The sequence below is a fragment of the Ochotona princeps genome, chromosome 10, assembly GCF_030435755.1.
Source record: "Ochotona princeps isolate mOchPri1 chromosome 10, mOchPri1.hap1, whole genome shotgun sequence".
NCBI lineage: Eukaryota > Metazoa > Chordata > Mammalia > Lagomorpha > Ochotonidae > Ochotona > Ochotona princeps.
This window is the reverse complement of record NC_080841.1, coordinates 40,561,791-40,705,969: the sequence shown is the minus strand read 5'-3', so window position 1 is coordinate 40,705,969 and position 144,179 is coordinate 40,561,791. Positions and strand designations below refer to the sequence as shown.

Below are 144,179 nucleotides of genomic sequence, written 5' to 3'. Positions count from 1 at the left end.
GAAAATGTTTTTCCTACAGCTGACATGAATTCTGAGGCTCCTTGTTTGGTGAAAATGGGCACCAGATGGGAAAGGAATGAGCAATGAAAATGGGCTTCATGGGCCCAGCGGCGTGGCCTAGCGGCTAAAGTCCTCACCTTGAACACCCTGGGATCCCATATGGGTGCCGGTTCTAATCCCGGCAGCTCCACTTCCCATCCAGCTCCCTGCTTGTGGCGTGGGATGGCAGTCAAGGACGGGCCAAAGCTTTGGGGCTCTGTACCCACGAGGGAGACCTGGAAGAGGTTCCTGGTTCCCGGCTTCAGGTCGGCTCAGCACCGGCCTTTGCGCTCACTTGGGGAGTGAGTCATCAGACGCAGCATCTTCCTTTCTCTGTCCTCCTCTCTGTATATCTGACTTTGTAGTAAAAAAAAATAGATCTTTAAAAAAAAAAAAGAAAATGGGCTTCACAGTGATGAAACAAATTTACAGGCTGTCCAAGCCCTCCATGTGTTTGATCTAACCTGTCCATGCGAGCTTAACATATATGTAAAACCCAAAAGGGTTTGGTTGGAACAGTGGCACACAAGGCTAAAACAGTTCATTCGTTTTTGGCCCAAATGGAGTTGGGCCTCACTGTGGTTTACAACAGGTTGTGTAACACATTGCTTTGTCATGCATCTGGCCTTATAGGTCCAAGCCATGTATCAACACTTATGAAAGGTAAAATACTCAAAAGAAATCACCGTATACCATATAATGAGTCACATGGAACATACCTTGCCCATCCAGGAAATGCTCAAGATGATACCCTAAAGTGTCTAGATATCTAACTCCCCCCACCACCTGCGAGAATATTGTAACCCAACGGTTAGTTACATCAGTGGCTGCTAGTATGCAAGACAAAAGATGATATGGGCTACAGTAATGACCTAGAACTCACCCTGAGGTTTTAGATGCCTGAAAAACCTGAATTGTCCGTTCCTGACAACATCTCCATTGAGAAGCAGCAGCTATCAAAACTGTGATATGGGGGCACTTGCCCCTTAAAAAGTTGCGTATAGACTTTTCAAACCTTTACACCAATTTTTTCAGTACAAGTAAGCTGCTAACCTGTGTAAACTCTGCTTATGGGGCTGCTTTTTGCAGTTCTCATTAAGCAGTCCAACCAGCAGATACTTCTACCATGTATAAAAGACCATGGTTATTAAAAATGACCATGTGACCCAGCTGTAGTATTGTGTCAGTATAAATCCCTTGTCTGTATCTATCCCTGATGGCTGGTGTTACTTACTTTTTTGTCTTATTGTCTTTGCTCAACCTGGTGGATTGGGCACACACTGTTCCAACAGCAACAATTCAACTTGTTGGATATATACTGAGCTTGCCTGTCAGCTCTACAGCAGAAGGCGTTAAACGGTAGCAGCAACTATTAACAAAAAATGAACTTGGTTAGAAGGATAAAAGGCTTCTGACCTGTTGTAAAATAATACCTGGACCCATGAAAATATCCTAATCAGAGACAATATAATGAACCTTGCTAATGAGGGGTATTCTGTATTCTCTGTGAAATGGCTATTCTCTGTTGTTTTTCCTTCTATGCTCATTCATAGTTTGTGACTCTAGCTTACATTGTTGTAAAATGTTGACACAGTGTTGCACACTCACTTCTCACCTGGAGATCTCCTGAAAGGTAATTGACATGTAGATTTTGAGACAAAAAATACTGAAGAGATGGAGTGATGGGAAAAATGAAGACAGTCTTCCTCATTGGCATCACTATTGCTAAACCCAGATACAGATGCATTTCTGTTAGGGATCTCAGAAACTGACGTTCTGCTGTGTAACCAACTACTCAGCCACTGTTGTCAAAGATGCTAGGGCATTGCCGAGTGCTGATCACAGAGGCATGGAAACTGTGTGTGTGCAGCTGTGACCAGGAGAAAAAAAGAGGAATTAATCTTCACTCACCCACAGCTAGTTCATGGCTTGTTCAAATACGATCCTGATGATCCTGAAATGGAGCCCCTGCATTATAGCTTCATCCATTGGTTTCTTCAAATGGATATACTAATGAGTTTTTAAAGATTTTTCTATCTATCTGAAACATAGAGTTACACAGAGAGGTTTTCAATCTACTGGTTCACTCTACAAATAACCTTAATGACTCAGGTTGAGCCAGGCCATAGCCAAGAGGCAGGAGCTTCTTCTGGTCTCTCGTGTGAGTGTAAGGGCCCAAACATTTGGGCAGTCTTCTGCTGGTTTCTCAGATGCATTAACAGGAAGCTGGATTGTAAGTGGACAACCAGGACTCCAAACTGGCACCCATATGGAGTGCCAGAATAACTGGCAATGGCTTTTCTCTCTATTCCACAATGCTGGCCCCAAAACATTTATATTTAACATTCCATTATTTTCCAAAATGACTGATTTATCTTCCAGAATATTATTTTAATGCGCTGATCTTGAGTTTCAAATATTTTGGCTAACAGAATTATCTTCGTACATCCAGGTTGTGGGTTCTTAAGGAATTCTAGTTCTTGTCCAGGGTATTTCCAACAGTATTGGCTAGAATTACTGAACCAAATATAACTTTGGCTTTGTGACATGACTGTAATTAAGAAGAATGTTGAGAACCAATATACTTACTGAAGTTCCTTACAGTCTATTTATCAATATATGACATCCTCATTGTAAGCAATGTTTTCATAGGATTCCATTCCATTCTTACTTATGGGCTAAGGTTTGCTCAGTCTTGCCCGGTACGCCCTGTTCCATTACCATTTCACACATTAGCCAGCTGTTGGAGCTACTTTGCCCAGCTTGTCCAACCCCCAGGTCTGGACCATATGTTCACCAGCAGGAGCTATGACTCGCCAGGGGAGTTTCCCAAGTTCCTCCACTTGACCCACTCCCAGACCCAGTTCTCATACATACCATTGGGTTTTAGGCCAGTGCCTGGCCTAGTCTGGCCTTCCATTTGACTTTGTATGAGCTGGTGAACGTTGCAGCCCCACCCACCCCACACCCTATTCAGGATGCACATTCGGGTGCTGCTGCTTTGACCAGTCCAGACTGTTGTCGGTCCTTAACCTGTGATTGATGGCAGGCTCCTTGGTCACACCTAGCTTAGTCCATCACCACCCTATCTCTTGAACTAACCCGTGGGGCTAGTATTTCCACGGGGTTTGGCCCACACATCCCCCTCAGAAACTTCCCCCAGATATGGTTCTCTAGTGTGCTAGTTAATGTCGTGGCCCTGCCTAATATGACCCATCTCCTGACCCACCATCATGTCAGGTAATGGGATATACTGCTGCTATACAAGTCCCGAGTCTTAGGTTTTGCATGGACCAGTGTTCGGTGGTCAGGATTGTTCAGTGATTACAAGTTCTTCAAAGGAAAAGTTGTTTTGTCGTTGGGAATCTGTAGGATTGATTCACATCCCAGAAGCACAGTGTGTTCACCGTGGAGCTACATAAGCAGCGATTCAAAGAACCAAAACCCCAGAGCTCGTGGCCTGGTGGCCAGCAGACGGAGCCATGCACGATTTGGTGGCCGCCCGGGGACAGCTCACGGTGGCTGGAGTCAGGGATCTGAGCATGAAGATGCCAGGCCCGAGACCCACCAGCAGCCCGCAGGCTGCTGGAAGTTTCAGCCCCCAGGCCCAAGGTTGTACCCCTCCCCAATCCGATCCCCTGCCCAGTGATGGCAGCAGGTGGGCCCTGTGCCCGCCCAGGCCCCACGAAACCCCCCCCTCGGTGTCCTCACCCCAAAGGGAGCAGCTGCTGGAGCCCAGGCAGGCCTGGGGACAGCTCATCACATGCTCATGGTAGCTGGAGTCAGGGATCTTGAACATAAACTCTTTTGAACTTCTGTATTTGAAGTGCCTGCAAGACATCAAGGTACAGTTCTCTAAAAGAGAATTAGAAGCCTTGATAGTGTCTTCCATATTTGGAGCTCTTTATCTGGAGCCAAGCGCTCACATGTTATGTTGGACAGTATATAAAAGATAAGGCAGAAACTTCCTGTCTAAAATACTTACAAAACATATGTTTCCCCTGCTGTTTTCTGTGATTGTCCCTGTAGTAGTTTAACCCTTTAGCTTCCTACTCCAGTTCTTGGCTCCTCCTTCAGACACTGCTTGTTTTCTCAGTAGATACACTCTTCTCTTAGAGACCATCTTCATCTGCTCCCTAAAAATGCTGATAATTAAATTATAACTACCCTCCCTATGAGTTATTGAGATAATTAACTGATACAAATAGAAGAAAATTGCTTGAACTGTATGTTGTGTGCCTCTCCTCTTCTAATTTTTTGATACAGGTTGGTGGTAATCATTCTGACTTTAAGTTTTTATGCCATAAGCATAATGTTGAATTGTTGCTTTTTGTGTGCAATGCAATACAAATGAATTAATCATGGTTATTTTATGTACATTTTATTTACATTCTGACTCATAACTTAAATGGTTGTATTATTTTAATGTGGAGGGTTGTTTTGAGTCCAATAGGAAGTTCATGCTGAAGTCAACAAAGAATGCAGGTAATGATGATAAAATTATCAACCCAGATGGGGAAAATGGAATATTTGTCACTGAGGAAAAGTCATTTTGAGAAGGACAGGGTGCCTTATTGGGCTTTTGGTATCAGCTCTCCCAAAACAACTTCTCTCACCATTGCAAAGTGAATTGGCTGTGCTTCACTCCTGAAAGCCCCCAGAATTGAATAGACACTTCATGTTTTTTTTAAGATTTATTTATTTTTATTGGAAAGTCACATATATAAAGAGGAGGAGAGACAGAGAGGGAGATCTTCCATCCTATGATTCACTCCCCAAGTGACCGCAATGGCCTGAGCTGCGCCAGTCTGAAGCCACGAGCCAGGAACTTCCTCCAGGTTTCCCACGCGGGTGCAGGAACCCACGGATTTGGGCCGTCCTCAACTGCTTTCCCAGGCCACAAGCAGGGAGCTGGATGGGAAACTGGGCTGCTGGGATTAGAACCGGTGACTATATGGGATCCCAGGGCATTCAAGGCGAGGACTTTAGCCGCTAGGACACCGTGCCGGGCCCAGACACTTGGTTTTAGCACTCATGTGGTATGTACAGTTCTACTTTTAGCCTCAGATGGGCCTGCCCTTGCACACTTTCACACATATTGTATCCTTCCATAAGTTGGCTGTTGTGATCAATGCTGCAGAATGATGATTTCAGTTCCTATTTTTCCCGAGAGTAGTGACATTACTGGGTCACATACTAATATCATATTTGGCTTTTAGAAGAACCTGTTTTTCTGTTTTCCAAAATGATTATGCTAATCTACAGTATCACCCAAGAAAGAAAGAAAGAATTTCCTTCTATGTCCTCACCAATCTATATCTTTCATCTTTTTTAAAAAATAACAACCAGTTCAACATTTGTGAGGCAATATTTCATTGTAATTTTGATTTACATTTATCTTGTCATTAGAGATAGTTAACATTTTTCATCTATTTGTTGAACATTTGCATATGTCATTTTGAGAAATATCTATTGAAGTTGTTTTTCTATAAACTGAGTCTTGCAGAGTGCTGTGAATTCCTTGTAGGTTTTGAACATTGATTCCTTACCTGATGTGCAATTTATAAATATTTTTTTCTTCTCTGTGGTTCTCTGCCTTTTCACCCTAGTAGTTGTTTCTTTGTGATACAGAATGTATTAGTTTGATATACTCACATTTGTCTATTTTAAACTTACTGAGACTTCATGTGTGCCTAATAAATAAATAGTCTATTTTTAAAAATCTTTCATGTTTATAGCTGTTGGTTGTAAATATCTTTTTGGTCTAATTGCTCTGTAGTAAACCTCAACTCTGAAGTTTCTTTGTTGATTTTCTGTCTTGATCTGCCTATTGATGACATTGAAATTCCCCATTATTATTGTATTGGGGTCTGTCTGTCTCACCCTTCAGGTCTAATAATAATTGCTTTATAGGTTTGGGTGGTCTGGTGTTGGGTTCATATTGATTTATGATGAATTCTTGCTGAATTCATCTTTTTGTCAATATGTGGTGGCCTTCTCTGTATCTTTTTAGTTTTTAATTCAAAGTCTGTTTCATCTGATCTGAGTTTAACTGTCCTGGTTGTTTTTTAGTTCCATATGTGTGAAATGTTTTTTCCAATTCTTTGCTGTTGTATATATCTTTACCTATGAAATTACTTTATTGTAAGTATGAAATAGTTGAAATGACTTTATTATAAGCATCAGGTATGTTTTGGCTGGGAAGTTTGCATTTGCATGTAAAATTATTATTGATAGCTAAGCGCCATCTCCTATTATTTTCTTGATTTCTTATTGTTTTATATATTCACTGTTTATTTCTGCCTCTCATTATTTATTTTTGTGTTTTTGTAGCTTTCTGTCATGATGTTGAATTCGATTTTCTTTCTCTTTGTGTAGCTGCTCTGTTAGTGAATGTTGTACCACTGTTTTCACTATGGTTTTCATAAATCTTTTGCTTCCCATGTAGGACTCCCTTCTGTATTTCTTAGAGGACTGGTTTGGGAGGATGAGTTCGCTCACTTTGTGCTTCCCTGTGAAGGACTTGGAGTTTTTCTTCCCTTTTAAAGGATGACATCAATACATGTAATATTTTTTAAAAGATTTATTTAGTGATTGCTTCAAAAGGCAAAATGACAGAGAGAAGGATAGAGGCAGGAAGAAATATTAGCAATATCCATAAAACACACCTTATCAGAGAGCATGGAAAATGTCATACTGATCTTGTTGAAATGAACATTCCTAAATTTTTTTGAAATATTTTAACAATTTGGAAAATAATTTTTGGACACCAATTTATATAAACTAATTTTGTAAAATGTCTGTAACATAATGTCTAAGGAAATCTCCTTTAAAATGTTTAAACACTTTAAGAATCCAGTGTTTGCTCTTTAGCAATGAGACACTTATCATCTTCACATCATTAACTACATTGATATGAATGATATTAATTTGCCTCTTTTTGCATCCTTATTTTGAAGTCTTAAGTGAGTTTCTTCAGGAAAGAAAGCAATTTAATTTTCATTACAACTTTTCTTCCTTTGTGCATTTGTGAGATCATATAAATTATCCAGCTCTCCAGTTATGGGGGTGCAGGAGGAAGGGTCTTTGTGCGAAAGTTGGAAAAGAAAGAAGAAAATAGCATCTAGTGTTATTAATAATTTTTTTAAATCTTGGCTAGTTCTGTTTACGCTAATATTGGTATTCCTGTTGTGAACATGCCCTTTACATGGCATTCAGAAGTTAAGAACTGAGAAATGTTTTTAGAGGCTGTATTCTACAAAGGATGCCTTCCTATGGCTTCTGAGAATGCCATATGTCTTTCTCCATTTTTGTGGCTGTAACAGATACTCGGGACTGAGTAATTTATAATGAGCAGAAGTTTATTTGGCTCACTGGCATCTGGCTAGAGCTGCCTCCTCCTATCATGCAATGACAGAAAGCCCATGAGCAACAGACTGCTAAGTGAGGGAGAGAATGACCTCCCCTGAGAACCTTAAGCCCTTTTAAAGGGCCCTAATCCCATCCATCAGAGCTCTAGTCTCATGATTCTATTACCTCTTTAGGGCCTTAATAATACTATTTCAAAGGCTATTGAGGGCCCGATGTGATAGCATGGTGGTTAAAGTCCTCGCCTTGCACGCGCTGGAATTCCATATGTGCGCTGGTTCTAATCCCAGCGACCCTGCTTGCCATCCAGCTCCCTGCTTGTGGCCTGGGAAAGCAGTCAAGGACTGCACCTGCGAGGGAGATCCAGTAGAAGCTCCTGGCTCCTGGCTTTCAGATTGGCTCAGTTCCAGCGGCCGTTGCAGCCACTTGGGGAGTGAACCATTAGATGGAAGATATTCCTCTCTGTCTCTCCTCCTTTCTGTGTATCTGACTTTGCAATAAAAATAAAATAAATCTTTTAAAAAAAATTTTTAGGGCCCGGCGGCGTGGCCTAGCAGCTAAAGTCCTCGCCTTGAACGCCCCGGGATCCCATATGGGCGCCGGTTCTAATCCTGGCAGCTCTACTTCCCATCCAGCTCCCTGCTTGTGGCCTGGGAAAAGCAGTTGAGGACGGCCCAATGCATTGGGACATTGCACCTGTGTGGGAAACCCGGAAGAGGTTCCTGGTTCCCAGCTTCAGATCGGCACGCACCGGCCGTTGCGGCTCACTTGGGGAGTGAATCATCAGACGGAAGATCTTCCTCTCTGTCTCTCCTCCTCTCTGTATATCTGGCTTTGTAATAAAAGATAAATCTTTAAAAAAAATTTTTTTTTAATTTAAAAAGGCAATTCAAGTTTAACATAATTTTGAAAGGGACAAATATTTAAACCTTTAGCACCATGCTTTAGAAAAACTCTGAAATAATTTGCAATGAATACTATACAAGCATGCAAAGATCTGAAGGGTCCAGGTGATTTTTTCAGCCAAAGAGAAGTTCAATCATGGCTTCACTGGCAAAACATATTGTACCTTAATACATTCTTCAGACACACGAAACTATATCCTTCTATTGTGTTCATATACAATGGCCATGGAGATTGTAGAAGCAATTTGAAACGCAGTCCCTAGGAGGATATCAGGCCTCACTTTATTTGTGTGCTTTAATTCTGTGACCTTGAGGAAATATACAAACATATGATAAACTGATTTAAAAGATTTGGAGAGTCTTTTCACTTACAGAGACAAAAAGCAAAGTAGATTTAAAAGACAGATCAGAAACTAGAAAGGAAACAGCAACAGACACCTCAGACATACAGAGAAGTATTAGGAACTATTACAAGCAACTATATTCAAACAAATCAGAAGACCTAGAAGAGATGGATAGATTTTTGGACACATACAATCCACCAAAATTGAATCAAGAAGCAATTAACAATCTAAATGGGCCTATAAGATGCACTGAGATTGAATCAGTAATTAAAGCCCTCCCAACCAAGAAAAATCCTAGAGCTGCCCCTAGCCCTGGCTGAGTTCTACCAAACATTTCAAGAGGAGCTTACCCCAACCCTCCACAAGCTTTTCTAAACAATAGAGAGGCAATTCTCCCAAACTCTTTCTATGAAGCCAATGTCACCTTAATACCAAGACCAGATAGAGAAACAATAGAAAAAGAGAACTACAGACGGATATCCTTGATGAACATAAATGCAAAGATCTTCAACAAAATACTGGCCAACAGGATCCAACTGTACATCATGCAGATCATTCACCTGGACCAGATAAGATTCATCCCAGGCATGCAGGGATGATTCAACTCTTGCAAATGTGAGCTGGGTAAGGGGGAGGGCTGGTCTGGGCCAATATACAGAACACACTGGCATAAGCGAGAGCCAGGTTGGACTGAGACATCTGTCAGTTTACGTGAGGGCTAGGGGTGAGCCAGGCTTGACTATGCTGCTGCAGCCACCAAGGAAAGCTGGGTCTGGGGGCAGGCCAGGCTGAGCTAGGCTGTAGCACCTGCTGGCAGATGCTGAGTCTGGGAGTGCACCATCTCAGACTGGGTCATAGCACCTACTGGCACATACAAGACCTGAGGCTAGGTTTGGTAGGGGGACTTCATGGACTCCCTGGCTGGGCCTCTGCTTCCACTGGTGAGCTGGAACTGGGGGCAGTTCTGTCTGGGGGTGGACCAGAATGGGCTAGGCTGCTGCATCCATTGGCATCCATGAGAACAAGAATGGGTGCAGGCCAGCCAGGTTAGGCCTGCACCTACTGGCAAGTGGCAGGTGCAAGATTTGTTGCTGGGAGCGGGCCTAGTAAGGGAACTGTGGGCACACTCCTGCTGAATCCTGAGAGCCAGGGCTAGGGGCAGGTCAAGCTTGTCAAGGCAGCAGCACTCATTGGTATACAAGTAGACTGGGTCTGGGGGTGGGGTGAACTTAGCTAAGCTGAAGCACCCGTGGGTATGCACAGGAGCCAGATGGGATGCAAGATGGACCAGATTAGGCTGCAGCACATGCTGGTACAACCAAAAAAATTTTTTTAAATATTTAAAATAAATAGAACAAGTAGTTAAAATTCTAAAAATATCAGACATAGATTCCTCAAAAATGTCACTGTCATGAAAGACAAAGGCTGAAGAATTTTTCCGTAGTAAATAAGACTACAGACATGTGACAATTAAATGAGATATACAATCCTGACCTGGATTCTGTGCTAGAGGGGATAAAAATACTACAGTATTACAGGGATATCTGGTGAAATTGAAATACAGACTTTGAGTTTGATAAGATTATTGTATCAGTGTTAAATTTCCTGATTTCAGGACCTGGCATGGTAGCCTACTGGCTAAGTCCTTGCCTTGCACACACCAGGATCCTATATGAGTGTCATTTTGTGTCCCAGCTGCTCCACTTCCCTTCCAGCTCCCTGCTTGTGGCTTGGGAAAGTAGTTGAGGATGGCTCAAAGCTTTGGCATACTGCATCCATGTGGGAGACCCAGAAGAAGTTTCTGGCTCCTGGCTTTGGATTGGCTCAGTTCTGGAGGTGAGTGAATCAACAGATGGAAGATCTTTCTGTTTCTCCATCTCTCTGTAGTATCCGAAAAAAAAAAAAAAATATATATATATATATAGGTTTAAATTCCTGTTTTCAGTAACTGAAATGTGTTCCTACAACAGAATATAATTGAAAATAGATGCTGTAGGATTAATATATGCAATATACTTTCAAATGATAAAAAAACAATATATATGAATAATTCCTAGATATGTTGATGAAATAAAAAGTTTTAATGAATGAATTCCTAAGTAAAGGGTACTAGATAGATGGATAATTCGTAGGTATGCAGAAGGAATAAAAAGTTTGAATTAATGAACTCCTAGATCAAGGGTATTCATCTGTTCACCACTAACACTTAATTTGCCTCTTTTTGTGATGATCAGATGTTTCTATAGAATGTTGGGTCTGACGACCTTTAGTCTTACTGTATAGCAAGAATTCTAGATTCTGGTTGGTGAAATCTGGAGCAATTTATTTATTTATTACCCTAGAGTCTTTTCAAATCTTATGGACTACACTGAGGTAAAAGCAAAGCAAGATATAAATCTCTTAGCTCATTTCAAATTGAATGTGGCTGCTTGGATGCGAAGAAGCCATGTCGTTTGGTACAATATGGGATGAATGTGTGTCATGTCTTATATGTCCCTGCAACTTGCTTCCATTTTCTTTGGTTTTTGCTTACCATAATCTTTTTTTAAAAAGCTTTATTTATTTTTATTGGAAAGGCGGATATCCAGAGAGGAGGAGAGACAGAGAGGAAGATCTTCTGTCTGATGGTTCACTCCCCAAGTGACCACAACGGCCTGAGCTGCGCCAATCTGAAGCCGGGAGCCAGGAACTTCCTCCAGGTCTCCCAAGTGGGGGCAGAGTCCCAAGCTTTGGGCCGTCCTCAGCTGCTTTCCCAGGCCACAAGCAGGGAGCTGGATGGGAAGCTGGGCCGCCGGGATTAGAACCGGCGCCCATATGGGATCCAGGCACGTTCAAGGCAAGGACTTTAACCACTATGGTATCGCGCCAGACCCTACCATAATCTTTGAATAATAAAATGAAAATGGGTCATTTGAGGAAGCTTCATTTGATTATATCAAAATTTCCTTCTTCATGAGTCCCTTTTTCTGGGTGGAAGAACTGTTACTCTACAGTTTTCCCCTTTTTGAATCTCTCATGTTAAGTTGCTTTTATCTGTCTGTGGAATTGACCATATTTTGTCATGACATTGTAAATCAGTTCCTCAGTTTAGAACCACATGTGCTCCATGTGATCTTGAAAACTGTGGAAGTCCTTTATACTTTAATCTTTCTAAATTTAAATCACTCATAATAGCCATAGCAGAGATTTGTTGTGAGAGTTAAATTAGATGACACATGTAGAATTTCAAACACAGTACTGACATTAACAATTATTACCCCCCACCAGAAACAGAAAAAGCAGTCTCCTAAAAACTTAAAATGAAACTTTGAGCTAAATTGTATTTCACGTTGATAGCACAGCCACATAGAGATAATAGATGAGTATAAAACACAGAATATTGACTGTCAGTTCCTGATGGAAATAGATTATATAGACAAAAAGAACTGAACAGACCCTTAAATTGTGCTACACGTTCTTTTGGCAGAACATTTGTATTGCTGTGAAACTCATAATTTGTAGGCTATAGCAGATGTGTTGTTATGTAGATGTCATTGTGAAATAAAATTTTTGGCATAAGAGAAAAAAACACAAAATATAAGCTCAAATTAAAATCCTGTAATTTTTATTTTGAACTGGGAATACCAATATAAATTCAAGTTTTTTTTTTATTTCTAGAAATATTACCCATCTCCTACTTCTGTTAGAAAGGCCTAGAAGTAATTACAATTCAGCAGCAATGCATAACTCCTGATTGTGGTTTCTAAGTGTTATTTCCTACTAAAAAGAATCAGAGCTCTTTAGACTATTGACTGATTCCATGTGAGGGGCAGAAGTCATCTTTTGCCAGAAAACAGGAGACTTTTTAAAAATTAACGTGACTACATCTAATATACGTAGCAGCCAACTTGAATAATTTCTCACTGGCCAAAGGTGGGGCAGTTTGAATACCAAAAAGGATAATCCAAACACTTCAAACATACAACATTTTTATTTTGTTTATCTTTAAAAATATTTATTTGAAAGGCACAGTGACAGAGATAGGGAGGGAGATCTTGCATTCACTGAATAACTTTACAAATTTTCACAACAGCAAAGTCTGAGGAGTAGACCAAAACTAGAAGCTAGGAATTCCATCAAGGACCCCACCATGGGTAACAGGGACCCACACACTCAGCCCGTTCTCTGCTACCCTCACAGGTGTGGTGTAGGAAACAGGATCAGAAACGAGCAGCCAGGACTCAAACTAGCACTCCAACATGACATGCCAGTGTCACACACAGCCTAACCTGCTGCCCCACAACATCAGCCCCATGGTAACTTTTTAAAAAGCTTATTAGACATTACTGAGGTATCCAACTCAATCTTCTTGAAATTGATAAAGAAATAAGCATTGACCCTGTCTTTCATCCACAAATAGTATTCATATTAGCCAAAGAGCTGATGGGAAACAGGTTTGTAAATTTAGAATGAATGATAAAAGTAGAAATTCATTTATTTTGCCTTCTTTAATGAAATATTGAATCCAATCACAGTTATCAGTGCATGCTTTAAAAAAGGCAAGAGGGGGTAAAATTGATGGAAAGCTTTACAATGCAGGATCCCCTTGATCTTTGAGCTATTTTTCATCACCAAAACTAACTCTTTTTTTTTATAATTTTTTTAAAAGATTTATTTTTATTACAAAGTCAGATATACAGAGAGAGGAGGAGAGACAGAGAGGAAGATCTTCCGTCCAATGATTCACTCCCCAAGTGAGCCGCAACGGGCCGATGCGTGCCGATCTGATGCCAGGAACCAGGAACCTCTTCCAGGTCTGCCACACGGGTGCAGTGTCCCAATGAATTGGGCTGTCCTCGACTGCTTTTCCCAGGCCACAAGCAGGGAGCTGGATGGGAAGTGGAGCTGCTGTTATTAGAACCTGCGCCCATATGGGATCCTGGGGCGTTCAAGGCGAGGACTTTAGCCGCTAGGCTACGCCACCGGGCCCCAAAACTAACTCTGCACAGCAAGTTATCTGCATCCTGTATCTGAGTGACTAGGATTGAATTTTGCCTCTGCTTCTGTCCAAGCTTCCTGCTAATGTGTCTTGAGAAGCAGCAGATGATGGCTGAAGTACTTTGGTCCCTGCCACCCTCAAGAGGGTCTGCTTCCTGCCTCCTGCCTCGAGCTCAGTCCAGCCCTGGCTGTTGTGAGCATTTGGGGAGTCAGGAGCAGATGGAAGACCTCTCTCGCTCTCAAAACTAAAGGAACCTTAGAAGAACTCAGAAACTACGGGGCATTACGAATCTCATATTGTGACATGCTATGAAATACACAGAAAACACTATGACATATTCTTACCTAAACTGTGGAATTTGAATGAAAGTTCTAAATTTAACTATCTTTCTACAGAAATAAGAAGAATATCACAAGAAAATAATTATCCAAATTATAAATATGGAACATTGTAAAGTAAATATGGACTTGTTTCTCCAGTTAATAGAAAAAAAGTTTTTTAAAGGTCATTTACTAGTAAAGTTCAAGTTAAAGAGACTTTTGAAACAAGAAAACAAAGTACAAATTATGGATCTTGTTTAGATTTTTAGTTAAATAAAGCATTTGCACAAAAAGTCTTGGAGACATCAAACATTTTGATATTTGCTGGGGAATGGATAGTGCTGAGGAGATATTTCTTAGTTTTATCTGATAATGGCATGGTGGATATGATTTTTTAAAAGCTGGGGGTGGGGGTATAAAAAAAAAATAAAAAAAAAAAATAAAAGCTGTCATGGGGCCCACATATTGAAGTTGGTATATACTTTAAATGGTACTTAAGAAAAAAAAAAAAAAAGGAAAAGGGGGAGAAAAGTTGGAAACAGGCCAAAAAACAAAAGTGTAAAAATGTTAATCATTGTTGAAGGTGATAACCTTTGACATTACCAAGGCATATTTTATTAGGTTATTCTGGTTTTTTTGTGTGTGGTTGTGTGTGTATTTAAAATTTTCCCCAATAAAATGTAAAAAAATTATATAATTTTGTTCAACCTTGGTTGGTTGAAGTTACTCATCATAACTACACTAAAAAATGGCTCAACATTAAGGTAAAATTTGTTTTTAAAAAGTTTCTGGGCCTGGCGGCGTGGTCCAGTGGCTAAAGTCCTTGCCTTGAACACGCTGGGATCCATGATGCGCGCCAGTTCTAATCCTGGCAGCCCCACTTCCCATCCAGCTCCCTGCTTGTGGCCTGGGAAAGCAGTTGAGGACGGCCCAAAGATTTGGGACCCTGCACCCGCGTGGCAGACCTGGAGGAAGTTCCTGGCTCCTGGCTCTTGATCGGCTCAGCATCGGCTGTTGTGGTCACTTGGAGAGTGAATCATTGGACAGAAGATCTTCCTCTCTGTCTCTCCTCCTTTCTGTATATCTGACTTTGTAATAAAAAGTAAATAAATCTTTTTTAAAAAGTTCCTAAAATAACCATGTTAACCTCATATATAATGTTATGTTTGTGAGCCAGTTGAAAATTCATTACAATGAGAAATGTAAAGTTTTGTGCTTTATTTCTTGAGATCTTTTTAACTAGGTAGGTGGATAATTTTAAAATCATAAGCTGATGATGTTCAGTAGTTGGTCAATCTTCCTAAGCATATAGAAATAGAAAGCTTTAGTTAGCTATTTTCATAAGAAAACAACTTCAACAGAAAGAAAACATGCACCATATGCAGGGGGAAGCATATAGCTCCATTTGCATCTGGAGGAGCCCCTCCCTGTTCCCCCCTACAGAGCCTGGCAGGTGCTGTCCAGGTGTGATCTAACACTGTAGTGAGAAAATGGCTCAGATTTCTAGTTGCTTTCCCCCAGAACTCCAAGATCGTCCTTCTGTTTATCTGGAGGGGATGCCTATTTTACACTTGTGATTTTTTGTTCTCTGTAATGTTTTAAAACAAGATGGTCACAGATGGGGAAATTAAAGGCCACTTGTCAACAATGAGCCTGTTTAATTTCCTAAGCAGAAAAGATAGCCTACTGTGAAGTTTTAACATGTTTAGAGAATAATTAGGGGTTGTTCATCTAGGTAAATTCTGTCCACTGGGCTTTTCCTCCATCCTTGCATTTAAAACTCATTCTTGCCGTTAGCCTAGTAAATCTTCCATTAGTTCACAGTAACTGCTGCTTTATAGTTGAAATAAACATTGCTAAGAGTAAAGAGAAGCTAAATAGGTGATCAGTTAGCTTCAGCATAAGTTGGTGAAATACCTAGATGGTAATATTATGACTTATCCGTCAGTTTTGAGGACAGTTGCTCTTAACTAGGTTGGGGACAGGGATGTATGATACTGATTTCGGGTTTTCAAGCACACAAGCCTCTGTTCACCTTAGAGAATTGGGCCACCCACCTAGTGCTACTAGTCACATAGTCTTGGGAACTGTGGGGCACGTTCATTGCTCACTCAAAGAGCAGTTTGTAGTACACACTATCATAGCATCTTATGAGGTTTAAATGACTTGAATTACTTATAAAATACTTAGAACAGAGGTTAGCACATTATCATAAACACCACATGAAGATTTATAAAATAAACTCTGCGTGGCCGTATGAATCTCCTTCATATTATCTGAATAACTGGCAACTGCTGATGAAATTTCAAAATCTTGTTGATAACTCATGTTGACTATTACACTGCTAGCAAATGTTATGTGGGAATGTCACTAACTTGAAAATCAGTCTATAAATTATCAAGCATGAATAAGTAAAAATTCTTACATTGTTAATCTTCAAAAATATTTGAAATTAATGGTTTTTTTAATTATTCCATTAATGAAAACTTTTGTTAATCAGTATCGTTTGAATGATGAAGTATACTTAGGGCATACACATTTGTTTTGTGAGATTATAGACTTAATTGAAACAAACAGGTTTTGAGACAAATTTAAGTAGGTTTCAGTGAAAATATAAGAGTATATGAGGATAAACGTTCTGTATGAAATAGATCTAACCAGTCATTTTAAAGAACATTTTAGACTTCTGTTTTGGAAAACAGAGATAGAGTCAAAAGAAAGAGAGACAGGATTGCTATCTGCTACTTCAATCCCTAAACTCCCTTGAGAGTCCAGATTGGGCCAGGCTGAAGCCAGGAGCCAGGAACTTAATATGGGTCTCCCAACTGGGTGGCAGGGAACCAACCACTTGGATTATCACCTTCCATGATCTCCTTTCACTGGAAGCTGCAACCTGTGTTTATGGCGCCCTAACGCAGAGTGTGGATGTCTTAATCTGCATCTTCACTGCTTGGTTGAACACCTGCTAAATTTACAAGAATCAAGTGTTTACAAAATAAACAATCTCAGCAAAACTCCTGGCCTGGTGAACAGTTAAGAATCATTTATAGTCACTTTCACAGAAAAAGAGGCCAAGAGGCATTAGATTCAATTGGTAAAGATACTTTGTGCATATCAAAAAATATCTCAAAGGTTTGCTTTTATCATGATGTAATTGCGCACTTTTTAATAGTTGCTGAATTTACTTGCTTGGAATCTTGGTTTACAGCTAAAGCTAACAGTGTACTACTGTGCCATTCCAGCTCTCTCCCCTCTAGGGCACTTTAAAGTTGGGGTTGTCATTATTTGTTTCCTTGTCTGCCTCCTGCACTGAACTATTTGCCTCTGAGTGTAGAAGGACTAATTCATCTGTGTGCTTTGGATTTTCTGGCAGTCCTTAATTACATTTCTTAAGACTTATTTTATTGTTATTGTGAAGTCAGATATACAGAGAAGAGGAAAGACAGAGAGGAAGATCATCCATCCGATGATTCACTCCCCAAGTAGCCACAACGGCCAGAGCTATGACGATCTGAAGCCAGGAGCCAGGTGCTTCTTCCAGGTCTCCCACGCAGGTGCAGGGTCCCAAGGCTTTGGGCCATCCTTGACTGCTTTCCCAGGCCACAAGCAGAGAGCTGGATGGGAAACAGGGTCTCCGGGATTAGAGCTGGCGCCCATATGGGATCCTGGTGCATTCAAAGCAAGGATTTAAGCCAATAGGCTACTGCGCCAGGCCCAATTACATTTGTTGAAGAGCTTAGTTTGTAATATCTAAAGAAAATGATAGTTTACTTTTTTTAAACAAAGCTCTGGAAAAGTTAGATGCGTATTTGAGATTGTAAAATGTCTTAGCTCTTTACAAAAACTTGGGTTGTAATTTGGTTTGGAATTTGAAGCTATGAGTATAATATTTACCTTAGTGTCTAAAGAACTAATATTTACCTTAGTGTCTAAAGGACAGGCGAATTGGAATTACTGCCCTCTTTCACCAGACTGGATCCCTAGGATGCAGCAGAATTAAATCAAATCTCAAATTCTGTACAGATAAAAAGCATTTATCAAAGCTTTTTAAAAAGTATCCTACAAAGTATTTTATAGCTTCTGCTTTTGGCTAAATGTTTGGAGCAATCTTGTTAGCTCTTGTAATGCTGGGCTATTATCTGAAGGACTGCAAAGATATTCAGATGTTAAACATCAGATGGCACACTATTTTCCATATTACTGGGAGTTCAGTTAAGCTAGTGAAAAATGTACCACTGGGGAGATTTATTCTTAAGACAAACGAAAAGCAGGAAGAAACACCCTTAGCTTGTTTCTGATACGGTTTTTGTGATCTGTAAAACAGGTAATTGTTTTCATAAGTATGGCTGTAATAAGTAGTTAATGTAGTCATGCTCATTTACCCCAAAATCCACTTCTCAGGAACAGTTTTATACGTATGCATTGAAAAAATATGAACATGGATACTGGAATGAACAGCTATTGCCAAATTCCCCGACGTATTGAACTAGCCAAATTTCACAAGGTGTAAAAAACACTGTATTTGATTTAAATTTTTTTTTCTTTTCATTTTAGTACCTTGAAATAGGATTCAAACGGAGCAGAGTTTTGGATCAACACCACAGAAGTAATTATCTTTGTTTTTTAACCATTTCAGGCTTTCTTCAAACAGAGGCTGCATGGTGTAATGGAAAAAACAGCCCTGGAATCTAACAAAGTCTGATTCCTGGATTCAGTCCCAGTTCTGCGTGACCTTGGGCAAGTTACTTTACTTATATGAATTTCCGTTTCCTTCCCTGCACACAACCAAGATCGCCAACAGTCACCTTGCAGCCCAGTCTCGGAGCGCGCTTAGCACATCCCCAAGTCGGCCTACACGACTATGCAGCCATGATTATTACGTCGCCACTCCACGACCCTCTCCAGGCCAGTGGCTTCGCACAGCAGGTGTAGGCAACGGCCCGAGCAGCCCCCTCCTCTCTGCATTTGTGAGCCTGCCTCCCTTGGCGTCTGCTTGCAGAGGGCGGTGGCATCGCGACCGCGGCTTCTGGGCGTCCCGGGCCCGCCCCGAGCGGAACCGGCTGAGGGGCGGAGAGACGACGCGCGTAGGACCGGTGGGTCTCCCAGGCCTAGGCCGAAGCCCCAGTCCCGCAGCGTGCAGGAGAGCCGAAAAGGCCTCGGCGCCGCGCCCGCGCCCCAGCGTGTGCACGGCCACCTCCCCCTCGGCCCTCCCACCCCCGGCCTCTCTCCTCCCCCTCCGCCCTAGCGCGCCGCCCGCCCGGGTCGCGGCGGGGCCGTGGTGTACGTGCAGAGCGCGCAGAGCGAGTGGCGCCCGCACGCCCTGCGCTCCTCCACTGGCTGGGCCGGGCCGCCCGGGACGCTGAGGCGGCGGCGGCGGCGGCGGCAACGACGAGAGCTGCTGCTGTTCCAGCGCGTCCGGAGCCAAGATCGCCGTCCGCCTCACAGGCCGTCCTCCATCCCGAACGCGCGATGAGGCGCTGAGGCAGCCGCGGACGCTGCGTGGCCCGACGCACGGACGAGAAAGCGGCCTGGCCGAGGGCGAGGGGCCGCCGGCCTGCCTTGAGGAGAGGGGCGGCGGATGCGTGGCGCAGTAACGTTCCTCGGCGCTCTCCCTGCTCCCCGGCCTGAGGCTAGGCCATCCGGCCACCACCTCTCCTACTCGACCATCGCCTCCGCCGACGCCTCCGCCATGGCCAATGACAGCGGCGGGCCCGGCGGACCGAGCCAGAGCGAGCGAGACCGGCAGTACTGTGAGCTGTGCGGGAAGATGGAGAACCTGCTGCGCTGTGGTCGCTGCCGCAGCTCATTCTACTGCTGCAAAGAGCACCAGCGCCAGGACTGGAAGAAGCACAAGCTCGTGTGCCAGGGCAGCGAGGGCGTCCCCGGCCATGGAGCGGGTCCGCACCAGCAGCCCGGCCCTGCGCCACCCGCCGCCGCGCCGCCGCCCAGGGCTGCTGGGGCCGGTGCCCGGGAGGCCAGGAAAGGAGCGGCGCGTCGGGATAGCGCCGCCGCCACCAAGGCTTCGGGCCGGCCGGCCGGCGGGGATGCGGCCAAGGCAAAGACCAAACCCGGGGCCGACGCTGCCGCAGCTGCGTCCCCACCTTGCGCGAACGCCTGCGGCCAGGGCCCAGCGGCGGCCGAGGCGGAGCCCAGGAAGGTGGAGCCGCTGGGCCGCCCGTCGATTTTGGAGAAGGCAAACATGTACCCGCCGAGCAACTCCCCCGGCGAAGGGCTGAGCCAAGGCGTCGGCCTACGGCCCAACGGGAAAACGAAGCCCCTGCCGGCGCTGAAGCTGGCGCTGGAGTACATCGTGCCTTGCATGAACAAGCATGGCATCTGTGTGGTGGACGACTTCCTGGGCAAGGAGACGGGGCAGCAGATCGGCGACGAGGTGCGCGCGCTACACGACACGGGCAAGTTCACGGACGGCCAGCTGGTTAGCCAGAAGAGCGACTCGTCCAAGGACATCCGAGGCGATAAGATCACCTGGATCGAGGGCAAGGAGCCCGGCTGCGAAACCATTGGGCTGCTGATGAGCAGCATGGACGACCTGATCCGCCACTGTAACGGGAAGCTGGGCAACTACAAAATCAATGGCCGGACGAAAGTAAGTGTGTGCATAAGGGTTCGCGCTTCACGTCCCGTAGAAAGCTGGCAGCCCCTCCTTCCAGGGGCACGAGCTGCTCAGGGTTAGGAACCGAATTCCTCCGTATAGAGATTTCTTTCTTGCATAGCACCCGTAAGAAGCACGGATAGAAATAGAATGCATAGGTAGGAGGGAGGAAGGGACGGAGGGAGAGAAAGAGAGAGAGAGAGAAGCGTCTTGCTCTGCGTCCCCTGCTTTTCCACGTATTCCCGGTTCATGATTTTCAGACTGAACTTAGGCACCCCCGTTCTTCCTTTAACGTTGCTGTTGCACTGTTAGTCAGAATTCAAACCTTACTGGGATTCTAAACACCCAATGGGGGCATTAGAGTACTACCCCAACCCATGTCCTAGTTCTGCCTCTACCTCGAGTTTGCATAAGTTCTTGAGTTCTCCATGGTGCTTGACACATCCTGATTCACGGAGTTCAGAATTGGCCGGCTGATTGCAAAAAGGTACACTTAAAATAAGCTTTTAGCTGGAAGATTCCTTCTCTTTCCCTCTCTTCCTTCCTTCCCACCTTCCTTACTTTATTTTTCTTTCTGTATCTTTCTATATTTATCTATTTACCATCTATCTATTCGGGAAGAGCTTGGCTACTCCCCTCCCCCTCATCTCCCTGACTGTTTTGAAGCCACTTATAAAACTGGGAAAGAGGTATTTCCGTTTTCAGCTCTGTGTAGGTAAATTACATTTTTAGTATAGATTTCCTTTATTTGCTTTGTTAATAGAATCCCCCCACCCCAATTAAAAAGAAAAAACAGCTGTTTTTTTGTTTCTTGGGAAAAAAAAGAAACAAGGAAGGCTCAGAGTTGCAGCATGGGGTCATTTTTTTGCCTGCTCTTTCAGGTTGTTGCTTTTCCCTGACAGTCTTCAGTTCCCATCCAGCCTAGTCCTCTGGCCTCCCTCAGGATGGTCAACAGTAGGCAGGTTCTTCCACAGCTGTTTTTCACTTTACTTCCCAGATCCCAGTCTTCGCATCCAGCTCCTCCCAGGCCACCCTGCTCCGTCGATCTCCTCCATCCCAAAAGGTCCCTTTCCGAGTCTGCAGTCTGGAGAGTGTGTCTTGGGAGATCCTCACCTGTGCCTGTGTGTACACACACACTCCGACTCTTCCTATTAGTTGTTTTTTGTGTGTCAGAGCATCTGTCTTGATGGTCGCTGCGTGTGACTCCGGCTGTCTGACCACTCACGTGAGGAAAGTTCTAAACAAGAACATTTTGTGGGGAAAAAAACCATGTAAAGTCGGCTTTATGTATTCCCAGTTCGTTGCTGGATGAAGATGTATCATATATTTTCAAAACAGTAGTGTCTGAATGTTAAGCTGGAAGAGGGAAGGGTTGCGTGAATCTCAGCCTTGGTCTTTGAAATTTTTTTTCTTCCACCCTTCCTTCCTTCCTCTCTCTTTTGCTCCCTCTCTTTTTTCCCTAGTTCCCTCCCTCCCCTTCTTCCTTCTTCTATCCCACAAATCAAATCTGAACATAGCCATGAACTCTATATAGCAGAAAAGAAATCAGTTTGAGGAAAAAGGGCTATGAAGACTGACCAAAGTATAGAGTTGGAAAATTAAGTTGGGAGTCATGATTAATGCAATGAAAATAAGTCACCTCCTTCCTCAGGAATCCTAAAGACTGAAGGCGGTGTGGTTGAAATGTTAAGTCACCTGACTGCATGTATTATCATGTAATAAGGCACTAGGAAGAAAAGATTTAGAACTCTTTGGTTTTGCTCTTATGCTTTGGTTTTAGGAGTGTAATTTGAAAATTTATGACTTAGGAAAGTCCTTTCGTTATACTTCTCAGCTGAAGTTTTTGAGAATCATGTTTGAACATGTAAGTGTCTCTTTTAAAAAAAAAAGAAACAAGGATGCTTGCTTTGGGGGAATAAGCAGGCTCTCAAAATATTATCCACCATCTATTGAGCAGTAACAGTCTACTAGACACCACATTAGGCTCAGTGCAAAGTAATCACAATAATAATCCTGTGACATAATATTATTTCTAAATTATAACTGAAATTTTAGCTCAGCCACTTGATCACTTATGATAACCTAGCTGGTACTCAAACTTGGGTCATTGAAATGTAAAGCCCATGGTTTTTCTGCTGTAATAGATTTAAGTGAGACATTAGAAGACAGGTTGTGGCTCACTTAACATACCGCTGAAGTTAAAATTTGATCTACATATTTTGTCAATAGCAAATAGCATTTACTTTATTTATAATCAAACTATGATTGGGCTATGTAAGCTTTTTTCAGTAAGTGCCTGTATGTACAATCACGGTTAGTCTGTAAAGTGCCAAGTCTACTGTTACGTCTATTTAAATGGGAAGAACATTGCATTGTGACTCCATCCCAGCCCCTCCTAATCTAGAAAACAGGACCGCCCTTCTAGAATGGAATATAATCAGATACATCAGGCTCATCTTCAGGATCAGAGCATATCCCTACTGTAGCTTGCTGTGTCTGTCAGACTCCTTGTGCTTACCCAGCCAGGCCATTCTGACTTATGAAAATATTTTGCATGATGACTTAAAAACCACTTTGCATTTACCTGCCTGAAGCGTGCTGATTTAAGAGTAACTATTTAAAAGAAGTCAGAATATGATTATTACATGTGATTGTAGTGACAGTCTGCAATCGAGAATTTTATTGCCTTCATCACAGTGATTTTAAGTAACCGCAAATGTGTACTATTTTTCTCTCTTTAAATTTCAAAGCAGAAGCTTAGCTTACTGGTGTATTACCCATATAATAGGTTAGTAAAGTGGGGCCTTTCTAGACACATTATCAAGGAACTGAGTGGAAAGCAGAGCAGCTGGGACTTGAACTGGCACTCAAAGGTGGGATACTTGCATCACAAGCAGCAGCTTAACATACTGTACAGGACCCCAACCTCTGTCCAGCTGCTTTGAAAGGCACCATAGAGAAGAATGAAATAGTGTAGGGGAAAAACAGAAACGAAATTGTTGCCTCTGAAGTAACTGAGCTTTAATTTCTACTTTTTTCCTGTCTTTGGAGGGAAAATCTCCCTCTTTTTGCTCTGATCCTGTGCTTTGGTTCTTTATCCTTTGCTTTGTCACACCCTTTTCCCCATCAAAATTTTGAATGGTGACCAGAAAAAAAGGAACCTTTGCTGCTTTGTAAAGAATAGTAGTATGTGGGCTGTGTGAAGTCATAGGTGCCTTGACTTGGAAGTAGAGGAAGCAGAATCCAGAGGCATAAGGATGATGAGAGAGAGTTTAATTTAGAGTTCCATTGCCTCCCTAAAAGGAAAAGATAAAGCATTGGCTGCAAATTATGTTGGTAAGGTTAAGACTAGTTTATAGTGAGAGAGGGAGAGAGAGAGAGAGATCTTCGGTCTGGTAGTTCTCTCCAGATGGTCTCAAGGCCAAATGCAAACAAGCAAAACTAGGAGCTTCTACCAGGTTTCCTACTTGGGCAGCCTTTTGCAGGCTGTTTGCAGGGAGCTGGATTGGAACTGGCACATCCAGGACAAGAACCGGTGCCCATATGAGATGCAGACTTCTCAGGCAGTAGCTTTATTGGCCATGTCACAGCAGCTGCTATGTTACTTAGCTTTCATTAGTACTGCACTTACTCACTTGGGCTGAATGTGATTTGTTTTTTTTTTAGTAAAAGGCGAAAGATTCATAGGATTTGAAGATAAACCAGAGTATTGGATATGATTTTTTAAAGATTTATTTGTTTTTATTGCAAAGTCAGATATACAAAGAGGAGGAGAGACAGAGAGGAAGATCCTCCGTCCCATGATTCACTCCCCAAGTGAGCCGCAACGGCCTGAGCTGCACCAATCTGAAGCCAGGAGGCAGGAACTTCTTCCAGGTCTTCCACGCGGGGCAGGATCCCAGGGATTTGGGCCATCCTTGATTGCTTTCCCAGGCCACAAGCAGGGAGCTGGATGGGAAGCAGGGCTGCTGGAATTAGAACCTGCGCCCATATGGGATCCCGGTGAGTGCAAGGTGAGGACTTTAGTCACTAAGCTACCGTGTCGGGCCCTGAATATGATTTTTTTCTTTTTTTTTTTTTTTAGATTTCATTTATTTATTTTTTTTATTGGAAGGCCGGATATATGGAGAGGAGGAGAGACAGAGAGAAATATCTTCCGTCCAATGATTCACTCCCCAAGTGACTGCAACGGCTGGAGCTGAGCCAATCCGAAGCCAGGAGCCTGGAGCTTCTTCCAGGTCTCCCACGCAAGTGCAGGGTCCCAAGGCTTTGGGTTATCCTTGACTGCTTTCCCTGGCCACAAGCAGAGAGCTAGACAGGAAGTGGAGCTGCTGGGATTAGAACTGGCGCGCATATAGGATCCCGGGCGTGCAAAGCGAGGACCTTAGCCACTACACTATTGTGCCGGGCCCCTGAATATTATTTTTAAAGCCAGAATAGGGTGAGGAAAATGCGGTACTTTATTATCACTGCTGTGAAGAGGTGCAATCATGTTAGGTGTAAAATATGAACTAACCCTTTGAAGACATAGTGAGAGTGTGCCTCATGTGAGAGGCCTCACCAGGACTTGATTCATCATGTTACCATTCCAACACTGTGAAAAGTCATTTTCACTGTTTACACCTACATAAATGAAGTAGTGGGCATAAAACAACCAAGCCAAATTTCCTTCTCTGTCTACTTCTGTTATTTTTCTCCCTACTTTTGGAATCTAGGACATACAAATTGAAGCCACTTATTTAATAACTTAATAGCTGCACTAGAATTCATGATCAAAGTCATTTATGTTGTGTACCCAAAGTCTGAAAATATTGACCTGCGGTAATTGTGCCAGCTACAAAGGAGATTTGTCTGGATTAAAAGGATAGTTTTCATTTTCAGTGAAACCAAATTCTACTCAGTAAAAAAACATTTGTATAATGAGTTTATAGGTAACCAAATATATATATGTCCAAATGAATTTTAAATTAAAAGTTTCTTTACATCTTTATAACTTACTTACTGTAAGTCATGAAAATATCCTGCAACCCTGCGTCAGAGGAAGGATGGGCAGGAGCAGAGAAAGGAAGAGGAAGAAAAGCAAAAATGACATCTGTAAGTAGCAGGGATCTTGTGTTGCTGTTGGACCAGGATGGGATTCTGAACTTCCCATTCTCTGTCCAGTGAGGGAATCTCTCTGAGCCTCAGCTGCTCCACCTGTAACATGACGTTCAGTGATACCTGCCCTCTCTGCCTCTCAGGCTAAGGCACTCTAATCCTGTAGGGGAAGAGTTACTTGTATGCTTTCCCTGTCATTTCCTTCTGTTACAAAGTGGATTAAAAAAAAAAAAGTAGCATGATCATTAATTTCTAACCTAGTAACTTCCTAACCTCTCTCTCATGTGATACACAGTGTTTTGTTTTGTTTTTTAAAGGAAGTAAGTCTGAGAGAGGTGCTGACTTATTCAAAGTCCTAGAGCTGGTTAGGAACGAAACATTTGATTCGTTTCCCTGTTATGTCACAATCTCTTCATCTGATTTAATTGTATTTGATGCCATCTTTATGGATATATTTGAACATGCGTGACTTCCTTCCCCCTTCAGTTATGCCACACTGACTTATCTGACACTCTAGTTGCAATTTTCCTCCTTTAGAAAGTCTCCCTTTTAATTTCCTTAGATTTTTGTTTTTGTCCAACTCTGTCTTTCCTCTAACGTATCTAAAGCTTGAGGCAAGTAAACACTGTTGGTTTCCTTAGCTGTCTTTCTGCTCTGTATGTCCTGTTTAGGTGTTTGTTTTCTGTTTTCTTTCCCTCTGTGAAATCTATCTTTGTTCTCCGATGTTTTCTGAAGCTTGTGCCCTTCTGGTATGCCTTTGGATAGATGTTATCAGCTTAGCTATTTGTAGTTAATTTTTCACTCTAGTCTTCTAACGCTACACCAGTATTTCAGCCTCTTCATCATAGCTCAGTCTAGGACAAGTTTTAAAAATCTTTTGACTGTACGCACTTGCATTCTACCTCCTTTTTCATTATGCCCATGTGTCCACACTTGGAATGTTGTTTGTGATTACATGGTGTCATTGAGATAACTGAGCCATGTTCATAGCTTGTTTTTGGCTCGTATTCTGTTTAAAATACTTGTGCTTTAAAAAAAAAATGAAAGAACAAAGATCAACAATCTCCCCTCACAACATTAAGTATTTCCTAGTCCCCCCTCTGAACTGTTCGCCTCTGTTGCAGTGTCTTCGACGTCATAATCCCATTTTTCTATAACTGATTCACATTTGTGTATCTGAAGAGTTTGGCCAGTATCTGTAGCCTCTGTTTACTTGTTAAAGTCACTGTAAAAGGTTTTATGAGTCTGGCATTATTACTTTCTTTATTCAGTATCCTAGATCCTAGATCTTTCCCCTTACCTCTATCCCCTATTTCACTTCCTAGAATGGCTGTAACAGCCAGGGGCCAGCAAGTTGAAGCCAAGAGCTGGGCATTAACTCGGAGTCTCCAGTGTGCAGCAGGAGCAATCCTGCGCTGCTTGTCAGGGGGTGCACCAACAAGAAGGAGGAGTCAGGCGCGGAGCCAGAGTGCAAACCTAGGCAGTCCATGAGGGGATGGAGGTGTCCCAGGCAGTGTCCTAACCACTGAGCCAGACAGCTGAACTCCCTCCCCGCTCCAAGATGCTAGTATTTTAATCAAAGTAAACTACGTATAATTTTAGCTCCCTGTATTTTCTGAGTCTTGCTTTGGTAATATTTTTGTTCAGTTGTTAACAAGTATTAAATGAGTCTCCTTCATGTACAGTCACATGTCTGAAGCTTGGATTCTGCTTAGGGTAGTTGAAAAGTAGGGAGGGACAGTTAGTAAACCCTACATGATATATAGTGTTAGGAAGATCAAGAGAATAACTAAGGGATTCTCTTATAAGTAGAGAACTGAATGAAGTTGGGTTAAGGATAAGTTACACAGGCATGTGCACAAAGAGCATTGCACATAAAGGTACTAAATAGTAAATACAAAGGCTCTGACATGGAATGCACCTTGTGTATTCAGGGAACAGCAGGGAACCCACTGTGTTTAAGGCAAAATGAGTGAGGGAGATATAATCACTGAAATAGCAATAAAGGAAATTAGAGCAGTTTACATAGCCATTTGCCTTGCAAGCCCTGGCAAGAGCTCTGGATTTTATTGTGGCTGATATGGGAGGACATTGAAGGGTTTGTTTTTAAAGCTCTCTAGCTACTGCATGGGAGTAGACATGGGCAGGAAGGATGGAAACAGGAATACTGATTAGGAGATTCTTACAGCAGTCTTGGCACTAGAGATGATAGAGATGATGAGAATTACTTATCTTCTGAATGTATTTTGAAAGTAGAAGCCATGAGATTTTTTGATTGTATTAGATATGAGGTATGAGCGAAGGGAAGAGGTAAAGATGACTTCACGTATTCTGGCTTGAGTGGTTGGAATGTAATAGTTACTTTATCTCACCCTAATTCTTTTGCTCTTCTTATCCTCTTGTCTCACTTTTAAGTTTCCATTTATAGTGACCTGCTGTCACTTATTTTCCAACCACAGGCATAAAGGGAAGAAAAGACTGTATGTTCTATCTACTTTTCTACATTCCTTCAACTTGATTGTGCATGCTGCTGCTGTTTTTAACTTCATAGGCTCATCCTGTCATCTCCAAAGGTTTTATGACTTCTTTGACGAGGAATTGTTACAGAAAATCTTGCACTCTTCTGATGTTGTCGTCTCCAAACAGGTCTGTGCTTTCTTGTATCAACCACGCACTTAAAATGGTTTGTAAATCCATGGAAAAAGACATACACAGCTATGAAGTTGAGGGAAACATTGGAGATAATTGAGTGGTTCAGCATGAGGCAAGCATATATTTAGATTCCATGTCAAAATAAAGTCAGAAATAAAACATCTGAATTCAGACTTGCAGTTAAGACATTGCTAAGGAAATCCGCATACATGTTGGAATACCTGGCTTCAATTTGTGACTCTGGCTTTTGCTTTTTTTAGAGATGTATTTATTTTATTTTCTTTTTTATTGGAAAGACAGATTTACAGAGAGAGAAGTAGGTACAAAGAGAAAGATCTTCATCCACTGTTTCACTCCCAATCATGACCACAACCACCAGAGCTGAGCCGATCTGAAGCCAGGAGACAGGAGCTTCTTCTAGGTTTGTCATGCGGGTGCAGGGTCCCCAGGCTTTGGGCTGTCCTCTGCCGCTTTCCCAGGCCACAAGCAGGGAGCTGGATGGGAAGTGGAGCTGCCGGGATATGAACCGGCACCTGTATAGGATCCTGGCAGATGCAAGGCAGGGATTTAGTCACTAGGCTACTGTGCTGGGCCCATGACTGGCTTTTAATTCCAACTTCCTGCTAATGAAGACCCTGGCCGACTTATGTGATGGCTTAAATAACAGGGTTCCTACCACTCTTAAATGGGAGAACTAGTCTGAGTTGCTGACTCCCAGCTTTGGTCATACTCCAAATTGTGGGTTTTTTTTTTTTTTTTTTAAAGATTTAGTCATTTTATTACATCCAGATATACACAGAGGAGGAGAGACAGAGGAAGATCTTCTGTCCGATGATTCACTCCCCAAGTGAGCCGCAGCAGGCCGATGCGTGCCGATCCAATGGCGGGAACCTGGAACCTCTTCCGGGTCTCCCACGCGGGTGCAATGTCCCAATGCATTGGGCCGTCCTCGACTGCTTTCCCAGGCCACAAGCAGGGAGCTGGATGGGAAGTGGAGCTGGCGGGATTAGAACCGGCGCTCATATGGGATCCCAGGGCTTTCAAGGCGAGAACTTTAGCCACTAGGCCACGCTGCCGGGCCCCAAATTGTGGGTTTTTAGCAAATGAACCACCTGATGAAAACTCACTCTTTCAGATAGATAGAAGATAGGCCAGTATTGTGGTACAAAATCTTGAAATGTCTTCACCCATCTGAGTATCTGGGATTGAGTGTCACTTCCTCTTCCAATCCAGCTTCTTGCTAATGAACCTGAGAGGTATCAAGTGATGATCCAAGTACTTGTGTCTCTGCCCCCATGTGGAATACCTGGATGGAGTTTCTAACTTCTTACTTTGACTTGGTCCGATTATTGTAGGTATTTGGAGAGTGAACCAGCAGGTGCAAGATCTCTTTGTCTCTCCTTCTATAACCCTAACTCTGCCTTTTATAATAATTAAATCTTTACAAGTATGAAAAAAAGGACTTGGGGCCAGCATTGTGGTATGATAAGTTAAGCCACCTCCCTGTGATGCAAGCACGGCTTTTGACCACTGGTTCAAGTCCCTGCTCACTTCTGGTCCAGCTCCCTGAAAATACTCCTGGGAGAACAGCAGAAGATGATGTTACGTTCTTGGGTCTCTCAAATCCAAATAGAAGGTGGGGCTTTGTCCTGGCCTAGCCCTAACTATTGTGACCGTTTGGGAAGTGAACCAGTGAGTAGAAGATCTCTTTTTGTCTTTTCTTCTGTCAGTAACTGCCTTTCTAAGAAGTTTTTTTAACCTTAACAAATAAAACAAAATCTTGCTGTTTCGAATAAAAATTGGGAAGAAGTAGAATGACCATATGTCAAAAAATGAGGCCAACACCATGGCTTAGTAGGCTAATCTTTTCCTATGGTGTTGGCATCCCATATGGGCACTTGTTTCAATCTTGACTGCCTCACTTCCAATCTAGCTCCCTACTTTATCCATGGCCTAGGAAAGGAGCCGCGGAGAGCTCAAGTCCATTGGAGACCTGCCTTCAGATCAACTTAGCTCTAGCCACTGCAGACATTTGGGAAATGAAACAGCAAATGGAAGATCTCTCTGTTTCTCCTTGTCTCTATAATTCTGCCTTTCAAATAAAGATAAAATAAATAGTTTTTTATAAATGTCAAAAATGATAGCATTGACTTATAGGTGAAAATGATAGCTTCTTAAAATAGTGAGGAAGTGCCCAGCACAGTAGCTTAGCAGCTAAAGTCCTCACCTTGCACATGCTGGGATCCCATATGGGAGCCAGTTCTAGTCCCGACAGCTCCACTTCCCATCCAGCTCCCTACTTGTGGCCTGGAAAAGCAGCAGAGGACGCCCCAAGGCCTTGGGACTCTGTACCTGTGCAGGAGACCTGGATGAAACTCCTGTCTCCTGGCTTCAGATTGGCTCAGCTCCAACAGTTGCAGCCCTTTGGGGAGTGAATCAGCAGACGGAAGATCTTCCTTTCTGTCTCTCTTCCTGTATATGTATCTGACTTTCCATTAAAAATAAATATTAAAAGAAATAGTGCAGAAGGAGAAAATTAACAGTAGCTTTGGAACTATACTTGATAATCTTTGACAAATATTGGACATTATGAGGCCTTTGTTTTCTTGATGTGGAGACTAGTACTGGAGTTATAGATAACCTTACCAGGCAACAAATATTACTTAAAAATTATTTCCCATAGGTCTGTTATTTTTCTTTCTGCTTACAGATTTCTATTAAAATCTGTCTTCATTTCTGTCCTGGACAGTTGCAAAAGCCCTTTTTTTTTGTTTAGATTTTTCCCCTCCAGTCCAGTTTATCCATTGCTGCTTTTAATTTTTAAAAAATTTTATCGCTTCAATTTTTATTTATTTAAGAGGGAGATTTTTTTTTTTTTAATTTATTTTTATTGGAAAGTCAGATATACAGAGAGGAGGAGAGACAGCAAGAAAGATCTTCCATCCGATGATTCACTCCCCAAGTGAGCACATGGCCGGTGCTATGCCAATTCGAAGCCAGAATCCAGGAACTTCTTCCAGGTCTCCCACATGGGTGCAGAGTCCCAAGGCTTTGGGCTGTCCTCAACTGCTTTCCTAGGCCACAAGCAGGGAGCTGGATGGGAAGTGGAGCTGTCGGAATTAGAACTGGTGACCATATGGGATCCCGGTGCATTCAAAGGTGAGGACTTTAGCCGCTAGGCTACGCCGCCGGGTCCGGAGAGAGATTTCTTATCCCCTGATTTATTTCCCAAAAGCCTGCAGCAATCAGAGCGGGTTAGGGTGAAGCCAAGTGCCAGGAACTCAATCCAGGCCTTTTACATAAGGATCTCAGATACTTGAACCATCACTGATACCTCGCACGGCGTTAATGAATGGAAAGCATGGATTGGGAACTGGGCCAGAACTTGTGTGGGCCCACAAGGAGTGTTTTGACCAGTAGGCCAAATGCCTAACCCTGTTGCTGTTTTGATTCAAAAAGAATATTTCAAGTCCAAAAGAGCTGCCTTCCAGGTCCCTGGATAGATTTCCATTTTTGCTTTGTACATTTCCTCCACCCTTCCTGTGAAAAGCAGGCAGAGGGTTCTCCAACTTGCTTCGGTCCCCCCCCCCGCCAGCCCTCTAAGCAGAATTGCAGCTCTCTATCCTATCCATTGCCCTCACTCTTTCCATCCCCAGCAGCATGTGGTTCACAGCAGATGTTTGTGAGCCACTTAAAAATAGGCCTCCTTGCATACTCCATTGGGTAAACTGAGCTGCTGTCATCAGGGACTCAGTAAATATTGCATTTGAATATCTACTGCATTACCCCAATTAAGATTTAAACACAACATACCTTTAGAAAGCATTCTTTCCTTAATTCATTATTTTGTTTGTGCCTCCTGTATCCATCCTATAGAAATATACCAACACTTTAGAAGTTTTGATAGATTTGTTTGAATTATACAGTTTTATCCTGGCATCTAATACACACTGTTTGCTTAGGCATCTATTCACTCTGACCTGTCACTACTCTTTGGAATACCACTTTCAGCTAACCTGTTTCCTTACTGCTTTCCAACTTACTCTTCCTAGCACTGTGGATTCTTAGACCGGGTTATCACTGTCTTAGCATCTCAAATCTTTCATTTCCTTTAGGATCCAGGTTAAGTTCCCTTCCTAATATCTCTGCAAAGTTTGAATCTTCAGTAATCTCTCTCTTCTCAAAAATTTGCATGTTTCCCAGAAATGTCTTCTTCAGAATGTTATAAAGGCAAGAAACCTATTTTATAATATGCTGTACCATACTATATTATGTTTTGCAGAGCATCCTTTGTTTAATTCTTATTTTTTACTGTTCATGTTTAGCAGTCTCTGAGTTGTCCTGAGCTAATCCTGTGACCTGTGCGTCACCTCGGCTTCTCTACCTTTCCATACAGTTTCTAAAACCCAAGTAAGACTTTCGTGAGTTTTTATCCTGTTGTGGTCAGCTCTGCTTTTTATGCTTACCGTGCTGTTTCTAGTCCCTAATTTTCCAGATAAAAATAGGCAACATAGTCTAAGCTATTTATAACTCCAAGTACTAGGAGAAAATTCTGCACTGAAGGTGAAGTTAAGCTTTATTCCTTGCCTGTGCCCCAAGTTAACTGATCGGATTACACATTGTGATAAAACACAGCATATCCTTGAATCTCAAGGAGAGAAAAGCCTGTGTATTTGTACCTCCCTCACCCACACCCATGGCCTGAAAATTCCCAGAAAATAGGTTTTTTTCAAAACGAAACTACATAATAAACAGGGTAAGGAAAGTGACCTCTTACAAGACCTAGTTGTTCCTAAGAAGAATCATGAAGTGTGGATGCCATGAATTTAGTAATAATGTCTTCCCTGGAGAGCATACCTCTCCCGACATATTTGCTAGGGTCATCATTGCTTTAGATTTCTAGATGTGCCTTGGTTCAGATTCTGACTCAGTTCTGATTTCAGCTTTCTACTAATTATTGCCTACCCTGGGAGACTGCGCATGATGGTTAGAGTACTTGGATTTCTACCACTCACATGGAAGACCCAGACTGAATTCCATGCTCCTGATGTTGACTAGTCCAAGCTCTGGGCGTTTGGGGAGTGAACGAATAGATGAAAAAATCTCTTTCAATAAATAAAATTAATTAATTAATTTAAAGTTGAAGAAGAGACTAAGAGCCTTTATCAGTAACTGTTAATACTGGATTATGATTCCGTTTTCCTTCTGCCTTACACTGTCCTGTCCCCTGTTCTCATTATGAACATGCATTGTGTGCTTTGCTTTGTTTGTTATTACTTGTAACTGGCATTTCAGTAAGATTAACCAAATTTTTAAAAAATAAGAACCTGTGACTGGGACCATGATAGCAGAATTCCATGTGGATTCCAGTTCGAGTCCTCTAATTGTTCTAGTTCCCGTCCAACTCTCTGCTGATGCACGTGGAAAAGCAGTGGAAGATGGCCCAAGTGCTTGAGTCCTGCAACCCATGGGAGACCTGGAAGAAGCTCCTGGCTCCAGCTTTTGTTGACGTTTGGGGAGTAAAGCAGCAGATGGGAGATGTCTCTCCCAGTCTCTGTAACCCTGCTTTTTCAAATAAAGAAATAAATCCTCTAAAAATAATAAATAAAAAATATCGAGATAAATCTGATGATAATAGTATGCAGGATGCAGTGGTTGGGGTATGCCCTTATAACAAAAGTGAAACTAGAATTCATATTGGTTGCTTTTGTTTAAATTAAAAATTGACCCTTATGGGCCAGCATTGTGGCACGGTGAGTTAAACCACTGCCTGTGATACTGGCGGGTTAGGGTGCTGGTTAGATTCCTGGCTGCTCCAGCTTTGCTAATATGCCTGGGAAAACAGGGAAAAAGTGACTGGGCCCCTGCATCCACATGAAGATCCCGATGAAGCTTCAACTTGGCTTTTGTGGCCATTTGAAGAGTGACATAGGAGAAGGCAGATCTTTCTCTGTCTCTTTTCTCTAGAACTCTGCCTCATATATAAATACATAATTTTTAAATTGACCCCAAATTGTTGAGTCAAACATCTCTTGAAATTTTTGGTAGAAAGTTGTTCATTATTCCAGTTTTCAAGAACTGTACCTGATGTTTTTTCTTTATGCCTGCTCTTTAAAGATTCTTATCATTGTTTTATCATCTAAGAATTATCCATATAAAGGGCATACAGACAGAGGCTGAAGGAAATGTGATTGTTGATAAAAACCAGAAATAGACACACAGGGCTGCTAGTACTGTTTTGGTTCTGTCCTCTGGCCATCTTGGTGCTGAGCAATCCCTCAGTCCCCACCTGTGACGAGATGTCCCCATCAGAACAGCTGTTGTGCAGATGATTATTGGTAAGAAGCTTTCTTTGTTTTTAAATTTTAATATAGCTATTTATTTCATTATTCCATGATATAGTTCCATAGACAAGAAGCTTTTTATTTTTAAAGATTTATTCATCTTAATTGGAAAGTCAGACTTACAGTGAGAAGGAGAGACAGAGAAGAAAAATCTTCATATGCTGATTTACTCCGCAAGTGGCTGCAATGGCCAGAGCTCAGCCAATATGAAACCAGGAGCCAGGAGCCTCCTCTGAGTCTTCCACCATGGGTGCAGGGTCCCAAGGCCTTGGGCCGTCCTCGGCTGCTTTCTTAGGCCAGAAGCAGGGAGCTGGATGGGAAGTGGAGCAGCCAGGACATGAACCAGCACCCTTATGGGATCCCGGTGCATGGAAGGTGAGGACTTAAGCCACTAGGCCCGTGCCAGGGCCAGAAGCTTTCTTTTTATGGAGTGATTATATTTTGAACCCTTGGCCCAGTTTTTTCTAAGTATTAAAACCTGGTCCAAGTGTGCCTTGACTGAACATTGCTCCTCTTCGTAGTGCTGGTCAACATGGGTATCACAAGTTAAAATTCAGTTTTGGATTCAGACTGCCTGTTTTATTTATACTGAGATACAAGAGCCTTATTTTTAATTAAAACCAATCTATTATTACTTAAGCCATTGGCACATCGCCTTAGCAATGTGAGAAAGGATACTAGTGGGTAGATAAGGGCATCTTGAACCAAATTTCAGGTGATCATGTTACATAATGGGTGTTGGACTCACTTCGACTGAGGATTATCAGAGGATCTTTTTCCATGCCCTCCCTCTTAGCAGAATAAAATCAGGTGCTAATAAATATTTTATTTTTAAACTTGAGTTTAATTATATAAGCTTCATTAAAAATTTGACATCCTTAGATGTTAATTTCAAAAGCCAGTCATGCATACGTATAAGGTTACATGATCAGATCAGGAGCCAGTGCCGCACAGCAAATTAAGCCAACACTTGGCAACAATGCATCCCAACTTTGAAGTGGCAGTTGGAACCCTGGTTTCTCTTCTTTCTAATAGCTACCTTCTAATAAACCTGGCAAGGCACCAGAAGATTGTCCAAATACATGGCTCCTGCCACCAACTTGGGAGACCAGAACGGAGTTGCTGGCTCCCAGCCTCCACTGGCCCAGTCCTGAATCTTGCAATCATTCAGGGAGTTAATTGGCAGGTAAAAGATCTCTCTCTCTCTTTGTCTCTCTTTGACATGACTTTGAAACAGATAAATAAGAAAATCAATAAATCTTTTTTAAAGAAAAAGATGTAATCAGACCTCCAACGAGTTTTTACTTATTAACGTAAGTGCCAATTTATTGCATAATGTGTTGATGTCTCATATTTATTTAGTAATCGTAATGACAGTAATCAATTGAAAGCTTTGAAAACAACCTAATAGTTATTTCTAGCCTAGACTAATGGATATATTTTAGAGTTTGCCTAATTTTCAGAAATGCTTTTTTTGACTTCTTTACCATTTTTTTTATCTTCTGGTGGTTTATTAACAAAGTTTTAGAATGACTTCGATGTCTGTACTCTGAAATTTGACTCATAATAATTGTATCATAGCACAAAATACATTTAAGAACCCAAATTATCTGTAAGAAATGGTTTATAATTCCACATGAGTTTTCTAAAATTAATTACACTAAGTAGTGTTTTTTTTTCCCTTTATTTTATTTATTTGAAAGGCAGAATTAACAGAGAGGGAGGAACAGTTCTTCCATCCTCTGGTTTGCTCCCCAGTTGGACACAACAGGACAGGGCCAGACAAAAGCAATGTGTCAGGAATTTCTTCCTGTCTCCCATGTGGGTGCAGGGGCCCAAGCAGTAGGGCCAGCTTGTGCTGCTTTCCCAGGCACATAAGCAAGGAGCTGGGTTGGAGATGGAGCAGCTGGTGCCCATATGAGATGCCAGCATTGCAATTATTGGTGTTACCCAGTATGCCACCACAATGCTGGCCCTTTATTCCTAACATCTTTAACAGTTGAAATATAAAATAATTCAAATGTGTTTTACTACATATTACAGGAATTAGCTTTTTTACTTTAGATGTGGAAAAGAACATTTTTAGTCATTTTCAAAGAAAATATTTTAAAGTGAATCAAGGGAATACTTAAAAAAATTTAGAAGCACTTAAGTGGTAATTGTAGCACATGCTTTTTCTTTGCAGTTTAGCAATTATACCAATTTTAACTGAAAGATCTTATGTCATCATTACTACTTTGTGACTTAACGCTTTCTGATAATAAAAATAACATGATGCTCCAGAATTTTGCAAAAACTGAATAGAAAACAGCAGTTGATGAAATAACAGCTATAGTAGCTAGAGCTTTTCAATACTTTCTTCCCCAGAGTACTAGCAAACTCAGCAAGGGTGCTGTGAAATATCTTAAAATTTTAAGGGAAATTGCAATAGCATCTGCTAGATGCCAAAATGGTTCATCAGTACATTCTTTACAGCAATGTCAGACCTTCTGAAGCTGTGTTTAGTGTGTGCTGTGATAAAAAGCAAGGCCTGACCAAGAATTCCTATGCAGCAGGAGGAAATGAGTCTGTCAGTATCTGATCTGATCCCAGGGCTTAAAAAGGTGATGCTGTTTCATCTGGCATTACATTGTTAGGACTTAAATACATACTAAGTGGTGTGCATAACTGTTTAATAAAATTATTAGGTCTTTTTTGTTTTGTTTTTGCCTAGAAGTGCTATGAAAAAAATGACTTGAGACACTGAAGGTTCTGTGAGCCAAGAAAGTTTGGAAACTGTTGACAATAACTGACACTTCATGGAAACTTGGTTGTGGAGCCAAGGAGGGCTGAAATGATTGGATACTAAGTAAAAGAAGGTCTAATTTAAAATAGAAGAGATAGGTATGTTATGTGTTGGGGAGGAGGCAGTTAGCAGATGATGAACAGATGTTAAAAATACAGATGTTGGGCCCAGCAGCGTGGCCTAGCGGCTAAGGTCCTCGCCTTGAGCGCCCCGGGATCCCATATGGGCGCCGGTTTTAATCCCGGCAGCTCCACTTCCCATCCAGCTCCCTGCTTGTGGCCTGGGAAAGCAGTTGAGGACGGCCCAATGCATTGGGACCCTGCACCCGTGTGGGAGACCCGGAGGAGGTTCCTGGTTCCCGGCTTAGGATTGGCGCGCACTGGCCCGTTGCGGCTCACTTGGGGAGTGAAACATCGGATGGAGGATCTTCCTCTCTGTCTCTCCTCTCTCTGTATATCTGACTTTGTAATGAAATAAACAAATCTAAAAAAAAAAAAACAGATGTTGACTTAGAGTAAAAGGTTCGTCAGGAGGTGAGGAAGGATGGAACCTAGACCCTTCCTCTCTTACAGATTTATTTGAAAGCCATGGTGAGTTTAAGAGAAAGAGATCAGCTTGCTTGTTCACTCCCTGAGATGGCCGCATCAGCGAGGGTAGGGCCGTCCTGCAGCTAGGATTTTTATCTGGATCACCCATGTGTGTTCCGGGGCCCAAGCACTTGGACCTTCTTCTGTTGCTTTTCCTAGGCCATAGCAGGAAGTGGATGGGATGTGGAGCAGCCAGACCATGAACCCATACCAGTACAGGATGCTGGTGTCAAAGGCAGCCAATTTACCTGCTATACCACAAGGCCTACCCTAGACCCTTCTTTTGTAAATGTTTTCCCAAATTGATAGCACTAGTTTGTTAAAAGGAATTCAGAAATTCCTTTTTTTATTTTTCATAATACAGTTTTAAAGGCCTAGAGGTTCATCCCCCCCTTTTCCCTTCCTATTTTTTTTCTTTCACTATTTATCCCCATGCTATAATGATAGTATAGTCCCTCAGCACAAGTTACAAGCTTAACTTTCTGATATTTAAATATATCATGGCATGGTAGGGTTAGGAAAAGGTAGAAAAACTAGCGTTATAATGTGAAAGTATATTAATGTTTCTTGGGGCTCCTACTTTTATTCGGTGGTAGAGACGCATACTATATAATACCTTTACTTCCCAGTATGTCTCCCTTGTATAGGTCATATATGTGTGCATGTATATACATATATATTTTTAAATTTATTTATTAATTACATTGTATTATGTGACACAGTTTTATAGGTACTGGGATTCCTCCCACCCCTCCGCATACATATATATTTTCTAAGCTCACCCCAGACCTCCTAAATCAGCATATGCATTTTCAACAAAATTCCCAGTTTATTTGTATGCATATTGAAATTTCAGAAGTACTAAAGGGGATTAGCTTCCTTCTTAGTCCATTTTTAAATTGTGTATCTTCTATATGCCAGCCATTCCGAGGACAATGAGATGAAGATAGCTTGAGATTTAGATGTGTTATTTAGAAATGGTGCTGAAATAGTGGCTGACAGAGGTAGATGATGGAATTTTGAAATAGATTTTGAGGAAAGGCAACAGATCTGCTGAGGAATATAGATTGCTAGATTCTGAAGGTGGTTGAGGTCAAAGATAACCTTCAGTTGTGTCCAAGTACATGATTATAACTTTTCTCTATTGGTACTACGTAGCAAGGGTCCAAGAGCTGCAAAGATTGCATTGGTCTAACTTTGTTAGCTTGTAGGATGAGGTTAAGGGGGGGGGGAAGCTAACAATAACAAAAAGCCCTAGATAATGGAAAGAAAGAGAGACACAAGGAGGATAAGATGAGGAAAGCATGCATAGGAGTGGAGTTCTCCTTGAAAGCTAATTGAAAAGGCCACACATCCTGAAATTGGAAGAATCTTGCCCTTGTTTTTATCCCACAGACCTGGGAGAATTCTTTCCTGTCAGGCTGTTGATACTTAACAGGACTTAATGATTGATGAAAGAAAAGTTTCCGTCTAGAAAAGATTCCCAGGATTCTGGCTTTAGAGACTGCTAGAAACGCAGTATTATTAGTGAAGAATTGAACAGCGTATTATTAATGAAGTAGTATTGATACAGAAGTAAGCATTCTTTTAGAGGAGCCAGGGGCGTGATGGGGAAGTATGGGGGCAGGATAAGAAGTTTGGAAATGTTGAATTTGAGACTGGATAAGGGAATGTGTAGGTGGAGATGGCTGTTTAAACTACTGGAAGACTGAACAGGGAACTCAAGAGGGTTCAGGTATGATAATCAACTTGGGAGTCAGTGATAAAATAATAGCTTCTGCTAATTGTTCATTGCTAGATAGAAGACTGAGCAGTTTTTAGGCACTGTTATGTTCTCATATCAACGCTTTGAGACAAGCAGATGAGGAGGTGGACTTAGATGCCTGTAATCACACAGCTACTAATTGGTAGGACCAGGATAGGAACCAGATCTCGTCCCTTCGAAAGCTCAGCTGGTAGACTGTAGCTGGCTTCCCGGCAAGAGGAACCAGATCTCTCTGATTACAAATCCGTGCCATTCGCTAGTAAGCTCCTTCTTACCAAGGGCTTCTGTGAAAATCCTGGAATTGAGTCCATTTTCCTCTTGTTAGCTCAAGGTGTTTGCCTGTTTCTGAACCAACATCTAACCAGGTTGGAGCCATGTACTCATCCCAGCAGATCCCTGAGGACATGAGGCTGCTTTGAAGAGAACAAAAGCTGCTGTCCACAGAGCAACAGAAGTCTCCTGTGCAAGGATCGTGGTGATGATACAGAGACTGTCAGCAGTTATCAGAATGGCTGGCATTTGGTAAATGCTTACTTGATTTTTAGGTGGTCTGGGAGTCCTTCACATGTGTTCTGTTTTTAATCCTCACAATAGCCCTTTGAAAGTGTTTTCTGTTGTCCCACAAAGTGAGCTGGTTAAGTGATGGAGCCAAGATCTAGATATAGGCTGGCCAGGTGCAACCTTTCTCCCTCTGTACCACCAGAATATTTCATTTGCATTTTTCTTATTTTTTCCTATTATAGTTACAGAGCATAGAAGTTAACAGCATAATGAATTAGACAGACCTGGACTACTGATTTGTTATACGTGGTATGTTTAACAGTTGTTGAGATGACTTTAAAATTTCTCTTAAGTGTTAAAATGGAAATTGCTTATTTTAATTTTTTATTTAAGAAATATTTTGTGCTTTATGTTTTACTCTCCTAAGTGGCTTTTTATATTTAGCCTAATTACTCTTTATTTACTTATTTTTCAAATTTTTAATTTTTTTAATTTTAGAGGACAAGAAAAATTTCCCATCCACTGGTAGAGCCAGGAATTCAGTCAGCCTTTCCCATGTGGGTTCTAGGAACTTAGCTACTTAAAACCATCATCTGTTGTCCTTAGGTATGCATTAGCAGGAAGCTGGAATCAAGTGCTTGGGCCCCTTCATTCATGGTGAAGACCTGGAAGAACCTCTGGATTCCTGGCTTTGACTTTGCCCAGCCCCAGCCCTTGCAGTCATTTGGGAAGGAGATAGGAGGTTTTCTCTCCCTTTCTGTCTCTTTGTCCTCCTTCTTCTGTGACTCTGCTTTTAAAGTAAATGAATATAAATCCTAAAAAGAAAAAGTGTCATGTGTTGAAATGTTAGAGTGTGAATATGAGATGGTGTGGTCTAAGTTCTTTGTTTCAGACATCAGGAAAGCTTGCTTAGGTTCTATTGTTCAAAATCTCATCACTGCCTAATGGTGTTTTGGTTTCTGCTATGTTACACTTCTCTTTCTTCAAAGTAATTGTCCCAACTTGAAAATGGTCAGTATTCATTTTTTGATTGATTCAACAACCACGGCACTGATTGAATCCCTTTATATATGAACTAGACACATGATTAGCTGCAAAGACATAAATTAGGGACTGTTCATAAAAGCCCATAAACCATGCAGTGAAACTGGGCTCACAACCCAGCTGTTTAATTGTGCAGCCTCAGATAAGCTATCAATCCCAAGATTCTTGTTCATAAAATGAGGACAATAGTCAATTCTGCACAGTTGTGAGGTTTAGCTGAGATAATAAAGATTAAGTTTAGCATGGTGCTTGGCCAAATATAGAAAATAATGAAAGTGTTTGTGGAAGAAAAAAAGGAATTAAGTTGCTTGGAATACTTTCCCATGTTGATTTGTTTGACTCATATCCCAGAGAGGTAGTGAGTAATGTCCTAATTTTCAAATGAAAAATTGACTCCAAAGGCTTGAGACTTCTCCAAGGTCTCATGGTGATTAGTCATGGCTAATTAGCATTACCTTTGCACCATGCACTGTTACAAGCATCTCATATATGCTGATTTCTTAGTTTTGCAAGTGGTATACTGTTGTTATTTTCATTTTTTAGACGATGGGAATTAGGAACAGAGCGGTTAAATAAGTTACCCCAAGTGACTCAGATCTAAGTGACAGGATTCAAGTGCAGGAATCTGGGTTCAGCGCCCACTGTTAATCTTTCTGCTCATGTTCTCTCTTGCAAAGGTAGAAGTAGTTTTATACACTGTGAGCTGCTACTTCAGATGGCTGTTTATAAATCCACTGGGAGTAGGACTTCTCTAGGCGGAGCCTGCTCACTCGCACTTTCTGCCAGGGCTCCTTACTCGACATTGCTGTTAACATTTTGGTACCTTTGTTCTTTTCTTTTTCCTTTCCTTTTCTTTCTTTCGTTCGTTCGTTCGTTCGTTCGTTCTTTCTTTCTCTCTCTCTCTTTCTTTCTCTCCTCTTTCTCTTTCTTTCTCTCTCTCTCTCTCTCTCTTTCTTTCTTTCTTGCAGAATGATAGAGGGGGAGAGAGTGCTCGTCCGTCTTCTAGTTCACTCCCCAGGTGGCAGCAATAGCTAGGTCTGGGCCGGGTGTGAACCAGGCTGAATCCAGGAGCCAGAAACTCCATCTTGGGCTCCTTTGTGAATGGTAGGAGCCCAGGTATTTGTTCCATCTTCTGCTGCCTTCTAAGGCATATTAACGGAAAGCTGGTTGGGAAGTGGAATATCAGGAGTCAAACCAACACTCCGTCATAAACTACGAACGGAAGTTTAACCTACTGTTCCACAATATCACATCCTAGTTTTTATTTTTTTTTTAAGATTTTTTTTATTATATTACAAAGTCAGATATACACAGAGGAGAGACAGAGAGGAAGATCTTCCGTCTGATGATTCACTCCCCAAGTGAGCCGCAATGGGCTGATGCGCGCCGATCCGAAGCCGGGAACCTGGAACCTCTTCCGGGTCTGCCACGCGGGTGCAGGGTCCCAAGGCTTTGGGCCGTCCTCGACTGCTTTTCCCAGGCCACAAGCAGGGAGCTGGATGGGAACTGGAGCTGCCGGGATTAGAACCGGCACCCATATGGGATCCCGGGGCATTCAAGGCGAGGACTTTAGCCACTAGGCCACGCCGCCGAGCCCTACATCCTAGTTTTTAAAAGTACTCAAGATTGCCATTATTCTTTCTCTGATAAATCTTCAGGAATGAATACAAGCATTACTTATGGCCTGAGTACTAAGATCTCTTGGCAAACTGATGTAACTTTACAGTAGCTTTTTTGAAGTGATGTGGCTATTTTAAGCTTATGGTCAACCATAGTCAAAGATATTATTCTGCAAAACTGTCTTAGCTATATTTCATGGTAGGCAAAGAAGGTTAGACTCTCGTTATTTAAAATACCCAACTGATTGACATTGGAGTTAATTACTCAGGGCTCCAATTTGCATCTTTTGTGACAGCTCTCATCAACTCATTGCATTATAGCTGTGCTTCAAGAGTGCTGCCACCCAATCTGCTCAAGTGAATGAAAGCTTACGGAGGGCCCGGCGGCGTGGCCTAGCAGCTAAAGTCCTCGCCTTGAAAGCCCCGGGATCCCATATGGGTGCTGGTTCTAATCCCGGCAGCTCCACTTCCCATCCAGCTCCCTGCTTGTGGCCTGGGCAAGCAGTCGAGGACGGCCCAATGCATTGGGACCCTGCACCCGCATGGGAGACCTGGAAGAGGTTCCAGGTTCCCGGCTTCGGATCGGCGCGCATCGGCCCATTGTGGTCACTTGGGGAGTGAATCATCGGACGGAAGATCTTCCTCTCTGTCTCTCCCCCTCTCTGTATATCTGGCTGTAATAAAATGAATAAATCTTTAGAAAAAAAAAAAGCTTACGGATCTGAATATGATACTTCTTTGCTGAAAAGTCTTCAGTGGCTCCCTGTCAGCAAAAAAGTCCAAGTTAATTATTAGGGCACAGAAGCTCTCCGGAGCCTTGACTGTGCCCAGCCTAGGATGCTTGCTTTTAGTTGATCCATACCACCACATGTCTGCACCCCCACCCCCACCATGCTTTTGCTCATTCTCATTTATGACCTCTTCTCTTCCTGGAACATTGTCCAGGAAGTATGATCTTCCTCTTCTTTCTCTGACTAATCATATTTTTCCTTCCAGACCCATTTTTCCGGTGGCCTTCCTTAAACCCAGGTTTCTCCCAAAGAAAGATTCAGTCGATGGTCCGGTCATATTTTGTCAGCTGTATTGAAATGATCAGTTTTCCCTTCTGTTTTATTGGCCCTTTCTAGTGTTGTGTCTTACGTATATCCTAATTGAATGTTTTTAGATCTAAGCTCCTGATATTTTCCTATTATACATGATTAGGCACACCTTCTGTTATTTTCCTCTATCTACAGTAATTACATGTTTCTAGATGCTTAGACCAAAACTTTGGAGGCATCTTCTCTGGTATCTCCTGCCAGTCTGCCCCAAATCCTTGTTTATTCTGTTTCTAAAATGCAAAGTATTCCACCACTTCTTAGCACAGCCATAGCTACCACCATGATCCAAGCAACCAGTATCCCTCACCTGACTTACTTCCCTTACCTCTGACTCTCACCCAGTATTAGTCCACTTTCCACATCAGGGGTTCCCAAATTTTTCTGTAAAGGAATAGCTGGTTAAAAAATTTAGGCTTTGGGTTTGGTGCTTTAGACTAGTGGTTAACATCCTCACCTTGCACACACCAGGATCCCATATGGGTGCCAGTTCTAATCTTGGTGGCTCCACTTCCCATCCAGCTCCCTGCTTGTGGCTTGGGAGGGCAGTCGAGGACGGCCCGATGCTTTGGGACCCTGCACCCGTGTGGGAGACCTGGAAGAAGCTCTTGGGTCCTGGCCTTGAATCAGCTCAGCTCCAGCCATTGAGGCTACTTGGGGAGTGAACCAGCGGATGGAAGATCCTCCTCTCTATATATATGACTTTCCAATAAAAACAAATAATTTTTTTCAAAAAAATGTAGGCTTTGTGGACCAGATATCTCTAGTGTTGCTGTTACAACACAAAAGCAACCAAACATAATATGTAAATATAAGTGAGTATCCTGTATTCTAATGAAGCTTAAAAAAATAAGTAGTGCACCAGTTTGCCAGCATTTTTCTGTGCTTGTCAGCCAGAATGCTCAAATGATTTTTGCTTCTTTAATATTTCAGCCCTCCGTGATTTCCTGTCCCAACTCTGCCTGATTTCATCTCTCTCTCTCTGCTCCAGCCGTATTGACCCTTCTCTTCCTCAGATATGCCAGGCACGTTGCTACCTGAGGGTCTTTTTTTGTTTTTATCATTTGTTTTCTTCTGCCTTGACCGATCACTTCCTCTTTGCTCAAGCTTTTTTTTCCCCAGATATCAGCTTCTTAGGTCTGCCCAACCACCCTGTGAATAATAACATGCCCGCGTTATATCATATATTCTCCATTCCCTTTTTGGCTTTTTGCAATACTCCTAACATAATATTAGGTATAGTAACATTTTTGTCCTTTTTCTTCTGCTGGAATACAAGTTTACTTTTTTTACCTAGTCTAGTTGTTCTTGTAGCTTTGAAATCTAGGATAATGCCTGACATATAATAGGTGCTTAGTATTTGTTGAGTGAATGAACATGTAGTAGTGATGAGAAGGAAAGGAGAACTTACTATAAACCTTGAAAGTATCTACTACTTGCTCGTTCATTAAAAGAATAGACAAAAAACAGCAACTGCCTCCAAGAATCACTGTCCTGGCAGAAGGAAAAGGGGCTAAAATTTTTTAAGTTAATGTATAATCTATTAAATCCTATCTGTTTTACATTCTCAGTGTTAACTTTCTGCCAACTTGTCTACTGCATTCTCACGTCTCTTTGTTCTGGTTCTCATCTGCCACTTGTATGCTGGTGGCTTTTTCAATGCCATCCAATCCATCATTTACTTGTGGCAGTGTTGCAAATTAAAATATGATTATTACTATTCAAAATCCTTTATGTTTGGTCCTTTGTCAGTGAAAATGGAGTGCTTGTTTCAAAGCACAGCTCTCCAGGCCAGTAGAATAGTAGTACCAATATAGTAGTACCAAATAGAAATCATTGTAGTTTAGGAAGCAGCCTGAGTGACTCTTACTGAACACATTTGGCAACACTGGCTTATGAGATAGAGTTCCTCAGTGAAACCCTTTGTGAGCCGCCACTTCCTGTCTTTCTGTCTCATGTTCTTTGTTCTACACCATACTTCATCTTCCAGCACGTGTTCCTATTTGCGTTTCTCTCAGGGTGTCATATGGATCTGCATTTTTTTTAAAACATTTTGTTACCTGTATTTGAATTCTTCCCCTACTCTTACAAACTAATTTTTTTTTTCAAAATTCTCGGGCCCGGCACAGTGGCCTAGAGGCTAACGTCCTCGCCTTGAATGCACCAGGATCCCATATGAGTGCTAGCTCTAATCCCAGCAGCCCCGCTTCCCAACCAGCTCGCTTCTTGTGGCTTGGGAAGGCAGTCGAGCATGGCCCAAAGCCTTGGGACCCTGTACCCGTGTGGGAGACCTGGAGGAGATTCCAGGCTCCTGGCTTTGGATTGGCACAGCCCCGGCCGTTGTGGTCATTTGCGGAGTGAATCATCGGATGGAAGATCTCCCTCTCTCTGTCTCTTCTCCTCTCTGTATATCTGACTTTGCAATAAAAATAAATCTTTTTAAAAAAATTCTTCTCATTTGGCACTTTCTATAAAGTCTTTTCTGACAGATTCCCATGACCAAGGTAATCGTGACTTTGCTGCGTAAGTACCTTCTACAGAACTCTGTGTATTATGTTGTGTCATGTGAACTGACCTGAGCTAACAGTTTTTTTTACAGGCATTAGATTTTTGCCAAGAGTTGCTACTAACATTCAGAGGTTGCAGACAGATAAGTACTGTAGATCTCTTCAAGCCAAACTAGCTTTCAAACCTTGTTACTATGAAAGCAAAAATTGAGACCAAGCTCTGTTACACATACAAAAGTTTATTAGCAAGCAGTCACAAAAGTAGTCTTGCGAGTTGTTTTACACTATGAATGAAATTCCTCTTTTCCATGCTCTAAGACCTCTGACAAGCACTTCTATGAAAGATTTGTTAAAACAGAAATGCCAGGGTCCTTTTAGGAGGCAGCTTAATCCAGTTGGGACCAGACAACAGAATTTCATAAAGTAAGCCAACCATAGAACATGCAAGACCTAAGGCCCAGATACAGTCACCAAAATTATTGGCCATAGATTCATTAGATACACTTGTAATTGTTCATGGGAGAGTGGCAGTCCCTGTTAACTATCTGGAGCCTAACCACCTACCTTGAAAACTGTAACAATTTCTAACAAATGCTAATTAGTAAAGTCTCTGATTTTTGAGGGAAAAAGAAAGGTATTTATCCTGCATCCCTGGAGTGATGGTTTTTAGTAGAGGTTTTCCTAGCCATGGATCTGCATGCTAAGTAACTGCTACTGGAGGAAACTCAGAAACTCACGTCACTCAGTGCACTGAACCAAGTATTGATTATGCTGCTGGTGTAAATAATTTAGATCACTTCTCTTTCCTCCACTGGAAGTGGATTTTTAGTTTCTAATATCCGTCTCCCCATGGCTGCTGTAGCGCGTGCTCAGTGAGCCTGTGGAAATGCCAGAGTGAATGTTGTTCCCTTCCGGCAGTTAGGTCTTGGTTTGTTCTGTTTCTGTTTTTGCTGTTTTTGTTTTCACAGTTGATTGCCATCTCTGCCCAAGACTTTTATTAATAATACAGCAGATTTTTCATAGATGACATTTCCTTGCATGGGCTGGAATGGGACCACGTAACTGTGTAGCTGGAGATCAAGCTGAGTCCTGCTCAAGATCCCTGCTGTTCTTTGGGAAGGGGTTGTCTGTCCTCCCCAGGCTTGTGTTCGGGATTATTGTTTGCCGGTGGCATAAACACAGAACCCTGCTTGACAGTCTCGTGAAGAGTTGCACGGAGCTAGTGCGATTGTGGCTGGCATGAACGAATTATAGGTCTCTGCAGCAGAGCTAAACAGCTTGAAATATGAACTGCTTCACCACATGGAGTTTTCATTTATAAAGTATAACTTTATCAGTTCCTTGTTGAAGGGGAGATGGCAGCATGGAGAGTATGAAGTAATTATTATGTCTTTTAGGTTACACTGCTTTGGGAGCATAACTTTCAAGCTACTTACTTTTTAAATGTTTATTTAAGCTTTTTCTCTTGAAATTATAGTATAAAAAGCAGTTAAGGGGGCATTGTGGCACAGTGGGTAAAAGCCACTATCTACAGTTCTACTGTCCCACGTGAGTGCCAGTTTGTGTCCTGCCTTTTCCACGGCTAATGGCCTGGGAAAAGCAGAAGATGGCCAAATGATTTGACCCTTGTCACCCGTATAGGAGACCCTGATGATGCTCCTGGCTCCTGATTTCAACTTGTAATCCTGGCTGTTAGGGCCATCTGGGGAATGAGCCAATGGATGGAAGATCTCTGTTTTCCTTTCTCTTTCTTCTCTCTCCTTCTCTCCTTCTTTGCCTTCCTTCATCTGTCTCTCCTTCCCTCCCTCCCTCCCTCTGTCCCTCTCACTGTCTCTCTAACTTGGACTTTCAAATAAATAAGTAAATAAATAAATACATCTCTTTTAAAAGGTGGTTAGGAGGCTAGCATCATGACATAATGGGTTAAGCCACAGCTTGCAGTGCTTGCATCCCATATGACTGCCAGTCTAAGCTCTGGCTGCTCCACTTCTAATCCAGCTCCCTGCTAATACATGTGGGAGACTCCTGCTACTCGTGTGGGAGACCCAAAAGAAGCTTCTAGCTCTCGGCTTCAGACTGGTCCAACTTCATCTCTTAGGGCCATTTCAAGATTGAGCTGTCACATGGAAGATACTCTCTATCTAACTCTGCCTTTCAAATAAATAAGTCTTATTTTAAAAAGTGATTATTAGGGGCGCTCACCATGGTTGTATAAGGTTAATTCTTCACCTGTAGTGTCAGACCACCCCATATGGATGCCAGTTTGTGTCCTGGCTGCTCCACTTCTGATTCAGCTGCCTACTGTTGATCCGGGAAGGCAGTGGAGGATGGGCCAAGTGCTTGGACATCTGCTTCCATGTGGAAGACATAGAAGAAGCTCCTGGCTCCTGCCTTCGGACCAGCCTAGCTCTAACTGTTGCGGTCATTTGGGAAGTACACCAGTGAATGGAAACTCTGTGTGTGTGTGTGTGTGTGTATATATATATATATATATATGTCTTCCCTTCCCTCTGGGACTCTGCCTTTGAAGAAAAAATAGTAAGGTTTCTTTTTTCTTTTTTTAAAAATGATTAATAGCTAAAGAGCTTTTCAAAATCAATAAAGATGAACAATTCTCTAGGGACGTGGATAAAGGATATGCATAGGCAGTTCATGAACGACAAATTACATAGTAAGAATATGAAAATGTTTACTTCCATCATTTATAATCAAAATGTTAATAAGATAATTTTTTTAAAGATTTATAATTTTTTTTATTGGAAAGACGGATATATATAGAGGAAGAGAGACAGAGAGGAAGATCTTCCATCCAATGATTCACTCCCCAAGTGAGCGCAAGGGCCGGTGCGCGCCGATCCGAAGCCAGGAACCTGGAACCTCCTCCGGGTCTCCCACAAGGGTGCAGGAACCCAAGGCTTTGGGCCGTCCTCAACTGCTTTCCCAGGCCACAAGCAGGGAGCTGGATGGGAAGTGGAACAGCCGGGAAATAAGATAATTTTTTAAAGGTTATTTATTTGTTTTTAAATATTTTGTTTGTTTAAAAGGCAGGTTGCAGACACAATAGGAGAGACACAGAGAGAAAATTTTGCATCTGCTGTTTCTTTCACTGCCTAAATGGCTGCAATTGTGAAGACTGGGCCAGACCAAAGCCAGGAGCCTAGATCTCCCTCCAGATCTCCCACATGGAGATAGGGGCCCAAGTCCTTGGGCCATCTTTTACTGTTCTCCCAGGTGCATTAACAGGGAGCTGTATTGAATTGGTAAAACTAGGGCTCAAATTGGCACCCCTTTGGAATGCTAGCATTGTAGACGGAGGTTTATCCAACCCCAGTTTGTTTATTTATTTATTTAAAGATTTATTTATTATTCTAATTACAAAGTCAGATATACAGAGATGAGGTAAGATAGAGAGGAAGATCTTCCGTCTGATGATTCACTCCCCAAGTGACCACAATGGCTGGTGCTGCGCCGATTCGATGCCGGGAACCTGGAACTTCTTCCGGGTCTCCCACACGGGTGCAGGGTCCCAAGGCTTTGGGCTGTCCTCGACTGCTTTCCCAGGCCATAAGCAGGGAGCTGGATGGGAAGTGGGGCCACCGGGATTAGAACCAGCGCTCATATGGGATCCCGACACGTTCAAGGCGAGGACTTCAGCTGCTAGGCCACGCCGCCGGGCCCAAGTTTATTTATTTCTAAAGGCAGTGATCTTTTGTCCTCTGATTCACTCTTCAAGTGCTCACAACAGCTGGGAATGGGCCAGGGTAGTGCCAGGAGCCTGAAACTCAAACTACATTTCCCTCCACCTGTTTGTTCCTAAAGTGCTCATTAGTGGAAAGGGGGATTAAAGTGGTGGCGAGGCTGGACCCCAGGTACTCCAGCATGAGATAGAGCTATCTCCAGTGGCAGTTTAATTAATGTGCTGCAATACCCACCCCAACGGAGATACATTTTTGCCTATCAAACTAAGCAATTTTTTAAAGAATAAAACTTAGTCCTCAGGGTTAGCAAATACGTGGGAAAATGTACACCCTCATACAAAGGCGGTGGCCAGAGAAGCTAATGTAATCATATTGGAGAACATGATAGCAATAAGGAAGTTTTAATAGCTTTAGGAAGAGATCAAGGGTATATACTTGTGAAACTGTTGTTGATTGCAATCACGTTGGCTAGAGATTTTAAACTTTCAGTTGAGGAGCCAGTGCTATGACTCACCTGGCCATTACTCTGCTTGTAAACACCAGCATCCCATATGGGCACTGATACATGTCCCACCCCGCACCCTGGTGATGGTCTCAGGAAGAAGTAGAGGATGACTCAATACCCTGGGACCCTACACTGGATGGGAGAAATGGAAGAAGCTCTGGGTCTTGGCTTTGGATCGGCTCTGCTCAGCCATTGTGGCTGGAGTGAACCAGTGGGTGGAAGCTCTTTCCTTCTGTCTCTCCTTTTCTCTGTAAATCTGCTTTTCTAATAAAAATAAATTTTTATAAATTAATATAGTTTGAGAAACATACACACACAGACACGGTAATTCCTGTTCCCTTGCCTACTTCATGAATGTTCAAGTGGCCAGCAAGGGCCAAACGGGGTCAAGGTGGAACCTGGGTATCATTACTGCTAGAATAAATGCCTGAACCTCTTTTATTTTTCCTTATAGGAAACAACATAACTGTGCATTATTTCTTTTTTTTTTCTTTTATGTTATGTGTCTTTTATAATTGGTTAGAAATCAGTTAGTCAGAAACTGTCCATTAACATTATGTCAGTTTTTATTGCCTTAGTTACTCAAACCATTTTCACATAATCAAGGAGAACAACAAGGCTTAGGGATGTCATATTCTGCACTTAGGCCCATCTTATAAGAATCTGTCTACCTGTGAAAGCCCTGCCAAGTCCTTCCACTTTCCTCATGGTCATTGCCCCTGCTGTTTGTTCTTTCTTTCTCCCACCCTCCTCAAAATCCCTTTTCTAGCTGATTTTGAATGTTCTTACTGTAGTTGTGCTCAGATGCGCCATCACAGTATAGCTTTTTTTCCTTCCCTCTTTGCCAAAATCCATCTTAACTTTTCTTCTTGTGTTTCTGAAGCACAGATATGACTGTCTGCTCCCCTGTGCTGGCCTCCACCTGTGGAGTGAGGTCGGACTCCTTCAGAGGACGTTCAGGTTTGTCCAAAACCCATGGGTGCCTTGTTCTTTCCCTTGTCAAGAGCTGCAGCAGGTCTGAATATTCCTGCCATCAAATGTGTTGTGCATTTTCTTGCTTTTATAAATGTCTTTTACAGTTCACTGCTTGAAAGTCCTTTTCTCCAACTCTCTGTATTTCTTCTAAGCTCATCCCGGATACTGCTTCTCCCATCACCTGTCATAAAGCTGTCACAGTACCTCCTTTCGTGTTCTGCTCTTCTAATTGCAGTTAGTGGGGTACGTTTTATTTACTACTGCTATGAAATGCGCTTCATTCCTCTATGTGCACTAGATGTTTGTGTCAAGAAATACTACACTTATTCTTGATGCTTTTTTTTTAAAGGGTATATTTATTTTTATTGGAAAGTCAGATTCACTGAGTGAACGAGAAACAGAAAGATCCTCCATCCATTGGTCCACTCCCCAAGTAGCCGCAACAGTCAATGCTAAGCCAATTCGAAGCTAGGAGCCGGGATCATCACCACCACCACCCCACCTCGCTGGTCCTCCATACTGGCACAGGGTCCCAAGGGTCTGGGCCATCCTCATCCCACAAACAGGGAGATGGAAGGGAAGTGGGAAGTAGGGCATCCGGGATACAAACCTGTGCCCACATGGGATCCTGGGCGTACAAGATCTTAGCCACCAGGCCACTGCACCAGGCCCATTGTATTCTTTTTTTCCTCCCAGTACTGTTAAATTTAATGCTTGAAATTTTAAAAATAAACAGTAGTAAATACCAACGTGTTCTCCCTTTCCCCTCCCAGGGTATGAACTGTATTTCTGTAGACCCCCAAGGTTGTGCCGGTGGAGGGTAAGTGTGCTTTGGCAGTAGATGGGGAAAAGATTTTAAAGTATGATTGTAAACTTGGAAAATACCTTGCCTTAGGCAGTACAACTTTACAAGTCAGAGCTGATGGCCCAGCATGTTAGCCTAGTGGCTAAAGTCCTTGCCTTGCATGCACCAGGATCACATCTGGGTGCTGATTTGTATCCCAGCTGCTCCACTTCCCATCCAGCTCCCTGCTTGTGGCCTGGGAAAGCAGTCAAGGATGGCTCAAAGCCTTGGGACCCTGCACCTGCGTGGGAGACACGGAAGAAGCTCCTGGCTTCGGATCGGCGCAGCTCTAGCTGTTATAGACACTGGGGGAGTAAACCAGCTGATGGAAGATCTTTCTGTCTCTCCTTCTTTCTATAAATCTGACTTTCCAGTAAAAAATAAAGAAATCTTAAAAAAATAAATAAAACAAGTTAGAGCTGAGACCCATGCATAAATGTGTAAGTCTGCATTACCAAATTCATTGTGACTCTGAGGCAGGATAAGCTCATACCTTCCTGGGCTAAGGGATTGAGAAAGAACAGGGATTCTTTCTCTCTCTACACCACTTCCATTTGTTTCCCTCTGCCATTTAGTAACCTTTAGCAAATTTTTCTTTCTCACTGAAGTGAAGTTTTCTAATTTCTAAAATGTTTGATGAGTTTGCTGCACACTAAAGGAAATAAATAATCCATACCTGGCCTGTTTAGTGGTTAGTAAATGTTAGCCATGTTCTTCTGTAAAAGCCAAAGAGCTGTGTGCCTGAAGCAATGTATTTTAATAGGATAAAATTTCAGATTGTAAATCTTTTCACTTCATTTAGGGTGAAAACAGGAGTCCGATAAAACTCATTACATTTTAGTTCTTTTACCTTTGATTCGGGTTTTAAATAATTCAGTTAAAAAATCATTTCCTGGTTGAGCCTCATATTGAAGCTTCCCAATGCCAGAAATAATTGTCTTTAGATTCCGAAGAGGTCTCACCAGCCCCTTCTTCCGTTTATTCTCAAAGTGAAAAACACATTTATGGTGTCTCCTATCTTAAGGACATCCTCAATCATGTATATTTTCATATCAAAAAGGAAGAACTAGTATTTGTTTTATGTTTAAATAGATTTTCCTTAATGGGAAATTGAACTATTTAGATAGATTTTTCTCAATAGGAAATTGAAATATATACAGGCTAGTTGATTAGAAGCACATGTAGGGGACTGCATTGTTTCTGTTTTGAGGCCTTCTGACTTGCCAGGTTAGACGGAAGTGTTTCTTTCAATCCTTGGTGCAGTTGTAGTCATGGGTTAGTGCCGTTTCCAGGGTTGGTCTTAGCAAGCTAATTGGGTTGACATTTAAATGGAGACCCCGTAGATCACTCATCTTTTTTCCCTTTTTCTTCAAATGTTAGTGTCCCTATCAGCAGAATGAATAGACCTAGAGAACAAAAAATAAGGCTAAAGTGATTTTGGCCACTCGGGGATTGTAAAAGTTACCATATTTTGTTTGTTTGTTTGTTTGTTTTTGCAGTTTAGCAATTTACCAGGTTTCAAAGCTTTTTTTTTTATTACTAAGACTTATTGCTATTGGAAAGCAGATCTACAGAGAAGGACAGACAGAATGAAAGATTATCCTCTGCTTCACTCCTCATGTAACTGCAACAGCCAGAGCTGAGTCAGCCCGAAACTGGCTCTTGTCTGGGATGTCATTGCTTAGACGTAGAAGATAGTCAGTTGAGCTATCTTACCAGGCCCTGAAAACTTCCTATTGCATCTTCTTTATTCAAGAAGTTTCCCTTGGAATTTAAATATTAAAAACAAGCACTGTGCTTCTGTTTGGCCTCCAAACTCCCACTGTTTCCACCTTTTACCCTAGGATCCCAAGGAAAGCAATTTAGAAATAACTATTACAGGCAGATCTAAATAGGTCATTGATCTTGGTGTCCTCAGTTTTCTTCTAGTTTGAAATTTCTAGGTCATCTTTCCTTTTCAAAAGAATTTTTAAAGATTTGTTTTTAATTGAAAGTCAGACTTACAGAGAGGAGTGATAGAGAGAAAGATCTGTCTGCTGGTTCACTCCACAAGTCTGCAACGGCCGGAGCTCAGCTCATCAGAAGCCAGGAGCTTCTTCTGAGTCTCCCACTCGGGTGCAGGGGCCCAAGGCTTTGGACAATCCTCTGCTGCTTCTCCAGGCCATAAACAGGGTGCTGGATAAGAAATAGAGCAGCTGGGATACAAACTGACGCCAATGGGACCTTGGTGCATGCAAGACGAGGACTTCAGTCACTAGGCTAACACACTGGACCCCCTCTAAATTTTTTTTAAAGATTTATTTATTTTTATTTGAAAGAGTGACAGAGAAGGCGAGACAGATTTTTCCATCCACTGGATTACTCCCCAAATGGCCGTATGGTCAGGGTTGAACTGGTCTAAAGCTGGGAGCCAGGAGCTTCTGCTGGTTCTCCCAAATGGTCACAGGGGCCCAAGGAGTTGAGCCATTCTCCTCTATTTTACCAGGCCATTAGTAGAGAGCTAAATCAGAAGTGGAGCAGCTGAGACTAAAATTGGCATCCATATTTTTTCATTAATATTTATTTGAAAGGTACAGAGAGAAACAGATAAGAGATAAAAAGAGTTCTCACCTTTTGGTTGACTACTAAGATGCCTGCAACAACTGGGACTGGCAGAGGTGAAGTCAGGAGCTAGGAATTCTATTTGGATCTCCTATGTGAATGACTGAATTCAGTGACTTGAGCCAATATCTACCACTACCCATGGAATACATAAGCAGGAAACTAGAATAGAGCGCAAAGCCGGGATTATGCCCTGGCACTCCACACTGTGTGTCCCAGATGGCAGTTCAATTTCTGGGCCCAGTGCCTACCCCGTAGCTCATCTTGGCCATTGTTGAGAAACTCCTTTCCTACCCAGTGTGTAGTATCGTTATTGTTTTTAATTGGAAAGTCAGATATACAGAGAAGAGACGAACAGAGACAGAGACAGAGAGGAAGATCTTCTGTCTGCTGATTCACTCCCCAGGTATCTGCAACTGCTGGAGCTGAGCTGATCCAAAGCCAGGATCAGGAGCCTGTCCAGGTCTCCCATGCAGGTGCAGGGTCCCAAGGCTTTGGGCCGTCCTCGACTGCTTTCCCAGGCCACAAGCAGGGAGCTGGATGTGAAGTGGGGTGCTGGGACACAAACCAGTGCCCGCTGAGATTCTGGCACATGCACAGTGAGGACGTTAACGGCCAGGCTACCTTGCCAGGCTCCCCAGTGCATATTATTAAATCTCCTTTACTTGACATTTCCACCTTAGTAAATGATGACTGCTTATATTTGTTTACTCACACTGAAAACTTCAGGGTTATACTCCTTATTCTCCACTTCAGTCCATTAGCAAAATCATGTTGGCTTCTGTTTTAGAATACATAATATCCCACTTTGCCGTTCTGAGTTCAGCCTCTTGTTTCTCCGCTGCAAACTATAATAGTCAACTTACTTTTCGCTTTTTACTCTTTTCACCTGCAATCTATTATAATGATTAATTACTTAGATTCCGGAACCGAAGCGTGTCTGTTCATTTGTTTGAGAACACTGATTGGCACTTCTGGACTTCTTAGTACTGTTGGTTTTACAGAGTTGTATAAGTTACTGCACATAAAGGACTTGGCAAGTAGTAAACCAGCAATAAATGTTAAGTGTTGAGTGATATTGAAGTTTTTACAGTTGTTCTTTTTCATTCATACAGAAATAAAACTGACCTCTTAAAGCATTAGTCAGATGCATATTAAACCGGCTTCCTGTCCCTTTGGGGAGGATATCCAGTCCTTACTTGCTTGCCCCCTCCCACCACCAGGACCCGGTGTCTGCTCCGCTGAACCTTGGCTCCTGTTGCTGTTCTCCATCTGCCCCATCATGCCTGCCTCCCACTCCTCTTCGCTCTGTCACGTTTACTCTCCTCTCAGATAGCTGCACAACTTCCCCCTCCCCTCAGGTGGCAGTTCCTCAGATTGACTCCCCTAACCACTGTTCTAGAATATCATGCCGTTCTTCCTAATCTCTGGTGGTAATAGAAGGAATTTGTTAAGTCTTTTTGGTGTCAGGAGAAATTAAAATATGTGGATATATAATGTTCACCAGAACTACTGTTGTTGAAGAACAGTAGGATCAGGGTGCTTCGGAAAAGCAAAAAATTTTTCTTTCAGTCACTTGGAGATGGAACCATTGAGTCACTTTTTTTCAGTAGCTCACATATTCCATTGAATATGAATTTCAAAAATTAGTAATGTTTGTTGTAACCATCCATGGTGATAGAGCAATTTAATTATTGTCTGTTGACTTTATACTGAATCATTGACTTGAAGGACTGAGCCATTGACTTTAAAATGGGGAGAAATGAAGGATTTTAGCATGATAAAAAGGATCTTACCTTTGCTGAGAGTTTTTTCCATCACCTTTACCAACATTAGTTGATTATTATGTACCTCTCTGCTAGAACATTCAAGTTGCTTTGTGTTTTATTTATCTTGCACATCATGTTTAACACTCAACATTCTGAGCCATATCTTGTTATTATATGAACGAAAAATTACTTTGTCTCTGATTTGAAGAGCCACACGCTAATTGGTTAATTTCTTAAAATTGCAGAGTTAATTTGGAATTCATGATCTAAATTCTGCCTACGCAAGTTGGTATCACTCAAAGACAGTGTTCAGTTGAGTGTTTGAGTTGGACAGTTCCCTGTCAGGTGGTTAAATAGGTGATTTGAGAGAGGAGAGAAACCTCCCATGGGGTGGCATAAAAACTCACTTGGCCTTGATTATCAGTGTGTACAAGGATTGTGACAGTGGAACCTTAGAATTCTTCTGGCCGTTGCAGTTTTCAACAGAGGCCTTTGGCTTGCCATAGTCGGGAGTTCATACAGTGTTGCTCTCTGATCTTTTGATTCCGGCGTTTTCCATCGCTGTGCAGAAGTCAACAGTCCTTAGGTTGTTCACCAGCCTGCCCTTGGGTTTTTCTAAATGTCGGTGTCAAATGGTTTTACCTCTTTTTTTTCCTAGAAAATAGAATTTTTTAAAACTAAAATGTAACTGTAACCCAAAGTAGCCATAAACCAAGAGATCTGCTTGGTACATTACTCTCTGTTTTTATTTGGATGTGGACTTTAAAATTATTACTATTATTATTGTTATTATTCTTATTATTACAGGCCATGGTTGCTTGTTACCCCGGCAATGGAACAGGTTATGTGCGCCATGTTGATAATCCAAATGGAGATGGAAGATGTGTGACATGTATATATTATCTTAATAAAGACTGGGATGCCAAGGTATGCAACTTCATTGAGCATTTTTTTCTCATAGGTTTCCCACGATTATTAAGATTCAGATTTCTCATAGGTGAAACTATATTGAACTCATGAAACACTTATTTCTTTCTTAAATTTATTTCAGTATCAGATAATAGGAATGGATTTTGTTAAATAAAACACTACTATGTCTGTTTAGCAGCACAACAAATAGCACTGTGATGTTGTGCACTTAAAAGCTTAAGAGTGTAGATCTCACACTCATTGTAACTACATGAAGCAAATTAAGGCAGTGGCGCACAGGAAACATAGGGAGTTGATGGACACATTGATTATTCTGGAATTGTACGCACTATATGTATATATTTTTATATACCAAGCATATGTTAGTAAAACTAGAATAGAGGAACTAATTAAACATTTGTTGAAAATTCAGCTTTTACAAAAGTGACTTTGTTAAAACATTTTCTTTTAAAAAATCTTCATGAAGACACTGCTGATAACAACTGTTTGATAATGGCTTTATGGGGAGATTAATGAGACCTAATTTTTATGGATTCTTTGCATTTTTTGTAGCGCTGTCATGGCAATGGGCTGTGGACCATCAGCACGATTGCATCTTTTCTTTACTATGGAAAAAGTAGAAGTTTAACAGTATTGCAAACCCTGAAAATCTAATTAGAATGTACAATATGCTAAATATACCTTGTTTCAAATGTATATATCCCAAATATAAACCTGAGTTTCTATTTTTTTATTCTTTAATGAACAGTTCAGTGACTGGAATATTTTTTTGAAAAGCCGTTAAGGGGTTATGTATTTTTTTTAAGATTTACCTAGTTTTATTGGAAACACATGTCTATAGAGAGAAGGAGAGACAGAAAGAACTTCCATCTGCTGGTTCACTCCCTAAATGGCCACAACAGCTGGAGCTCAAGCAATCTGAAGTCAGGAGCCTGGAGCTTCTTCTGGGTTTCCAACATGAGGGTCCAAAGACTTTGAGCCATAATCTGCTGTTTTTCCAGAGCATAAGCTGGGAACTGGATGGGTGTAGAGCAGTTGAGACATAACCTGGTGCCAAAAGAGGGTCCTGGCTGTCACTTACAGGGAGAAGATTAGCTGATTGAGCCATTGCACCAGCCCCCCAAACCTGAGTTTCTTAACATTTAAACGACAGTCTTAAAATATGTTGAACACTGTGTTTGACTTTTTAAAGTCATCCATAAAAATATTCAGGGAGGAAAATGAATATACTGCATAGCTCAGTGGACTTCCACAGAGTAACCATTCCTGAATAGCCAAAGTAGATACTTCTTTCCTTCCTCCCTTCCTCCCTTCCCTGCATCCTTCCATCCTTCCTTTTCTTTAAATTAAATCACCTGTTAAAAGACTTCTCTGTCGAATTTATACCCAAGTGGAACCCACTCAGATATTAAATCTACAAAAGTCTCATCCTGTCCTAAAATGTTTTGGATTTAAAATATACTCACAGTATTCCAGTGATTTCTGTAGCCGTGTTTCAAGTTTAAGAAAGAGGTAAATGTACAGCTAAATAAATATTTTTTAAAGATTTATTTTCAGTTGTAAAGGCAGATCAGATGTGCAGAGAGAAGAAACAGAGAAAGGTGTTCCATCTACTGATTCACATCCCCAAATGGCCATGATGGCCAGTCAACATATGTCAACATATGTCAACAAGCGTTTTTCTGTTACAGATTTCAGAGTCTAAAGTAGAAAAATAAAATTTATAAAATTCACCTTGGTCCCAAACACAAAATACTGGTGAATTTAGTTGAAACTTAAAAATTGATTCTTGCGGGCCCGGTGGTTTAGCGGTTAAAGTCCTTACCTTGAATGCACCAGGATCCCATATCGGTACCGGTTCTAACCCTGGCAGCCCTGCTTCCTATCCAGCTCCCTGCTTGTGGCGTGGGAAAGCAGTCAAGGATGACCCAAAGCCTTGGGACCCTGCACCTGCATGGGAGACCTGGAGTAAGTTCCTGACTCCTGGCTTCAGATTGGCGCAGCACCGGCCGTTGCGGTCACTTGGGGAGTGAATCAGGGAATGGAAGAACCTCTCTGTCTCTCCTCCTCTCTGTGTATCTGACTTTCCAGTAAAAATAAAATAAATCTTTTTTTAAAAATAGATTTTTGGTCAAATTTTGTAAAAAGCTAGAAAGCTGGAAATAGATAAAATCAACTTCTATTATCTTCTAGATTTTTTGGGGGCTGCTGGGCAGCTGTTCTAATTTTTGAAAAGGTATTTTTATTCATTTTATCTCTAAGGTAGAGAGACCACAAGACAGAGAGCCATCTAACATCTACTGGTTCATTCCCCAAATGCCCTCACCAGCCAGGATTGGGCTAGGCTAAAGCCAGAAACCAAATCTAGCTCTCCCATGTGTCAGGTGCCAAAGTGCACGTTAGCAGGGAGCTGCATCTCAGGTAGAATAACCAGCACTCCAACCAAGCTTTCCTGTGTTGGATATGGGTGTCTTAAGTGGAGCCTTAATCACTGAACCAAACTCTGGTTCCTGGTCTTTTAATTTTATACAACCTAGTCAAGGTCATTATTATATAGACTATTAAGTTAACACAGGGAGAAAAAAAATCCCCTGATAATTTTATGTGTAAAGCAGAAGACTTCATGTAAGGATGGCAGTGAATATAGCGTGCCTGCTGAGGATAGAGCAGAATTGCAGATAACCCTCACAGAGATGTGGGTCTATTAGAGGTGCACGTGGATAGATGGACAATTATAATCGGTTGCGCCAAGTGTCAGAATGTTAGAAAGCCACTGAATTCAGAGGTTAGGGAAGGTTTCCAGGGGAATAAGGAGAAGTGTCAACTAGCCGTTATCTCTTTAGATATTTTTAGTAGATCCCCTGTGATATTCCTGGTGACTCCAGTCAAAGGGAAAATTACGGAAGTTAATTCGATGTTCGCATAGTTAGCTGGGAAATCCTGTGAACAACCCTGGAACCCACCCTGGAGCACTGGCAAGGGGGCCAAGAGCTGGACCTGAAGATGCGCCTGATGAACATTCTTTCTGACTGCAGGTTATAGACATAGACTCAAACTTCATGATGTCTTGATCTGGTATTGCAGTCCTGTGCATTTTAGAAGTCATCCTCTTCAAGAGTGTATTTGGTGGGATTTGCCTAGAATGAATCTCCTCCCAGACTGGATTACCTGCTCCACACTCATGTGCAACAGCTGCTTAGTCAGAATTGGTTTGAATGGATAAACCCACTTAATCTCAGAACGTTGTGTTAAGGTAAAGAATACCAATCCCTTATGGATGGAGTTGAGTTTTGATAAGCACAGTGTTATCAGCATGTCAAGCCCAGTGTGAAAAGGCAGAGTAGCTGGTTCTAGCACTGTGGCTTAAATGGTGGTTGTGATAATGATGAGGGAAGACACTCTGCCAAAAGATTGAATCCTCTCTATATTTTTCTTTTTTAAAAATTCCTTAAGCGTTATATTTATGACTGTTCTATTAAGTGTCAAACTTCCAAATATAGTAAACTATTAGACATGAGCTGTCTATAGCAGTTTAGTCAAAATGACTTTTGGAACTCTTCTCATTTTAAGAGCAGTTTAAGCAGATCAGTAGGATACATAAATATTAGTTTTCAAAACATTCAAGCATCATTTTGGAAAATGAATGGAGACAATATTCATGTGTCATCATTTATGAAACTCCAAAACAAAAAATGAATTTTTCTTTGTATCAGTGCCATACTTAGAATTTTTGCCTACCATCCTACCTTATTAGTTGAAATGTGTTTGTGAATAATTTGAGGATTTTTTTTCCACTGAATAATTAGAGGATTTTTTTCAGTGAAGTAGTTCCCTCCTCAATTTAATCTTACAGCATTTTTGGTTGCTTGTGCTTAGATATTTGTCTCATTTCTTAGGTAAGTGGAGGTATACTTCGAATTTTTCCAGAAGGCAAAGCCCAGTTTGCTGACATTGAACCCAAATTTGATAGACTGCTGTTTTTCTGGTCTGACCGCCGCAACCCTCATGAAGTACAACCAGCATATGCTACAAGGTAGTATATCTTAGAAGAAAAGATGTGTTTTAAAAAAGAGAAAAGCAGTGTGATAGAACAGGAAGCAGTCATTTGGATAAACTTGTAAAAATGTTTCTAGTGCGTGTTTTCCTGCGTTAGGTACTTTTTTATTATGTATTAATGTCATTCTAATTTGAATAATTGTGTATTATTTATTCAAGTTGGTGCTAAATGCTTTCGTATTTCTTTGCAAAATCATGCCTTGTCTTGGATAAGAGAAGAAACTTCCTGCCTTTCTAGCCGTGTTTCCTTGGCTTGTGCTATTGTCTATCTTTGATTTTTGAGAGTATTTCATGTGGGTGACTGAAAGTTTAGATAGGGAAGGAGAAGGGAAACTTTTAAAATGGTAATGAGAGAAGAAAATAAAGGGAAACAACGTGGCGAAGTGGATATAGAGCAGAAGAAAACAAATGAGATGTCCGGAGAATAGAAGTAAAGGGAAAAGAAAGAAAAGTAAAGATTGTCTTATGTGGGAGTTAATGTTAGAAAAATAACTTTTTAGCCTTCGCTTATTAATAAACATCTTTTTTGTTATGCCATTCCTCTACAAGGTGTAGTACTCCCAACCTGTTGTGTTTAATTTTTTACCATTACTCATAACTCAGTTAAAATGTGAAGACTATTAAAACTGAAGATGCTGTAGACATTACTGTAAAGTAAGTATTTGTAGGGAAAAAGTGCCCTAAGTATCTTTTTCATTCACAGAAGTCCTAGGTCATTCTGATAATGAATGCCATAGCTGGTTTAGGAGATGCATTGAGATGCATGCTGGAAAGAGGCACAGCCTGAGATACCCTAGGTTTTAGTAGAGATGGTGGAGACCAGGCATCTTGCATATCGTTCTCAGCTGTTTCTCCCCACCCCCCCTTTTTTTTTCCTGAGCCACGTGGCCTTTGCTCTGGTTCACACAGAATAGCAAGCTGACCAATCCTTAGTCAGAAATCACAAAAAGTTTTAAGTGAAAGCCAGAGAGAAGCTTTCTCCTTATCCCTTCCTTCGTTTGGAAGCTCAGCGCCTGCCTCTGCCTGCCACTGTAGACGCAATGTTTTCTGACCCAGAAACTGCTTCCTAGATCTTATTTTATATGAAATTTTGAGTTTGATTGTATCCTTTCTAGACAGATAACAACTTGAGATGGTAAATAAATGCCAACGAGTGTAGAAGATCAGTACCCTGGGAGTTGAGAGAAGGGGAAGTGGGATTAGGGAGCTCAAGAGCGCAGGCACGATTGCACAGCCCTGGGAAAGGACTGGACTGCCCTCGTTTTGGGGTGGAAATTTGTGAGGAAAGTGTATTCTTGAAAGAGATCTATGGGAAGCAAGACTAGAAAGTGAGAATGGCAGGTGGTAGTTCACAGGTGTTTTCCAGTAGGGACGTGGGGCTATGGCAGGGAGCTGATCCAGAAATTAGAACCAAGTTTACTAAGTAACTGAAATTTTGAGGCAAGGATAAAGAGATAAGAGAAAGATAGCTGAGTCCTTTCCTGCCACCAAGGCCATTAGGGAAAACAAAAGCAAAAACAAAAAATCAGAAGCAGCTACGTGGCAGGAAAGACCTTGGAACCCTGGACAGAGCAGAGGATGGGAGCCGGGCCAGACTGGGCTCACAGCTGGGCCACTCCCCAGTTGAGGCATCAGGAATATCGGGAATCTCCTCGCTCTCCAAACTCTGATTCTGACTCAGCTTTACATTTGACTCTTCAAAATATGGTTTATGATTTAGTTTTGTACATGCACTGCCTGTTCATTGGATCATTCTTGCTTTCCCTCAGGGCCATTCACTAGAATTTGCAAGACATTCTAATTGTTGCATTTTACTGAAGCATTGAAGTTTTGTGGCATGCATTCTGTTCCTACAGGATTGTACATTTCCCCCATTGTTCTTATCAGAAGTTCTAAGCATATGCATAATTTAACTTTGGTGACTCAGTATTATATTGATACAAATCCATCATTACACTTTGCTGTAATCTAATGAGATTATCAGAAGCTTTTGAGACTGTTAACTCTCACTAAAGGACCCCAGGCTACCATGCTTAGAGTTTGTTGTATTCTTCAATGTTAAGGCTACTGGAAGAATGTTGTACTCATTTGGCCTTTAGTGTCATTTGCATTTAGACATAATTTTGACATTACAGGTTTTAATATACTGTTATAAAAGCATACCTTTATCCCACCTCACAATGTGATGATTCTTACCGTATTCTAAATTTTCTTTTAGGTACGCAATAACTGTTTGGTATTTTGATGCAGATGAGAGAGCACGAGCTAAAGTAAAATATCAAACAGGTAAACATCATTTTTGGCCAGGTGGTGCTTTCAGTAAATTCAGGCATAGTCCTTTCTCTCTTTCTTTCTCTTTTTAAAGCCATGAATACGTACTCCTTGTTCTTTTTCAGATTCATTAAGTCCCTTATTTCAAGAAGGAAATCTCTTACGTCATCTTCAGTATCACATTTAATAAGTAAAACTGTCTAAAGGTGGGGAAAGTTTGAAGCAAATTCTGAATAATTACTCAATTACAATCTAAGTATTTCTAAGATTGCCTTTGTCACTAATAAGAGACTTGGCTTGTTAATAGCCATCTGGCTTTCCCTCTTTCCCCCCTTAGAAGAAAGTAAATATCCCTCCTTTTTTAACCATATATATATATATATGTATACACTTGAGAAATACTCTAGATCCTCTGTGTTCAGGATGCACATGAAGAATGTCAGTAATAAGGGATTACATTAAAATGCCCAAATCAGGAAATCATTCAGGCAGGTGGACTCTGCCTCCCAGTGGTGCACACAGATAGGTCAGCATATGGGTACTGAACCAAAGAACATCATAATGCAAGTTTTCCTGTGAGCAGCGGGTCAGGTTCCCATCTGCAGGACAATTGCTTTCTCTACCTGTGTATCCAAAAGTCCACCAAGTGTTCACATTACTCATCAGCCATGTTTTCATGAGCCATTGGTAATCCACTTTAGGTTTCTATTAAAATATAAATAAATAAAAATTGAATCTTGATAGATTTTTCTGCACATTTTAAAGTGATTATTTGTGGCAAAAGCCTGCAAATGATTGCTTTTAAGCTAAAAATGAGACAATCGCACTGTATATAGGGAATGGTTTTACCCTAGGAGGTTTACTAATTGCAGGTAACACCTTCATTATAATAGAATGCCATGGATAGGGCCCGGTGGCGTGGCCTAGCGGCTGAAGTCCTTACCTGGAATGCCCCGGGATCCCATATGGGCGCCGGTTCTAGTCCTGGCGGCTCCACTTGCTTGTGGCCTAGGAAAGCAGTCGAGGATGGCCCAATGCTTTGGGACCCTGCACCCGTGCGGGAGACCCGGAAGAGGTTCCTGGTTCCCGGTTTCAGATCGGCACAGCACTGGCTGTTGCGTTCACTTGGAGAGTGAATTATCGGACGGAAGATCTTCCTCTTTGTCTCTCCTCCTCTCTGTATGTCTGACTATGTAATAAAAATAAATAAATCTTAAAAAAAAAAAAAAGAATGCCATGGATAGCATTTGGAAGTGCAAGTACAAAGTTTTCAGTTGATGTTTGAAAGTTGAAGTGTTGTTTGGAATTTGGTGGGAAGCAGTAGCAGAAACTCTGTGGTATTGACTGAATAACTGAATTTTATTTTACTTTTTCTTTGCAGGTGAAAAAGGAGTGAGGGTTGAGCTCAATAAACCTTCTGATGCCATCAGTAAAGATGTCTTATAGAGCCTTTCATCCAGCAATATCCCCACTGCACTACAGTAATTGTTGACACTTTGCTAACTTGTGAACACAAATAAGCAAGAGAAAGAAAAATAGACATTCAGTCAGCATTTTAGGAAAAGATACAACTGTTTTGTGTTACATCAGACAAGAAGATTTCAACTGCTGTGACTTTGTACTGCGTGAGTGACTCTGAAATTTGAAATTGCCTATGGGAAGAAAATAAGCTACCAATTGAAAATGGTTTTTACATCCAGATGTGAAATAAGTGCCCTGTGTAGAGTTTTTTCATGCTTATATTTTACCCAATCTGTCATCTAGCTGAGTTCATTTCATCTCTCCCTTTTTTATAGCAAGTTTGAATTTGGGGTAATTTTTGTATGATTAGGTACAATTTATCAAAACTGAATTGAGAAAAAAATTACAGTATTATTTCTCAAAATAACATCAATCTATTTTTGTAAACCTCTTCGTACTATTAAATTTTGCCCTGAAAGACCTCTCACCATGATTGTTGCCAGTGACTGATGCTTAATTTTCTTTTTACTTAAAGTAAGAAAAGGAGCACTTTACCAATGGAAACATCAGATTGTTGTGTAGTCCTCTCTTGCTCTAATTTGAATTCTTTAAGATTGCTGCTGTGATTTTTTGAAATTGTTAATAATGAAACCTAACAGTAAAACAATCACCATTTATTACTGGTAACTTTGAGTTCATGTGTTGTTAAGAAAATTCATCATAAGAAGGTTTATCTTCTTTAGGTTTTTCTTTTTTTTTTTTTTTTTTTTTGGTTTTGGTTTTGGTTTAGCAAAAAATGACTGGCAGTAAATGAACTTGAGATTATCCTCAGCATCAAGTTCCTAAGATAAAGGGCTTTCTTCTGCTTTCAGGGGTTTCCTTTAGAGGTAGGTGGTAAGTCCCCATTGCTGAAGCTTTTCCTTTTGCTTTTCAAATGGATTGTACTTCCACATTTATTGTTTTCTTGTTAGTATTGTGATCCATCTGATCTTCAGAGAAGAACTTTGTTCTTTTGAAGAGCGTTGGGGGAGATGATACGTACATGCTAGAGAAGGAAATGTGTAGTTAGACTTCATGTTGACTGACTGTCCAGACGGCCGATGAGGCAGTCCCCAAATGTGATGCCAGCCTTGTTGTCAGCACTGAAGGGTGTATGTTTCACTTAGAAAAAAAGAACAACAACAAAAAAAAGCTTAAAACCAGACTGTTTTATTTTTATGTGTTATAGGTTTTGTTTTTTATATTTTAGAAAGAGAGGGAACATTATTACATAATCACACAAGACCTTCCAGACTTCTGTTATTTAAGGAATGAATGAGCTGGGATCGACGTCTTGGGTGTCAGTCTCCTTGGTTCTTGAGCAAAGAGCCCGTGCTGACCTACGTTCTCTGCCCTCCCTCCTTGATCTTCTTTGCCAAAATCTGAGTATACAGAAATAGTTCTACATGTTTCAGTTTTTGACAGCTTAGCATCTGTATAGTTTGTATCCGATTAGAAACCTTTTCTATGGAAAGCTCAGTAATTTTTATTAAAAGATTGCTAGAGTTCATGTAAAACATGAAAAGAATTATTTAGTGAAACTGACAGTGTGAAGTCAGAATGGGACTGACTATTTGGTAGCATGTCTCACTTAGGAGAACATGCAACAAAAAGTGTGTTTGTTGTTTTTCCTTGCCGTTGTTCAGTTTGTCCCACTTACTCCTCCACGTGACAACACAGCATTTCCACAGTAAGTGCCTCTGCCAGCCCGACCTGGGAGTGCAAGTTATCTTGGCCATCTGGTCTACAGTGTGGTGCACTGTGTTGGGCCGCAACTCAAAACCACTATCATTTTTAGGGTTAGTAGAATTATGTAGATGGAAGTATGATAAGATGTACAGCATAGCCTTTTAATTTGGGAGCCCCTGTTATTCAAATGTGTTTACCTTTGTTGTTGTACAAAGTATCAGATTCTACTAGATGTTGGCTGTGTTTGACAGACAGGTCTTAAATTGTGTAATTTTTTGAAAAAGTTTATATACTTCCTTGGAGATCAGTGTGAAAATATCAAGAAATCAGGATAGCCACTTGTGTTAGTATTCACTGAAAATCTGTTCATTTGATGTTAGTGGGACAGTTAACTTGTCACTAAGCCAAAACTGTATTTAAAACGAAATTGAAAACAGTATTGGCCTATATGTGTTTAATCTTGGTTGAAGATGAATCTTCACAATGCTGTTTTTATTGAGCACATTTAACCAGCTGTAAAACACAGACGTTTATCAATAGCAGGCAAAGAATGCCAGGATTCCCCTGTAGATAGCCTGTAAAGTCCTGTAATCTGGAAGGCAGTGCTTCGTTCTCAAAGAGCTCTCAAGTTGCTTGTAAAGCTAAGTAAAACAATGTATAAATGTTCTTGAAAAAAAAAAAAAATGATGGTTTTTTTTCCAGCTGTCTTCTTTTTTCAGACTTTTACATACATTGACCTTCGTAATGGGCCTTTCATCAGCTAATGTACTTCTCTATCCCATAGCTCTGGCCGAGTCCAGAACATTGGGTAAATAACAGGAGAAAGAAAGGCCATTCTAGGAGTTCAACAATGCCAAAAACACCCCGGCTGCTTGGACTCTGGATATTCTTGCTTTGTTTGCATTCTTATCATTTAAGTCCTTGCCCTTTCAATTGAATTTTTAAAAGTAGTTTGTCACCGCTAGCTGCTGAGTGTATTTGTAAAAGCCATGTATATCAACCCTGACGGCAGAAGGAGGGGCATGAAGTGTTAATCTGTGATTATCCTAAGTGTCCTGTTGTTTCTGTGCCAGGAAATTTCTGTTGTATGGCCATCCACTAAGATACAGGATCTTTAATGTGACAGCATTGCACAGGTATCTTTAACTTGAAAAGATTTTTAGTGTAGTATTTTGGTTATTTCCTGGCCTATCTTAGGCCACTTGGAGAATTCTAGTGACACACAGCTAGGTTGATTGAAGGAGAGAAGAATGCAAAGAAATTGATGAAGCTAAGCAGTATAATAAATACAGCCCGGGCAAATGTGACATCTGTTTACTTGTGGCTCAACCTTAGTTATGTGACTTTCTGACCTTTTTTAAAATTTGAAGTAAGCACAATTATCTGTAACCCTAACGTGTTGTGTGAGACCTAAATGAAATCCAGCATGTGGTGTACCTGACAGTGATGAACAGAATAGGTAGGTCTTCAACATGTGTTATTCTCCTTTAACAATATAGTAGCAAAATTACAATGAGGGGATATGGGATGATGAACTTTGTATAGTTGACAGTTAAGCATTTATAAATCTTTATTCTTGGATGTAAATCACTGATATAAGACACTCTGTGTAATTTATTTCCCAAAGTGCGCTTGGTCTGAGAAGGAGCTATATGTCGAACGTGAAGTGCAACAGATGTGTATTTATGCCATATACCTAATCACCGCACATTGGGTTTTTGTTTCAGTTAGTCTAGAACATTCACAGCCTCCATACTTCAGGGATAATTTTATCCCCAAGATTCCAATTTTGCTTCTAATGTAGATTCATTTATGATCAGCAGGAAGTAGATTTCATCTGAAATAGGGAGATGCACAAGGGTCAGCTGTTCGGGCTGATAGATGCGTAAGGGCACTGCCTCGTGAGCTGGAGACAGTTCCTTCAGCGGAACACAGTCAACATTAAGCATTCTGCAAAATAGGAAAAGCTTAAAGAGCTTTCTTAGAGGCAGCTAGAGCTCTTTTTATTGAATGGGTGATTTTGTGCTGTGAACAAGATGTCATAAGGGTCAAAGAACTATTGAATAAGATTTTTTCCCTCATTGAGATTAGTTTTTTTACTAAAATTATTAAATTCCTATGTTGTTCTTGCAGTACTTTTTAAAAAATTTATTTGAAAGGCAAGGTTACAGAGAGATCTTCCATTCACTGGGTTTTCCCTCAAATGGCCATAATGGCCAGGCTGGAGCCAGGAGCTTCTTCCAGTCTCCCATGTTGGCGCAGCGGCTCATGCACTTGGAACATCTGCTACTTTCCCAGGCAGCTTAACAAAGAGCTGGATCAGAAGTGGAGCAGCCAGGTCTCAGACTGGCACCCATCACAGGCAGTTGTTTTAGCATGCTATGCCACAACACAGACCCTTCTCATGCTACTTTTATACTTTTTCTTCAGAGCAGATTTTATTTCCATGTATTTAAAATAAGATCACAGAAGTGACTTGCTCACAGCTTATAAGTGGTAGAAAGCTAACACTTGAACATGTACTCTATTTTTCTTGTTTAATCTTAATTATTTTTTTAAAAAGATATTATTTTATTAGAAAGGCAGGGTTACAGAAAGAGGGGGAGGAACAGGTTACTCCCCAAATGGCTGTAACAGCCGGCTAGGATGAGCCAGGCTGAAACAAAGAGAAAGGAGCCTCCTCGGGATCTCCCACGGGGGTGCAGCGCCTGAAGCATTTAGCCATCTTCTGCTGCTTTCCCAGGCCATACACAGGGAGCCGGGTCAGAAGCAGAATAGCCCGGCAACAGCCAGCACTGCAGGCAGAAGCTTAACTTGCTACACCACAATACCAGCCTTGAATCTTAATTATTGCATCAGCTTGCTCTATATTTTTAAGGAATCTCTAACCTTCTCCTAAGAGAACGATTTCAACTCTTAAAATGCTTTGGGTGCTTGCTCCATTAGATATAAATAATGTAATTGTGTCACTACCTCTTCGAGTTTTCAGTATTAGGTAATATTTACTAACCTTCACCAATGGACGGTGAGCATTTCTCTTTCCAACACTCATCACTCTTGCCGCACACGGCAAAACATGCCCACTTCACCATGCTGGTCTTCCACAGGTTGCAGATGCCATGAGGTCAGCAGTGCTACTGTTAAAATTATGCCATTTAGGTGAGATACCAAGTAAATCATAATGACCCATGGGCTTCCACAAGTTTTTCCTTACTTTCTTGGTCTTCCTTTTGCTGTGGTTTTGGCCTGGGGGCTCTTTGTGGGGTGCAGTTGATCTGCCTTCACCACTCTCAGGGGTGCAGCTACTAATTGCCAGAGCCCACACTTTATTGGTTCAGTTTCTTAACTTTGTGCAAAGCTATATAAATGATGAATTTTTCATCTTTTTTTTCCCTTCTGTAGCTCCCACCCCTTGGACTCTTGCTTTGCAGTATCTGTTAGTGTGTCCTTATCCTCAGCCACTAAATAGGCAAACTGTAAAATCACACCCCATCATTTGGGAACATCTTACATTGTTCTGCTAATTCTTTCATCCCTTCTTTATTTTTTGCACTTGTCTAGACAGTGCATCCATTAACTTTTATCATTGTTCTGGCTAATGTGTATCTTCACCTTTATTTTAGAGACAACTATTTTCCAGTTTGTCTAATGTTTCATGTCTACTGTCAGATTTTTCATTTTCAAAGAACTCTTTTTTGTCCTCTGATTTTAAAAGTATGTAATGTGTTCTTTCTAAAAAATATAGCACTTTCCATTCTTCTGTGTCATACGTATTCCTCAAATGTATAATGATTTTGTTTTTGTATTATGATGTTTAAGAAGCAAGTCCTTGGGCTTCTGGTTTTCCAAGGAACAGTGGCTGCTGCTTGAGTCTGAATCAGTGATTTCCCAAAGCTCCACCCATGCCTGTAGTATAACTGGGAGTCATGGAAAATGCTTACATATACCCAAACAAGTAGCACCTAGAAACACCAACAGACAGTTGGATGGAAGGTATATGGCAGAGGTGAGGGCAGTGGGGATCCAGCAGAGGCAGCACATGGGGGAGAAACATCGAGAACTCCACCATGAGGGGCCCGGCGGTGTGGCCTAGCGGCTAAAGTCCTCGCCTTGAAAGCCCTGGGATCCCATATGGGTGCCGGTTCTAATCCCGACAGCTCCACTTCCCATCCAGCTCCCTGCTTGTGGCCTGGGAAAGCAGTTGAGGACGGCCCAAGGCTTTGGGACCCTGCACCCATGTGGGAGACCCGGAAGAGGTTCCTGGTTCCTGGCATCGGATCGGCGCGCACTGGCCCGTTGCGGCCCACTTGGGGAGTGAATCATCGGACGGAAGATCTTCCTCTCTGTCTCTCCTCCTCTCTGTATATCTGACTTTGTAATAAAAATAAAATCTTTAAAAAAAAAAAAAAAGAGAATTCCACCATGAGACATAGGAATCCTGACACTGGCCACTAGAACATAAGAGCAATTTGAAAGTGAGCTGGCTGTTAGGAGAAGGTACCATTTCCAGAAGAGTGGAGATGTCTCTGAGTGGCTTGATGGTAAAGTGAAAGAAGCAAGGATTCTACAGAAAGAAAAAATCGAATTATGGAGTCAGGAGACTCCAGCCCACCGCAGGAAGAATAGAAGCAATTTCAGCTGATGAATTCTTAAGGGAAATCCCAACACTATCATATTTGAGCTAAACAGGCCTTATAGAAGTTTAAAAAAAAACAACTGTCACATGAAATGGGGGATTCAATGTTTTAGAATAGGCCCAAAGGGGGGAAAAAAACCAGCTGAGCAATATATGTTGATAAAAGTCAACAAATACATTGAAAAGGACAAGTAACAGGATGTCCAAGAACAAATTCAACTGAAAATGCAGTGAATTGCACTGGGGGCGGGAGTGGGGGAGAAAGAGGAAGGGGGAATGGCCAAGAAGAGAAGACTTACATGGAGTTAGAAAATGGACTGAGCACACAGGCACATGCGTGTGTACCAGCAGTGTGACACAGTGACATTCTGCACAGGACACTCAACCGTCTGGGAACAATGTGCTTGGCCTTCCCATGGAGTCGAATATTTGGTGTTAAGGATGCAGTACACCAGTAATGTGGGTCCATCTTACTTTATAAGTAAACCATGTGAGAGAAGGAAACAGATGTACATCTATGGAATTTATCAGAAAAAAGAATCCTATGAGGAGACTTGTAAAATAAAAATTACCATCCCAATTTCTTTCAAGTAAATCTACGTTTTAATGTATTTTTTTCAAGTAATTTTTAAAATCTGGAAATTACTTGGACCTTAAGAATGTTCCAACTTGGGGGCCTGGCACAGTAGCCTAGGCTAAGTCCTCATCTTGCATGCACAGGATCCCATATGGACGCCAGTTCTAATCCCAGCAGACCCACTCCCTCCTTGTGATCTGGGAAAGCAGTGGAGGACAGCCCACAGCCTTGGAACCCTGCAACTGCATGGGAGACTGGAAGAGGCTCCTAGCTTCTGGCTTCAGATCAGATCAGCTCTGGCCATTGCAGCCACTTGGGGAGTGAATCAGCAGACGGAAGATCTTCCTTTCTGTCTCTCTTCTTGTCTGTATATCTGCCTTTCCAATAAAAAGAAATCTTAAAAAAAAAAAAGAGTATTCCAACTTGGAAATTGACCTAAACTTTGATTCTTAAAAAAAATATGGAAGGGAATTAGTATTAAGGTGTGTTTTTGGTTTTTGTTTTGCAAAGACACTAAAGCACAGAGCTTGAGATGAGCGTCACCATTTCACTGAAGCTAGGGGAACGGGTGCAATTTATGTCCTCAGACACTTTCTGGCTAATCTAGATGAGCCACAACAGAAACTTGTGGAACATTTGAAAGAATAATACTTTAACTTAATACCAGAAAAGTACAGGTCTTGCCTTATCTGGAACCCTTCCTGTTAAGTATGACCATGTTTTTGCTCTATTTAGGTACTATTTTTTTCTTCTTCTTCTGTAGACTGTGAAGATCTGAGTGTGAAAGGTGAAATATTTGAAGTTTTGGGAGATGCCATGTTGATCAGTCTCTGAACAAGCACTTACTCTTGGCCTGCTGTGTCCCCTCATCAGCACTTGAGATCATGACCTATTGTTTCTACGAATCAGAACTGGCAATTACAGTAATTACCCATATTAACTTTGCTTTTAGCTTTTCAAAAAAAACCTTAACAATAGCGCCACCAAGTGTTCAGTAAGCATTATTTTGGCTGGCTTAACACTAGTACTCAAGAGCAAAAAGTCACTTCCATGCCACTGTGTACAACGTTGTAAACTTCAGTGATTCGAGTCACAAAGAGCCTCATGTCTTTTAGATTACATTTCAAGATACATGATGATAAAGCGTGTAACATATAACGCCTAACATTCTCTTGAAATATTAAAAAAAAAAGCCAGCTTTTCCGTTAGTTTCAACTCCCTAGTCTCTGATCACAAGTTTCCTAGTAAATGTTTCACTTCATTTGGTGAGTCTGCTATAAAAGGAATTGCTGAATATAACCTCAAGGACAAAACAATATCCCTTTCCCTCCCCCTAAAAAAGTCACTGACTACAAGTACCAGGTCTAACTACCCAAAAAAGCTGAGGCCCCACATGTGCCAGACATATGGTCCCGTAGAGGGACTAGTTTTGTAGAAAAATATAGCAGCTTTTACTTTGGCACTAGAATTTATTTTTTTAGAAATTCTGTAACTCTGAAAACAAATCACCATCCGTACGGATTTGGGACAATAGAAGTATGTTAAGGCTTTTTCCAGTTACTTTCCTATTCACCTATGAATTTCTAATTAATTTATACATTTATAGTTTACCAGAAACTACTTTTAGTTAGTTTTGCTAATGTGTAACCCTGAATTTAAAAGCCATCAGTTTTTATAGAAATGAAAGTTACGTGCTCGGCAGCGTGGCCTAGTGGCTAAGGTCCTCGCCTTGATCCCATATGGCCGCTGGTTCTAATCCCGGCGGCTCCACTTCCTCTCTATCTCTCCTCCTCTCAGTATATCTGACTTTGTAATAAAAATAAAATAAATCTTTAAAAAAAAAAATAAAGAAATGCAAGTTACACCCCCAACTCCCCCACAATGGTTGAAACAACTGCAAAGGCTGCTATTAAGGCAATAAGATGAAAAAAAGAGAAAATTAGTTCTTTGAAACAAATGACTGATTAGCAACCCTTTGGGGAAAATTTTCAAGTTTCTAACTCAGATGGTATAAAGGATTTGCACTGTCTTGCCAACTAATTACTGTTCATCATGCTGTAGGACAGTCTCAATGTTTCTCTAACCCATTCTCTTTAGGTCCCTACCACTCCAGCTGCGGCCACTCCCTCCAAGAGGAATCCATCCAAGCTCTTCTCCACATGTCCTTGCCTTGCAGACGCTCAGTCTCCCCTCAGAGGAGGCACTGCACGGGCTGCAGTGAGCAGAGCTGGTTCCCACCTTCCAAATCCTGCTTGCTCGTGCAGTCCTCCCTGCGGTCTCCTGTCTTCGCTTGTGCTTCCTACGCTGTGCATGTGGAACAGCTCCTAGCTCCTCCAGCGCGGTGTACGTGTGGATTTCCTCTCTGCAAGGCATGTGCTGGGGCTGTCTACACGGTGCTTCCCAAAACTCCTGGCAGAGGTACTTAAAATAATCTGCTTTCCCCTCATGGCCCAGACTAGTCCTGGAAAACACACGCTACCTTGTTTCCTTTATAGCCTTGGCCGTTGTGTGGTTTTTCTCAGAAATTAAACTGTATATAATTTGTCAAATTGGTTCAAAGAAAGTGATTCTCTGTGAAAGTATAATTGCACATATTCAACACAATACACATATTTTAAATGCAATTTAATTATAAATATTTATTAAATATTTAACTTAATCTTTTAAAAATCAAAACTTGTGAACACCAGTCAGGCAGGTTAAAGTGAAAATGCTAACACTGAACAACTGACAGCAGGAATGAAGCTGAACATATCCTTCAACCTAGCAATTCCATTCGTGACCACACACCCAATAAAAATGAGTAAGAATGTTCTTAGAATCATTACTCAGAACTTCCCTAAGCTGAAAATAGAAATGTGTACTGATACTAAAAAATTATGATACATTTAGTCAAATATCAGAGAGCACCTTATGCAGTTCAGAAACAGGCTGAACCTTTGGGTATAAGGTGAAAACAGCAGTGAGCTCTGGGGGATCGGTGAGTGGTGGGTACTGACCAGGTCCAGGAACCTACAGGAAGCCTCCTGTGGGGATGGAGATGTTCTCTAATTTGATCTGGGTAGTAGTTACATAGCTGTATACTTAAGAGCTGTGTGCTCACCGTACAAATCCCACTGTGATAAAGTTGAAATGGACACTAGTGAACTGAGGTCTTGGGATTGCGTCCAGAAGCTGCAGGTACGGGCGGCCATGGGACAGAAAGCAAACTCACGGAAGTATCTGTCCCTCTGCTGTAACGTGGAAAAGAACAATTTTAAAACAAAAACTTTTTTTTCAGTGTAAAAATGGTATTCCTTTTGTTGTAATGATCTTCACTTTGGCTTAAGGTTGTAATACTATTGCCAAGCTATACATAGCAGTTACTTATCAGCCCGAGTTTAAATCATTCACTTTGCTAAACTGAACATGAAATCTGACCCACAGAAATACATCGGCTATTTGTTCCTAGTAATACTCTAAAATAAACGTAATTACATTATATTCCTTTATCCATGTCAACCCAAAATCTACTGCCAGTTTTTAGTAAAGGTGGAAGAAACAAAATTCTTTAAAACACAGAACATGGATTTACTGTTCAGATTTTGTAAAAGTGAAAGGCAGAGACCAAACACTTGAGTACCCTAAAACAAACACAAAAGTTTCTACTCTGGATTGTATTTTCTAAGTCTGACACTAGAAAGATTAAATCAATTCAGGCAAAGAGTCTTCATGTAATAAATGCCCCAAATTCACCAAATATCTGATGGGATTCTTCACATGAATATTTAGCATATAAATAAAAACATTCAAAAGAATTACACAGAACAAACTGGGCTGTATACAGTATATAAAAGGCAAGAGTGACTATAGCGCCTTGAGAAAAGAGATTTTTAATTATAGTGTCATAGTTCTATATAAGATAGAACATTTTATATTGAAAATGTAAACTAGATGACAGCCTGCAATCTAAGTCTTAACCAGAAATTATGGGCGGCTGACACTGCTCGTGTGAGGTCATGCTGATGGTGAGAGACTCATTTGTCAACTTTAACTCTAATGCTATCATTTTCAAGGCACCAGTCCAAGTGTTCATTAATTTCAGAATTCAAAACTGCATTATGACAAACTGGACAATTCACTATTTCGCTCTGACTGGACAGAGTACTGAAGCTTTGAGTTGTGGTTGTAGGAGATGAACTACACTTTGGATCATTGCTACCACTTTGTATTTTCTTTTTCTTGATAAAAAAATTGTTAAAAGCAGTCTTGTCTTCTAGCCTGGGACGTTTATTTGAGAATTTCTCTTCAGGTCTGCTCACAACCTGGGTTGCAGTAACAGATGTTTCCTCCAGTGCTTTTGAAGAATTTCTTGGAGGTTGATTAGAAGCTGCAGCCCATCTCTGTGAATCACAGGGGCCTGAGATTTTGGTGGTATCACCAGCCGTAAAGCACTTCACTGGAGATCCATTCTCACTTCTGAAAGCTTTTGGGTTTGCAACTGATACTCTAGAAAAGTAGTTGCTTAAAACACTTTGGTGGTTGGCATTAGGAACAGGAGAAACTAGATGAGTTTTTTTATTTGAACTGCTCCGTTCGTATTTCACCTCAACTTCAGAGTTTAGTCCTGGGGCATCTCCTGAATGGCCTTTACTTGTAAGGTCTCGGGCTGTACTCGTGGCTTCAGAGGAGGCTGATTTTGCAGATGAGGCCAAGCTACCTGTTTTCCCTAGGACATACCCTTTCCCACTGAACGGGATTAACTGCTGTGCCTCACCTCTACCACGTTTCTCTGCAAAAGAAGCAAATGAGATTATTTCCTCAAGTTAAAATGAAGCAGTCACAAATACATACTTAATGGATAGTTTATGCAAAATGAATAGTTTATTCTAATTTCAGCTATAGAATAATTAGCAGTTAACAGTAAAATGACAATTTTCAAAAGTCAACATACATAGAAATAAAAATATTACAAGCTCTGAGATTCAGGAAACATAGAAGATTAAAAAAAACCAAGTCTCTCACTTAGATATAGAATTCCAGAGTAAAGTAAGGCACAGCTTGGGACACCCACATCCCACATCCATGTGCCTGGGCCCAAGTCCCAGCTCCAACCCTGCTCTCAGCTTCCTGTGTGCACCCAGGATGGAGCAGGTGATGCTCCAAGTACTGCGGTCCCTTATCACCTACACTGCACACCAAACCAAGGTCCAGCCTCTTGGCTCTGCCCTGGCGCAGCCCCAACTGCCGAGAAATCTCCATCTGCCTTTCTAATAAGTAGAAATAATTTAAAACCCTATAGTGCTCATGGCTCAATTAACTAAATCCTCCACCTTCAAGCACCTGGATCCCACCTGGTTCACATCTGGCTGCTCCACTTCCCATTCAGCGCTGCTTTTGGCCTGGGAAAGCAGTCAAGGACGGCCCAAAGCCTTGGGACCCTGCACCAGGGTGGGAGAACCAGAAGAGGCTCCTGGCTTTGGATTGGCTCAGCTCTAGCCACTGCAGCCACTTGGGGAGTGAACCAACAGATGGAAGATCTTTCTTCTCTCTGTAAATCTGCCTTTCCAACAAAAATAAAGAAACCTTTCAAAAAAAAATCTATTAGGAATAATCTGTAAACTTACCTTAATATTTGTTCTCATACCATAGTGATTATTTACATTGTAGCTCTGGTCATGGAAAAGTTAGAAAAATATAAAAATACCTTTATTCTCCCCTGCTGATTCCAGGTGCTGTCCTAGTTTCATCTTTCCCTTGCCTTTTCTTGCGTAGTTCTCTGGCTCCTTGATTTTTATATAAGTGCCTCCACAGGTTTTCTGGTGTTTGGCCCACCAATAGTCATGGGCAGAGGGCGCCCTGTTAGTAGCACGTTTGACATAGCCATAGTATGGTTTCTCATACTGACACGGCCCATTGCAGCGCCACCAATGCTGCCGATACTCATCCACCTCATCATAAAAAGTATGGTATACCTGAGTTGAGAGAAGAATTTTATTATTCCGTGAGTATACAAATTATCAATTTAAGGAAGTATTTCAGAGCTTGCTGAGCAGTTCTAATATGGGGAAAACAGTAGCTACGGTTTCATTCCAAAAATCATCTTAAGGGGAAATAACAGCACTTTTAAAACTTAACTGGGCCAAAACCAAACCAAAAAAAAAATGAAAAACTATGGGATTAGAAGACAATAGTTTTAGAAACAAAACCCATGAAAACCTTCTATAAGTGCCGAAAATTTCTGAAACCAAATGTTTAAAAAAGATCACCTATTAAGACTTACTACATATAACAACATAATAAGAATCATCCTCACTGACACATTGAAATTTTCCATTTAAGTAACATCAGCAAAAGGTTCAGAAGGCTTTCTGTCACCTTCAGGGTCACATTGGAGTTGTTCAGAGGTGTGTATCTCCACCAGTTGAAAAGTTCTCCAGAATGTAAATGTTTTCATTTTTGTGTCCCTTGTGGCTAATATAACAAAACTACAGTGCCTGGCACACTGAAGGTGTTTAGTAGGCATTTGCTGAATGAATGAAAAGTGTCACTCATTGAGTTAAATGAAAAATTCTTTGCAAGTGTGCTTTTCAGTCCTTAATCAAGATGCTGTTCAGCAGATGACATTTCACGTAGAATCTAGACAGAAAGCAGACAGAAGATCTACTTGAGGAGGGTTAGTTCTTCCAGCACAGACACAGTGAGTACAGCAGAGCATCACATCAAAACTTCTACTCCTAGGGTGGGCATCTAACCTACAAGTCAAGTTGCCACCTCCCTCTGCAAAGCCAACTTCCTGCTCATGCACACCTTGGCAGGCAGCAGGTAGAAGCCACTCACATGGGAGATGTGGACTGTGGTCCAGTCCCCACCATAAGCCTGGCTATTGCAGGTGCTTAGGTAATGAGTCCTTCTTCCTCTAAAATAATTTCCTAAAATACTGTTAATCCTAAATACGTATATGTACTTTTTTTCTCCTGTCTCTTCAGTAGAACATTACTATTTGTACAAGACTAAGAAGTTTCCATGTGTAAGACATTTACCTTTCTAATAAATTCAGTTATGGGAAAAAATGCTACATTTTCTGTAACTTCATAGATTTTTAAAAAAGATATATTTTACTTGGAAAGTCAGAGTTACAGAAAAAGAGGGAGACACAGAGATCTTCCATCCATTGGTTCACTCCCCAAATGGATGCATCTTTAACAGCTGGGCAAGTCCAAAACCAGAAACCAGGAGCTTCAAACAGGTCTCCCACGTGGGTGCAGGTTCCCAAGGACTTGGGCCATTCTCTGCTGCTTTCCCAGGCAAAAAGTAGGGAGCTGGATCGGGAAGTGGAGCAGCCAGGACATATGGGATTCCGGCACTGGCACACAGAGGATTAGCCTACTATACCATCATGCTGGTCCCCTTAGATAGTTTTATATTCACTATTTCTCGTTAATAAGCAAGAATATAACTTTATTTGGCAAGTAGGCAAATACCACAACTAATTTTAGATGCAGAAGGGACTGGAACATAGGTGTTGGGGCAAAGAGGTATGTTGGACCCTAACCTTTCCATTATGTTCAGAATTTATCACTTAATACTTGGTTAGCAAAGGCAAAGAATTGGATCTGGTTTTCTTCCAATTCCTATGATTCCTACTGCCTGGGAATATGATTTCTAACAATGCAGTCACTAAACTAAAATACAGTTCTACAGTGTCAAAGTAGATTCCTGTTGAGTTTAACAGGATGTTAACCTGTAGAAGCAAGGGTTGGTCCCTCTGCAAGAACCTCTACTAAATAAAAACAAATGGCCGGGCTCGGCAGTGTGGCCTAGTGGCTAAGGTGCTCGCCTTGATCCCATATGGCTGCTGGTTCTAATCCCGGCAGCTCCACTTCCTCTCTGTCTCTCCTCTCAGTATATCTGACTTTGTAATAAAAATGGAATAAATCTTTAAAAAATAAATAAAAATGGATTAAATCTTTAAAAAAAAAAAAAAAAAAAAAAAAAACAAATGGCCAAGAGAAAAGAATGTATCTTCTTCCAGTTGAACAACAGGAAGTACAGCAGAGATTCTCTCATGGGGGTATTTCCAAAAGAATACAGAGAAAAACGGGACTTGAGATTTTTTTGCTGGAAAAATAATTTGGAACTACATATATTTTTTCATAATATACATTTATTCCATCAACTTTTCTCAAGTACACTTATACACACACAAGCTAATATAGATTTAACGTTTTTCAATGTCAGCCATTTTCCTGATTTTGAAGTAATTCTGTAACCAATAACTAAACTAGGTTTTTAGAAAAACAAAAACCAGCCCCAGCGCAATGGCTCAGTAGCTAAATTCTCAGCTTGCACATGCAGAGATACCAAATGGATGCCAGTTCTTGTCCCAGCTACTCCACTTCCCATCCAGCTCCTGTTTGTGGCCCAGGAAAGCAGTGGAGGATGGCTCAAAGCCCTGGGACCCTGCACCCTACATGGGAGACCCAGGAAAAGCTCCTGGTTCCTGGCTTCGGACTGCTTCAGTCCTGGTGGTTGTGGCCATCTGGGAAGTGAATCAGTGGATGGAAGATCTTTCTGTCTTCCCCTTCTCTGTAAATCTGCCTTTCCAATAAAAATGAATAAAACTTTTAAATAGGGCCCAGCAGCTAAATCTTTGCCTTGGACATGCTGGAATCCCATATGGGCACCAGTTTGTGTCCCAGCTACTCCACTTCCCATCCAGCTCCCTGCTTGTAGCCTGGGAAGGCAGCAGAGGATGGACCAAGTGCTTTGGTCCCTGCACCCACGTGGGAGACCCAGAAGCTCCTGGCCTCAGAACATGCTAGCTCCAGCTGTTTTGGAGTCACAGCACTGCTAAGAGGATTGGAAAGAAGTTACATCCCACCGGAAAGATGAAAACACTGTGATATGAATCAGAGGGAAGAGCACCCTTTAGGCATAGGATACACAGGAGGAAGGCAGGGAGGTAAGAATTTCAGTTAAACAGAAATGCAGAACACAACAGGAGGATTGGGGTTAGGGAGGAGAAAGAGAACAATATGATTAGTCAACAAAACACAATAGACAACTAATATTTAATCAGTTCTGAAACTGTTCTATCATGTCCGGCCTGTGTTTTTCTCCTCCAGTTTGTTATCCTCACAAGACCCTGATACACAGGTACTCACTCGCCTTATACCACTTGCCAAGCAAGTAAAGTGATACCAAGGTTAATCATCAGTGGAGTCAACATTTAAACTCCAGCAGTCTGATGGCTCATGCTATTTTGATTGTAAGCTTTGCCACCTGCTACAAAACTATGCAGAAATATGAATCAAAAAGACTTTTGATGAAGACAATGGCATACAAACTAGTAGCAGAATACAGGACGGATTAAAAGAAGCTACAATATCTGAACTATAAATTTAAAGATTATTTCAACAGTCCAGAGGAAAGGTGATACCGGCCTGAAATAGTTATATATAAAACATTGACACAGGGCAGCTTTTTGGTCTAGGAGTAAACTCACTGGTTTAAACATGGGCATTCCATATCAGACACAGTCAGCTCCTGTATGTGGCTGCTAAGCTCCCTATAGAGCAGACTCTGCTGCCTGGAGGCAGTGGTGATAGCTTAACTGGACTTCCATCCCTTCCCCCCAGCTGGGAAAACTTGGGTTGTTTCTGTCTCTGGCTTGACCCTGTCCTGGCTATTATAGGTATCTAGAGAATAAATTAATTTTTAAAAATGCTGACCCCAAAGAGTTCAGAGGTCTCAGCTGACTCTGCTGCCATTCTATTACGTGAGTTGACACAAAACACTTCATTTCTTTTGTAGGACTCTCATTTACCACTGAAAACCTTTAAAACGATAATACTTGTTTCCAACTAAATGAAATCTGTTTGAGAGTAATCCCATGTCTACAGTAACACAATTCACAATAGCGAAACTATAAAGTCAACCCAGATGCCCATATACACTATGGAATACTACTCAGCCACAAAAAGGCATGAAATATTATTGTTTGCAATAAAATGGACCCAGTTATAAACCATTATGCTTGGTAAACTAGCCAGTCCCAAAAAGATAATTTTTTTCCTAATCTGTGGTAACTAATATAGAGTCGAAAAATGTAACCTACAGGCGTTGACATTCCAGGGTTTGATTACTGTATACAGCCTTTGTTTATACAACCAAAAATCAGCAGTTATTTTTTTTTTATTTTGCTATTATTTTCTAATTATCAGGTATTGATATTTACCTAATGAAGTGTTAAAATCTATGAGTGCAAAATGAGATGAAAGTACGCTATCGTAAAAGCCAGGAAAGAAAATAAGGAAGGAGGAAGACAGGTGTGAAATACACTCAGGAGGGTTGGAGGGTGAGAATTAGTAAGCTCCTGAATCTGTAATGAAATGTGCTCTCTTTATATAAATAAAAACAAAAGAAAAAACAAAAACCAAAAAGCCAAAAAAACAATATTTACTTCTTCCTATTTCTGTATTTTTAATTCTTAGCAGCTACTGAATTTATCAAGACTAACTACCATAAACACATGGGGCTTTACATACTGATATATTGGCTCCAGTCAGGTGGTTGATGCGATTCATATGTTTGCAAAATTCTGGACCATGTCCTTCCCGGTCTTTATCATTATTAGTAACAAATAAATAGGCATGTATCATTTCATGCAAGAGGGTCTGAAACAGAAACAATCAAAATAATTTGTTAAGGAACATTTTGATCACAGGTTTTTTTCAAACTGACAAAAAGTTATGAACCATCTTTTCAGAAAAGTTATATAAGCACAGATTCAGAGATTTGCATAAAATATCTGAAATTTTGGAGTTCCCAGGTTAAGAACTCCTTTGTCAGGTCAATGTGGTGGCTCGAAAGGCTAATCCCCCTCCTCCTGCACCACTGGCATCCCATAGGGCACTGGTTCAGATCTTGGCTGTTCTACTTACAATCTAGCTACCTGCGAATGTCCTAAAAAAACCAATAGAAAATGGCCCAAGTGTTTGGGTCTGTCTCCTACATGGAAGGCCTGGAGGGACTGCAGCCATCTGCAGAGTGGATCACAAATGCAAGATGTCTCTCCTCGCTCTGTAATTTTGACTTTCAAGATAGATAGATAGATAAATAAATAAATAAATAAATGAATGAATGTATGTTAACACCGAGAGAGAGAGAGAGAGAGAGACACAGAGCAAGCGAGCCCAACACATTGGCTCAACTGGCTAAATCCTCCCTTTGCAAGTGCCGGGTCCCAAATGGACAGACACGGGTTCATGTTCCAGCTGCTCTACTTCCCATCAAGCTCCCTGATTGTGGCCTGGGAAACAGCAGTAGAGGATAGACCAAAGCCTTGGGACCTTACACCCAAGTGGGAGACCTGAAAGAGGCTCCTGACTTCGGAGGGGCTTGGCTCTGGCCATTGAGGCCTTTTGGGGAGTGAACCAATGGATGGAGGATCTTTCTCTCTGGTTCTCCTTCTCTCTATGGATCTGCCTTTCCAATAAAAATAAATAAATCTTTAAAAAAGAAAGAAAAAGATATTGGAGCTGATGTTGTCACACAGAAATAAGGGTAAGTTACTTCCTATAACACTGGCATCCCACATCTGAGTGCTAGTTCAGCTCCCAGCTGATCCATTTCTTATCCAACTCCTTGCAAATGCACCTGCGAAGCAGTGAAAGTTGGGCTGAACCACCAGGATGCTGTTACCAACCTGGGAGACCCGATAGAGTGCTGGCTGAGACCACTGTGGCTATTTGGGGACTGAACCAGCAAGTGGAAGAGCTCTCAAACTTTCCTTCTCTTTCTGCCTTTGAATAAGTTAAAAAAAAAAAAAAAGCACTAAATAATGTACACAATATTGTATAATGTAAACAATATTGTGTGGTAGGAAGGGAATAATAAGTGGGATGCTGAAGACACAAAGGGACAAGCATAGAACAAGATTTTGTAGTTTTAGTGTTTCAAACCATGTAAAATTTTAAGCAATAAAACCTATTGCTCATTTTATACCAAGGATAGAAAAGCTTATACTCAAAAAATTTAAGTAGCATTTAATATCATTGAGGTGCTTTACAAATATACTTTAAAAAAATTGAAAATCATAAAGATCTTCAAAAACATACCTTTTTAAAATCTTTCATAATTTCTAAAGCATAATTCCCATTAAAGGAACTAGACTTGGCCATTGTACATTTCAAACCTCCCAACATTCTAAAATAATGAGAAATAATTTTCTCATAAAAGAAAAAAATTTTTAGGCTGCTAATTTTGAGGTCAACTAAACACATCTTGAAAATTATACATGACACCACACAAAGCATTTCTATGCTTAGACACCAACCATTTTTCACACTGCTCGACTCAAGGTTCTATACAACAATCCCAACACACTTCTTTTCCAGTACTGCTCTATCTGGTCAGAAGCAACTACTCTGGTCCTAAACATGCCTGACTTCACTTTCTTCACAATCTCCCTGCTGCCGACAGCAACCCACTCTCTCTCCTTGTCCATAGTCCAGTCTGTCCTCTCAGGGCCAGCTCTCCAGATCACTGGGCAGCAGTGAGGAGGCTAAGAGACACAGCAGAGAGGAGTGGTTTACAGCCAGGACATTGCAGCCTAAAACAAGAATCTATTATCCATTAAGCACGAGATGTGGGAAAAGCTCTTACTTGCTCTCTGGGAAAGGCTACAATTAATCCAGTCCAAAGTCCGGCACACAAAAAGAGCTCACTAAAGAATGGTAGTTGTGGTGGCAGAACTAATAAAATCTGTATTTATTTATTTTAAAGATTTATTTGTTGTTATTACAAAGTCAGATATACAGACAGGAGGAGAGATACACAGGAAGATCTTCCATCCAATGATTCACTCCCCAAGTGAGCCGCAATGGCCGGTGCTATGCCGATCCAGAGCCAGGAGCCAGGAACTTCCTCCAGGTCTCCCACGCGGATGCAGGGTCCCAACGCCTTGGGCCGTCCTCGACTGCTTTCCCAGGCCACAAGCAGGGAGCTGGATGGGAAGTGGAGCTGCCGGGATTAGAACCAGCGCCCATATTGGATCGGTGCCCATATTGGATCGCGTTCAAGGCGAGGACTTTAGCCTCTAGGCCACGCCGCTGGGCTCAAAATCTGTATTTATAAAGCTTTTCTTGACTGACCTCTTTTCCTCCTGAATCCCATTCATTACAATTCAATTAACTGCTTTACAGAGCAGTTTCTTCCTTTTTTCCTATCCAAGTTGATACTGATAGCTTTCTGATAACAATCCCTTGACAACAATGCCACCCATTTCCATCTTTCTCTCATGTAGAATTTAAAAACAAAAGTGTCCCTGTGCTTACTCTTTCATATAAATATGTATTAATTATGCAGCTTGTCTTCCAACCAGGCCTCCTTATAAGGCTGATTTGGTTATTATACTTCTGTTTTTTTTAAATTTGTTTTACATGTACTAATTTTTCTGCTTATTTTACTGAGTTACTAAAATGGTGGCATTAACATCTGCAGCTGCTACTGGATTATTTCTTTTTACATCTGCAAATGTACGTTTCAAATAACTTAAAGCTGTATCATTACTTTCAAAATCATGGTTTTTTAATCTGATGCATTTTTTAAAATTGATTTTAAAGGGCCTGGCTCGAAAGTGTAATGGTTGGGGTCCTCACCTTGAACGCGCCAGGATCCCATATGGGCGCCGGTTCTAATATCGGCAGCTCCACTTCCCATCCAGCTCCCTGTTTGTGGCCTGGGAAAGCAGTTGAGGACAGAGCCAAATTTTGAACCTGAGCACTCTCCTCTGGGCTGTGGGCATGTCAACCAGGGCTGCCAGGCCAAGCATCTGTCCTTTCCAGCACCAGTTATCGAAAACACTTTCCAGGCCCAGCACAATGGCTCAGTGGCTAAAATCCTCACTTTGCATGCTGGGATCCTATATGGGTACCAGTTTGTGTCCTGCCTGCTCCACCCACTTCCCATCCAGCTCCCTGCTTGTGGCCTGGGAAAGCAGAGGATGACAGCCCAAGTCCTTGGGACCCTGCATCCACGTTGGAGACCCAAAAAAAGCTCCCGACTTGTGGCTTTGGATCAGCTCAGCTCTGGTGGTTGTGGCCATCCATCACTAACCAATGGATGGAAGATCTTTCTGTTTCTCCTTCTCTCTGTAAATCTGCCTTTCTAATAAAATAAATAAATCTTTTTTAAAAAATGGAGATATAACAACAAAGATCAATGAGCTAGAATATAGCTAACAGCTTTTCTCAACTATGAAGCACTGTGAAAATAGCAGAACTATTCATCCTGCAGTTCAAGTTTATTCTGTGGGAAAAACAATTTGTTGTTGTAAAAGTTAATTCACAGCAATCTACATCAATGGTAAGAATCTGTAAATGACTAAGAATCAGGCTAAGTCAAACAATACCTCTACAAGATCCTTTCTTGGTCTCAACTTTAAAAGGGGTTCACTAAGACGGATAGTACACATTCCACCGTTTCCTTCATAGCTGCACGTCCCAGCACACCTGGAAAGAACCACAGGAGAAACGGAATATCATACACAAACAGGAGTTAACACCACAGGATCTCGGGGTGCCAATCTGGAAAGGACACCCCCTTTGTCAGCACATACTTGTATTTCAAGATTGGGGGCCCACCCGAACGTCAGCGGCAGCTCAAACAGCAACCCTGTTCCCCACAAGCTACGATCAGATTTGGTGATCAATGCGCACATTTTCAGAAGGAGATGCGTATTTTAAACACGATTTTGTATCATATCCTAATCTTTTTATGGACTATGTGTATCATTTCCAAAACCCCCGTGGGAGGCAGACATTGGGGCACAGCCAGCGAAGCCGTGATTCGGTAGCCAGCTGCCCAATGCCTGGTTCCAGGCCAGCTCCTTGGGAGACAGCAGTTGATGGGTCCAGCAGCCAAGGTGGAGTCAAGATCAAGTTCCTGTTTCCTGCACTTAATCTGACCTACCTCGCCTTTGGTGGATATTTAGGGAGATAACCAGCAAACACAAGATCTCTTTGTCTCTTCCACCTATCACTCAATCAATAAATTAAAGGTGGGGGGGCAAAAATGTAACTGAATCCTGACTGGAATAGCACACAGGAACAGATTTTCAACTCAAATCAGGACTTCTCAAACTTAATGTGTACAACGGGGATCCTTCCAGAAGCGTCTCTGAGTCAAGAAACACGGAGGATCAACTCTCTCCCCATTCTAACATCAGCCGAATGCCAAGCGGTGTCTTCCCAGCTAGGCCCACACACGCCCTGCGGAGGTTTCTCGGCATCCTCACAACTGTTAGGGAAGTTGTACTTGTTTCTCCTTCTCGGGTCCTACAGCCCTAACACAGGCAAATCAGGAAAGCGTTACTCTCGAGTGTAAGGGCATTTGAAGTCTCCCACCATAACAGTGGGAGTGAGACACACAGCTTTTTCTCAGGTCAAATACATCCAGGGAGGGGCTGCCACTTCAAAGCCCACCCCTCCCCGGGCCGGGCGGGCCAGAGCAGCTCCGCGTCGCGCTCCCGGGGGCTCGGGACTCACAGGGTCATCCGCACGCTCCACTTGACCTCCACGGCCTCGAGCCGGCCCCAGAAGAACTGGTCGTTGAACTGCACAAACAGCGCCTGCAGGTCCGGCGTGGGGTCCACCAGCTCCCAGGACGCGTCCACCAGCGACGCGGGCTCCGGGTCGCACGCCCACTCCTCCTGAAGGCGCAGCGCCAACAGCAGGTCCTCATCCATCCCTGCCACGATCCCAGCCGCGGCTCGCCGGCGTCAGGAGGACTCCCCGAGTTCCGCAGCCACAACGCTCCGGCCGCTTCAAACACCCCAAAATAACCGGTTCTCGCGCCGCTCTCGGACCCGAGCTCGCGAGAACTCAGGGAGCCAAGCTGAGTTTGCCCGGAGCGCAGCCAGCAAGATTCCAGGGTGTAAACAAGAAACGGGCACCACGACTCCTATGGAGGACAGAGACCAGCGCTCGGACCTGCTACCGGCGTCCGGAAGCTGATTACAGCGCTTACATTTCAAACGTGAAACCACCAACGCCAACTCGGCGCACGCGCAGTACTGAGGCATCGCCCTCGACCTCCCCTCACTTCCGCCATAACTCCGCCTGCGCGTGCGCTCTCGTCCTCTGGCGCCCCCTCCCCCTCCCCGCGCAGACGTACTGTTCGTGCTCGGCTTCTTGCGCAGGCGCAGCTCGAGCGGCTCGGAGGTCGGCGCAGGCGTGCTGGCGTCGCTGGCTTCCTGCTTCCGAAGCCCTGGAGCTCGGCGGGAGGCGGCTCGGGCGGGTCTCGGCGGCGGCTGTGACAGCGACGTCGTGAGGCCCGGGCGGACATGGCGATGGCGATGTCGGACAGCGGGGCGAGCCGGCTGCGGCGGCAGCTGGAGTCGGGGAGCTTTGAGGCGCGGCTGTACGTGAAGCAGCTGTCGCAGCAGTCGGACGGGGACCGGGACCTCCAGGAGCATCGGCAGCGCATTCAGGCTCTGGCTGAGGAGACGGCGCAGAACCTGAAGCGCAACGTCTACCAGAACTACCGGCAGTTCATCGAGACGGCCCGCGAGATCTCCTACCTGGAGAGTGAGATGTACCAGCTCAGCCATCTCCTGACGGAACAGAAGAGCAGCCTGGAGAGCATCCCGCTCACCCTGCTGCCGGCCGCCGCCGCAGCCGCGGGGGCCGGCGCCTCCCCGGGCGGGGACGAGGGGGCCGGGGGCGCCGGGGGCCGAGACCACCTCCGCGGCCGAGCAGGGCTTTTTCCCACCCCCGGGGGCGCCTCCCGCGACAGCTCCGGTCCGGGCGAGGAGGGGAAGCAGCGCACGCTCACCACTTTGCTTGAGAAGGTAGAAGGCTGCCGGCACCTGCTGGAGACCCCGGGGCAGTACCTGGTGTACAACGGGGACTTGGTGGAGTACGAGGCGGACCACATGGCCCAGCTGCAGCGGGTGCACGGCTTTCTCATGAATGACTGCTTGCTGGTGGCCACCTGGCTGCCGCAGCGAAGGGGGATGTACCGCTTCAACGCCCTTTATCCCCTGGATGGGCTAGCTGTGGTCAATGTCAAGGACAATCCACCCATGAAGGACATGTTCAAGTTGCTCATGTTCCCTGAGAGCCGTATTTTCCAGGCAGAAAATGCTAAGATAAAACGAGAGTGGCTGGAAGTGCTGGAAGAAACTAAGAGGGCCCTGAGCGAAAAAAGACGCAGGGAGCAGGAGGAGGCCGCGGCCCCTCGCGCTCCTCCCCAAGTGGCCTCCAAGGCCACTAACCCATTTGAGGACGATGAAGAAGAAGAACCGGCTGCCCCTGAGGAGGAGGAGGAGAAAGTGGACCTGTCAATGGAATGGATCCAGGAGCTACCGGAAGACCTGGATGTCTGCATTGCGCAGAGGGACTTTGAGGGGGCCGTGGACCTGTTGGATAAACTGAATCATTACTTGGAAGATAAGCCCAGCCCACCTCCTGTGAAGGAACTCCGGGCCAAAGTAGATGAGCGGGTCCGGCAGCTCACGGAGGTGCTGGTCTTTGAACTCTCCCCTGATCGGTCCCTGCGGGGTGGTCCCAAGGCTACTCGCAGGGCAGTTTCCCAACTGATTCGACTTGGCCAGTGCACCAAGGCGTGTGAGCTGTTTCTGAGGAACAGGGCGGCGGCTGTGCACACTGCCATACGTCAGCTTCGCATCGAGGGTGCCACTTTACTCTATATTCACAAGCTGTGCCATGTCTTCTTTACGTGTCTTCTGGAGACTGCCAGAGAATTCGAGACAGATTTCGCAGGCACCGACAGTGGCTGCTACTCGGCCTTTGTGGTCTGGGCACGGTCAGCCATGGGCATGTTCGTGGATGCCTTTAGCAAGCAGGTGTTCGACAGCAAGGAGAGCCTCTCCACGGCTGCCGAGTGTGTGAAAGTAGCGAAGGAGCACTGCCAGCAGCTGGGGGACATCGGGCTGGACCTGACCTTCATCATCCACGCCCTGCTGGTGAAGGACATCCAGGGGGCCTTGCACAGTTACAAGGAGATCATCATCGAAGCCACTAAACATCGCAACTCAGAGGAGATGTGGAGGAGGATGAACTTGATGACCCCGGAGGCCTTGGGCAAGCTCAAAGAAGAAATGAAAAGCTGTGGGGTGAGTAACTTTGAGCAGTACACTGGGGACGACTGCTGGGTGAACCTCAGTTACACGGTGGTGGCTTTCACCAAGCAGACCATGGGCTTCCTGGAAGAGGCCTTAAAGCTGTATTTCCCGGAGCTGCACATGGTGCTTCTCGAGAGCCTGGTGGAGATCATCTTGGTTGCTGTTCAGCACGTGGATTACAGCCTCCGCTGTGAGCAGGATCCGGAGAAGAAGGCTTTCATCCGACAGAACGCGTCCTTTCTGTATGAAACAGTCCTCCCTGTGGTGGAGAAGAGGTTCGAAGAAGGCGTGGGGAAGCCCGCCAAGCAGCTCCAGGACCTGCGCAATGCCTCGAGACTCGTGCGTGTGAATCCCGAGAGCACAACCTCAGTGGTCTGAGGCGGGGCTCTCCGGGGTGACACACAGTACTGATAGGTCATTCATGTTTATATGAGGTTGGATTAGCACAGCCTCCCAAACACAGCTTACAAAGTGCCCTCCCAGAAATGCAGACTCCAAAGGAAAAAGGAAAAAGAATGTCAAATGAAACCCAAATAACAAGAAACATCACAATTGTGAAAGCATGTACTTTCCTTTTAAATTATGCCTGTTCTGTGCTCACACTACAGTATTCCAGCTTCTCTTTTGAGCCAAAACACACTTCCTTACTGTGTATGTCCATTTTCAACACACAGAAATACTGTCTGCAAACACATGAGTTTACATTTGTGTGGAAGGATTTCCAGTTCACGGGAGTGTCAGGTTTCTTCCAAAGTGCAGTACCCGAACACTCAGCCTCGAAGCATGCTTGCATAGTTAGGAAAAAGGAAGCACTTGAGAAAGTTGGTTTCCAGGTATTTTCTAGTCAGTTATTTCGAATGATCTGTCTAGCTAGCATGTGAACTCAGCTATTCCCATCCTTAAGTAAAAGGAAGCTTTTCTAAAAATTCCAACATTTCCAATATAATTTGAATGGCTACTTATTTTCAGTTGTTATTTAGCAGCTCTATAGTATTTGAGTTGGGAGTACTGATTTAAAATCTTAAAAGATTGTGACAGGGTTCCCACCCCCAACACATTTCTGAATTGTGTGAATTTCCAGCCGAAGCTTTTGTGTTTTTAATCTCTCAGTAATAGTAATACTAATAAATAGGAACTAATAACTAGGAAAGCTAAAGATCCTGACAGCAGCCAGGGATTTCGGCTTCCCCGCTCCCTTTCGGCATAGGTTATTAGTGTTTCAGTCTTCAGACAAATGCAAAAAAAAAAAAAAATTTTCATTGAAATATTTATATAGATTATAGGTACTCCATAGCTAGGAAATCAGGAAAGACAAAATGAAAATCAAATCCGATGGTCTCAAATCTGACCACTTTGAACAGATTTGGTTTTGAGTTTTTCTGACAAAGTGGAGACCAGAGTGAGACAGTGTACCCAAAGAAAAGGGAAGAAGAGAATGGTTGCTTTAAAAAACACCAGTATGTTCCATGCTGTTTTTGTTTTATTTTTAAATTTTTCTTGTTTTTAAAAATATAACGCTTACTTTAGATTACAAGTAAAGCATAATTACATGAGCTTCCTGAGATTTCTAAATGGTTTCTTCTACTGTGTATAAATTCTGTGACATTGCTCCTACCTTGAGAGAAATTGTGCTTGCCAAGATCATTTTTCCCTAATTGTGATTCCTGTCTGTAAGTGCCATTTTGAATGCCAATGATTTTAAAAACTCATTTCTTAATAAAAATGGTGGTATTAAGACTGGAAATTATGTAAAATCTAAAATAGATTCCAAATAGTGGCTTACGGTTGTAAAACTCCTTGACTTGATCACTCATATGCCAAGCCAGCTTTTTATTTTCTATTTAGCATATTTACAAGGTTGAAATCTATCAGAACTACAAAATTTCTGATTTTTTTTTTTCACAGAACTTTTGGATTTTCTAGGTAACCTTAACTGAGTATCTTTCCTGAATAAACTTATACTTTTTAAGATAACTGGGAACTTGAACTTTGCAAAATTGTGTTACTACAATTATTTTTGCCATTCACACTTTGTAACATATTGTATGAAACACAAGTATTGTATAAATATATGATGCTGGCCTGTGAAAGGATACTTGTGAAATAAAGCTCCCTTTTGAGGCATGAAGTTGTAGAAACTTGAATGTGTATATACACTCACATATTTAAGTGGCTGTGTATTCATAGAACTGTCTGCTCTTTGAAACTGGAAGTACAGAATTTTCTTCTGTTAAAACATGTGTTCTTTGTAATCAGTGTTCTAGCTGACGGAAGCATACTTTTGTAGAATCAGTTAGTGTGGGAAATTGACCCAAGACCACCGAGCGTTCCTTTATTGCCCAGAACAAAAATGAACACTGTATTCCTTAAGGTAGACTCAGAGGTCTTCTAATTCTCTGGTTTCATTATAGTCCAAGATAAGTTCTAAGACATGAATGTAAATATTGTACATATTGAAATACACGACTGAAGCATTAACTGCCTTTTTGGTTTGCTTCAAGCATACCAATGTTAACTTGAGCTTGGAATCACAAACTTAATTAATCGCTGCTTGAGAAAGTGTGCTCTCTGAATAGTCTTTGATGAAAGCCTCATTTTACTTAAGTGTTGAAGACTTCTTTTAGTACTACCTAGAGTAAAATTGTCAGCATTTGTTTTTCTGCAACTTGATATGTAGGAATGAGAATTTGGGGCTTGATGTGTAGATAAAATCAATATATGTACATTTTGTTATGCTGTGACACGAGGGAGTCTGAAATGTTCTCTAAAAATAAAGCTTAAAACATTTCTTACCCTACATAATGCTGATTGTTACAATGAATGTCTCTTTTAATTGGAATTAATATTCCTGACCAAGTTTCATTTAGAGTTTCATTCTAGAAATAACCTGGATTGGGCCCAGTGGCGTGGCCTAGTGGCTTAGGTCCTCACCTTGAACGCCCCGGGACCCCATATGGGCGCCGGTTCTAATCCCAGCAGCTCCACTTCCCATCTAGCTCCCTGCTTGTGGCCTGGGAAAGCAGTTGAGGATGGCCCAATGCATTGGGACCCTGCACCCGCGTAGGAGACCTGGAATAGGCTTCCTGGTTCCCGGCATCGGATCGGCGCGTACCGGCCCATTGCGGCTCACTTTGGGAGTGAATCATCGGATGGAAGATCTTCCTGTCTCTCCTCCTCTCTCTGTATATCTGACTTTGTAATAAAAATAATAAATCTTTAAAAAAAAAAAGAAATAACCTGGAATGAGGTGACTTTAAAGAAAGTAAGCCGAAGGGAATGTAAGATGTGGGTGAGTATGCTTCACCCAAGTGCTTGGGCACGTGCATTTCTACTGTTAAAAGGTGAGGTTTTGTGGAATTTTACATTTGGGCCATCGTGTTGGTTCTCAAAAGTTCAGGGTTTTGAAGTATTTCACTTTCACATTAGGGATATTTAACTCTTCAGCAATTTCCTTTTACTGGATTTTTCAGATTCATTTATTTGAAGGGCAAAGTGACAGAGAAAAGGAATGACAGCAAGAGGGGAAAAGAAAGATCTTCATCCACTGGTTCACTCCCCAAATGGCAACAGTCAAGGCCTGGGCCAGGTGACAGCCAGGAGCTAAGAACTCCATCCTGGTCTCCCTTGTGGATGACAAGTGCCCAAATACTTGAACCATCTTCACTGACTTCCCAGGAGTACCTGAGGGAAGGCGTATCAGAAGAGCAGCTGGGACTCCAACTGGCACTTCAACATGGAACGCCAGCTACGCACACAGTAGGTCAATGTGCGGTATCAGAGCACTGGCCCCAGCAGTTTTCTTTCTCATTGTAAGATTTATTTTCTATTGAAAGGCAGACTTACACAGAAAATGAGAGACAGAAAGATCTTCCACCCAGTGGTTGACTTCCCAAATGGCTGCAATGGTCAGAGCTGAGCTGATCCGAAGCCAGGACCCAGGAGCCTCTTACGGGTCTCCCATGCAGGTGCAGTCCTGGAAGTGGAGCAGCCGGGACATGAACCAGCGTTGGAACTTTCAGGAAAAGTATTGGCCAACTGAGCCACCAAGCTGGCCCCAGCAGTTTTCTTTTCCTTTAATACCCAGAGCTCTTAGTTTTGATACTGTACTTTAATTCAGAAGTCAACATAAAACTTAAGCACATGTAGTAAGTTGAAAAGTATTAGTGAAATCAGAGCTGAGTTTTGCTTTCCCAAGTATGTTTTTAAAAGATTGCTTTATTTTAAAACACACACTGTTGGATACAAATGCCTTTTAACCATGTGGGAAGATTACGTTGATTGCTCACACTGATCATTTCTTCCTCTCTCTGGAATCTATGTTCTTGAAGTCTTATGAAGGACGAGAAGACAATCTCTTCCTTTACTTCCCTATTGCTGTAGTAATAGTCCTTTGATGACTGTAATTATGTGACCAAATTTTCCATAATTGGCGATTATTAAAGTTTTGCAGTGGCTGTTTTTCTTACTGGTATTTTACATCCTAAGATTTAAAAAAAAAAAAAAAGACAGTTCATAAAATGACATCAACTGTGTCCTTTTTCATACAAATGTTTCTGGTGCTTCTGTCCCAAACATCTGACACTGTGCACAGCTTGACAGGCTGTGCAGCCCAATGGGGACACCCGCCTGCTCCGCAGGAGAAATGGTACATGCTCCAAGTGGTGTCCATGCAGGAAGCACTGCAGGTTCAGGGCAGAGCCAGATTCAGGAGTCGGCCCTGTCATGTTGTCTGAACGTTTAGTATATTGTGAAATGTTCACACTCAAGTTACATCAACTTCCTGTGACTAATACCTTGATTCTGCCATCCTCACAGAATATTTTTGTATTCCTTTGCAATTTTGAATTTCACATTCACATACTCTAGAGACTTCAGACATCTGAGAAATAGAAGACTAGAATTTTGATCAACCTGTTTCCTTTCATAAGGTCTAGTCCTTCCATCTTCCCCATGGTATCAATTATTCTATTACCCTTCTATACTGTTTCTTCAGCCATTCATTTATCCGTATGTCCTGTCCTGGTTTTCTCCTGACACCAACAGAAATATTTAAAGCTCACCCATGCAGACTGACAAATATCTTGAATTATACTTTTTTTCAAATGTTAATACCTTCACCTTCTAATAGTACCCCGTCACTCCTATAAGATGTATTCTGAACTTGTTCCGATCATTTACCTTTCTATTCACATGAATCTTACTGGCCTCGTAAACAAATGGCCTTGCCTTTTCTCAGCTGCACTATCTTTGTCAGCTGAAAGCATCTAGAGCACAATAAGGATTAGATCAGTCACTCATGACTATGCTATTGGTCTTTATGTTTAGGAAGAAAGTCTAAGTTCAAAAGTTAGAAAAATGCATACACAGACACTAATCCTTCACTTGGAAAAGAAGAATCCAAGAATGGGGAGGAAAAGGCATGGATCAAAGGATGAAAATGAGAGTTACTCTCTTCAAAACTAGCAGTGTGTGTATCTTTCACTCAGGTTAGACAAGTTAGGAACCGACAATGTTGTATTAGATGGTCTATGACTGTTTTTCTGCTCATCTTCTTTGCCCTTTCTCTTTAGATGCCTTGAGAAAATTCTAGGCCATGTGAATAGCTCCCTATTTACATTTGAACTCAATTATTCTTCATTCTGGTGAGCTATTTGGTGTCACAAAACATCTTATTTTTCTACAACAGATTGGTAAATACAATGTGAAAACTCATTTTATTAGGCTGGACTTACCAAGCATTTCTTCTAATTTTGTTGTGGCAGGTTCATTCACACTAAATATGTAATCATCATTTCTAGAAGAAAAGAATCAAACTTTGCTATTGCACAAATGAGGGAGAAGACAACTACTATCATCACACATTGTTCCCAACTATATATACAAACAGTAGGACTGCTTTTAAGTAGTCTTCCTCAAGATGGTCTAAAGTGGTTAAAGGCCTCTTGCTCCTGTTCTAGCCTTGGCTCTGTGCTTCAACCTTCTCACCACATAAAAGATATGACGGTAAATAAACATACTCAGCTTTATCACTGTTACATTCGTTCACTTAGAAAATCTATCTATCCAACCACAATCTTAAAAAAATCTTATAATAATTAATCTGTAAATTTGAGTATTAAGTCAAAGCCAAATTATTGGCCTTAAGCACTTCTTCACTGCATTTTTATTCACAACCACATAAAAATTTCAGGGTAACAAACCAATCTAATAATGAATTAGAGGCTGAACAAAAAAAGCAGAATGGAACATTTACTACGTGATACATTTCTGCATCTCCCTGGGGTTTGTACTCAAGCATCATTTGCTGTCTTTGCCCTTTTAGTTCCCAGGGGATCTCATACAGTACTCACACTTTCTTCTTCTCTACGACACCAAGCCTCACAAAAGCTGCTAAGGCATTTTTTTGTACATCAGAAGATAATACATCGTAACACTGAGAGGCACCTAAAACAGACGGTGAGGAGGGGTTTAGGAGATTACATCTTTGTTCCTAAATAAGAAAAATCCCACCCAAAGAAGTGACTGACCTTGATTGAGAAGCTGACTTGTGAATTTTCTAACAGCAGCCAAGTACTGTTTCTCGGTGAAGTGGTCTTCTTCTTCTCGTAAGAGGTATAAGCAGATTATCTGATTTTAAGATGGAGGATGAGAGGGCACAGAAACAGAAAAAGGACAATGAATACAACAGGAAAACACATCATTTTACATTATCCCTCTTAAGAGAAAGACATAGAGCAAAGACTGCCTCCTCCCCCCCAACACACAGAGGAATTTGTAGAACATGTCTTTTGAACTTTTATTACTTTTTACAATGAGAAAAAAAGAACTTGGAAGAATACTGACACCTTAAAAAACTTAAGGTGATAGCTTGCAAGTCAAGTACTATCAATTTCTATAGCTTCTGCTATTTGGGAAGAGCAGGGGGACAGTTTTTACAGCTTTGTGCTTTTCTCTAATACACCTAACACAGGGATAGGTCATAAAAAGTTGATGATTTATGTTGCAGAAAGGCGCTAAAAGGTGGAATTGGAACTGAGCAAGTGCTAGGCTAAACGAGGAGGCTGCCAAGGGTTATTTCATTCATCACAGTGACTGCTCTGCCAGGCAGTCAGTCTAGACCTGCCCCGAGTGCACATACAGAGCCACACACTCTCTTCTCTTCCTCCCCCTGTGGTTTGCATTTCAAATTTCCCCTCTCCCGCTGAATTCTGGCTCGAATCCCGCTGAGATTGTTCCCTCTAACGATTCTTAAGAATTCTAAAAAACTTTCAAATACACGTACTTAACTTTTTCTTTTCCTTCAAACACTAGCATTCAGTAAACAACTGACTTTATGTTATTCTTCAAGGTTTGCAATCACCGAATGCGTACCATGTATCAAACATCTTGCATGAAAAAAGACAAAATATGACTAACAATGCTTGGATATAACTGTGGTCACATGGAAACTGTGCTTAAGATGTCACTCAGTTGCTGTCCTCTGGAGTGTGTAATGGACTAAACCTCCTCCTGGTTCCAAGGAGCAAAGTTACTTCAGAGGTGAAATCATCAGCTATATGAATCTGCCTCCCTAGTTCTACCACTTTGGGAAAACACTTAGCTTTCACACCAGAAATGAGCACATGGTGGGAAAGCCTTGCCATTGAGATGAGGGACCTACGGGAGAACTTTCAAATTTATATACCTGATAACTTTCCACAAAAGGTCTGAAGAGTCCTGCTAAAAATTCTAACACAGCATTTCCTTTTTCAGTAACTAAAATGTTCCGTGCAGTCATTTGAATGGTCTCACTTTTACAAAGCAGGTAACAACCTTCTTCGAAGTCCTGAAAGGTGAAAGGAGTTCCATAAGGCTTCTATTTCAGCTTCCTGAGTATGCTGCCAATCTCAAAATATACAAGTCATATGTCCTCAGGTAAGAGAGCACCAGTTAGTTCCACAATCACTTCCAGAAAAAGTCTAATTGCTTGAAAAAAGCCAGAATAACATTTGTTCTAACAATCAAAATGTTGAACTTCAACATAACAAGTACAAGAAGAATTTTAAGCCTGGGAAATCATGCTTTAATGACAAATTTTCTTTACTTCGCAATTACATTCCATAAACATAAATAAAAAGTACATAATACAAATCGTAAAAATATTTAGAAGTACATTAACGCTCAAAAAACTCTGCTATCCCCATCCCAACCCCCTATAGAAGGAAGCCTGTTCTCTACAACGCAAGCTACAAAACCTAGACCAGCTTGTGTGTATTCTGTCACTCCCCACCAAGAAACCAACAGCAGGTATCTCAAGAGTCCAACTGTTCCTCAGCTTCTCTACAATAACAGGCAAGACCACAACTCAAAACAATAATAATAATAATAATAATAATAATAATAACAATAATAATAATACATCTTGCTGATCAACAACTCTCCAAGTTGTTAACATGAAAATGCGTGATTTTTAAATGCTTCGTAAAAGAGTTGGTTTACTTTCAGTGGCTGCAGTCATGTTTCAAAAAGTAACCCTTCTATCACCAAATATTCCGAAGTTTTTAAACTTGACTAAACATAGCTAGAGTCAGTTGATCCCAACACCCAAGTTTCTCTTTAAGTAGGTCCCACTTTTCCTTAAAGAAAAGGGTAACACACTGTCCAGGACACATATGCGAATCCATGTCTAATGGGCCTGGAACTCACACTGCAATACATTTGCTCACGGTTTCAAGGACTTTACCTTTATTGTATTTCCTGGAAAGAAGATGAACTCATCTGATAAAACATCACGTAGGAAGTTAAAGCAACTGTAGACATCCTCTGCAAACAAAATCACAACAAAGTTATAACACTGCTTTGCAACTTTCAGGGGGCACCCAAAGAAAACCATGATCTTCTGAAATGCAGTATTTCAAAAACATATTTTTAGTCACACAACAGGGATAAGAATTCATTACCCTAAAAGGAAGATAAAGTCAATTTGGATTTTATCTATAAGGCACCCTATATGTTTACCATATCTTTAGTGTTTTTCCTTAGAATCATTTGAAATTTTGAAGAAAATCTAAACCTAGTGCTGGCCAAATCCAAGATCAACTAACTTTCAACCTTGAGATGAGGCTTACCTTTTTCTTTCTTTTTAAAGATTTATTTTATTTTTACTGGATAGTCAGTTATACAAAGAGGAGGAGAGACAGGAAGATCTTCCACCTGCTGGTTCACTCTACAAGTGGCCACAACAACCAGAGCAGAGCCAATTCAAAGCCAAGAATCAGAAGCCTCTTTCCAGTCTCCCATACGGGTGCAGGGTCCCAATGCATTGGGCCGTCCTCGACTGCTTTCCCAGGCCACAAGCAGGGAGCTGGATGGGAAATGGAGCAGCCAGGATACGAACTGGCACACATATGGGATCCCAGTGCGTGCGAGGACTTTAGCTGCTAGGCCATGGTGCCAGGCCCAAGGCTTACCTTCTAGTAACTAATGTGCAGCTTGGTTTGCAACCCCTGGCATTGCCTGCAGGCTCCTGTGAACAGGAACTGTGCATTGCACCTACACTGCTACCATACCACACCTAGTACCCACTCCGTTTTGCACGACTGTTCCCCACCGTCTGCATCTGCTGAATGTGAGGACGGTAACAGCAGAAATAAAGCATCGGAGCAGGAACTAACAGACTGTATTCAAACACCAGATGCTTGCTGAGTAATTGTTTAACTTCCTAAACCTTCTATTACAAGATCTCAGGATCCTCCCACCTCTATAATTCAAAGCAGGAAGCCATGCATTTAGGGAACACACCTAACTTCTGAATGTAAAGACCCCATTCCTTGCTGTCGGTTGCACAGGTGTGGCTGAACACCATGAGCTTCAAACATTGCTCCACACATGGAACTGAAATGCCAGGTCTCCTTTGAAGTTAAAAATCATAGTCTTGAAAGTTACCTTTCCTGAAACCAGGTGACATATGCAGTGCTGTGGCGACTAAGGCTGGACGGACAAAAACGTTGAGCAGCTGGTTCCGGTAAGATGAGCACATGAGCAGAGAGATGTGTTGGAAAATAAGTCCATCAACCACTTCTGAGTCTCCAGACCCCAGTCTGAGAACCACCTGGTCTTTGACAAGGCTGGCAATGTTGGAATGCAAAAGGATGTGGGACTGGACAACTTCTTCAGCCGGCTGATTATCTACACACAAAGACAATGCATTCAAATGAGGCGAGTCACAGTGGGCAGTCTGAGGGCTAACACGCTAATGGTAGTGACCTAAAAGTCACGTAATTTCAAATGCCATGTACTGGTCTCAGTCTACCAAATCAAGTCACAACACCATTCGTGAAAGATTATATTTATATATAAAAGTATATATAAAGTATAAAGTATTTATATTATATTAACCTATATTTATACTATATATGAATGTATATATTTATGTCACATTTATACATATTGTATAAATACATATACACATATGTATATTATATATATACTTAAAAAATATTTATTTATTTTTATTGGAAAGGCAGATTTACAGAGAGGACAGAGAGAAAGATCTTCCATCCACTGGTTCACTTCCCAAGTGGCCACAACAGCCGGAGCTGAGCTAATCTGAAGCCAGGAGCAAGAAGATTTTCCCAGGTCTCCCACACAGGTGCAGGGTCCCAAAGCTTTGGGCCTTCCTCTACTGCTTTCCTGCATCAAAATCAGGGAGCTGCATGGGAAGTGGAGCAGCTGGGCACAAATCAGAACCTATATGGTATCCCACACAAGGTAAAGATTTAGTCACTGAGCCATCATGTTTGGCCCTCATGAAAGATACTTTAAAAATACTATTTCAGGGACCAGCACCATGGCTCAATAGGCTAACGCTCCACCCTGTGTACCAGCATCCCATACAGGTGGCAGTTCATGTCCTGGCTGCTACATTTCAGATCCAACTCTCTGCTTATGGCCTAGGGAAGCAGCGGAGAATGGCTCAAGTCCTTGGGACCCTGCACCAATAAGGAAGACCCAGAAGAAGCTCCTGGCTCATGGCCTTTGCAGCCGTTTGAGGATTGAAATGGAGAATGGAATACCTTCTCTTTGCAATCTACCTTTTAAAAATACGTAAGTCCTAAAAAAAAAAAAAAAAAAAAAAGTTATTTCAGGGGACCAGATTTGTAGCATAATGGGCTAAGCCACTGCCTGTAAGAGCATCACATGTGGTACTGGAGCAAGTCCCCAGTGCTCCCACTTCTAACCTAGCTCACTGCCAACCTGAGAAAGTACCAGAAAATGGACCAAGCATTTGGAACCCAGAACCCATTTGGGACACATGGAAGAAGCTTCTGGCTTTGGCTTGGTGCAACCCTAGCTGTTGTAGCCACTTGGGAGGGTAACCAGCAAATGGAAGACTCTCTCTCTCTGTAACTGTACCTTTCAAATAAATAAGTAAATCTTTTAGAAAATACCACTTCAAGGAAGTATTTGATGTTACAGCTGATACCTGCATTCTATGTCAGCAGTGCAAGGGTTTGAACCTGACTCTGTGACTCTGGCTCTTGGCTCCAGCTTCTAGCTATGACAAGCGCCAGGAGGCAGCAGATGACAGTTCATGTTTCTGGGTCCTTGCTACCCATGTGGGAGACCTGGATCCAGTTTCTGGATCACTGTGGTTTTTACTGTTTTTTGTTTTGTTTTGTTTTTAAGTTTTATTTTTTTTAATTGGAAAGTCAGCTATATAGACAGGAGGAGAGACAGAGAGGCAGATCTTCCATCCACTGATTCACTCCCCAAGTGACCACAACAGCCAGAGCTGAACCAAACCAAAGCCAGGAACTTCTTCCAGGCCTCCCACATGGGTGCAGGGTCCCAAGGCTTTGGGCCGTCCTCAACTGCCTTCCCAGACCACAAGCAGGGAGCTGGATGGGAAGCCAAGCTGGTAGGATAGGAATCAGCTCCCGCACAGGATCCCAGCACACGCAAGGAGAGTACTATAGCCACTAGGCTACAGTGTCAGGCCCGTGTTTTTACTTCTTAAGATGTATTTTACTTCAATTGGAAAGGCAGAGTTAGAGAGAGCATTCTTCCATCCCCCAGGTTGATTCCCCAAATGGCTGCAACAGCCAGAGCTGGGCAAATTCAAAGTCAGGAGACGGGAGCCTCTTCCACGTCTCCCACATGGGCACAGGGGCCCAAGGACCTGAGCCATCCTCTGCTGCTTTCAAACGGAGGTGGGGGATGGTAGTGGTTCAGAAGTGTAACATCGGGCCCAGCGCGGTGGCTAAAGTCCTCGCGTTATTCGTGCTGGGATCCTATATGGGTGCTGGTTCTAAATCCAGCAGCCCCACTTCCCATCCAGCTCCCTGCTTATGATCTGGGAAAGCAGTCGAGGATGGCCCAAAGCTTTGGGACCCTGCACCCGTATGGGAGACCCAGAAGAGGATCACGGCTCCTGGCATCAGATCAACACAGCTCCAATTGTTGTGGTTGCTTGGGGAGTGAATCATCGGACGGAAGAGATTCCTCTCTGTGTCTCCTCCATTCTGTATATCTGACTTTGCAATAAAAAATATATAAATTAAAAAAAAAAGAGGAAGAAGACACAACTAGCATCATATTAGATAATGGCTCAACAGAAAAAGGCTTAGTCTGCCTGCTGGCACTTAGCCCAGGTCTAGGTCCATCTGTTGTAGGAATTTAGGGAGTAGATAGAAGACCTTTCAAGCTCTATCTTTCAAATAAAAAATAAATAAAGTACTACTTCATCAACCAGCTCTCTAAGGACACTTAGCTACCTCAAATTTGAAATACCTATTCTTTCCTATTCTGAAAATAAACATTTCTGGGGCCGGTGCAGGTTAATTCTCCAGCTGAGGTGCTGACATCCCAAATGAGCACTGGTTTCTGCCCTGGCTGCTCCACTTCTGATCCAGCCCCCTGCTTATGGCCTAGGAAAGCAGTGGAGGATGGCTCAAAATCTTGGGCCCCTGCCATCATGTGGGAGACCTGGAGAAGGCTGCTGACTTCAGACTGACTCAGTTGCAGTTTAGGGGGTGAATAAGCAGATAAGAAAACCTCTATCTCTGTGTCTCTCCGTCTCTCTATAGCCCGCCTTTCAGAAAAACAATCTGAAAAACAAGAAAATGAACACTTCTGTCTACCTCAGGATCCAAGGGAATAAAAAAAAACACATTTTAAAAAATTTATTTCAAAGGCAGAATTACAGAGAGAGGACGACACACAAACACACATACATACATAGAGAGAGAGAAAGAAAGAGCAAGCGAGCGCGCTTCCATTCACAGTCTCACTTCCAAAATGGTCACCACAACCCAGGGTTAGGCCAGGTGGAAACCAGGAACTTTGAGCTTCTTCTGGGTCTCTCATGTGGGTGCAGCGACCCAGCCACTTGAGTCATCCTTGCTGCCTTCCAGGCACATTATCGGGGAGCTGGACCGTAAGTGGAGCAGCCAGGTTTTGAAATGGCCCTCATATGGAATGCTAACATCACAGGCACAGGCTTAACCAGTTCTGCAGTGACACAGGCCCCCACTTTGACCCATGTCAAAGTGGAAAAAAATATTATTTTGTAAGTGGATAAAAGGGCAACCCAAAATGGTATGGTCCTGGCAAATGAACAGGCAATGCTGAGATCCAGTTTTCCAAATCAAAGATCTGAAGACGCAGACCCATAGCTATTCCTGTCATCTGATACTATATTGCCCTGAAGATTGCTCAGTGGAAGGATTACAGAAGGATAATAAAGAACAGTGACATGTAACAAGTATTCTCAGCAAGGGAAGTCATTTTACTATTAACCTGAATCAAAGAGCCTGCAGATGGTGGTGCAAGAGCAGGGGCACTGCTTATGCTGGGCAACAAGTTCTGCTAAAGCTTCGTGGGGCAGATAAGCAAGAGGTGAGCTTGCTTCCTGGACTCTAGCACATTCACTCCTATCTAATTTGCCTTGCTCAAGTTAATGCTGCATTATATGAAAATACCATAAAAAGCTATAGAATGAAAACTTTAAAATGTGGGATAATCTGAGTAAAAAAGAAAAATGGAACTGGATATATGTAACATGTTATAAGTTGGGAATTACATTTAGTCACCTGCTCCATCACTATTACTGATATACCAGTTAACTCTCACTTGACAGTAGTTGGAGTTGCTACACTTTTATACAGTCATGTATTTGTCCCATCTTGAAAAATATAAAAGCACCTAGAATTCAGTGTTTCTAGACCAGTTATGAATATCACATTTTATCTACTCTTCTGTCATAACATCTGCCACTTGCCACCTTAAATGGTAACTGATATGTCTTCTGCCTTCATTCAGATCAGCACGATATTGAGGAGAGATGTCGGACTCCTCTTTCTTTTCCCTGCTGGTGATCAACCTTTGACTCCTTGGCACTTCTGTAGCAGTTCCTTCTAAACATCTCTTTACTGAGTCCCAAGCTCAGCCACTGCAGTGACTAAAGGCATCTTCACTTCTCATCCTCATACAGTGTCCTCTTACCTCAATGTCTCCAGTCTCTCTCCACTGGGTTCCTTCTGTAAAACTGATACTGGGTTATTCGGTAGAAGTCAGTGTGTCACACTTCTTATAACCTGCAGATTTCAGACTCCCAGGGTCTGCAGGCCTACACAGTCCAGCCACTCCCCACATTCTTATCCTGCATGCCTTATCCACAGCCTACATCCCATCACGTGGGCTATGAATTCTGTCAACTCCCATTTCCTAATCCCTAAGTGAGCAAGGTAAAGCTCCCTCACTGTCCTGACAATCTCCTACCTCTCCATCAAGATTGGTTCAAAAGTCACCACTTCAATAAACTATTGGTATGTGCCCTTTCTTAGCATCCTCAGGAACCCTCTGCAGTGTGTCCGTGGCCCTCTGTTTCTATCTCACTGAACTCCTCTCTCTGGTTTACATGTGTCCCCTACCATTGCCTTCGATTCCTCTATCAGCCAGGAGAATCTTCAAGACAGGATTCTCACCTTGTTCATCCCTGAATCATGAGAGGTACCCAGAACTACTAGGCACTCCTAAGTTTGAAGAGTATCTGACTAGAAATAAGTATCTTGTTTTAAAAGAGTTACATTGTAATCTGTACAATTTTAAATCAAAGGTAGTAAAAATAACTTTAGCCCACTGTTGTCATATATGCCCCAAATTCAAGTACAGTATTTGTTAACTCCAATGAAGTTTTGATTAAGCTGATATCCAACAATTACATAAAGTTCCATAAGACCAGTATATTAGTATGTATTTATAATCCAGTGATGCGAACAGATAGTCAATAAGTGTGGTTTAAAAAGAGGTGAACAGGGAGAGATGGAGCTGCGGGAATGCCAAAGGATCGACGTCTTCATGCTCCATGCTGTGAGACACCAAGCAGGTGGCATTCTAGTACTCCAGCTATTGAGAGTCTCACAGGGATTACGTCATGTGTAAAATCACTCTCCTACAACATGATGTGTTCAATATGCCACTTTAGTAATGAAAACAAATTGCTTTTGCTTTCTCTGAACAATGCTTTCTTAAAGTCCTATACAGATTTCTTGTATGTAGGTTACAATGTTTCTAAATCAGATTTTTTTAAAAAACTGAGCATTCTCATCACGCATATCCTGCAACATACCAGGCCAAATGAGAAATCCTCCGAATGTCTGGGTTAAGCCTTTTAGCCATAAAGTCTTTTCCAACAGAGCATCAAAGTCCATGGATGGCCGGTTCTGAAGTAGAATAGCGACTATTAGGGACCATGGGCTCAGAACTAGATTTTCAATTTGTACCAGCTGCATTTTGTATGCAACTTCAGTGACAAAGGCATGTGTGTCCTCAGACTGCTTCTGAGGAATATACCTAAAAGGAAGAATATAGAAAAACAAATTGGAGATCTGCTACTCAGACAACTGGAAATGCAAAGTGCAATAGAACAAGACCAGTCTTTAGATGTCAGGTACTTCCAACTAGATTCCCTCAGGTCACCTGTAAGCACTGTCTATAAATCTCTAGGGTGTGTGGTTGAGGAACAACATAAACTATTCAAGGGAACAGGATCTTATTAATCCCCAGTTCTAGATAAAATAAAACAACAATGAAGAAAAAGTAGGTTTATAATAGAAACTATCACTTTTGTGAAAACTGATGTCTCCCCAGTTGAATAAATTGCTGTCTTCCTAGCATCCAACACGCTGAACATATCTCTATTAGACTACACTTACCAGACTTTACAGTCCCATCTCACATGTGTTATGCACACAGTTCAGTCGGCCCAACTATCATGCAGAGCATGTGTCAAGTACTACCCTGGTCCTCCGTTTCTGACTGCTAATTCTGGCATTGTTCACTAAAGTTTGAAGTATACAACAAGATTACACAGAGCTAGTCGCAGCAGGGATACATGCGTCCTAGCAGCAGCTATGTAATCCGGTGGCTTAATGTGAAAGCTGTGGCCAGCAAGAATGGTCTACTCTGAGTCACAACCAGCCAACTCAATTTGGGACCTACAGGGAAAAAAAAAAGCCCGAGGCAGCAAAAAGCTAACACCTGTTTCTGGGTAGACAAACACCTACTAGTGCTGTAGTCATGTGAGGCCTGGCTGGGTACATGGTTTAATGTTTTCTACTTCTCTAGTACTCCAAATTAAGAAAATCCAAATGGGTATCTGTATCCTGAAATAACACATTATCTTGCCAAAAAATACTAACCTTTTGAGAACAGATTCACATTGATTATGATGCAGTCTTTTCTAAGATCAAAAACAATACTTAACACATATTTTAGCTGACCTGCCATGGTTCCACAATACCCATACATCTACTTGTTACAACGGTATGTGTCTTCCCTCCTTTTAACAATCATCATCTCATTTTTTCCATTTGACATACATATCCCACAGCCAGCCACTTTTTCTGGCAAGTACACAATTCCTCCTTCATTGAAGCTTTCTAGGGATGTAAATAGAATGATAATGTTTCCCTGATAATTTGCTATGTGATCTAAGGTAAATCAAGTTTCAGTTTTAGAAGTAGCCAACTAAAAAATAATTCACACATTTAGATTTTAACCCTTACTGCTAGGTCAGATATTAAAAAACGGCCCTGTACCTGGGAACCAAGTTATACGGATTCCTACTCATCCGCCCAGAGGCCAGAGATCGAAGTGATACAGGGTCTCCAAAGTACACATAGACGCTTCCAAAATTTTCAGACAGAATCCTTCTGGCTTTCAACAACCCCTAGTATGGCAACAGAGCAGGTAAAAAGAACACAACAAAAGAGTAATTTCACAAGTTAGCCGGTATGCACATTCTCTAAATTCAAATAAAATCAAGTTTGGTGATCCTTTACATACAGCAGTAGATTCTTTTGGTTTAGGAATCCCTAGAAGCTCATATGCATAAAGAGTTTCTTCCAATATCTTATCATAACTGATGCTAATTGGAACAAGGTAGGTATCAAAAACTTCTCTTTTGAAAAATGGTTCCATCACAATACTCAGAAGACCTGTAAGCACAGAGAGAAATGCTTTATCATAACTATTAAGGAGAACAGCATACAAGGATACACAAACACTGTATGTACTGGAGTGTGTATTATGCAATAAGCCATGAATATAAAAGGCTGAATATACTTATAAAGAAAAGAGCATTTTATGTAAATACCTAAACAAGTGTCAAGTTCCATCTAGTGGCTTCATGATACCACAGCCAAAGCCATTGAGGTTGTAACTCTCCTTCTAATGTGCAAGTGACTTACCAAATTTAGGGGTCAATGCTTTGGCAGAGCGGCTTCTTGTCCCTTCGAGGAAAAATTCAACAGGAGCATAACCATTCTTTAAAGAGAAAACACAAACAAAAAACACAAACACAAAAACCCATTGCCTACTCTCAAAGTGATAAATTCTTTTGATTCCCTTCCCCAACTCCCTCCCAAGCCTACTGAACAAACATTTGCTTACAGTGAAATAAGAGAGTCACACAGATTAAATAGACCGCTGAGGTTTCGTACATCCTTGAGGGGGAAGAACAGCTAAGTGGCCTATTCAGAAGTTAAGAACTTAAACAAGCAAATATCAGTGAAGAGAAAATATTTACTTGGTAGTTATTTGCATTTACCCGTAACATAGTTTTTACATATTCAGAGAATACAGCCCAGTAGAGTTTATTGCCACCAAAGGTGCGTCGCATGAAGAAGGCCCCTGACATCCTCAACAGCTCACCAATCATTTTCATTCCCAGGAAGTCTAGAAGATAAAGGAGTGATTGATATTTATTTGCAGATCTTGAAATTTTCTATAAAGACCTAAACTCAAACACTACTGAGCTTTCATGCTTGTGAGATATCCCTATGATATTAATACTTCTATTTTCTAAGAATAAAATAAGATCTGTTTAGCAGAATGATGGGGCAGAAAGGACTCTGTGGGCCAGGTGCTCACTGGGACACCCTGTGCCACCACTGCTTTACAGCCAGGCTGGTTGCAGACCAGGAATAACAGCAAGGCCTCGTGACAATTTACATCACATTGCCAAGGTCTTGGCCCTGCTACTGAGCTGGACGCCAGGCCAGCATGTGTCCTTCACGCTTCCAAGCAGCAGGCTGAACTAGTTCTCACCTTCTGCCTATAAGGAAAAAATAATAACCTACTTTCGGTGGAACAGAATAAATAACGCAAGTCTGAAATGAGAGCAACAGCTTTCATCTGCAGTTTATGCACAGCCCTTCTCTTCATTGTTCCTGATTTCTAAATGATTTCTCTCACACTTTCAAATGAAAGTGTTTGTTGCCTTATTAACAAAGATGTACATTCAAATCCTAATTTTTCTGACTACCTTGCAAAGGAATTGTTAAGTAACATTATCTCAGCAGTCCTACTGTTAGCAATTTATCCTACAGAAATAACAGTACTAATATATTACAACACTGTTTGTAATAATAAAACTAAGTTATGATACATTCACACTGATGAATAATATTATACAGTTCTAAATAAGATATAAAATTATAAAATGCTGAGAAGAAAGACGGGAAAAACTTCATTATACAGGATTTGGCAAGAATGTTATATAAATTGAATTTCATTAATTCATAAGACAATAGTTTTTCACATTTGTCATATTCATTTCATATGTTGCTATGAAAATAGAGACAAGATATTCAACATCATGGGTTTCATGACAATAATAAATGGTATAATGAAGGAAAGACAATATTTTCAGCTATCTATATTACAAATATTTCAATATCCATACATTTTTCAGTAGTTTCATAGGTTATACTCCACAAATGAGTAAAAACATGTTATTTCTTTCTTTGCCTTATTTCACTTCTATGGCAGAACTCATCAATTACATCAAAAGCAAAGCTAACAAAACTAAAAAAATAAACCAAGCTTTGCTTCACAGTTAAAATCTTCTCTGTATCAAAGGACACAATGAACAGAGTGAAAAAGCATTGACAGAATGAGATATACTGAAATAACCAGATTATGAGTATATGAAGAACTCCTACAACTCAACAGTAATGAGAAATCAAAAAACCCAAATAAAAAATGGGCAAAGAACTTAAAAAGATATTTCTGTAAAGAAAACATACAAATGGGGACTGGAATGGTAGTGTAGCTGGTACAGTAGCCTATCAGGCTACTCCTCAGCCTGAAAGGACAGCAACAGTCCCTGTCCTAGCTGCTCCTCTTATAATCCAGCTTCCTGCTTATGCCTTGCAAAACAATGGAGATTGCCCAAACCTTGGGTCCCTGCACCCATGAGGGAGACCAGGTAGAAGTTCCTGGTTCCCACCTTCAAATCAGCTCAGCTCTAGCTGAGCTGTAATTCTGACTTTCAAGTAAATAAATAAATCTTTAAAAAAAAAAAAAAGGGTGGGCCCGGCGGCGTGGCCTAGCAGCAAAGGTCCTCACCTTGAACGCCCCAGGATCCCATATGGGCGCCGGTTGTGGTCCCGGCAGCTCCACTTCCCATCCAGCTCTCTGCTTGTGGCCTGGAAGGGCAGCTGAGGACGGCCCAATGCACTGGGACCCTGCACCCGCGTGGGAGACCCGGAACAGGCTTCCTGGTTCCCAGCATCGGATCGGCGCGCATCGGCCCATTGCGGCTCACTTGGAGAGTGAATCGTTGGACGGCTTGCAAATGTGGAGATCCCATATGGGTGCTGGTTCGTGTCCTAGCTGCTCCATTTCCCATCCAGTTCCCTGCTTATAGACTGGGAAAGCAGCAGAGAATGGCCCAAGTTCTTGGGACTGTACACTAGCATCATATGCAGAAGAAGCTCCTGGCTTCAGATCATCTCAGCAAGATGATATGAAGCCATTTGGGGAGTGAATCAGCTGATGGAAGATCTTTCTCTCTGTCCCTCCAACTATCTGTAAAATCTGCCTTTCCAATACAAATAAAATAAATCTTAAAAAAAAATAATATATTTGGGCCCGGCGCTGTGGCCTAGCGGCTAAAGTCCTCACCTTGAACACCTCGGGATCCCATATGGGCGCCGATCTAGTCCCGGCAGCTCCACTTCCCATCCAGCTCCCTGCTTGTGGCCTGGGAAAGCAGTTGAGGACAGTCCAAAGTCTTAGGACCCTGCACCCGTATGGGAGATCTGGAAGAAGCTCCTGGCTCCTGGCTTTGGATTGGCTCAGCTCTCGGCATTCTGGCCACTTGGGGAGTGAATCAGCGGACCAAAGATCTTTTTCTCTGTCTCTCTTTCCCTCTGAAAATCTGATTTTCAATTAACAAAACAAAACTCTTCCTTGGTATCTTAAAAGGAAAAAGTAGGATCTTCCATCTGCCGGTTACTCTCCATGTGGCCACAATAGCCAGAACTGAGCTGATCCAAAGCCAGGAGCCTGGAGCTTCTTTTGGGTCTCTCACGCGACTGCAGGGTCCCAAAGGTTTGGGCCCTCCTCAACTGCTTTCCCACGCCACAAGCAGGAAGCTGAATGGGAAGTGGAGCAGCCGGGATACAAACCAGCACCCATATGGAATGCTGGCACATGCAAAGCGAGGACTTTAACCACTAGGCTACCATACTGAACCTGAAAAGTAGGATCTTAAATAGATATGTGTACTTTCATGTTCAGAAGGCTGTGTTATCTGATCGTCAACCCAAACTGCCAACCCACCGATGGATGAACAGATAAACATGGTGATAATCAATACTGCAACTTATTCAACTTTTAAAAAGAGAAGTTCTGACACATGCTACATAGTGGATGAATTCAACAGCATTATGCTAAGTCAAATATACCAGTCATAAAAAGACAAATACTATGTGAGTTCACACATATGGAGTATCTATAATAGTCAAATTCACAGAGATAGAAAGCTGAACAGTGGTTGTCTGGAGCCCAGGGGGAAGGTAGAACAGGGAGTGACAGTTCAATGTTTCAGAGTCGGGATGAAAACAGTGTTAAGGATGCATCGTAGTAATAATAGCCTATTAATGTGATGATATTTTAAGTCAATGAATTATACACATACAGATGGATAAGATGGAAAACTTTTATTACATGTATTTTTCCAAGTGCTATATTTTAGCAATTTTTTTGTAGATATATCAATTTATTGGCTATCAATGTAATATCAAATAAAAAAGTAGATATTTTATTTAAGCCTAAACCAAAGAATCCTGGTGCATATATACTTTCTTATATGTGCAGAATAAAATCACATACAGGACATAATCCCAACTATTACACACTGGGATTGGAAGGAAGGATAGCCTCTTTTTATTATCATCTTCACAACTTCAGTACCAATGGAATCATTCTGTTTTGTCTTTTAGAGTAAGAAGCAGAAAAACTACATACCCATTCCTGCTGCTATAACTGGCACAGGCAAATCGTAGTTGTATAAAAGAAATGACAACATGAGAAAGTCAATGTAACTTCGGTGACTAGGCAGCAAAACTACAGGATGCTCCTGGATGGCTCGTTGCAGCTTGAAAACAAATTTTAGACTTTGAGTAATTTCACCTGTATTATTAACATCACTTTTAAGAAACAGTAACTTTGCAGAGAGAATGCTAATCATCACCATCACATTCCTATCATATGTACAAGTTTAATTTGCTGAGAAGCTAAAATTTACTTCAGGGTTCTGGTTAAACAAATTTCCATAATCCAAGGATTTTAAAATGCAAATTTTATAATTAAGTTAAGGATGAATGTGAGCATCTCCAGTAATAGGACAGATACCATGTCTTCCTGATATGATGCAGAGAACACAACATGGCATCACATTAGACCCACATTATGAATGGAATGCAGCATGACATAAATCAAAATCAGGAAAAACAAAAACAGTTAAAAAAAAAAAAGACATAATCTAGGAATTTCTCCTCTACATGGAATACAACAACTAGGGCAACTGCCAAAGCATGAGAGAGGTTTGTATTACTACTATATCAATATCGATTTGTTTATTTTGATCATTGCAACATAAAAGAAATGTCCTTGTTTATGCAAAAAATACACTAGGGTACTGAGAAAAAGACAAAAGATATTTTAGGGGAAATCTAAGTGAATTTTTTTTCTTTACTTTTGCAACTTCTTTGAACATCTGACATAAGCTTGGCTATAAACTTAAGATAGGATGACGTCTGAAGTTAGGGGGAAAAAAACAAACTCTCAGAGAGGCACATCATATCTGCTCAAAGCGGACATGTGAGGGCTAGGCCATAGGTATTTACTGGCCATGAGAGTTGACTAAATCACAACAGGTTCAAGAAGAAAATTTTGTTTCTTTTCTTTTCTGTTTCTATGATAAATGACCATCTCACCCACAGATGGTACATTTCAAAGTACTCACAGATCATTAAAACCATAGCAGAACAACATTCTTAACCATTGGTTTGACAAAGGCATAAAACAAGGTTTTATGAAGTTATATTTGCAGTAATTACTGATACACGCATATACCACTTTCTTTTTTTGTTTGATTTTTAAAGTTTAGTTCCCACATATGATGTAGAACATGAGATATTTGTCTTCCTGAGTCTGGCTTATTTCACAGAGATTGCTTTTAAATAATCAATACTTACTTTCTGAATACCTTCTTCATTTACACACACTTTTGAGAAAATTTGTTTAAATATTTTGCTCAAGGCAAAGGCAAAAAACCGTATAGCCCCCAGACGCAGTTTGTGGCTCATCTCATCCAAGATCTCGCAAACTTCTTCCCGGAGGGCATCGACAGATTGAAGTGATTCCATGGAAAGCTGTTAAGAAAGGGTAGCAGGGATAAATTTCTTTAAGAAAAAAAAAAAAGGACACCAGGACTCTTTTTCACCCAAACGAATCAATAATAGTTTCAAGTGGACCAATGTGATGTAACTCGAACACATTGGATTTTTTAAAATCTTAATTTGACACAACTTGCTTTTCAACACAACAGACAAATGATCCTATTCAGGCAAATGTAAAGGATAGAAAATCAAAGAGAATCAGCTTCCTATGACAGCATCTTATTTGGTTTATTTTGGTTAATATATATTTAATCCCTTGTTGCCTAGGCTGGGGACCCCAACATGTAACAATTTCTCTCAGTAGACTGCTGCAGCACTTTCCCTGCTTGCTCCATGCTATTTCAAGGTCACATGAGCGCACAAGGTTGATGATTGCCCCGGAAACTGGAGGACAGCAGAGCCTGCTGCAGGCCCAACCCAGAGGACAGAATTCTGGCAGGCTCCTGAGGCAGTGAAATGACCGCTCCACCAATGAGGGGCAGAAGCAACGGTTTCCATGTCAAGGTGGGTTTACCACTCCCTTGCACTGCTCTTCCTGGCTCTTCTTCCTCTGTAGCCCTCTCCTTCATGTCTGTCTTTCTGCTACATGGGGAAGAAAGTCGTGACTGGTTTCCTGGGATAAATGCCATCTAAAATTCTTTTTTTATATTTGGCTGAGGTATTCTTTCCCTGGTGGTCAGTGAATCTTACAAAGTTGAAAGCAACAGACTATGCTGAAAAAGGCAATTCAGAGTTCATGAGACATATAAATCACTGGTACAAAATTTCCCAAACTATCAAAAGAGTAATTACTAAAACGAAACTTCAATCATCTGCCTACCATTGTCAGGATCCAAGATGCGTGCCAGTTCATGTAACTTTCCTTCCAGTTCCCTGCTTGTGGCCTGGGGCCTTGGGACCCTGGACCTACGTGGGAGACCCAAAAGAAGCTCCTGGCTCCTGGCTCTGGATCAGCTCAGCTCTGACCTGGCTATTGCAGTCATTTGGGGAGTGAACCAGTAGAAGAAAGATCTGTCTTTCTTTCTGTTATCAGCCTTTCCAATAAATAAATAAATCTTGAAAGAAAGAAAGACAAAGAAAGATAACACACACACAAAAAAAACACTTAAAACTAATCCCACGCCTGACACTGTGGTGCAGCAAGGTAAGCTGTCATATGAAATGCTGTCCTGGGGCCCAGTGGCGTGGCCTAGTGGCTAAAGTCCTCGCCTTGAACGCGCCAGGATCCCATATGGGTGCCAGTTCTAATCCCGGCAGCTCCACTTCCCATCCAGCTCCCTGCTTGTGGCCTGGGAGGGCAGTCGAGGACGGTCCAGAGGTTTGGGACCCTGCGCCCGTGTGGGAGACCTGGAGGAAGTTCCTGTCTCCTGGCTTCGGATCGGCATAGCACCGGCCATCGTGGTCACTTGGGGAGTGAATCATCGGTCGGAAGATCTTCCTCTCTCTCCTCCTCTCTGTATATCTGACTTTGTAGTAAAAATAAACCTTTAAAAAAAAAAAGAAATGCTGTCCTGTACGACAGTGCCATCATATATCGCAAGGCAGGTTTAACTCCCAGCTGCTCCCCTTGCAATCCAGTTTCCTCCTAGAGATCAGGGGAGGGCAACAGAAGACAGCCCAACTACTTGGCCTCCTACCACCCATGTGGGACACTAGGATGGAATTCCTGGCTTTAACCTGGCCATCTGGAGACTGAATCTCCAAATGGAAGATTTCTTTCTCTGTCATTTCACCTTCAAATAAACAAACACTAGAAAACACACACACACACACACACACACACAAAACTACTCCCTTTTCTAACTACATATCCTAGTGCAAAGTTACTTTATTTCAACTCAACATATATCAGACTGAACATAGAAACAACTATGACAAGTCAGCTGTTTTCTATTAAACTAAAGACTAAAGAGGTTTGCAAAAAATTATAAATAAATAAGAGCAGGTTCCAAGAGGTCAGAGGAACTGTAGTATTAAGCATGGCACAGCCTGAAGTCTAAGGAAATATGCTGAAGTTTAAACTGAAGAGATCTCGCCTAGGGACAAGGGAACAGGTGAGATTAAAGAGAAGCTCAATCATGATTTTGTCCCCCATGAAGGAAAGAGTGATTCTCAATCTACAGGAACAAAGAAGCAGGGTCAAAATGGTTCCAATCTTTGGTAAACAGCGTCAAGCAAAAAACCTGCAATTCTGAATAAGCATTCTCTCTTCTTTACAAAAATATGCAACTAACTACACAGGTGCTTTTCCTGAAGACATATACAGGGGCCAGGATTGTGCTACCATCTGTAATGCCAGCATCTGTTGTGGGTGCTAATTCAAGTTCTCTGTGCTCTACTTCCAATCCAGCTCCCTGTTAATAGCCTGGAACAGTAGCAAATCAATGGCCCAAGTATTTGAGTTCCTGCTACCTACACGGGAGACCTCGGTGAAGCTCCTGGTTCCTGGCTTCAGCCTGGCCCAGGGCTGGCTATTGTGGCCAACTGGGGAATGAACCAGAATGGAAAATTCTCTCTTTCAAAACAAATTAATCTTTAAAAACAGAGGGGAAAAAAAGACATTTACAGAGAACCAAAAATACAGTGGAGGGTGTCGAGGGTGTCCACAGGCACATTATTCTTTCATGACGTTCATTAAGAAATAAATATATTCTCTTCTGACTATGATAAAAACCATAATCAATCATAGAACAACAGAATGCTGCTGCAAGTCATTCTAAGCCATCTTTCAACAGCAGCGAACATGAGACTCTGGGAAGGATGAAGCAACAGGCCAGCAACAGCTACAAACACATAGTTCAGCACCTATAAACCTACAGCCAACTGAGCACTGGGCAGTATAATAAGGATGGCTAGCTATCAGGGAACTCTAATACATCAACTATCTTCACTTGATCCTAGCCAAAAGGCTGAGAGGCAATTGATATATCAACTATCTTCACTCAGATATAGTCAAACGATATGTCCAAAGCTGAACTCAGGTACCCTGCCAGACCTGCTCTCTATTTGAAGTTTCCTATCTGAAGAAGTTTCCTATCTGGATTGTTCTATTGTCCATTTTTTTCATTAGATTTATATATTTGAAAGGTTGAATTACAGAGAAGAAGAGGCAGAAGCAGACTTGGAGCAAGAGAAAAATTTTCTATTAACTAGTCCACTGCCCCAATGGCTGTAATAGCCTGGGCTGGGCCAACTGGAGCCAGCAGTTTGTGGGTGCAGGGGCTCAAGCACTTGGGTCATATTCTGCTGATTCCCCAGGCATGTGAGCAGGGAGCTGGATCAGTAGTGGAACAGCAGGACTCAAACCTATGCCTGTACTACAGGTGATAGCTTCATCCTCTATGCCCTCAAGGTTGGTCCCTACTGCTGTAATGTTTTACATTCTTTCCGTTCCTCCATCCAACTGATCATTAAACAAATCACTTCCCTGACTCCCTGTCTCTGTACCAAATTATCTGTCATCTATCAAATGTCTTAAATCTGCCCATTTCTGTTTCTATAACCACTTCTGCCAATCTAGGCAACTGCAATGGCATGATGGGATGACTGACTGCAGGGGCATCACAAGCAGATTTCCTGTTTCTAATTTTAGCAGAATAGAGCTTCTAAAATGTATAACACTTCACCTTGAAACCTTTAAATAGCTTGGCACTGTAGGCAGGATAAAATCCTATTCTTATGCAGTTTACAAAGCTCAGCGCAACATGATTAGCACTTACCTTTCCAAGACCCTTTCTTACCTTCCTTCTTTACGTGCTCTATGCTCTGCTCACGAACTACCTTCACTATGGGGGAGTTACATGGTCACTCTTAGCTCCAGTGTATAAAATAAGCTAGCGATTCCCAAATTTTGCAACCTCTCCTGATATTTGGATTTAGTTGGTATGGAGGCAAGACCAAGGCATGGGAACTTTTTAAAAACCTCCCTGAGAAGTTATAATGTAGAGATTTGAAAACCATAGGAATAAGCCATTTGCTCTGCCAGGCACACCCACTTCACACAGGAAATCTCTAATCATCCTCTAGCCTTCATTATAAAGTCGGGGCAGGTGCTTCAGGATAGAAACTTCAGATGTCCAAGTCCCATTTCAGAGTGCGTTGGTTCATGTCTGGGCTATTGAACCCTTGTGATCCAGCATCCTGCTAACATACCTGGGAGGCAGCAGATGATGGCCCAAGTATTTGCGTTCCTACAAGTACATGGGAGACAAACAGTCTTCTTGTGGTCCTCTGGCTTTAGGCTAGTACAACCCTGGCTGTTGTGGGCATGTGGGGAGTGAATCAGAAGTGGAAGTTATGTTGCATCTATTTGTATGTGTTTTTCCCTCTCTCTGCCTTTCAAATAAATAAATATTTTTAAATGAAATCATTTTTAACTCCCTACGCCAAATTAGCTGCCCACAGATCAAATCAGTGTTCCTTCCTATTGGCTTCCATGAGCACATCTACTACTGTACTATCATTATGCAATTATCATTCCTGACTATGTACTGCACTCCAGTTGCTTATCGTTAGACCTCCAGTATTTAGCAGAGATGGTACACATTACAGATACAGTATTATATGATGAATGTGCTGAAAGTAACTAGACTTACAAGAACACATTTAAGATACCAAAGTAAAGACTTTACGGACAATGAACAAATCTGGTATGGCTGCAAACTTACCTGTTTTATGACATAATGAATCTCTTCAGAATTGAGAACACTATTTTTAATATCACTTGGCTTGCAAGGGGTAATACCCTTGTAGACAAGAGGTGTATAGCATTTCATTGCAAATTTGAAGTCACTGACATGCCTCCTCTCTTCTAAAATATCTTCAAATTCATCCCATTTTTTGAGCTCTTTCTGTGGATAACACACACAAAAAAGGGCACATATTATAATCTGGACAGATCAAAGGACACTGGTTAGTTCATTTTTGTCAAAAAATTTTTATTCTTCTGAGTAAGAGTGTGATGATGATAGACTTTCCTATACTAAGAAAAAGAAATGTTAACACTACTGAATTATCACAATGGTCTCATTCTATTTCTGTCTTCTTTGCAAAGTCAGATTTCTTCAGGAAACTTAACGATGAGCTCTAGAGTGATCTAACCAATTTCACAAGGTTTCACCACTACACTGACAAACTAGATTTGCCTGTCTCTACTTACTCAGCTTTCAATATTACAACAAAATATATATTAAAATCCCAAAATTATGACAAATAAAATAAACTTATGTGGGTGTAAACTAAATGAAATAAGTGTTCCCCTATAAGCAGACTATTTGCTGTGAAAACTTCCTTATCTGCTGTTGAACAAATTGAAATCCTAATCAGACCCTAAAACTTTGTTTACCAAGTACTTCTGAATTATCAGTTTTCTAAAAAGTACTTTCTTGATTACAAAACTAATGGTTGCAATAACTGTAGCTAACAGTTACATACTGTCAGTCACTATTCTAAGAGCTTTGCAAATTGAAGAACATTCCTTTTAATAAACCTGTGAAGTAGTTCTTTTCATCATCCCCATTTTATAATAGGAAAAACAAGAAAAACAAGTGAAATAATTCCTGCAAGGTCTCACAGCTTGTAGCCTCCAACCATCCTTCAATTTTCCTGCTTTGGTTTTTAATTCATAATTCTCTTCATGGTAGAAAATTCACCTCATTCCTCTAATCCAGTGGTGCTCAATTTAGGGAAAGTTTTTCTCCCCAAACTCCCTTCCATTTTCCCCTTAATATGGTAATATCTCCCATCAGATCATACTAAGTATTCTCTCCTACTCCACTGGTTCACAAAATAAATCATATATGTTTCCAAAACTCTTCTCTTGTTCTCCTCTCAGTTGAGCTCCTAATATACATTCCTAGTTATAAACGCTTTAAGTTTATACATTTAGTAATAAAAACTTCATACTTGGTATTTCCAAAACTGAATTCATTTATTGCTAACCAGTCCTACAAGCTATTTTCCTAAATGCCCAATTCAGCTATCACACCATCTGTATCCTTCCACATCGTTCTAAATGCCTCCTCTCTCACACTTTGCATCTAGTCTATCCAGTCTTGTAAGATTGCAGCATGTCCATTCCCCACCCACATGGCCACTGTTCAGCTCAGGCTTCCTGTGCAGCCCACGTTGTATATTACACTTTCCCCACTGACCCTGCCTGTGGTTTTGGTCCCTTTGAATCAATACTGTAAGTTGCCATTGTGCTCTTCTCCAAGCACAATCCTGACTAAACTATTCCCTGCTTAAAACACGTACTTACTCCTTCACTTCGGGTGCCATGTACAACCTGCCATGCCCTGGTCTTTCCTTCCCACTCCCACAGGCCTCTCAATGGAAGAAGCTGCATTTCCCAAAAACACTTCACTGTTGGCATGTCTCTGCACTTTTGTACATGGTGTCCTTGCTTAGACATCACTCTTCTGTGCAGATGCTTTCCCAAGATCCCCAGAGGGAATTATTCACACCATTATTCACACCTTCTCTATTAGGTCTTTTTAGTCTAGTACCTACACCTATTACAGTATGTAACACAGCTGGTTTCTCTGTAGTTCCAACATCTGATCATGTTGCTGAGGTTCTAGAGTAAAAAAGTAAACGTAAGAGTAGTAACACACTCGTTTATAAGGTGGGAGAGCTTTCTCAGATTATACATTTCTCATTAGTAAATTAATTCACACATCAGTTCAGACTTGTACTACAAAAACTATCATCATAATTTTAGGGCTGGCACTGTGGTGTAATTGGTAACCTGAGGCACCAGCATCCCCTACGGGCACCAGTTTGAGTCCTGGCTGTTCCATTTCCCATTCAGCTTCTGCTTATACACCTGGGAAAGCACCAAAGGATGCACAAGTGCTTGGGATCCTGCATCCATGTGGGAGACCTAGAAGAAGCTCCTGGTTTGGATAGGCCCAGCTCTAGCAGTTCCAGCCACTTGGGGAATGAGTCAGAGGACAGAACATCTCGCTTGATCTCTGTGTCTCTCCCTCCCTCTCCGATTAACCTGCCTTCCAAATAAATAAATAAATTTCGTAAAAACTAGTAATTTTAGAGCTAAAACAGAAATCAGGAACTTCTTATTTAGTAATGCTGGGAGTAGAGGAAGAAAAGGATCACATTCAGAGGGGCAGGAGAGGTCCTCAGGTAAGCAGGCAGAGAAACTTGACAAAGCTTCCCAGCCACTGGATTCTGGAGAGATTTCATTGTGCTTGGAGTGGAGAGACTAGCAGCAATTCAGAACTGCTGAATTCTCAAAACCACTTGCGCAGTGCCCTTGGAGCAAGCCCCATATCAGACAACCTGGGATGGGTGGGAGGCTGGGTGGGGCTTCTCTCTTTATCTCCCCCCTTATCCCAGAACAAACAAACAAAAACAAAGAGAGAGAGAGAGAATGAATGAATGAATAAAAAAAAAGAAAGAAAAAAGAAAAAGCTTTCCAAATATGATGACCTGTTACTTGCACAAAAATCTTAGTATTTGACCCCAAACCCTTCATGCTTTCCCTATCACCGACCTTCATCATTCCCCCTCTTCCAACAGTTTAGCAATGCAAAGACCTGTAGCTCCCTAAACAGGCCATGGTATTTCAGGGCTCACAAGACCTCTGTCAACAGTACTCATTCTCAAATATTTGAACACTTAGGATATGCTCATACTGGGTACACAGTGTTGATCAAGACAAACGCTGTTTCTTTTATTATGAGTAAACTGACTGGTACATGTGTTACCATTTACTGAAACAGAGACATTTACAAATGCCCCTCCTTATTGTTCACCTGGAAATTATTTACCCATCAAGCACAGCCAAGTTCGTCTCCTCTGTGTGCCATTTCCTGGTTCTCCATTTTACTAAAGTTGTCATCCTCTCTTACATCTTTATGGAATCCTCAACAATTGGATTTTTAAGATAATCTATAGAACATTTCCTTAAATTTGAATTTGATGCCTTCCCCCACAAAACTATGAATTTCTTGTCCAGACAGGTAAAGCCTTACATGTTTTTGTACTCCCTATCCTTAGTGACAAGTGAGTAACTGTAGAAAGAAAACACAAATTACTACATGAAGCTACTTTTTGAACTCTGTTACAACGACAATTCCCCAGTACTCACAGGAAAAGGTCCAAATGTCCCCATAACCCAATCTAATCTGGTGGTTTTTATGTCAGGTTGCTCAATAAAAATATTCTGATGCCCTCAACTCCAGAAATTGCTGATTAATGTAGTCTTGGGTGGTGCCTCATTATCAGAATATTTTTAAGTGCTCTAAATGATTCCAAAGTGCAGTTAGGACTAGGTATGAACTGCTTATCAAATGGTCTTTCTTAAACCATCCTGGAGAAGTGTTTATATCAATAAATAAATATATTTACATGGCTACTCACTTCAGTAAGATTTAGGTGAAATATCTCTCCCTTTTTATAATTTGCAAAGCAGACCTCTCCCTAACAAACCTCTCCTTGTACCTCTCCTCCAACTGCTCTGGCAGATGCATTCATTCAACAGCCAGCAACTAAGAAACCACAGTGTACCAGGCACGATTATGCAGGCTAAGAGCACAGCCCAGTCAAGGGAGGCAAGGGACTCAGTTTACACATAAGTCTTTAAGAAAAGATAAAATGCAACAAATTGAGGTAGGGCATACCTAGGGACACCTAAGTGCTGGTTAAAGTTTAACCATTCAACAACCTGCACGAAAGCCATGACTTGTGTTGGCTAATTTCTGGGGTATACATACTTCCAAAACAGCATTCTTCAAGCTATCAAGGGCCTCAAGAGCACAGCTGGACTGATGCACAATAACACATCACTGTGGGATCTCCTCCTTCCAGTGTTATGAACACAATAACCTTAACAAAATAGGCAACAGTAAAAATTCAGTAAAATTCTTAAGAAATGCTAACTCCTGAGCCTTTGTTAGCTGTATCTATAGTAAAATTTACTTAATTGTAAATTTGCATAATTTATTCTTCTAATAAAGGCTATCTTTTAACAGCAACCTTGATGAAAAGTTTCAAACAGTGCTGGCAATCCATTTTTAAGACTGCTGTAGCACATTACTGGAAAGAGAAATGAAGTGAAATAACAGTACAGTAACTAATGATTAGAGAATGACCATAGGATGAATGGTGATCAAAAATCTCAAAGAGCCAGCCAGCAATGCAAACTTCCAGGAAAATAGCATGCCACTCAAAGGAGAGACCACTCTGAGGACAAAGCATGCTGTCAGAGAAAAGGAAGACAGGGCACTGGAGAGCCAGGAGCCAGATGATTAAGGTTAGAACAGCAGCAGTTACCAGATCCTGTACAGCCTTCTTCTGGTAAGCAACCCAGACCATTTCACTGACTCTAAAAGGAAGCCGTAATTTGAATTATGGTATACCGGTGGTTCTATCCTCCAGCTTCTTACTGCATGATCTCATTGAAAATTTTCAAGCACACGTTTAGCCTCAGATACAACATATTGCAAATGACTGTCAAATCCATATGGTTAGACCACACCATCCTCTTTTGTTTGGTACCATTTTCCAACTCTACTTGGATGTCTCCCAAACACTTTATAATGTGTCTGGTCCATAACACAACAGTCTACATGTTAAAAATCATTACTTTTGCCTCTTAAATTGAACATATCCCAAACTGAAACTACATTACTAGCTAAACCTGCTCCTCTTCAAGTGCTTTCTATCAACGAAGGGTGTCATCATCCATCCAGGTGCCAAGTCACAGCCACCCAACAGTTGATTTCAGAGTGCCTCCTTTGCCTTAACCACCACATTCAACTGGTTCCACAAGCTAATGACTTACTACCTGAAGTATCACACAAATTCATCCACTCCCCTTCCTCCCACTCACACTGCCATTGCCTTACTTCAGGCTTCCTCACATCTCTGGGTTATTTCAAATTGCAATTGCCTAATTGATCTCCACATTTATGCATCAGATTCCTTCCCCAATTTAATCCTCTTCCTATAGGCACTACTTTAATGGTTACCCAAAGATGTTACACAGCCAGAAATCTAGCAGACATCTTAGATTTTCCAAAGATACAAATGGCCTCCCATAAAAGTACTTTTTTTTTTTAAGCTACCAAAATGTGTCAATACAATCCACAAAATTCCTTTATTCTACTTCTTTATTTTTACTTCTCATGTGCTCTTTATTCTACTGTTACTTACTTGGTTCTCTGAAATATGCAAGGGAGTTGTTTTCTTACATTAACTAGGAAGACAGCCTTACTCTTCCTTATTTCCCATTCACAGCTTAAAAACTGTGGGATAGAAGGTTAGGCCACCACACTGGCATCTCATAAGAGCACTGGTGCCCATCTCAGCTTCTTTCTAACCCTGCTCCCTATTAATCCACCTTGGAAAGCAATGAAACATGATTGGACAATAACGTTGTGGCGCAGCAAGCAAGGCCTTTTCCTGTGATGCTAACATCTCACACGGGCTCCAATTTGAGACCCAGCTGCTCCACTTCTGCTCCAGCTCCCTGTTAATGTGCCTGGGAAAGCGGAGAAGGATGGCCTGAGTACCTGAGCCCTGCACTCACATAGGAGAAATGAAGCAGCTCTTGGCTTCTGGCTTTGGCCTGGCCCAGCCTCGCTTTTTGGGAGCACTCGAGAAGTGAATCAGTGGATGCAAGCGTTTTCTACTTTTGTCTCTGCTTCTCTCACTGTATCTCAGCCTTTTTTTTTTTTTAAAGATGTATTTGTTTTTATTAGAAAGACATCAGATTTATACAGGGAAGGAAACACAGAAAAAGACCTCCCATCTGCTGGTTCATTCCCCAAATGACCAACACAGCTGGGACTGAGCCAAACTGAAACCAGGAGCCAGGAGCTTCTCCCAGGTCTCCCACATGGGTGCTGGGTCTCAAGGCTTTGGAACGTCCTCCACTGCTTTCCCAGGCCACAAACAGGGAGTTGGATGGGAAGCAGAGCTGCCGGGACATGAACTTGCACCCATATGGATCTGGTGCTTGCATGGTGGGAATTTAGCCAATTGAGCCACTATGCTGGGCCATAACTGTCTTTCAAGTAAATAATTTGTAAAAACACATACAGAGACCAGCCATCTTTCACTGCCTTCCAGGGTGGATCAGCAGGAAGGTGGGTCAGAAGGAAGCTGATGAAGAGGGAAGTTTAAATCAACTTCTTCCTTTAATATACACCTGAAAAATTTCACACACAAAGCCCAGCTTTGAAAAAAGGCTATCTATTTGGTCAAGAACTGCACAAAAGCCCTCTTCCCTAAGTGCCTGAAAGCTTAGAAAGCAAAATGAAAATATTCCCATCACAGAACTGTGGTGTGTGTGGGTAAACCAGGAGAGAGATATGTTCCAAAAGGTTTAAAGAGGCAGTTAAAAGCAATTATAAATTCCAAGTTCTTGAAAGAAAGGGAAGAGCAGTATCTCCCAAGTTTCAAAGAATATCGGTGTCCCAATTTGAAAGGAATCACATATTCTCTTGAAACCAGGTTTCTTATCTTGCTCTTTGGTGACTTCCATTTTACCCTTCCTGCATTTAAGTGACAGCCAGGGCACAATAACATATGTCTTTAGAATGCAATCTTGTATTTCCTCCTGAAGTAGCCAGAGATTAATTTAGTAGTTAACAACAAAAAACAACACTAGGGCCATCTGCCCTATCAACTGTGCAATCCCAAGAGTTAAAACTTTCACTTCACACTTTCTCCATGAAAATTTTGAATACCATTTTCTGGAAGGAAAAAAGAAACCCATACAGCTAAAAACATAAGACGAATACAGAGTTGGGAGTAAAAAATGCAAACTGGAAAGAGGCAGAATGGCAATAGCTGTTCTCCAAGATGAGTTGTGGAAAATGCACAACGAAAAACAGAAGATGAAAAGCGGCAATACAAACTCCCACTAGTTTTCATTCTAGTTTTAGATTTAAAAAACCATCCCTACAGAAAAGCCGAATGCTTTTTCCCCCCAGGAATATCACAACAGCAAACAGACGTGGTGGAGAGCTATTTCAGCCCGGGTCTGACCGCGTGGGTTTCTAAGGTTTGCTCCATTTGCTCTCGCTTATAGGGTGGGCAGATTTCAACTTTCATTACTACTTCTGGAGGCCCAGAGCCTAATCCTGGAAAAGAGAAGAACGGAATGGGAATAAAACAGAGCAATCATCCCCGGACTCACATTACACGGACTCACAGCGACACGCGTTGCCTTGGAGACCAACCCATTCAGAGCCCCTCCTCAGGGGTCTCAGGACCCACTTTTTGGGAGGCAGTGATCGAGGGTCAAAAGGGTAAGAGACTAGGACAAGAGGGACTTCTCTCGCGGGCTCGATCTGGGCCTCGTTCCCTGGGGTGTGCCTACCGAGTAGAGCAGAACCACAGAGCTGGGAGTGGAGCCGACAGAGAAATAACTAGATGAACTAGAAGAATCCATGGTGTGGCTGCCGTCCCGGGCGGGGCCTGGGTTCCTTTGCTAAGCGTTGGAGATGGTGCTGCAGGGGGCGGTTCTTCCGCGCAGCGGGGCCAGACCTCGCCTAGGGCGGCGGCACCCTCGGCAACCGCTCCCCAAGACCCCGGTCGCCGCCATCTTATCCAGGACGGAAGCCGCATGGGGTCCCGTGGCGCAGGCGCGCAGACACGCAGGCGCGCTGGCGCCAGAGCCAGGAAGTGAGGGCCCCCTCAGGGCGGAATCCTGGAGGCCGACAGCGTTGCGGCTGTGAGTTTGCCGTGGACCCCACGATGCCGCAAGAGCAGGAGCCGGGCCTTGCTGCGCCTCCAAGTTCTGCCACACTTCTGGACGCTGTGCTGCAGAACCTCTATGACTTTGGTGAGTGCAAGGCTCCGGAAACCCGCGTGGAGAGCGGATGCGAGGTCGGCAGCGAGAACTGGCGTTTCCTTCAGGCTAAAGGTTCTTGTAGAGCAAGCACCCCGTCAGTTGGTCCTACCGCACACCCAGCACACCCTTCTACTCTGCGGGAAGCGCTTCCCGCCCCTCAGCTGGCTTTCGTGATTTATTCATAAAGCAAAGCTCCCATTGGTTCCCGCCACTGAAGACCAAGTTACAGGTACTCAGATAGACCAGGACTTTCAGATTTAACTGGGGTGATAGGTTCAGAATCTCGAAATAGCCCGCCTTCTCACGTTTTCGCACCCGTGAAAGTCCCTCAAAACGACTTCCAGACGTGCCTGAGCCTGGTGCTGTCGCCCAGACCTCCGACCCTCACTGAAGACTCTGAGAAGGTTTGGTGAAATTTTCACAGCTTTTAAAATTTTTCTTTTTTTCTTTTTTTTTTTTTTTTTGTTGACAAGTTGGCCGACCTTTTGCTATTCTTCCTTTATCTTAATGAGGGAAGAAGGGAATTAAATAACCCGTGATTAAGACTGTCAGCTGCCTGGCACTTAAAAGAGGATCCTTAAGTCAGAAGAACGTGTTCCTTCCGTGAGTAAAAACTAGCCAAGGACTTTAGAGAACACCTTGACAAAGCTTTTGATAATTTTTTTTTGTTTGTTTTAGTGGTTGGCCGAGTTTTTGCTCTCCTTCCCCGATCTTAATGGGGGACCAGGAAAATTAGAAGGCTTATTATTATTATTATTATTTATTTCATTTTGTGACACAGTTTTATAGGCTCTGGGATTCCCCCAACGCTTCTCCTGCCCTCCCCCCATGGTGGATTCCTGCACCTTGTTGCAGTATTACAACTCAAATCCAGAAGGCTTATTATTAAAGATGGACAGCTGCCTGACAATTCTGAAAGAGGGCAGTCCCTGTGGCTGAAGAACTTGCCCTGGGGAAAGCGGTATCTCCTGTGCTTGTTCCAAAGCTAATCCCTCATGAGGTGTTAATGACTTAGCATCAAATAGATTCCTTAAATGTACAGTGGTATTGCAAACACTGACTTAGCAATTGCTGAAGCTCCTAAGGTCTCATTCTCAGTACAAGAGCTTTGAAGTATTGAGAACTTAACCAGGTACTACAGGCTTTTTGCGTATTTTTACTTGATTTTTCACGTCACGAAATAGGAAATTCCTTTATTAGAAGTGTAGAAACAAGTACTAGAAGCAAAAGAAAAATCCTTGTAAAGGACTTGTTTGTTTATTTGAAAGAGATCTTCAATATTGCTGGATCACTTCCCAAATGACAGCAGTAACCTGGGCTGGGCCAGGCTGAAGCCAGGAACGTGACACGCCCTCCATGTCTCCTACATGGATGCAGAGGCCCAAATACTTAGAAGAATTTTACTGCTTTCCTATGCGTGTTAACAGGAAGCTGGATTGGAAGTGGAGCAACTGGGACTCAAGTGGATGCCCTTTTGGGACACCAGCATCACAAGCCATGTCTTAACCTGATGGGCCAGATACATTTACTGAAGGTTACCTAGCTAATAATTTGTAGAGTCTGGTTCTGCTTCCAGCGTGTGTTTGTCCTAATTTGTGCTATGGACAGAGCCTTTCTTGCCCTTGAGATTATTGAAAGACAGAGGAGATTCACCTCTAAAGTCCAGAATTTTTAAGCCAGAAGAAAAAACTAGTCTTCCAAATTCTAGTTTGTGTTCACAGAACCAGGAAATATTTATGCTAAGAGAAAGCCCTGAAGTCACAAACCGTGTTATCTGCTCATTTTTATGTCCCAAATACCAAAGTTTAGTTTTGTCTTAATAAGTTGTTTATTTTTGTTTTGTTTTTTGAGAATAGTAAAAAAAAAAAAAAAGGCAAACTCATATTTGGAAATATTTGTAATGTAGTGAGTAATGCAGCCTAGAATTTTGGTCAGAATATTGAGTAATTGTAAGCATTTGAAAAGATGAAAACAGTAGATACAAAGTTTTAGTAGAAATAGTGGGATTCAATTAAGGCAGGTGTATTTGGTTCATCGTAATTCAAACTGTGAAAGAAAATAAGGTGACTATTCTGAGTACTTGTAGCCGCAGAGAGGGTTCAACAGGAACACTGGCTGTTGTGATAGACATTCTAAGTGCAAAGCAGGAGCAATTGGGACCCATTGCAGTGAGGACAACTGAGTGAGCACCAGACTGTGTCAGACACAGTCAACTGGGGAGGGAATGCATGTCAGATTCTGAAAAGTGTGCAAGTACACCTTACACACAGAACAATAATTTGGTGTGTACTTCTGGGAGCCTCTGGCTATGACACCTGCACACAGGTACATTAGTAGGATTTGGTATTGGTGATAGTTAAAACCTGAAAAACTCATTTTTCCCTGTTGTGTTTGAACACACAGGAGAAACAGAAGAAGCAGAACAAACCAAAGTCAGAAAGAAAAGAGAAAATAAGAAGAAGGATGGCCAGGCTGTAGTGGCGCTGGTGGCAGAATCAGCTCCCGCACCTGGCTTTCTCTCCAGGAGCCAGAAGAAGAATGCCTCCAGCTTTTTCAAGGAACTGCGAGAAGAGTTGCACTGTGCCCCTGCTGTTCCCTGCCCAGATCCCCCCTCTCGACCAGAAGTCCATGCTGCTGCAGTATCGTCCTCTCCACTGAAGAAAACAAGGAGGGGAGTAGAAGTGGTAGAATTTCACAGCAGACTTAAGAAAAGGAAGCTGAAGCAAGATCCAGACGAGAACACAAAGGTAATGAGTTGGTTAGGTTACGTGTGAGTCGTGAAGCCCTGACATCGTGGTATTTGGTATATGGTTTATAAACTGTGTCAAGGGTCTTGAAGACCACCCTAAGGACCAAGGATTTGCTAAAATGGCTCATGTGATTCAGGACTGAACATGGAGTCCTTGTCAATCATATACACCTATAGTTTAAACTTGTCGCTTAAGCTCTAGGCCTCCAGGGAAAAGCAGATGTTTGGCATAAATTGTGTTGTTAATATAAACCATCAGGGGAAGCTTGGTACGTCAGGGGCTCAAAGTCTCAGACATACAGAAACATTCTGTTGGACAGAATATTCAAATTGGTCAGTTCTCAGGAGCCAGCCATTGGCCAGTCATGAAAACAAGACTCTTTTTTGGGAAATGTACAGGATTTGATGAACCCAGGCCTACTAACTTACTAACTTTTTCCTGTATCTAAGCCTTCTGCTTACTAGTTCTCAAGAATACTATTTTTTTTTTTGGATCAGCTCAGCTCCGGCCGTTGGGGCCACTTGGGGCCACCTGGGGAGAGAATCAACTGATGGAACATCTTGCTCTCTGTATCTCCTTTTCTCTGTATATCTGACCTTCCAATAAAAATAAATAAATCTTAAAAAACCAGAAAGATTTATTTTTCAATTTGAAAGGCAGAGTTACAGAGAGAGGACAGAGTGAGATCTTCCATCTGCTGGTTCCCTTTCCAAATGGCCACAGCAGCCTAGCTGGACTGATCTGAGGCCAGAAGTCTAGAGCTGCCTCTGGGTCTCCCCTGTGGAAGCTTCTTCAGGGTCCCAAGGCTTTTTGCCATCCTTGACTGCTTTACCAGGCCATAAAGAGGGAACTGGATGGAAAGTGGAGCAGATGGAACATGAGCTGGAACCCATTTGGGATGCTGGCACAACAGGTGGAGGCTTAGTTTATTATACTGTGGTGTCAGATTCCAGTCCCAGATTGACTGTGAATTAGCCAGAATATGTTAGCAGAAGGAAAACTAGCAAATCTCTAGAGCTTTAAAAATTAGACAATCCATGGCCTGGCGTAGTAGCCTGATGTTTGCCCGTTTTTAATTGGATTATTTGTTTGTTGAGTTTGAGCAACTTAAATAGTCTGATTACTAGCCCCTTGTCAGACATATACCTTAAATATTTTCTCCTTTAGATTAGCTCTTCACTGTGTTAATTATTTCTTTGGCTATACAGAGTTTTTTAGTTTGATATTAAGTCCATTCATCAGTGTTTGGTTTTGTTCCCTGTGATTTTGGAATCATATTCAGAAACTGCCCAGATCAGTGTCTTAAAAAGTGAAACACTTTTTCCCCCAAAGACCACGCATGCTAATAGTAGAGATCTACCATAGACTGGAGCAGGTGGGTGTGAAGACTTTGTACATAGCATAGCCCTCCCTGACATCTCCCACTAGGAAAACAAAAACTAAATAGTTCATGTTGGGAGTTGTTTCTTAAAAGCACCCATCAGGGGCCCGGTGGCATGGCCTAGCGGCTAAAGTCCTCGCCTTGAACACCCCGGGATCCCATATGGGCGCCCGTTTTAATCCTGGCAGCTCCACTTCCCATCCAGCTCGCTGCTTGTGGCCTAGCAAAGCAGTCGAGGATGGCCCAATTCCTTGAGACTCTGCACCCGCATGGGAGACCCGGAAGAGGCTCCTGGCTCCAGGCTCCTGGCTCCTGGCTCCTGGCTCCTGGCTCCTGGCTTTAGATCTGCTCAACTCCAGCTGTTGCAGCCACTTCGGGAATGAGCCAGTGGACCAAAGATTTCTCTCTCTCTCTCTCTCTCTCTCTCTCTCTCTCTGTGTAAATCTGCCTTTCAAATAAAAATAAATCTTTTTTAAAAAGTAAAATACTCTTCTTAATTCAGTGCCTGTTATTGCTGCCTGTGTCAACATTTGTTGACTTTAAATACATTATATTGGTCATGGTTCTATGGAGAGACAGAATCAGTGGGGTGAATGTATATAAAACATGAGAAAAGGGAGTAGGGATGGCAGCTGAGAAGTTCCATGACAGATCACCTGCAATCTGGAGACTTCCGGATGCCAATAACATGATTCAGCTTGGAATGCAAAGGCCTCTGAGTATCAAGGAAGTTGGTGGTATTATAACTTAGGTAGAAGGGTCCACTAGTGTAAGTCCTTGTGTCAGAAGCCAGAAGCCTGAGGATTCTGATGTCCAAGGCAGCCTCTAGCTCTCCGAGAGACCATTGCATCTTTGTATTTATTGTTTTCAGGTCCCCCAGCTAATTGATGATGCCCACCCACACTCAGGTGAATTTTTGCACCTGGGCCACTCAGGCTCGTATGCAAACTTCTGGAAACACCCTGACAAAATCAAAATAATACTTTTTCCAAGTTTCTGAATATTCCTTAATCCTGTCAAGTTGTCATTGAAATTGATCATGACATACATGGATTTTTTTTTTTTTTTTTTGGCCTTAGATTTTCAGTTCCATTAGTCTATATGTCTTTTTTTCTTAGTACGAAGCTGTTTTACTTACTGTTGCTTTAAACTTTTTAAGAAAGATTTATTCATTTTTTATTGAAAAGTAAGATTTACAGAGGGAAGGAGAGACAGACAGAAATATCTTCCATCCTCTGGTTCACTCCCCAGGTGGCCACAGTGGTCAGAGCTGAGCACTGGGCCCAAGTTATACAACTTTAAGCACAGCATTATGTTTGCTAAATACTCCCATCTGACTAACTGTCCTTTTATGGCAAGCCTTATACCCAGAATATGTTAAAACTACCAATGTTAAAGCCAGTACTGTGGCATAACAGGCAAAGCTGCCGCCTGTGATGCTGCCATCCTCTACGGATGCCAGTTGATGTTCTGGCTACTCCACTTCCAATCCAGCTCTGCTAATGGCTAGGGAAAAGTGGCCGAAGATGACCCAAGTGCTTGAGTCCCTACTATGCATGTGGGTGATATAGATGAAACTCCTGAGTCAAATGTGGCTATTGTGTCAGCTTGGGAAATGAACCAGTTGAAGGAAGACGAGGATATAATCACTACGCCATCCTGCCAGGCCCTGAACTGGCATTTTGATATGGGATGCTGGTGTAACAAGTAGAGGCTTGTTATCAAAATGCTTGAAAGAAGTGTTCAACGCAGTAGAGTTTTAGTCATTACTTCAATTGAGTGGGTAAGAGGGAAGAAATCAGTTGTTTAGAAAGGAAATTAAAATTTTGGAAATCTGAGTAGTATAAAAGATTGTTCTTTATGTAGAATTTTGATTTTAGGATTTAAATATGACCCTGAAATATCAAGATTTGATTTCTTTTTAAAACACATATTACTATTTTTGGCAAATAGAATTTTTTTTCATTGGAGAAGTAAAGCAGCTTTTTTTTTTTTTTTTTTCCAGTCATGGAATAGGAAATGGTTCTCTTTAGATAGAAGGAAAAAAAATGGAAGGTACCCCTCGTGATATGCCATGGCCTTGTGGAAAGCATTTGATTCTGTCAACCAGAGGGCAAATAATGTGATTGAAGAAAGTGCTAAGCATAGTGTAAGCCAGGAAGCTGGATAAAGTTAAGATGGAAATGTGTCTGTTGTGACTGATAGCATGGGGCCAGGCTATAAGCCTAGACCTTGACAGTTGCTCTGTAATGTATAGAGCTTAGATAACCCCTGACTATACAGACAGCAGACTAGCTACTGATCAGCACAGTGGTTAAGTTTTCATGCTTGTCGGACCGTTGATGCCTGCTCACCATTCTTAAGTCTATTTCATTGTATTAACCCCCTCTATGAAATAAATATGAGTGCCCTCATCTGAATAGTTATTTCTTAGAGACTGTGTGAAAACATTCAGGGACTGACCCATATACATAAAATACAGGAGGGAAAAATGAGGATAAACTAAAAGTACAACTCAGGTTTGCAGAAAGATAAAGCAAGAGACTCTGTGATCAGCACCTGTTGTCAGTGGAAGCCCTCCAAGCACAGGTCATACTGGAACAGGAACAGCAGGGCACCTGTCCTGGCAAACACCACCTGGCAACTTGGCTGACCTTCATTCACTTTCTTCCTCTGAAAGGGCTATTTTCTAGAGGCTGCAGGCTGTATAGTCTCCTGCTCCTTTTTTTTTTTTTTTTTTTTTTTTGAAGATTTATTTATTTTTATTGCAAAGTCAGATATACAGAGAGAAGGAAGGAGAGACCGAGAGAAAGATCTTCTATCCGATGTTTCACTCCCCAAGTAACCGCAATGGCCGGCACTGCACCAATCCAAAGCCAAGAGCCAGGAGCTCTTCTGGGTCTCCCACATGGGTGCAGGGTCCCAACACTTTGGGCCGTCCTTGACTGCTTTCCCAGTCCACAGGCCAAGAGCTGGATGGGAAGAAGGGCCACCAGTATGAGAACCGGTGACCATATCGGCCCCTGGTGCGTTCAAGGAGAGGACTTTAGCCACTAGGCCACCGCGCTGGGCCCATAGGCTCCTTGTTGGCGCAGGTTTCGGGGCTGGAGTTAAGTAATAACTGCTACTGTTGTCTAAATGTAGAATCTCTTAACAATACAGTTTCCTTAAAATCTTGTATTTCTGGCCAGTTCTGTCGGCCGGTAAAGACATTCCAGGAGTGAGATACAAGGATTATGTATTTTGAAGACATTTGTAGCAATATTTTGCGCTTAGAATTATCAACCAGGTCTTCATTGCTAGAAATTCGGTGGTTCTGAAAGAAATTTTCAATGTAAGAGAGTTGGTGGTGGTATTTGGATGGGTGGATGGTTGGTTAGATGGGGGAGGGCAGGGAAGAAAAGAACTATGAACTTAATTTTTACCCTCTGAAATCCCTGCTGAGGAGTTAATCCTTTCCTAAACCTACCATCAGACAGACTTTAATGTATGTGATAAATGAAATAAAGACATTGATCTATTTTGTTTCTTAGTTTATCATTAAACTCGAGAACTTTAAAAGTATTTTCTTCATTTTTCTTGTATTATTTTTGGTGTTTAGGCACCTAAACCAATTTCAAGATGTTTTTTCCAATTTTTTTCATTGTGACAAAATACACATAGCATGAAATTTTCATATCTTAGCCCTTTCAAAGTTTATAGTTCAGTGGCATTATATATATGTTATTAGTGTTAGCAGCCATCGTCACCATTCATCTCTAGAGCTTTTTCTTCTGATGATTTATTTATTTATGTGTTTTTTTTTTTAAGTTTTATTTATTTTATTACAAAGTCAGATATACAGAGAGGAGGAGAGATAGAGAGGAAGATCTTTCATCTGATGATTCACTCCCCAAGTGAGCCGTAACAGGCCGGTGCGCGCTGATCCGAAGCCTGGAACCAGGAACCTCTTCCAGGTCTGCCACGCGGGTGCAGGGTCCCAAATCTTTGGGCCATCCTCGACTGCTTTGCTAGGCCACAAGCAGGGAGCTGGATGGGAAGTGGAGCTGCCGGGATTAGATCCGGCGCCCATATGGGATCCCGGGGCGTTCAAGGCGAGGACTTTAGCCGCTGGGCCATGCTGCTAGGCCTGTGGTTTGTTTTTTAAAGGATTATTTTTCGGGTAATCATGTTTAGTTTTTTAAGTAAGTTTTATTTTTATTGGAAAGTCAGATTTACAGAAAGGAGAGACAGAAAGATCTTCCATCTGCTGGTTCACTCCCAAGTGGCCACAGTGGCCAGAGCTGAGCTGATCAGAAGCGAGGAGCCAGGAGCTTCTTCTGGGTCTCCCACGTGGGTGCAGGATCCCAAGGCTTTGGGCTGTTCTCTGCTGCTTTCCCAGGCTGTAGGCAGGGAGCTGGATGGGACGTGTAGCAGCTGGGATATGAACCAGCACCCATATGGGATTCTGCTGCTTGCAAGGCGAGGTCTTTAGCCACGAGACTACCACACCAGGCCCTGTTTTGTTTTTTAAAGGCAGAGTGACAGAAAGAAAGGGGGAGAGATGGAGGGAGAAAGCTGGTTCACTGCCTAAATGGCTCCCAACAGCCAGGGCTGGGTTCGGAGACTCTCACACGAGTGTGAAGGACCCAAAAACTTGGTCCACTGTTTTCCCAGGTGCATTAAAAAGAGCTGAGTAGAAAATAGAGTAGTATGAACTCATTTGGGATGCCAGCATTGCAGGCAGCAGCCTAACCTGATACTGCACAATGCCAGCCCCTTCTCTACAGCTCTAGGTACCTCATTTGAGTGGAATCACATAATATTTGCTCTTTTGTAACTTTTTTTTTCTTTTTTAACTTAATACAGTGCCCTCAAGATTCCAACATAGTAGCATGTGCTGGAATTTTCTTGTTTTAAAAAAGGGGAAGAGCTGAAGTAAAAATTATTGTGTGAATATGGCACATTTAATTTAAAAATTTTTCGGGGCCAGTATTGTAAAATAATGGATTAAGGTTTTGGTTCAGCTCCTGGCTGCTCTACTTCCCTTTTAATGCAACTCCCTTTTAATGCACCTGGGAAAGCAGCAGAAGATGGGCCAAGTTCTTGGGTCCCTGCTACCCAGAGGGAGACCTAGGTGAAGTTCCTAACCCAACTCTGGCTGTTTGGGCCATTTGGGTAGTGAGCCAGTAGGTAGAATCTCTCTCCATATCTCCTCCCTCTCCAACTCTGCCTTTCAGCAAATTAATTAATTTATTCATCTGACATTTAGATTGTTTCTTCATTTTAACTGTTGTGAACAAGGCTGCTATGAACATAGGTGTATACATATTTGTACATAATCTAGAGGCAGAATTTCTGGATCGTATGGAAATGCCGTTTTAATGTTTGTGAGGAATTGCCGTACTGTTTTCCATGACAGCTGTACCATTCCTTCCTTCCGATAGAGCACAACACTTCTGATTTCTCCATATCCTCACCGATGTTTGTTACTTTCTTTTTTATGTTAAAAACATTTTATGTTTTATTGATAGTAGCTAATCTAATGAATATGAGCTAATGAATATGAGATTGTTATATTCAAGGCTTTTAAATTAATGTCTATTTCTGGGCCTGGTGTGATAGTATAGTGGTTAGGGTCCTTGTCTTGCATGCCCAGGATCCCATATGGGCGCCGGATCTAATCCCGGCGGCCCTGCTTCCCATCCAGCTCCCTGCTTGTGGCTTGGGAAAGCAGTCGAGGACGGCCCAAAGCCTTAGGACCCTGCACCCGCATGGGAGACCTGGAAGAGCTCCTGGCTCCTGGGTTTGGATCAGCTTAGCTCCAGCCGTTGCAGCCCCTTTGGGAGTGAATCATTGGACGGAAGATCTTTCTGTCTCTCCTCCTCTCTGCATATCTCATTTTCCAATAAAAATAAATAAATCTTAAAAAAAATGAAATAATGTCTATTCTGTTGGTGATATATATATACTACATTGGCTTAGTAACAGATGACTTTAATAAATTTTTTTTTCACAGACTAAAACTAGTGTCCTTGAGAAAGGTGCAGATGTACAAGAATTCAATCTAGAAAAGGTATGTACTTTGAGAATTATTAAATTGTTTAATTTTCTATTTATGCATTATATGTTAAGTTTGCCAAAAATTACGCATTAATAGCTTTATTTGTAATTACAAAAAGCTAACATTTTACATATCTAATGGTTTAAAAAGGACTAATTACTACACCCATTTGAGTGAATAGTAGAAACTTATTTAGTGTCTGTTGTATAACTACAAAGGCAATAATATAGTGATAAGAAAAGCAAGAATGCATGTATTCTTTGGTGGTGACAGGTTTTAAAAAGGAATAAGAAAAAAGAAGAAGCCTAGTACTGAGTATTGGGAGTTGTCATCCTTCAGTATGATAGAGCTCTACATTGTTTGATGTAATTGGTGTGGAGATACTTCTTTGCTTGAACTGTCAGAATTAAAGATGGGCGCTATTGGTAGCATGCTGGGAGGCCTTCCACAGAGCTACACCCACGCCACTGCAGAGTGACTGCTACCGTGTGCTATTATAACAGCAGAGTGTGTCAGAAATGTGTTACTCTTAAGGAGGGTGTGTGTGTGTGTGTGTACACTAGTTTGAATGTGCTTGGATCTACTTCTGTTTTGTGTCCACAGGCTCGTTTGGAAGTACACCGGTTTGGCATCACGGGCTATGGAAAAGGAACAGAGAGAGTCCTGGAACGAGAACGTGCCATCATGCTGGGTGCTAAAGTGAGAGGCTGATATTAACTTCCATCATCAGAGGGAAAGGCTCAGAGCAGGCCAGGGCTTTTATTACTAGAATATTTTCATGTAATAAAAAACGATAACAGGTATCCTTTTTCTTTGTTTTCAGCCTCCCAAAAATAGTTACGTGAATTATAAGGTTTTGCAGGAGCAAATCAAAGAAAAACAGGCAGCAAAGAAAGAAGAAAAGAAAAAGGTAGGCATGATAGTCTGTTTTTTATTCTATTAATCTTGCAGAGAAAGGTGGACAGTGTCTCGTGATGGAATGCTGGGGACTGGTATTCAGAAAGTGATCAGAGCAGCAAAGCAAATGATCCAATTCCTCATTTTCGTTATCCAGCCTATTTATATGGAAGGTTTGCTTTGAATTAACAGACTCTTATTCAGATAGCAGATAACTTTGATTTTCTTTCTACGTATGACTTTTTTCCCAGTTTTCTTTTGTGTATAGCACAAAGACCTACGAAGACCACAAGCAGAATAGATGTTACACTCCCTTTCTTCTAAAATGAAAGACTATTTTTAGTTTAAGACTGGATTTCATACTTTTGAAAAAACTGTAGAATAAAACTTTGAAACTGTTATGTTTAATATTCCTACTTTAAACAATATTAAGAATAAATAGTATCCCAGTGAGTTCTGGTCAGAAACTTCTTGTCTTTTCTGGAATTTGTATTATCTGGTACTAACACAGGTGTTACCTTAAATTTTGAAATCAGGCCCAGGACACAGATTTTTTCAAGAAAAAGAAGAGGAAAGGGCAAGAAGATGGGTGAGTAGCTACCACTGGAAACTAGAGTTCAGTGATCTGTATTTGCCTGTTGATTGGTTCTGAAAATAATGCCTTGAGTGTATCTGCTGCTTCCAGCCTATTGAAGTGTTTCACAATCTCTCATCCTATTCAGTCCCTGTAAGGGGAATATTTGGTTAATTGGCCAAGATCAAGTTCTTTAACTTTGGTTCAAGGTGCCTCTTCCACTCTATTTGAATTACTCTTTCGAAAATGATTGTTTTTGTCTTAACCTTTATTCTTGGGTTTCTTGTGTGTGTACGTACCATGGAATGGTCATTTGTTCCGGCACAGGTGTCTGTTGAGTACCCACTGTGTGCCCCTGTACATTACAAGCTTTGTGTATACAGCCATTATCACACTGAAAGTATCCCTTTGAGAAGCTGACACTAGTAAGGGAAACACCCAGACATGTACAAATGAAAAATAAGGTGCTGTCGGGCACTGGAAAGTACCAAGAGAAGGCTGGAGAGAGGAGTTGTGAGAGAAGATCCTCCCTGCGCGTGAGCTAGGGAGTTCCTTGAGAAGGGGTAGCATCCAAGCTGACAACTGGGCAAAGAGGAGGCAATAGCCCGAAAAAATCTAGAAGCAGAACATTCCACATGGAGTTCCTGAGGCAGGAAGGCCAGTGGGGTTACATGGAATGGGGGCTGGGTAAAGGGAATCTGGAGTTGGTAGACCAGGCTGCAGTAGCTCGTTCGTGGTGCTCCAGTGCTTCAGTATAGACTTTACTGCACAGTGCCTTTCTCTTGCTTTGAATGCAGGAAATCCAAAAAGAAGAAGTCGGCTCCCAGCATTTTGTCAAGTGGACGGAATGGACAGATTGGAAAATTCAAAAATGGAACATTGATTTTGAGCCCAAGTGATATCAAGAAAATAAATTCCTCAAGAGTAGTGAAATGAAGTACTTTATTAGATAAAAAGAAAAATGGGAACCAGTTTGCAAGTCTTCTGGGCTTTTACTTTATGTTCCAAAGACTGTTTTTTCATTTTAGAGGGAGAAAAGACACACAGAACTACCATTTCTAGTTGCTGAAGTGTCTGTTTTAAGGCACTGAACATCTGGGACAAGGTGCAGCAAGAGCATGAAGAGAACCTACTTGAAGACACTGAAATGTTTTCCAGCAAGTTTCACTTAAGTTTTTGTTCACTGATGTCTATTGCATATGCGTATAATATGGTTTTTCATAATTTTACTGTTTTGAAAAATACTAGTAATTAACATGTAATTGCCTTATAAACATTTTTAGTGATTTATGTTATATTTGCCATGAATAAACAAAGAATGTGGTAAGATACCAGTTATTTTGCGGAAAAGTGGTTTTTAATTTTCAGCCTACTATGTATATGAAATCTACTCCATAAAAGATTACATAAATAAAAAATAACATTTTGTGGCTTATATGACTGATAACAGATGGTTTTAGCTTATATCTTAGTACTTCCATTCAAACAAATGCTGATTCCTTCTCAGTCCTCTCCACAACATCATCTACTCCACTTTCCCAGCACTGCCCACACTCCTACCAGGTGGTAGGTAGCGTGACTGCTCCAACACTGCAGTGGCACTGTCTTCATTCCACTGATTTTCTTATCTAATTTCCCTTCTCTCTTCACTGAATATTTCAAACCTGTCTATCCTCCAAGCCCAGGATCAAACATTCTTTTTAAGAATATTCAGGCATTTCTTTGTGAATATATTTACACCCAAATATATACGTGCCACTAATTCCAAGTCAGAAGTGGAGCTAGGTGCAGGATCAGAGATGACAAAAACATAGGGTCTTTGTCCTCTAGGAGTTGATGGCTACTGAGTGTGGACAAACACAGAAGGGTTGAGCCACCCTGAAGCAGATGAGGTGTAAGGAAGAAGATCTGGACAGGTTTCCTGAAAGAGACTAATTGAGCTTGATGTTGAGAACATAATTGACTCATGGCTTTACCCATGTGTATCTCTGTTGCATCCTCAGGAACTGTGCTTGGTGCTGTAACCCAGCGGTGAACATGACTGGGGGCAGACACATCATGCAGCTGTGATGCCATGGGCACCAGCACACTGCACAAGGAACATTCTGACCCAGCCATCAGGGGAGAACATGTCAGTCAAAGGGAGCAATATGTGCTGAGAGAGGAGAGAACCAGCCATTTTGGAAAGCAAACAATAGCAGTTCAGGATGGAAGGAATGTCAAGGTCAGGATGTGAAGGTTTTAGAAGTCACTTAAAGGAACTTGTGTGATTCTCAGGGAGGAACCCTAGCAGGATAATGGTATAGTCAGACCTCTAGCAAGGCCATGGGGGTCTGATTAGTACCCAAGTACTAAGTCTTGCCATCTGAAGCCTGAAATGTCAAAAGCTCAGTTCTGTTAGGCCCACCACAGCATGAAATTTGGTAGGGCCAGTGACAGCGCACTGTCAGTTGTGTTTGTGCACAAGCAGGTAGTGTGGCTACCACCCAGACATTGCACACCATGGTCTTCTTGAACTCACCCTGGAATCAGCTGGCAGAGGAGGAAAACTCCTGTGCTTTGTTGTGGATAGACTCAAGTTTAAAGTGATGACACCTCTATTATTCCTACTTAAGTTCATCCAACTGCTGCTATTGCTACTGAAATACTCTGACAGCAACCAAGTCCAACACTGAGTCCTGACAAGAGACTATTTCCCCAGAAAGACCAACCAAAGTAGAATGCTTGGTACCTTGAAAAAAAATTGTTTTTTAATTTTGTTTGTGATGATGTTAACATAGTTGAGAAGGATACATACCCATGTAAACCATTGATTGGGGTAGGAAGGGTCAAGGACTAGGGGAAAGTGGATGAGACCATTATTTCCAATTTTCTTTTTCTTCTTCCTGTATCTGGGGGAAGGGAGAGAGAAGGGGAGAGGCCATGCCCAGCATCCTAACTGCATCAGTACTTGAGGATTGAGGATGGCCACCCTTGTCATTCCAGGGTCCCCAATGGGGAGCATGCTGCAAGGGTACTGTTTGAGATTCATCTTGGTGGGAATAGATCATTACCCTGGTCATGGGTTTCCTTTCCTGTCTGCAAGGCTTCAGCCAGCTGTTATCCCCAAGGTGAATAGGTTATTTGATTATCCCTTAACATGGGGTCTCACAAGATAACATTGTTTACAACCAAGGGATTTAAGTGGTAACAAAGGAGGTGCAAGACTGGTTCTAGAGTCCACCATCCTGAACTGCCATCCAGATGAAAGGAGGGAAATAGCTCTTGCAGGTACAGCTGAGGAACCATCTTAGACAATGCTTTCTGAGAATGAGACAGCACCCTCCAGGGGGCAGCATATACCTTAGATATCAATACGTTTGTATGGAGATGGGTGTCCTGTTTGTCATCACTTCTAAGAATTGTTGGGTGACTTGGGATTCCTAGCCTCATAACTTGTGGCCCTGTGGACCTAGAGGTGCTACTCACCCAATGAAGAATCAGAGAACGCAGCATTTATCCTACTGAACCACAAGCTAACGTTCTCTGGGCAAAAAAAACTTTGTACCTTGCAGGGGCAGGTGACTATGAGTAGCTGTCTCACAATGGTAGCAGGGAGGAATCTCTTTGCACTCTAGTCATTCACTGGGACATCCCTGAATAATTCTTTCTCCCACTTTTTCATAGGATCTGAAAGAGCATAGCAGCCTAGATCTGAGAACAGCCTGGTGATGGAGGCTCAGATCCCCCAGGGATGAGGATCTGGATCATGCCAACAGGTAAGCCACCAAAGATTAGCAAAGGCATTCCTGAAAGTGAGTAGGTAGAATGTGCCATTTGTAGTTCCAAAGATAGCTACAATAATAGGGGACCCACTGACTATGTGAAGCATACCTCGCTGCAATTCCACAATAGCATTTTTGGCATCACAAAACACAGCATGGCACAAGCATTGGACCTTGTGACATCTTACAAGATTTCATTTCAGGAATGAAGAACATCCTCTCTTTGAGATAAACTATAAGCCTTCAGATGAGGGTTGCCTTGTGTGCTTCCTAGGTGACCCACAGTGAATGATGGATGTGAGGATATGAAAGCCACTCACCTCCCCATGCAGAACTTCAGAGTCAACTTGGATGAGACTTTTGTTGGGTTCAGTCACAGCTCAATGTCCTCCTTTGTCCAGTCCTGCTTTCTTTTGGCTTTTCTGGGCATTTATCCCTGGAGCACTGCAACAACTCCTTCCCTGAGACATTCTGAAAGTCTGCCTTGTCTGATACCCAACCTATAGCTCCTTTTGACCCAACTGAGCCCAACTAGTAATCTAGTAGATATGGTCTTAGGGCTCTCAGGGTGAGATAGCTACCTTTGAGGGTCACAATCGGAGGGTGGCAACAAGGGATAGAGTATTCAGGCTAGAACACTGTGCTCAGTCTGTGTGGCTGAAGGGGCTAAATAGGCTCCTGGATGCGCAATGATGGGTTAGGATGTTTCCCCCATATCTGTCTGTACTTTGAACTCACCATCAATTTTTCATCATGAATTTATCTTAACCATGTGTTAATGGTTAGGTACTTCCATGACTTCCCACTGTTGGGAGATTGTCATCTTACAATTTAGAGTCACACGTAATCAACTGAAGATTACTTGAGCTCACTAAGCAGAACTACACTGAGCCACCACCCAACAATGCCATCCCTTCCTATGGCCTCTGCCCTCCCCAGTAGCTATAGGGCCAGCTTGGAAAAAGGCATATTTTGCCACTGAGCAGTAATTACAGACCACAGCTTGTCTTTCAGTTGTTGGCAGTGTCAAAAGAATTTATTTCAAATCTGCTTAAGACTGGTAAAACTCAAGTTTTCCAAAAGGTAATACAGAAAATTCAACCAACCCCCAAAGACCAGAAAACACAGTGTTTGCAATTCAAAAAATACAAACGTTTGTGGATACCAATACAAAAATTAGAAAAAAGTTACTTTCCTTATCATTCCCCACCCTCCTTATCTTCAGTGAATCATGAACAGCAAAAGGACCAAGAGCAGCCACCAAATACCCACAACCAGTGACAGAAAGTGGATGCAATGAAGGGATGGGCCAGGGGATGGGGAGAGGGGTATTGAAGGAAGGAAAATGGAAATTCTGTCAACAGCCAAAACTAGAACACAAAGCTTTTTGTTTCGTGTTAAATTCCTTTGCCAACGTTAAAAAAACACCTCTCATGCTTAATACAACAGCATAGTGCAAAAGGAGCGATTCTACATCATGCATTTAACATTTTCTGCTTTGCCCACTTCCCGCTTCCTCTCAATGCTGAGAAAGTCTGGGGCTGGGCCATCCAGTCTCCAGGGGTGGGAGAAGTCGGAAAGGCCTTCCTGCATGGGACTCAGGAGCAAGCACCCAACGTCATCCTCCTTCCTCAGCAGCAAAGGACCCCTTTCCAGACCTTCTTGAAGCCTGTTTTTGGCCTCTTAGAGTTTCATTCAAGGGCTTTGTCTGGTGTACAGTGCCAGCAGCCCCTTGGCCTTCCTCAAGACAAGGTTAGACAGCTGCCCACTCAAGGAACTGCATGCCTTGAGAGAACAGCAATGCCTCCCCCTCCCAATTGTCCCAATAGTCTCAGTTCCTAGCTGCTTATGACTGAAGTCAACATTGTTCAGCAGAAAAGCCAGGATTCCCCATCCACCCACTTCCTGGCTTGTACTGCTGAAGTACCACCAAATTTCAGCAACCTGAAAGCTGCATGGAATCTGCT

At 41.9% G+C, this 144,179-nt stretch overlaps 5 protein-coding genes across 5 annotated transcripts; 3 read left to right on the top strand and 2 right to left on the bottom strand.

Moving 5' to 3' along the window:
* The first annotated feature begins 19,532 nt into the window (after positions 1–19,532).
* EGLN1 (egl-9 family hypoxia inducible factor 1) lies at positions 19,533–66,356 on the top strand. The gene is made up of 5 exons (XM_004578537.2): positions 19,533–20,561; positions 57,765–57,884; positions 61,784–61,920; positions 64,162–64,229; positions 65,596–66,356. Exons 1-5 carry the CDS (start codon positions 19,533–19,535, stop codon positions 65,658–65,660), a joined length of 1,419 nt encoding a protein of 472 aa, XP_004578594.2. The 3' UTR covers positions 65,661–66,356.
* Positions 66,357–76,552: 10,196 nt separating this feature from the next.
* Positions 76,553–88,490, bottom strand: SPRTN (SprT-like N-terminal domain). The gene is made up of 5 exons (XM_004578539.3): positions 88,147–88,490; positions 87,012–87,111; positions 83,146–83,274; positions 78,303–78,570; positions 76,553–77,387 (listed from the first exon to the last, which is right to left on the bottom strand). Exons 1-5 carry the CDS (start codon positions 88,344–88,346, stop codon positions 76,633–76,635), a joined length of 1,452 nt encoding a protein of 483 aa, XP_004578596.2. The 5' UTR covers positions 88,347–88,490; the 3' UTR covers positions 76,553–76,632.
* Positions 88,491–88,864: 374 nt separating this feature from the next.
* EXOC8 (exocyst complex component 8) lies at positions 88,865–91,495 on the top strand. Its single transcript, XM_004578540.3, has one exon. It carries the CDS (start codon positions 88,944–88,946, stop codon positions 91,122–91,124), a length of 2,181 nt encoding a protein of 726 aa, XP_004578597.2. The 5' UTR covers positions 88,865–88,943; the 3' UTR covers positions 91,125–91,495.
* Positions 91,496–94,941: 3,446 nt separating this feature from the next.
* On the bottom strand, positions 94,942–126,569 carry GNPAT (glyceronephosphate O-acyltransferase). Its single transcript, XM_004578541.4, has 16 exons — positions 126,330–126,569; positions 118,648–118,830; positions 113,777–113,953; positions 112,545–112,674; positions 108,838–108,965; positions 108,479–108,554; positions 108,075–108,226; positions 107,828–107,958; positions 106,357–106,580; positions 100,671–100,913; positions 99,469–99,548; positions 98,431–98,571; positions 97,274–97,373; positions 97,097–97,190; positions 96,479–96,540; positions 94,942–95,226 (listed from the first exon to the last, which is right to left on the bottom strand). The coding sequence occupies exons 1-16, from the start codon at positions 126,399–126,401 to the stop codon at positions 95,183–95,185; spliced, it is 2,037 nt and encodes a 678-aa protein (XP_004578598.2). The 5' UTR covers positions 126,402–126,569; the 3' UTR covers positions 94,942–95,182.
* Positions 126,570–126,576: 7 nt separating this feature from the next.
* On the top strand, positions 126,577–139,782 carry C10H1orf131 (chromosome 10 C1orf131 homolog). Its single transcript, XM_004578872.3, has 7 exons — positions 126,577–126,794; positions 129,207–129,550; positions 136,933–136,989; positions 137,581–137,676; positions 137,801–137,887; positions 138,411–138,463; positions 139,246–139,782. The coding sequence occupies exons 1-7, from the start codon at positions 126,707–126,709 to the stop codon at positions 139,382–139,384; spliced, it is 864 nt and encodes a 287-aa protein (XP_004578929.2). The 5' UTR covers positions 126,577–126,706; the 3' UTR covers positions 139,385–139,782.
* The last annotated feature ends 4,397 nt before the right edge of the window (positions 139,783–144,179 follow it).

Coding starts and splice junctions, on each gene's coding strand:
- C10H1orf131 (XM_004578872.3), top strand. CDS start 126,707: ATGCCGCAAGAGCAGGAGCCGGGCCTTGCTGCGCCTCCAAGTTCTGCC. Junction 126,795..129,206: donor GCAGAACCTCTATGACTTTG/GTGAGTGCAAGG, acceptor TTGAACACACAG/GAGAAACAGAAGAAGCAGAA. Junction 129,551..136,932: donor ATCCAGACGAGAACACAAAG/GTAATGAGTTGG, acceptor TTTTTTTCACAG/ACTAAAACTAGTGTCCTTGA.
- EXOC8 (XM_004578540.3), top strand. CDS start 88,944: ATGGCGATGGCGATGTCGGACAGCGGGGCGAGCCGGCTGCGGCGGCAG.
- EGLN1 (XM_004578537.2), top strand. CDS start 19,533: ATGCGTGGCGCAGTAACGTTCCTCGGCGCTCTCCCTGCTCCCCGGCCT. Junction 57,885..61,783: donor ATAAAGACTGGGATGCCAAG/GTATGCAACTTC, acceptor CTCATTTCTTAG/GTAAGTGGAGGTATACTTCG. Junction 64,230..65,595: donor TAAAGTAAAATATCAAACAG/GTAAACATCATT, acceptor TTTTCTTTGCAG/GTGAAAAAGGAGTGAGGGTT.
- SPRTN (XM_004578539.3), bottom strand. CDS start 88,346: ATGGATGAGGACCTGCTGTTGGCGCTGCGCCTTCAGGAGGAGTGGGCG. Junction 87,112..88,146: donor TGGAGCGTGCGGATGACCCT/GTGAGTCCCGAG, acceptor GGTTCTTTCCAG/GTGTGCTGGGACGTGCAGCT. Junction 77,388..78,302: donor ATCAGCAGGGGAGAATAAAG/GTATTTTTATAT, acceptor CTTCTTTTGCAG/AGAAACGTGGTAGAGGTGAG.
- GNPAT (XM_004578541.4), bottom strand. CDS start 126,401: ATGGATTCTTCTAGTTCATCTAGTTATTTCTCTGTCGGCTCCACTCCC. Junction 108,966..112,544: donor AGTTATAGCAGCAGGAATGG/GTATGTAGTTTT, acceptor TTTATCTTCTAG/ACTTCCTGGGAATGAAAATG. Junction 108,227..108,478: donor AGCATTGACCCCTAAATTTG/GTAAGTCACTTG, acceptor CTGTGCTTACAG/GTCTTCTGAGTATTGTGATG.